At 45.9% G+C, this 144,179-nt stretch overlaps 1 protein-coding gene across 1 annotated transcript; it reads right to left on the bottom strand.

Moving 5' to 3' along the window:
- Window positions 1-33,800: 33,800 nt before the first annotated feature.
- Window positions 33,801-94,526, bottom strand: LOC146172531 (nose resistant to fluoxetine protein 6-like). Its single transcript, XM_084586009.1, has 8 exons — window positions 94,445-94,526; window positions 91,190-91,361; window positions 85,367-85,449; window positions 78,063-78,185; window positions 76,049-76,169; window positions 56,308-56,497; window positions 40,144-40,286; window positions 33,801-34,888 (listed from the first exon to the last, which is right to left on the bottom strand). The coding sequence occupies exons 2-8, from the start codon at window positions 91,355-91,357 to the stop codon at window positions 34,673-34,675; spliced, it is 1,044 nt and encodes a 347-aa protein (XP_084442135.1). The 5' UTR covers window positions 91,358-91,361; window positions 94,445-94,526; the 3' UTR covers window positions 33,801-34,672.
- Between the last annotated feature and the right edge of the window lie 49,653 nt (window positions 94,527-144,179).

Genomic DNA, 144,179 nt, shown 5'->3' with positions numbered 1-144,179 from the left:
CCGTACTCAGAAAGTGTCGCACAGTGGTTGAATGCGCATGAAGGTAGCCCTAACGCGTCGATCGAAGGTGGAGTAGTGGCACCAGACAAGCTTGAACTGATTGGGTTCCCTGCGCACCGTGGAGCTGGATAGACTCGTTCTCATGTGCCCTGCATGATTCGATGTTAGAGCCTACCGCCATTCCGGGTATTTTCGATCCGGGAGGGCACAAGTCATCTAGTTTTCATTCTGTTCCGACGGTGGTCCAAGACAGTCGCACACCGGCTCGAGCGCACACAGCGGCAGGGGCTGCAACCGGGAAGACTCAGGTTGGCGTCCGTGTACGAGACACTGGCACAAATGAGTGCTGAAGCCCTGCAAGTGTGCGTGCATGTGTGGGTGTTCGCAAAGTAATCAGGGTGGGTGCGAACCCGAGAACTGATGCCGGCGCATGAACTTGAACTTTGTGTGAGGTGCAACTTGTGCACGCAAATCGTGTTTTATGAAGTGATCTGTCAATTTTTAGTCTCATTTTGCCTTTATGCCTGTGCGCATGGTGCTTTGTTGTTGTTGTGCCCCTGCAGTACCTGGTTATTGTTCGTCCGAATGTAAGGTTGTGATCGCATTCGGGCAGTAGCACATACCTCCGAATGGGCGCTAGGCTTCATCGGTCCCTTGAATGGATTAATTCTAAACGGCGCCATTGGGCCCCATGTAGAATCTTAGAAGGGGCGTGTAAGGGACCGACGGCCACAACAGATTAGCGCGGGAAATCGGGGACAGTATGTGGCGACGAGCGCAGCTCCTCTTTGTTCTCGTAGCAAGAGTGGCCGCAGATGGTGTGCAGACAAGATGGCGCCGCGAGGCGCGGGGTGCGTTACTAGCTGAATGACAGGCAGTGAGTCTCAGAAGAGGGAGACAGACTGTACTGTGTACACCAGCTTGAGCGCGCCGTCTCGACCCTCAGTCGCTGGTGAGACCACGCCAACACCTGATGGAATGTGGTGGCGAGCCCTTAACAAAAGCGGTACAGCCTAGCGACCGGCGAGCAGTGGCAGGGCCACTGACCGCTTTTTCCTTTTTCTCGTTTTTTTTTTTTTGCACCACTACGCTGCAGTAGCGAATGTGACAAGTCCCTGCAGGCGAAGGGTGAGAAACGGGCGGTTGCCTGCCGGGAGGCAACATTACTCATTCATTGACTCCAATGTTGTAACGGCCAGGTGCACAGTGTAATGTGAAGGACATGACCCTAGTAGTTTGGGGTTCCTTTTTTTTTATTTCAGTGAGAAAGGGTTTAGTCCTCTTAAAGTTGAAGTGGGAGCTGTCGTCAGAACGAACCAATCAGGCTGATGTTTGTTGTGATTGGACGTTGGGTAAATTAGGGCTGGATCTCAGGAGGTTAACAGCAAGCCCGAGGGCCCAGTCCGGCGTTCTGGGCTAGGTTTACATGCTCTGCATACAATAATACAATACAATAATAAGTTTATTTCCAGGTTCAACTGGAGGGTTTCCCGGATAAAAGCTGCCTTCGCAGCTTGACAGTGTCCAGGAAACCCATACAAGCAGCAGCACATGAGTGGGCAAAGGAAATCTCCAAATCTGTCATACATACCAGTAGTCACATTCAATAACAAAAAGTTAAATACACATGTAAACTCACTAATAAGCTTTACATTAAATGGCACAAAGAGAAAAGCAGTTAAAATTCGCACTAATTTAAGAGAAAAAATGTCAACTGGGCAAACATTCAGCAATCTACAAACAGAAGCATAAAATCACATTTCAACAAAATATTTGCTCAGCTCGGCTTTTGTGTATCCTATTATATTTTGACAAGTGTTTAAAACATGGGGCAGGTTGTAAGATAGCATTTGTAATTTATAATCAGTGCGAAAACGTGGTACATTCCATGCATTAGTACTTCTTGTGTGCATGTTAACACGATACGTCTCCAAAGATGCTAAGGAATAATAAAATTCGGCAACGGATGCCTTCGAAAAATGCATGATTTGTAGTAACCTATAATGATAGAATTGATCAACACGGATAATGTTATGTGCTTGGAATGCATATTTGGAGGTAGTCGCATAATCAACATTAGCTATTATTCGAACAATTTTCTTTTGCAATGCGAGAAGCTTATTTATGTTTGCCTTGGTCATTGTGGCCTACACTAAACTACAGTAGTTAAGGTGAGAAAAAAATAATGCGTAATAAACTTTCAGTTTACGCTTCATAGGTAGAGTTGCACGACATCGCGAGAGGGCCCAAATGACAGAAGAAAGTTTTTTGCAGATATGTTCAACGGGAGCATTCCAGTTTAAATGAGATGAAAAATATATACCAAGGGATGTATGTTCTTCAACAAATTCTGTTGGTTGGTTTTCAAACTACAGTACACAGTTTGGTGTTGTCGGCTTGTTTCTTGTGCGAACTATTACAGCCTTCGACTTTGTAAGATTTATCTTTAATTTATTCATCATTGACCACCTAGATAATCTATCCAGTAGGTCGTTACCTTTAGCTATTAAATCGTTGAGATTACGGCCTCAAAGAAGTAATGGGCTATCATCGGCGTAAATTACAAAATGAATAGAAGGATCTATAGTTACAATGTCATTTATATAAGTATTAAACAAAAAGGGTCCAAGTACGCTCCCTTGCGGGACACCACAGCTAATAGGTAAAGGGGATAAAAGCTCATTATCTACAGATACTGACTGGCTTCTGTTTTGGAGGTAATCTTCATGCAGTCTGAGTGGTGTACCACGGATTCCGTACATTTGAAGTTTATAAGCAAGACTCGCATGATTTAAGCAGTCAAATGCCTTACTAAAATCAAGGAAAAGGCCCACCGTATACAAGTTATTAATATTGTTCAAGATAATTTCTTTCATTGCTAATAAGGCTGTTTCTGTTGATTTGCCTGTTCTGAACCCAAATTGCGACTCAGATATTACCTTATGTTTATCAAAAAACTTCGTTATTCTTGAAAAGAACCTTTTCCAGTCCCTTAGAAAACACGGGGAGCATCGAAATCGGCCTATAGTTTCCTGGTAAGTTTCGGTCGCCCCCTTTATAAATTACTGACACTTTTGCAGTTTTCATTCCTTTGGAAAAAACCCCGGATTCAAGTGCCAGATTATAGATATGAGAAAGCATGGGACAAGTTATAGGTATGACATATTTTAACGGCGTCATTTGCATGGCGTTTATATCTAAGGCTTTGCTATTACTAATTCCCATATACACGTTATAAAGTTAACTTGCATCAGTTGGCTCGAAGAATATAGTTTCGCTAACCTGATTAGGATAACCGGCGATAAGGGTGCCTGTAGGATCTTGAGATGAAGTAACACTAGTAAGAAAATGTTTGTTGAAATGTTGTGCGAGTGCTCTCCCCCTTACCTCGTTTTCACTGACAAGCATCGTTTTCGTAGCATGATTATTTGCACGGCGACCAAGGACATCACTTAAAGCTTTCCAGGTAATATCAGGTCTACTTGAACTGACGTTAGAAAAGAGCCGCTGATAATAGATATTTTTAGCTTTCCGTAGCTCCGCGTTCAATCGATCTCTTAACTTTTTGAAAGAAAGCAGCGCGTCTTCTCTGCGTGTTCGAAAGAACATTTGATACCGGCAATTTTCGTCCTTTATCATTTTGAACAATTGTTTTGTAACCCATGGTTTTCTTATCTTTTTTGGGAGGGGTGTGTACTTCCAGCGGAAAGTGATTCGAATAAAGACGAAGGAAAGGGTGAAAAAATAGGTCGTATGCATCATTGACGCTCGTTTTCTGCAACACACAAGACCAGTCAAAGTTCATAATATCGTGCTTAAAGGCTTCCAATGAGGCATCGTTGATGCGCTGCACACGTATGGACTGTTTCACAATGTTTCGCTTAACCTGCTTATTCCGAAAAACGACAAATACCGGACAGTGATCACTTACATCAGAAGCATTTCTACCGCAAGAGAGTACACCGGTTTCAATATCCGTAATTAATAAATCGAGTGCAGTCGCACTAGTGCACGTGACACGTGTTGGTGTTTCTATCAAGTTTACAAAACCGCAGGACATAAGTTTCATGTTGAAATCACGTACAGTGTCATTCTGGTCAAGCATATTGATATTAAAATCACCACTGCACAAAAGCGAGCATTTGTTCAGTGACGTATATTCTAGAATCTGGTCAAAATATTCTGTAAAAGCCTTCATGTTGCCATTTGGGGGGCGATATACAACAGAGATCACTTGGTTTCGATTTTGCAGTGTTAAAACTTCATATTCTTCTGTAACTTCACTAAGATTAGGCAGAATGTGGCATCTTTTGCACGCGAAAGTATAGATAGCGACACCACCGCCTCGTTTATTTGGTCTGTTAAGGAATAATATTTCGTAACCGGGTAATTCTAACATCTTGCAGCCAGATTGATACCATGTTTCTTACTGTCTTAGCTGTCTAAACAAGAAAGTGATTTCTTCTTCCTTATTTCCCACTGAGCGGGCATTAAAGCGCAGGGCAGTTTCACACTTTCGGTCCTTTAGTTTCACCTGTTGTGGTAGTGCAAGTTCGTGATAGGCCATTTTTCTTTAATTGTTACTGATTACCAAGCTGAAGGACGCCCCATTTCAATTGCTAGGTGAGCTATGAACATCGCCTGTTTCTAACTCCGCACGACTGCTTTCCGGCGATAAGAGCTTGATAAGGTCTTTCTCGCTGGTTATCGGCATAACCGCTGAGCCATCAGATTGCCTCATAAACATTTTTCCATTTTGTGACCAGACAGACTTCCACTGATGCTCATACTTTTTTTTAACAGCGTATTCAAGCAGTTTCTTTTGTGCCGGGCAGAGGTGTTCGTTTACGTATATAGGGTAAGAAGTCTCTATCCAAACATCAGTGTTTGTCAGCCTCATTTTTTTTTTGCTTTCTAGAGTACCTTGTCGCGTTTGGCTTGAGACCGCAACTGAACCACAATATTCGACTTGTCTGCCTTACGTGTCGGCACTCTATTATAGGCTTCAATGTCCCGTTCTTCCATAGGCTCACTAATTGCAGTTCCTATCTTTGAGACTATGTCAAACAAACACTCGCTGTCATTTTTGATGACTCCTTGAATTTCTAGGTTGGCTCTTTTCCAGTATTGCTCAGAAAGAGTAAGTCGCTTCTCCACGTCAAGCATTTTACCTTCCAGACTCGTGTGCAATGACTGAAGGGTCTCATTTCTTCAGCAAGGTTCTTGTTTTTAGCAATTTCTGCGTTTAGCTTTTCCTAAAGCTCTCTGATAAAGTCATGTGCGAACTCGATGCTTTTAACTAAGCCTTGCTTTTCACTCTTCAGTTCTCTAATTTCATTACGCATTTCTCGCTCCATCGATTCACGAAATGTTCTCATTTCAGCTTTAATTTCTTCTCGTAGCTTTGCGATATCAGCTTTAAACTCATCTTTCACTTTTACCGCCTCCTTCCCAGTCATTTTTGAAAATATGTCCCTTTGCAGAACACTCGATAAGCCTCAGCAAGCAGACGGAGAACAGCACAAGTTCACAAAGCCCTTTCCCTTAAAACCACTTTCACTTGAAAGCAAATAAAATGAACTGAAATGAAAACACTTGGCAGCAGCGACGAGGGGCCAATAATAATGCTTAAGATCAATGAGTTGTTTTCACTAACCTGCGATGAATGCAGAAGTAGATTAGGACGTTTCCAACGCACTCGTCGCTACTACCAAGTGCCGCGAACGTCGATGAAGGTGTTCCTTTTGTAGTGGCTGAGGTCACGTGGAAGCAAACGTAGCAGGTCACAATGCAGCCGACAATCTTCGGCTATGCCGAAGTGGGAATATTTTCTTGTTAGCCAGTTCCACCCTGCAACTCTGTTAATGTTGTTGTAAATGCTGTGTACATAAATATTCAGTTATTCTTCTGGCAACCTCCTGTCTTCAAGTCATAGCTACATACCGCCTCCGACGGTGCGCAAGTAACTTCCACTGCAACAAGGTATACCGTCTCTGACGGCGCACCCCTGGTGGTTAGAGCAAAAGAACCAACAAAGGAACTTCACTATCAGCAAAACATGGCATATCGTTCCCAGCATCGACTGAAAGCACACGCGCAGCACGTGTGGTGGTGCACTAGCAGCTGTCCACGTGTTTTACTAGCGTCCCGACGGTTCCTAAAGGTGTCCACAGGAAAACGAGAGGAGTGAAACGTCACTAAAATCTAACGTGAGAGGGTAAATTTTTCTCACTCTTATTTTTTCCGGTTACACATCGTCATTCGATTGCTCGATTCCTTTGTGATAGTAAATATTTCAATTTTTCAATTGTTCCAAGAGCAATTATGTAATTTTGTCGATTTTTCTCAAGTAATAATTAGCGTCTAGTCCAACAGACTGATAAATGTCAATCTGATAAATGTCAGCCTGATAATTAACAACCATCGAGCCTTGATGTAGTTAAAATCGACATTGTCAAAACAGTGGTCTAACGAGGCATCTACATACTCAATCATACTGAAAAGCTTAGAAAGGTATTGGGCAAAAGATTTATTAAATATATCAGAGCACAGTACATAATGGCTAATCAATTCACCAATTTGCACTATAGTGTTACTTCTTCAGTCAAGAGTTCTCGACGACATCTACCTCCTCATGAGTAATACCGATGGAAGTGTGGATCTCGAAGGAACTACCACATTCATTATCGTTAGTTTTTCTTGTGTCCCTAATGCGGCAGTTGAATATTTGTGTTGCTGTGTCAGTTGATGCCACCAGGGCCAAAAGGGTTAAGTCTCAATTCGTTGGCTAAAAGACCGCTGCGTGGTAGCGTTGGTAGGCCCCACCTGTGATTTTCAGAAAACCCAAGTATTGTGTTCTTGTATTCCAGTTACCTGATTGTGTTTCATTTGGCGCTGATAGAACAGCAGGCGCATCTTTCTTGTTAAAAGAGATAACTTACAAATATTTGGAAAGTATCATCCGTGAACCATAGGTTACAGCGATTTTAAATATAATCATAACAATTATAACAAATATATTTATTATTCGAGCATAATTGTAGCTTTTTATATTTTATAGCTATTGTAGCATTATTTTATAGCTAGCGCCGAAAGATAAAATGGAGGCTTCAGAGTGTCGCAGTGCAAATCTTATTTGCTTTTGATGATTTGTTCTGGTCCATGTAGATGCAGGTATTGAAGCTACACCCGTAGATTGTTTTAGTCCAATGACGATGAAGAAGCACAGCGTAGACGCTGAAGACAGCAACGTATCGATGAGGGACATCTAGTGTTTGAATGCTTGTCTGTGGAGCAGAGAGGTTATGCTGACATTACTCGAATGCTGGTAATCAACGAACCAAAAAGCTTTGTTTTTGAGTCACTAAACTTTTTGATGGCCTCATTCTGATTGTTAAGGCGTGTTTGGTAAGCATTACACATAGCATTGCTATTTCCAAAATCAGGCCTTACAATGTTTTTATAACTTGTACTGATATTCAAAGGCATTGGTCCGTACTTGGATATTGGAAATAATGTCTTTAGGCCTTTGCGTATGTCTCAGTGATGTGTGTACCCCGCCGAGGTAGGGCAGTGGTTAGGGAGCTCGACTACTGTTGCCCTAGGACGCGGGATCGAATCCCGGCCTCGGCGGCCGCTTTTCGATGGACGAAATTGCGGTGGTCGAAATTTCCCCAGGTGGTCGAAATTTCCGGAGTCCTCCCCTGCGGCGTCTCTCATAGCCTGAGTCGGTTTGGAACGTTAAACCGCAAAACCAAACCAAACCTCAGTGATGTGACCATCCCCTTTGTCATTTTTGAAAAGGCGACATCAGGAACGAGGGCTGCAGTACATGTGCTCGCTTCGTTCCGGAGAAGGACGAAGCTAATAGACCTTTTGTCGTGTTATAATTATGGGCCCTGCCGGCCGCTTTACGATGGCGGCAAAAACCAAGGCGCCCCTGTGCTGTGCGATGTCAGTACACGTTAAAAAAATCAAGGTGGTCGAAACTTCCAGAGACATCCTCTACAGCGCCTGTCATATTCAGTCTGTTTGGGACGTTAAACCCGATAAACACCAACCGAACCTTAAAAATAACGTACTGCGCCTTTCGTTTCCAAACCTAGACGTCGGAAAAGTATGCTTCCTTGCTGACATCTTCAACAAATATACTAGCAGATCGAGCAGTCCTGTAAGATGCGTGTCAAGCCTATTTACGGCCCTTTCCTTTGCGATAGAGTGGCCCATCGGGATCAGTCTCGGTTTGTTTTGAAACTGACTTCATGCCAGAGAAGCAGCAAAAGCCATGTACTGCATTTCACTCAGTGCATGCTTAGAGCAAACAAGCAATTTGGTCGAGCGGAAGCTGGCCGCTGCATCCTTTCTCCGTATTCGCAGCGAAGAAATTGCGGTGCGGTTTTCCAAATAGAGGAGTAATGGAGAGTGCATCGCGCTCTTGCGTTATGCCCTGCAGATGACTAAGCATTTTTCTTTTCTACATTGCCTTTCGCATGTATATATGGTTAGGTTTGTGGGGCTTAACGTCCCAAAGCGACTCAGGCTATGAGAGACGCCATGGTCGAGTCTGGAAATTTCGATCACCTGGGGTTCTTTAACGTGCAATAACATCGCACAGCACACGGGCGCCTTGCTTTTCGCCTCCATAGAAAGGTGACCGCTGATTTCCTGCAATGCAATTCCTAGGAGTCACCGTCGACCTTTCAGTGCGACATTGGTGCTGTCGAGATTTAGTATGCATGTGCTATCATGGATGCTTTTTTTTCTCACATGAGCGGGGTGTCATTCCGCATGGCTTATGTCATAGCGAGCTGTAGCCAGTGGAATATCTCCACATGAAATAAAATAAAGAGCGCTGCAGAATCTCCACTGCAGTAATGCGAAAGCACGAATGCTGCTATTGGTTGCTTTTAGTTGCTTAATTCACTTCTTGATAACTCCATTTTAGTCTTTGGTACTTTCAAATTGCGTGCCGCTTCCTTCCTGTGCCCTTTTTCGACTCTACCTCCGGTTGCGTAACATCACTTGTTTACCCATTTCATTCTTTAGTACTTTCAAGCTGCTCGCCAATATCTTCTAAAGCCCATTTTTGGCTCGACTTCAGGTTGGGTGATGTCACATCCTTGACGTCACCTTAACCGACTGATTTAATTACCTATTTGGTATTTGATACATTATGACGTCACCCTAATTGAGTGACTTATTATTTTAGCATTGATACATTCAAATGTGCGCCAAGTCATAGGCTAATGAGACCATTTTTGCCTTTACTTTTACTTTTTTGCCTTTAATTATTTACCTAATTAATTTATTGGCATAATTATTTTTCGAACACAATATAATGACACCCTCTATCGATTGGCACCAATTTATTAACCTCTAGCGCTTCTCAACTACAACTGCTGCGGACGCGATTTTGCGAACAGAAATATGCTAACATAGCGATGTAATTTTGTCGCATTAAAAATGAAATGAAATTTTTTTCCCGACATTTTTCTCTTGAACATCTATCTCAAAAGGTGCGTAATGCGCTATTTTCGTTCTTAAGGACTTTCAAAGCCTGACTGGAGAGAACATTTCCAGTTACGAGGAGTCACTGTTCGAACGTCACTTACTTCTGTTTTTAACTTTTCTCCAGCATTTCTGAGTTGAAGAGAGCGAACCGGAAACATTTCTTCGTGTAGAGCTTGTGATATGGTGTTTGCAGCGTTTCGTTTGCAAGCCGGCATTATTACTTTTCTAAGCTATATTGTTACAAATTTCCAGATTATTTTGCATTTTTCGAGCCCACAATTTGAACACTGCCTTTAAATCTACACATCCATCGAAAATAGTGTGAATTCCACATAGCAGCTTACCACTTGATGCAGTGTGTCGAGCAGTGCATATAAGAAGATTAATAGGAGTGATGTTAAGTTCGTTGTTCGGCAGGTACAGAAGCAGACGACGATGATCTGATGATGGTCAGGAGGAGATATATATATTTACAGATGAAAAATATTATTTACATTGGAAAACAGTTACTGTAACAAGTCACACAGACAACTGCAACTTAATACAAAATAGACTCTCACACAGAGAAGTCACTCTACAAGCCCTTACATTTCTACCGAGCATCTCGGTTAAAGCCTAGGGACTGTAAATACGTGCTAAGCACGGAGCCTCAATCTTGACTGACAAACATGGTCCGAGGCCGCTTTTTGATGACAAACATCAACAAAGGCCCGAGGGCGGTCACCTTCGGTGATCCGCCCCGAAAATAAAGCAGCCGATCAAATTATTGAAAAACATGCCACAACCCCCGTGGGTTGGGAATAATCTCGGACCCAGGTCCTTAATTACTTCAAATAAAAATACAACATTCAAAACACACACTCTTTCCACTCGCTGGTCCCCAAACCCTCTCACACGGCGCCTGTCTTTGCCTCCCCTCCTCAGCGTGTTTGCGACGCGACCTTGCAGCTGTGCCTTTGTGAAAGAAACGCCGCGGGGGATCACGAGACGAGGTCACTCAGCCGTCCCGTTCGAGGAAAAGGGGGCGAGGGGCACTGTCCCAGAGCAGTGTACAGTCGCCGTCGTTCGGAATGTCTTGGGCACAGCGGGAGAACGCTGGGCTGATTGCTTACTTGGGGGGGGGGGGGGGGGGGGGCAGGGGTCGCGCCTATTGTCGCCCTCTGCTGGCCGTAAGGTGGTTCGCAGAAGCGTGCCATTGTTGTGCCCGGCTGCGTTCGCGTCTTGGCGACACCTCGGGGCGAAAGGACGAAACAAACCAGGCCTCCCGTGCGCCCCGCGAGCCCGCGCCCAAGAAAAGGGGAGAGAAAAAAAACAACAGCGCTCGCTCCTTGGCTTCGGCGCGTGGGGGGATCGACCGCCAGCGCGACTCCACGTGCGAGTGGCGTTTCACTGCGGCCTTACACGCCCCTCCCAAGAGGGTAAATGAGCTTGGAATCCGGTCATTTCAGCCTAATACAACAAAGGCCGCAACAACCCGCGAAGAAAACAAAACATGTAAGACACTTCGCACGTTAATGGAACACCAAATGAAACTCGCGACACAAGATGGGTATAACACAAAACAAATCACACATTTGCATCGGCGGACCGTGTTCGTGAAAGTCCCGCGCGCGAGCAATTGGATGTCCTCACGTAAAGTTCACGCTCACTCCACCGTTCACATCACACATTACACCGGGTACACGGGAACATTCACGCGTCGTCGAAAGACCATGGCTCAAGCGTGTGATTGCTCTACGCCCCAAGTCACATTGGGGACACTGGTTAACGCGTCGGCGTTACCATTGCTTGACCCTTTCCTGTGGGTCACCGTCACATTGTAGCGCTGTAAGGCCAGCGCCCATCGCGCGAGTTTTGCCCCATGAGGCGTACTAGTAGTGAGATAGGAGATTGTGGTTGTGGTCAGACACCACGTTAATTTCTGTTCCGTACACCCAATGATCAAATTTCTTTAGTGCCCAGATAATGGCGAATGCTTCCCGCTCGATCGTAGACCAGCGGGTCTGCGTTGGCGTGAATCGGTGGCTGGCAAACGCTATCGGCCTTTCCCGTCCCTCATCTCCCATCTGCGCCAAACAAGCCCCCGCTGCAACGTCGGACGCGTCGGTGAACAGCCAATATGGCCTTTTAATGTCGGGGGTGTTCAGCGATGCAGCTTCGCACAGAGCTGACTTGAGCCTGTCGAGCGCGTTTTGCGCTTCCTGGCTCCACGGAATCGTGTTAGGTACACCTCGCCTCGTCAAAGACGTGAGTGGTGCGGCCACCTCGGCGTATCTTTCAACGTAATCGCGGTAGTAACCACATAAGCCTACCAGACTTCGTAGCTGTCTCTTTGTTGCGGGGGGCACGAGCCCACGAATGGCCGATATCTTTTCTGGGTCGGGCCCGTGTGTTCCGCCTCCCACTATGTGTCCTAGGTACTTAATGTTGGCCTGTGCATCCTGAAACTTTTCTCGGCTCACTTTAAGCTTGGCGTCGCGCAACAAATCAAACATTATTTCTAAGTGCCGCAAGTGTTCAGTCCACGAGGGAGAGAAAATGGCGATGTCATCCAGGTATGCGGCCGCATAAGCCTGACGTTTCGAGAGGAGGGTGTTCATTATCCGCTGAAAGGTGGCCGCGGCGTTCTTTAGCCCGAACGGCATGACGCGCCAAGCATATTGTCCCTCGTGAGTTACGAAGGCGGTCAGATGTTGGTTTTCCGGAGCTACCGGCACCTGCCAGTATCCGCGTCGCAAGTCGATAAGAGTGATATACCTAGCGCAGCCCACCCTCATGATGAACTCTTTAAGGGGTGACATTGGAAAGGCATCCGTGCGCGTCGCTGCGTTTAAAGCGCGATAGTCAACACACATGCGCACCGATCCATCCTTTTTACCCACGCATACAACGGGATGGGCGCACTCGCTTTCCACCGGATACACCAGCCCGAGGTCTAGCAACTCGTTTACCTGGCGGCTCCCCTCACTCCTTAATAACTCCGGCACGAGATATGGGAAAGTGCGTTTGAGCTGGTGGCCTTCGTCCAGCTCTATCTTATGTGCCCCAACTCGTGCGACTCCCGGCGCTTCGCTGAACAAATCAGCGTAAGCGGCAAACACCTCCGAGATCTCGAGGCGGTCCTGAGTAGGTAGGTGTGCGAGATTCTCCGCATCTATCAGACAACCACCACATCTCTCAGGCACAGACCGAGGGCTGTACTCGATTTCACCAAACTCCTCGTCTTCCTCGAAAACTACTCCGACATGGCTGACACGTGCGTAGTAGGGTCGCAGCCTGTTCGCATGCACTATCGCTGTAGCCTTTTTTCTCTTGTCGATTCTGTACGAGCTCTGCCTCTCTTGCGCGGTTACGACGAATGGACCGAGCCATTTGGGGGCCATTTTACTGCCAGGGTTTGTGTCAAAGAGCAATACCTGGTCTCCGACGACAAACGTCTTGCTCCGTGCGCGCCTGTTATACGCCTGCGCGTAACTTCCCTGACGTGCGCTCGCCGTCAAACCCGCTACTTCTGCTGCTACTTCTAGCTGCTCGCGTAGCTGTCGCAAATACTTCGCGGGTTCTTCCCTGAGTGTGTTCGGGAGGGGTTGCTGGCCTGTCCATGTTCGCTGCAGAATAGCTAGCGGTCCGATAGGGTTTCTACCGAATAAGAGCCGGAACGGCGCCACGCCTGTAGTGTCATGGGGGACTTCCCTGTACGCCCAGAGAACGAACGGGACCAGTCTATCCTAGTTCTTGGGATCTTTCTCAGTAACATGGAACAACATGTTCTTCAAAACGCGGTTCTACCTTTCCACTGCCCCGTTGCGCTCCGGATGCTCAGGAGTCGAAAAACGCGGTGCGCATCCCAGTCTTGCTAACATCTCACGCGTCAGCTGCACTGTGAAGTTCGTTCCCTGATCTGAACAGACTACCTCAGGTATGCCTGTGCGGCTGAAAATCGTAAGCAAAGCGTCGCATGTTGCCCTAGCGGTTAGGGATCGCAAACAGACTACCTCCGGCTACCGCGTGCACAAGTCAACAAGGCAGAGAGCATACCTATGACCCCTGCTCGACGGAACATCGAGCAGCCCGATTATATCGACATTTACGACCTGAAACGGATGGTCGGGTCTGGTCTGGTGAGAGGTGTGATGGGAACCCTATCTTTAATTCGCCTGTCTGAGCGGACTTGACAGCCGTGACGTGTCCTGCAGTGTCGCGTTACGTCCCCTTCTAAGCCTGCCCAGAAAAAGCTGTACTTAAATCTGGTCTTTGTCTTCCGTGGCCCCAAATGGCCTCCCCAAAGGGACTCATGCGCAAGGCAGAGTACCTCTTCACGCCTGCTAAGAGGGAGCACAAGCTGCTTCACTTTGCTACCGGAGATCGAGTCCCAGTGATACAACAAGCCGTCTGAAACAAACATGCCTGCCTTCCCTGCCTTTGCGTCAGCCCACGCTTTCTTTAAGGTTTCGTCTGATACTTGGTCGGATCTGAATACCTGGCGCTGTTTTAGGGCTGCGTCCGCGTCATCCTGGATCGAGATGACATCTTCCTTCTCGCTTTCTTCCCGATCTACTTCACAGGGCTGTTCTGTCGCCACACCCTGCTCACCACTCATTAGTTTGTCTGCCTCAGGCCCCGCCGCTTGCTCCTCGTGTGATGTAGAGCTCAGCTTTGCGCTCTGCTCCGCCATGTGACAGACGCGTTTACTGTTTCAGACAGAGGGCAGGCCTTATTCATAACAAGTGCCTCGTAACGACTGTCTATCTCCGAAAGCAGTTCCAAATCCTCCCTGGAGAGCAAACAATCCACTCCCTCCGCCAGCTTATCCGAAAGCGCGCATACAATGTCTACTGCCTGGGGCCCTGCTATGTGTGCGGTGGGTCGCCTGATGCTTACCGCAAGAGTGACCAGTTTTGCCTTAACCGTCTCCCCAAAAGCCGAAACTAGCTTTATCGAGCCGGATGGCTCCCGACATATACTTGGCACGAGGCCTTCCCTAACCACGGTTATCTCGCTACCGGTATCAATTATAGCTGTCGCCGGTATCCCTGCGCACTCAATCTCCACCTGCTGTAGCTTCGATTTGCGTACCTCGTCGAATGACTGGGGCGTTTTCATCTCTGCCACTAGGGTTGTCTGGGAGGTTACTGACGCCGGTGTTTCGCATGCCTCTACGTTGGCTACAGCTACCTTTTGAGCTCGAGCGCGTTTCTCCTTCTTCTGCACGTTTTGTGCAGCGCGAGGGCATTCCTTGGCTCGGTGGCCAGATGCGCGGCACTCATAACACTGAATTGGCCGTTTGCTATCATTGTTCGCCGCTTGCGGGGGTCCCTTCGGTTTTTCCGCATACACAACAGTTTGTTTCGCTGCGCGCCCCTTGCCCTTAGCCAGTTCGAACGTTTGGAGAAAGTCGGATATTTCATCCGGTTTTAGCCACCTCTCCTCCTCACGAAGGCGCACATACTCTAAGCCCTCAGGGCTCAAGCTACCCTTTATGCGATCTGCGATGATCAATGATACCAGGTCGTCTTTGGTTTCTACGTCCCGTGACCGAAGGTAGTACTGAAAGTAAGTCTTATTGCGCGAGGTGAACTGCGCCCAAGTTTCATCGCGGCGTTTCGTCGTGCGCTGAAAGCGTTCGAGGTATTCTGAGGGGTTAAGCTTCAGCTCCTTTAAAACGGCTGTTTTTACCGACTCGTAGCTGCCACACTCATCGTCCTCGAGGTTACGGAGAAGGTACCTGACACGCTCAGCAAGTGCTGGCATGATTAATTGAACGCGGCTTTCGTTTGGCACCTTGAACGTCGTGAAAATTCTCTCGACTTCCTCGAACCATAACGGCACGTCCTCGTCACACGGCAGCTTCAGTCGCTTAAGGACTTTAGCGCATTGGGAGACTGGATCGGGCCCCATTCGACGCTGATCGTCAATGTCTGACCTTACAGACGTCTGCCCGCTTCCCGCTATCGCCATTGCAACCGCTGGATCTAGCCCAACTTTCTGTAACTCTAGGCGTTCCTGTGAAAGAATTTTCAATTTTTCCAGCTCAAAATTTAGTTCCATGCGGCGAATTGCAACCGCATCGGATACCGACATATCCGCTACTTCACGTAGCGCTCCTGCTACCGGCTGAGTTGTCGCATGCTGCGACTGCTCGCTGTCATCTGTTATATTTCCCCCTGTCTCTCTCTCGCCTACGATCGCCATCATGCTCCGTGTAAAAACCATACGCCACTTTACACTTGAGCCATTGCCACTTCAACAAAGCGCAAGAAATCCTGCTTACCCGTGCTGGTGTCGCCAGTTGGGGCCTCCGTCCCTTGGTGCCGCAGCCTCGTCGGAGTCCTTCCCCAGAACGCTGCCTCTGGTTCGGGGCCTGGATCACCTTGCTGCTTCTGGCTGGACGTGCGGACGCTTGTTGCCTAGTGGGTTTCCAGGGCCTGGGTGCTCTGGGTGATGCTCGTGGTCGCTGGTTGCTGAATCCTGTCGGCTCCGCCAGTGATGTTAAGTTCGTTGTTCGGCAGGTACAGAAGCAGACGACGATGATCTGATGATGGTCAGGAGGAGATATATATTTACATTTGAAAAATATTATTTACATTGGCAAACAGTTACAGTAACAAGTCGCACAGACAACTGCAACTTAAGACAAAATAGACTCTCACACAGAGAAGTCACTCTACAAGCCCTTACTTTTCTACCGAGCATCTCCGTTAAAGCCTAGGGACTGTAAATACGTGCTAAGCACGGATCCTCAATCTTGACTGACAAACATGGTCCGAGGACCGCTTTTTGATGACAAACATCAGCAAAGGCCCGAGGGCAGTCACCTTCAGTGATCCACCCCGAAAATAAAGCAGCCAATCAAATTATTGAAAAACATGCCACAACCCCCGTGGGTTGGGAATAATCTCGGACCCAGGTCCTTAATTACTTCAAATAAAAATACAACATACAAAACACACACTCTTTCCACTCGCCGGTCCCCAAACCCTCTCACACGGCGCCTGTCTTTGCCTCCCCTCCTCAGCGTGTTTGCGACGCGACCTTGCAGCTGTGCCTTTGTGAAAGAAACGCCGCGGGGGATCACGAGACGAGGTCACTCAGCCGTCCCGTTCGAGGAAAAGGGGGCGAGGGGCACTGTCCCAGAGCAGTGTACAGTCGCCGTCGTTCGGAATGTCTTGGGCACAGCGGGAGAACGCTGGGCTGATTGCTTACTTGGGGGGGGGGGGGGGGGCAGGGGTCGCGCCTATTGTCGCCCTCTGCTGGCCGTAAGGTGGTTCGCAGAAGCGTGCCATTGTTGTTCCCGGCTGCGTTCGCGTCTTGGCGACGCCTCGGGGTAAAAGGACGAAACAAACCAGGCCTCCCGTGCGCCCCGCGAGCCCGCGCCCAAGAAAAGGGGGGAGAAAAAAAAACAACAGCGCTCGCTCCTTGGCCTCGGCGCGTGGGGGGATCGACCGCCAGCGCGACTCAACGTGCGAGTCGCGTTTCACTGCGGCCTTACAATAGGTGTGAAGGTCCCGAAAGAATTAAGAGATGATTAGGGCACTGTAAATACCTCGCTGTTATCTCACAATATTATCTCAGAATAAACCGAACAGTTTTGAAGATGCAAATCTATCCGACACGTGTCAATTCCTATATGTCAAAAGACAAAAAGCTAACCAATGATGAAATCGCGTGGTATCAGTGTGGGGGAGGCTTAATAGTGGCGGGATGGCCGACAAGAAACATTTACATTAAATTATATCCGCTGCTTACGTAATATAAGCACCATCCGCCGCAAAATTTGCCCGTTCAGAGCATACGCGCCTGGTTTCACGGAAAGCAGAGGTGTTGTGAAAGTATTACTAGTACATAGCGAAGAGACCACTATAGATGTTCACCGTTTAGTTGAGTCATCCAGTTTTTGATGTAACGGGAGGGCCACGCCTCCTAATCAATCATCGTGAGTTTGATGCTCCTGAGGAAATAAAGCATGTATCCCAGCAGTTTACGAGCTTAGAGCGACGCAGTTCTTAGAAGCAAAAAAAAATTGGCATCAACAAACGGGACAAAATGCGCATCTAGAGACGGGTCTTATATCCCAAAAGCATCTGTACAAAGCCAGTCCCTCTTAGGCAACGTCGGCGCTTCTGCTGACTCGGCTGCTTAGTAAAGAACTCGCCTGTACACATGGTTCATGTGTTTTTAGACCCGATTCAAGCTCAGTTTACTTTGAAATCATTTGTACCTACTTGCGAGGTCATACGCGCACGCTTTCACATTCATTTCAACCCCACATATCTAGCACACGAGTCCTCTCAAGGGCTAATGAAGACACAGAGCTTGGACTCGTTTGAGGACAGTAAAGGAGCAGCACCATTTCAAAATCGAACGATTTCTTGGGCTGGCCAGAGCAAAACCTATGCTGCAAAGACTTGACAGGCACATTGCAATGTACTGCTGTGCAAGTGTGTGCTTGTCGCAGTTGGAAGTTTTAGCAACGCATGTCCTGAAGGGATCCAGCTGACACGAGAGGGGTCGTAAAAGCAGGATGCGGTCGCGTATTGTGGGTTTTACAATGTGAGCGCTGCTATGTGGTGTTACCTGCCAAGGAATTGAAATCCTTCTGAGAGGGCGTGGTCTGAATAGAGAGTGTTTCGTATCCGGCACGTCTCAGTTCGGCTATACTCTCATTTTTAAAGAATTTCTGCCTCATTCATGCTTAAGGGTGCACGAACAAAGTGCAGTAATCGTAAATCCAATCTATCGCTCGAAACTCTTGACGTCCATGTCAAAATGCCTGAACTGCAGAAACGGTGCTGCAAATGCAAAGCCGAGTGTACACAAGTGATTTTCAGTGTACTCCTTTCAGCTCTTTGTATTACATTTCTTATTCTTTTCTTTGCGGCGTCCTTTTCGGCTACGTGTGATGACGGGACTCACGGTTGCTTTCTGCCATTGTATTTGTTTGGAGCATTGCTCCGATCTATTACACTATAGCGTCAAATAGCTCGTTTCGCCATTAAGTCGCCGCTATCGTAGGTGCGGTGTTTGAGAAAAATCCTGATTGGTCGGCGGAGCCATGGCTTGAAGGTCAAGTGTCTTCGAGCCGGAATTTCAAATGTAACGCCCCACATTGAAAAAAAAAAAACTAACGAATATGGAGAGGTCCGAAGGAAGCTATAATTGGCGGGGCGGTTCCTCTTTTTGTGGTTATTTCTGAAAATATAAGCAAAAAGGAAGAAGGCAGCTTGAATGCGCGTATTTTTCGTTTTCGGCTTGCTCTCGTGCTCTTAAGAGGCGTGGTTTTCAAGAATCGCTGTCGCTAGACTAAATGTTAGTGAGACTCCCAATTCCGAGATAGTAAACTGCTTTGAAAGCAAAGGACAGCTTGAGTACTTAAAAAAGCCAAAGATATAAAGCGAACATTTGAATTATTTTAAGGATGAACAGAACAGAGAAAGCATTGCTTAAAAACAGCTTCGTCAACTATGTTCTCCAAGTTGGCGTTGACTGGTAAGTAGGCACTGATTGCAGGAGTTTTGACTTAAACGGTAGGTGATATGAAGGCCGAGCTCAGGAAAAAAAGGACGATATGATGAACTCCAGTCAGCTAACACTCAAGCTGCAAGCAAGGCGGAATACGTTGTAAAATGTTCAAGGATTTTGCCAAAGAACGAAGAAAAACGTACACAGAAACTTACCACATTGCTAGTGTTCCTCGAAACTGCACATACAGTGATAACAGTGACTGGCGCATGCGCTAACCTTAAAGGACTTTGGTACGCGAGCAGTAGAATCTACACCTGATGTCAGTTCCTATATCTACATGCAGTTCCACATGCACGGCATAAGCCAGGTACAGAGTTACATGAGATAGACGTGTCGCTAGATAGCGGGGAATGTAGCTTTGCCACACACTGCCACGTCCCGTAATAATCTGACTGCTGCCGTAAGACACGAATCCAAAGTGAAATCCAAAGTGGTAACGCATATAATTTTTATTTGGCCTAAGCACGATAAATCGCGTGTCATTTTTTACACCTTCGTAGTACATCGTGCGATAAGTCAGCAGCATTACTTTTCCTTTCAAGCACTGAGAGTGAAGGGAACAAAAATTTTATTTTGATTAGGCAGATTTTCAGTAGTAGAGCGCCCTAACCAGAGTGCCACTTCGGCGTTGCTCAGATGCAAGTGAGCTAAAAGTAAAAATACGGCTTTTATTTCTTCTTGGTATTGACAACTTGATGTACAATCCAAATGTTTCCAAGTTAATAAGCATGAATGCAACCAAGTGAAATGACAAAATTAAGTGATATTTAACGTTATTTACAGGACTCTAATCTTTATATTGGACTGAACGCCTGGCGGGCACGTAAACCGTAATTGCTTTCGGGAGGGCCCCAAGGCAATTTCGTTTATCAATTCGTGCAGACTGAGAATTGTTAAGAGATAAAAAGCAATTGAATGCCAGGAAAGATGGAGAAGTCCACCGATGGTAAGGTGACCGAAGAAAAGAAAGCTGGGAAAGTTGGCTTTTGTTATTCATATTCAAAAGACGCGAAAGAGACGCGAACGGAACAAGCTCAACAACACGAGCGCTGCCTTCCTAGTCAGCTACTAGCGATCTCAGATCGTTGGATACCATGCAATTCACTCAGGAGCCCCACGTTCGCCAACTGCCCCTGAATAGCAGAGAAGCACTCAGAGACGCATTGCTGGCGTCGTCTTTCTCGCACCCGACGAGTGACGGCTTTGGAAAGGGCCAGTTTTACAAATGTAAACGTCGTGGCTAAAAACAAAACTTCAGCCTCACCGTTTAGGCATGCGAGCGCAAGAAATTGGAAATGCAGAAAAATTCTGTTTTGAGCCGACTGTTTGCACTTGAGGAATCGGCCCTGTCCAGAGCCATCACTCGTCAGGTGCCAGAAGGGTACCGCCATCATGCGTCTCTGAGTGCTTATCTGCAGTTCAAGCGCTCGTGTGGTGCTTGTACCGTTCTCGTCTTTTTCGCGCTGTTTGAACATGGGCTGATGGCCCTGGCGGGATGCTTTTTACTGTGGAGAGTGGAAGCAAAACGTGGTGCGAATGGACGGTGATGATGTCAGAAATCATTGGAGTGATCCGGTTGAGAAAAGAGATCACATACATACACACTGGCTGGCACTCGGCTAGAGTAAAGTCGACGTGCAGCACCTAGACACGTCGAGGAAAAAGTTGGACTAACATTATGCGAGAGATCACTGCCGAATAAAAAAAGGGAGGGGGGGACATCATTGCCTTGTGGACATTACGCACTTTTGCTATTATTCGATTTTAATGAATTGCTGATTAGTAGGGGTTATTAGCAGTGCGAAATAGTTCAGCTGCTTAGTAAGGCTAAAATGTTGTCTTAATTTTAACTAACGGTCTGTAATGTAATGTACGGCTGCTGCTTACAATCCTCCTATAGGCATTCGCACAAAGCATCTAAGCCATCGCACTCAGCCAACTCTACTCCGTGGTATAGAGGTTGTGTCCCCTGCGGGAACCGAAAGTACTGCGGTTCGATTCCTTGTTGACCACCTTGCTTTCTTTTGAGTGAAACTGTTTTCGTTTCTTCAAAGGTACTTTTAAATAGTGTTTGGTTCAGGTGCCGATAATGTGCATGACGTCACAACTCTGCAGAAATCTCTGCCAGAGCATCTGCCTGCATTGCCGTGGCCCCTATTCTTGTGGTGTCGCACGGCGCTCAGCGATGCCAACTGTCACGTGCCAGAGCCCTTGCCAACTAGGAAAAAGAATTGCCAGATTGGTCGAGACGTTACTAATGCCACAATTTCACGTTACTGGGCAGTGAAGAAACCACATGACCACTCCAGTCCAATCGGGTACTTTCATGGCACCAACAGCTTGTTTAAAGCGATAGCTTTAAAGGCCGTGTTTTTCAGAAAATTACGCGTTGGCGTTGTAGGCGAAAAATAAGGAGCATTCCTCCGACTGGTGGTAGCTGGGAGGTGGTAAGCCTGGCATTGATTAGTCAGCTTGTTGCGTGACGCCACGAGACCACGTCAAGTGACCTAGATGGCAGCAGCTGCCCACTCAGGGAGCTCCCTTGAGATCGGTGTGCGAGATGAAAGTGACCCTCCTGAAGTCATGGATTCCGAGTCGAGCACTCTCTCTTAAGTATACATGAAATAATGAAGTATGAAAAGGAATGAAATTATTTTACTGAACAAGTTTTAAGTATAACCCGAATGTAACTAAATTACTTTTCCTTCACCTCGGGCCTGATACACATGACAGCCTTACTTGCTGATGCGTCACTAAACCCAACAAACATAACAGTAAATTTATTTACCAATACTGATCCGAAAAGCTAATGCAGTTGCATCAAAATCACTTCAGAAGATACTAAAACTACTCCTAAATTTCATTTTGCTTTCATGAATTAAATATAAGCAAACAGTGGAAAAGAAAAAGCGACCTCTCTCGGAATGTGGCGCTCCTGTTTCCTCGTCTTCTCCTCCAAATTTAACCCGAAACAATTACTCCCTCTCTTTTCTTACCTCTAGCCGGTGCCATTCCAAAGATACGACAACGACAACAGCCGAGCGGCGAACCCAGCGCCTAGTTGGCTTGGAGCTGTCTTCACCGTTTCAAGCCTTCGAGGTAGACAGTTATTTACTTGGTGGTCTTAGGAATGCACCTCTGGGAAATAAGCGACTAGCGTATGGCGTGCAGGCTTGTAATCAAAACCTGTTCTTTTGCATGTTTGTGGACTTTGGAAATGACGGTAAATAGGGCTATGCGTTTGAGGATTGTTTACGTTAGGCATTGTCCAGTTTACTGAAAAATCAACCTCCAAATTCGTATTGTGGTAAACCCTTCCAAGGCGACGTCATCGGCAGCTGTGCACGGGTGATTAACACATTATGATATTTAAAATTCATCGACATGCTCCACTCAATATAAACAGAAATTGCTCAGTACGCTCTAACTAAGTGATAATTTAGCACTGCATGATAAAAGATAGTCGCCTGACATAAACAAAATTTGTACTCAAGGACTACAAATCTAAATGGATTAAAAAATACAGAAACTAAAACAGATGCTTCGAAGTTTGGACCCCCGGAAGAACAGGAGTTGATTTAGCTTCTTTGAACAAAGCACGCTGCGCTCGGCCGAGCGAGTGATTTCTAAACTAAGCGAATATATTCACTATGCTTTCCAAAAGGCTTAGAATAGAAGGCACGAAACCGAGCACGGCTAACAAAATTGCGCTAAAATACAGCATTGACTATGGCGCGAATGCTCTTGCTTCCGCTTTCGTTTGGTGCATTACACGATGAAGCAGCAGTTAGTGTGCACAAGCATGTTGCAGTTATTAGCGAAGGACAAACGCAGAAGATGAAGAAGAAGAAGAACTCCATGCTCACTGGGCTATTACAAGGCTCCCTGGGAGGAAACAGCAGCACCATGATGATTTCCAACGTCTCTCCATGTAACAGATTTAAAGGAGACGGTAAACGCACTCAAGAATGCCAATCGAGCCCAGAACATCAAGAACCTGATCACAGTATACCAGGAAGTGAAGCGAGACGACTGCTGGACTGAGGGACGAGATCCAGGAGCTGAAGTTAGAGCTGAAGTTGGGTCTGCTGCAGAGACGCACGTGGTGTCGGTTTGTTTCCAAGCTTATGCGGGTTTGCTGGCAAAAAATACGTGCCTGCTGCGAATCCTGGGCAAACTGCTGCTTGTAGAAAGACCAAATTGTTCTATGTGTCAACAAGAAGAGGTGTGCGAAATTTTAGGCTGAAATAAAAAAAACTTATACACTGAATATTGTCTGCGTTTTTATACGAACGAATGAAGGAGAATAGAAATACAAAAATGAAAAAAGAAATAAAAGCATGAAATACAGAAATCGTGATTATTAAAGTTCTCGTGCACAAATTTCCGATTTCATTGAAACTGTTGATTTATTGGCCATATAGAATGTTTTCTAATCGTTTAGGATTTGCCTCTGTTTTATTCTGTCGTTTGGATGCATTATGAAGAATAAGAGCGTTGTTACACAGTCGCTCCTATTTGCGGTCACTGTGTAGGCGGGTTTCGCTAACGGTCGAAAGGTTTATTCTGCGGATTACGATTTGACGACCTCTAATTGTCTCTCAACAACTGCAACATCATAATAACTGCTATGCTATTGGGCTGGAAGCTTATTTGCTTCTCCTAAAAAAGACTTTTTAGAATGTCACTTCGGCAATAAATGAAAATGTACAATAAGACAGGGACAAAAGATGCAAGTGAGCTGTCAGCAATTTTTCGGTAACGTGTTTCATCATTCTTGCAACTAGTACAGCACAAACGGCAGCTTGACATACTACAAGTACTAAATATGACTGCCCGGCGTTCTCCGGTGTGCCCCAATTGTTGCAGTGTATTAATCAGGTGTTGTCATAATTTTTTCACTCCCCGTCATGCATATTTGCAACTTCACGCCGTCCAGTTTTTAAAGAGAAATACACTGACGTTCCCTAGTATTGTTTTAATTAACAAACAGAGTAATCAGATCAAAACGGGGATTTCATAAGGAAGGAAATGCAAGTCTCCTTTCTTGCTGTCGCTTACCTCTTTAATGTCCTCTCCTTTGTCCTCACTATCGCTTTATTTCTGCCATTCCAGTTCAGGTGGTCTTGATGATTTGGTAGCAAATACCGGGGCTGTCCATCATATTTTGCTTCTGTTTGTGTTTATTTGAATAAAACCCCTTACTACAACAAGTGCTGCTGCTGCTGCGTCCGCTGCTGCCACCGCTGCGGCTTCCGCTGCTGCATCAGCTGCGGCTTCCGCTGTTGCATCAGCTCCTGCATCCGCTGCTGCGGCTGCTGCTTCCGCTGCTGCGGCTCCTGCTTTCGCTGCTTCTGTTGCTGCTGCTGCTTCCAGTGCTGCTTCCGCCGTTGCTGCTGCTGCTTTCGCTGCTGCTTCCGCTCCTGCTGCTGCTACGGCTGCTTCCGGTGCAGCTTCCGTTGCTGTTTTCGTTGCTGCTGCTGCTGCTGCTGCTTCTGTTGCTGCTGCTTGCACGGCTTTTGTTTCCGCTGTTGCTTCCACTACTGCTTCCGCCACTGCTGCTTCCGCTGTTGATGCTTCTGCTGCTGCTGGTCCTGCTTCCGCTGCCGTATCTGCTTCTGCTGCTTCCGTTGCTGCTTCCGTCTTGCTGCTGCTGTTTTCGCTGCTGCTTCCGCTATTGGTTCCGCTGCTTCTGCTGTGTGCTGCATCCGCTGCTACTCCTGCTGGTGCTTCCGCTGTGCTGCTTACATTACTGCTTCCACCGTTGCTGCTTCCGGTGTTGCTGCTTGTGGTGGTGCTGCTGCTGCGTCAGCCGCTGCTGCTTCCGCTGCTGCTGCTGCTTTCGCTACACTTTCGCTGCAGCTTCCGCTGCTGCTTCTGTTGCTGCTTCCGCTCCTTCTTCCAGTGCTGCTGCTGCTGCGGCAGCTGCTACTCCTTCCGCTGCTGATACTGTTGCTGCTTCCGCTGCTGCTTCCGATGCTTGCGGTGTTGCTTCCACTGCTGCCGCTGCTTCCCTAGCAGCTGCTGGTGCTTCCGCTGCTGCTACTGCTCATGCTACTGCAGGTGCTACTGCTGCTTTTACTGCTGCTGCTTCCGCTGTTGTGGCGTCCGCTGCTACTTCTGCTGGTGCTACTTCTACTGGTCCGTCTGCTGCTGCTGCTGCGGCTGCTGCTTCCACTACTGCTTCCGCTGCTGCTGCTTCTGCTGCTGCTTCAGCTGCTGCTGGTGCTGATTCCGCTGCTGCTTCCGTTGCTGCTCCCGCTGCTGCTCCTCCCACTACTACTACTACTTGTACTATTACTAAAAGTAGTAGTACTGCTACTGCTAACACTACAGGAAAGGCGCAGTATTTACTAGATATGTCGCTGCTTATATCGCTTTATCGCTATATCGCTGATTAAGTAGCATTTTTAATAGTTGTAGGAAAGTTTATAGAGGGTGTGTTTTTGCCATTTCTTGACAGTGCTATCAAAAAAAAATCTAGCTCATTGAGACAGGCTTCACTGATATTTATAACCAGAGGATATACATGACTGGCCGCGGGACCTGTTCAGTTTTAGACATGATGCGGAAAAAATATTCTTATGCAAGAGGTCACCCAAGACGCCAAACCTCATCTTCACAGTTCTATTGCGGTGTCTTCGGAAGTAATACACAAGCACAGTTTAGGCTACGAAGACCTCAACTTGTTCGTGACGTAAATAGAAGCCGCGAGTTCCGCAGCGAGAGGAATAACCACGAGGGATGAAGAATGTGCCCGTTGCCAGTTTGAGTGCATTTCTGGAAGTACCGTAAACTGTTTGGAAAAAATAGTTAACCACAGCTCGAGAAATTCTTGCCAAAAAACTGAATTCTAAGGACATGCCATTATTTAGATATTTTAAATGGCGTATCTAATACCAGGCTATTATTTTTCTGATTGGAACAAATAGCGAGCACTGAAATGTATTTGATACGAATTAAATGTAGTGTAACTTTATCAAATTTCGAATAAAGTTTGCTTCAGTAGAAGGAAGGACGAATATGCCACTTTGCAGTTTTCACGGGCGTTTTTGTTTTTCGAACACAGACCCAACTCTGACGCAGCAGACTAATCTGCCACGATTGGTTTGTGCGAGACAGTCTTTCTATATGCAGCGCAGTTTATTCATGCAACGGCGTTTATAATGTTCTTATCTATATACTCAGTGATCGATCGACATGGCGGGACATGAGCACGTTTAGCAAACCGTGCCTTGATGCCTCATCATATCTTTCATCTGCCGAGTGTTTCTGTTTCTGCATAAGTCATCAACAGTAATTGTTTTGTACGCGGTATAAGAGAGTAATGATTTTGACACATTTTCTGGGAATCATTCATTTCGTATTACCACTTTTGAAACATCCAGCGATGGGTTCACAAGATACAGAACAATATAGTAGAGCCACCACTGGCGCTTTCTTATTTTCCACAATTATTCGTCGGGTACAAATGTTGCCACGAGAAAAGAACCATCTTTGAAATGTCCAGTTTATTCGCACTGAATTACTTTCATTATTAGAGTCGCATTCGATTCAGGGAAAGTCTACGTTATTTGGATCAGGTTCGGTTACAAAGTTACACGCTTCGCCTTCGGTTTAGGTTTGAAGAAATGTTATTCGGACGCCCCTACGATTTTTTGCATCTGATACGCCTATATTCCATGGTAAGCCCACGTTCAGGTTATCGCGTGGTATATTGGCCGCTGATACCATAACAATGTGTAGAAATCGATTTTTTTAAGCAATAAGAGATCGATTGAGGTGATTAGAAACTGATCTTCCATATTTTATGATAGCATTGCAAGCTGGCTTCCAAAGACAGCCTAAACATACACATGCATTAAAACTTTCGTTCCTAATTACTACCTTGTATAAGATAAACAAACCTCTTGAGCAGTTATTTCTGTAAAGGCACTCCCATGGTTTCGACATCTGTGCAAGCATAATGCTACATGTTCCTATCACAAAAATAAGATTTATGGAAGACACTTTTTGGTAGCCTAGTCTGGCAGCACTAATTTGTGGAACGGTCTAAATGGCAGGACATCTTAATTTGTCGACACAAAATAAATTGTGGTGCTAATTATTTTTAATACTCAATTTTGTGGTGATCAACTGCAAATCATTTGCTTTCTCTGAAATTTGCAAATCATTTCTCATATCAGTAACTAAGCATGCCATAAGTGCCAAGAACGAAGTGAACAACAGCCATTAGTATTGTTGCCTTTTTTGGGGGCACGTCGGAACCCTCTGATTAATGATCGAGTGCCAATAAAATGTGGATAAAGCGCAATTCCTCTCATCTTTATTACATCCGCGGATTATACGAGATGGCAATATTAGGCCTTCAAAAGAATTACAGCCAGCAGATTTTAATTTCACTAGGAAGCAGTATACAGCAACTCAAATGCGTACATGTCCGTGCAGCAGGAATAAATATGAAAGGAACCATGTGGGCGTTTGCATATGAGATGCTGATCGCAATGCCGAATGCTTCTCTAAAAATTCGAAGTTGGCCATGTCGGTGAATCGGCTATGGAAAGCAGCATAACAGCACGTGCCAGTCAGCTGCTGCAGTACATGACGCCATACATAAATCACGAGGACACCAACAGTAGATGGCGTCTCTGGTCTTAAGATTAAAGCCTCTTTGCTGGAGCTACCGGCTGAAGGCGCTCGCTCACAAAATGCTGCGGGCTGGTAAACATCTCACTGAAGCTCCGAAAATCATGTAACAAGATTTCTATCGGCTGTGCGACGCAAAATCCAAGAGAACCTACAAGGCCGACACTGTATTTCAACAAGGTGTTTCACCTGTTTAGAACATGATAAAATGCCAGCCACTCATTATGTATGTATGTACTTGGAAATAACTCTGAAGAGTGAAGAAAATCGATTGAGTACAAAAATCTTGGAATGCGACTGTATCGCCACATCGAAAGTTGTCGTCATGGACATATGAGTAGATTAGACGTAACCACGTGCGTTACAACTACCCATACTTGCATATGCTCAAAGTGCGAGTGATGCAAACCCGTCAGCCCGTACGTAGCGCGCACGCTTACAGCCTGACTACCATGCCGGCTGAATAACTAATCCGTTCGATGGCGCAACTCGCACTACGCAGCTTATGCAAAAACGAGTAGAGCGCCAGCCTTGACCGGAGCTCGGTCTGGCCATGGAGGACGAAGATGAGGAGGAAAGGCAGGGAGGTTAACCAGTAAAAGCAACCGGTTTGCTAAACTGCACTGGAGGAAGGGGATCTCAGTATAAAGTAGGGATTACGGTGACCACAGCGTTCCCCCTTACTTTGTGTATTAATAAACCAGGTACTTTTTTAACTGTTTACAGATTGTTATCTTAAGCCCTGCTACTGATACGTGGGTGCGGTTTGCGTAGATGGATTGACAGCACTGCCGACAATATGTACGTGATAGATTCCAGCGATTAATCGATTAGCTAATAGAAATCAACTAGTCAACTTTTTTTACTTCGATTTCAAGAGCCAACATAATATTAAGAGACTGAAGGCTGGTACAGAAGCTTATTCGGTTTTGCAATTTATTTCTCGGCCATGCATTTCGCAATATTTTATATCAATTATATGCATTTTAGGTCGCAAAAAATGCCTTCCCGCAATGCATACATTTAAATGACGTTTCTAGGCTTAGTATTGCCGCAGAAATCACGTTGTGCGCTTCTACGGCATAAAATATACAAGAGTTTCCGTGTTTGCTGTGTTAGAAAAGTGAGCGACATTGTTTTATGAATATGAACTGCGGGAAGCCAACTTTCGTTATTAAAAATTGCGTATAGTGTACATTAAGTATTTACAAGTACATTTAGGTTCAAGTTTATTTTGTACACATGGCATTAATATATACACAATAAATAATGACGAATGGAAGTTCCAGTGTGAAAACACTGTTCTTGGAACTGCTGCTAAAAATGTAAAAGCTAGGCGGAGCTTCTATGTTGACCGCCTTCAATTTCTTAATATAATGTTGGTCAGTAGTAGGAAAAGTAAAAAACAAAGTTTATTGACCAACTTTAGTTAATCGTTCACCACTGAACGTAATCATGCACCTAATGTCCGCCTTACTATATATGTAATCCTCCTGCACAGAATGCAGCATTGTACCTAATTTTTGCAGAGTTTAAAATAACCCACGAATAAACTGTCAAAAAAATATATTCGGTATACAGTTTCGGCTAATTCGGTTTTATGGTGTGTTTTTTTTTTCCTTCCTTGCCACTGCTCTCACTGTGCAGAAGCGACTCTAGGGGCACACTCGGATGCGCGTTAAATAAAAGCGACAGTCCGCTTCATCGCCAGAAGTGGCGGTTGTAGAAGAGATAGTAAAATTTGTGGAAGTGGTAGCGGTAGATGCGCTTAATAAATGGCTCATATTTCGCATAGACAGAACTAGGTAACAATGCGGATTATCTACATATGATTGTTACAGGGCGAAAGGCAGTCAACATCCATCTCTCCTAGATTTTGAAGCCGCGGTGACAGAACTTACTTTCGCCGCTTTCACTCGTGGCTGGAATGACCTCTGTGGGCTTTTCTGTCGCTTGAGTAAATTTCAGTGCCTTCATATGAGTGAGTGTAGGGAAGAAAGTTTTGTATGCTCCATCATCAACTACTTCTGGTTTTGTTGCATAGTACCAGTCCCTGAATTCATAACAAGAATACAAAGCCCCAGTTTTCAGTTTACAGTTTGCTCAACTGTCAGTGGAAATAGTCGTAAGGCGTTTCTTTTAATTTTCATGAAAGACATGAATACCAGTGGTAATGTCACTAATTCATCCCGCTGCGGTTAGTCGCTAGCTTCCTTAAACCACTGCAGAAACTTGACGGCATTGCTGACCTCCACTCGCAGTTGTCCACGACTCTCGTTCAAATGTTTTTCAATGCTTTCGTTTTGCGTTGAAATCGCCTTCATTGTCGGAACCTTCCAGTTCCATGTGGTGGCTATTTGCTGGCATACTCCGTGGGGCAATCGTATAGTAAGCGCGCTTTGTACAAGGAATTTCACAGCACCCGAAATGTTTCAGCAGATGTTAACGCAACTAAAGAAGCTGTAGAATGAGAAAGGCATCATCGTAAGTGTCCTGAAGGGCAGTATTTTGTACACGCACATGACAACTGAACTTCACTTAGGGCTGCTGGGCAATAAAGGCGTTCACCCATTGACGGACAACAATAGCACATTACTTAGCATGTCGCCGTCGATTCAAAACCTCGTACACTTGCGCACAATTTCTTCGCAGGTGTTGGCGCCAGTTTGTTTTTTCCGTGGGGGAAATCGCATTCTGAATAGCACTAGGGCTTTTAATTCTTACCTGTATTTGATGAAACGAACACGAGCAGCAACACAGACCAGCTTCATGTAGTCAACGACCATAGAGCAATTACGCTCTTTCTTTACTGATAAACTGTAGTGGCTCCTGAAACTTCGCTTGACATTGTCTTGCTGTGCGTTGGGGAATGTTCTTACTCACAATGGCTGTAGTTTATCCGCGCCACTGCTGCAACCCATCAAGTGTATTTCACAGTACTATAATGAATCAAAATCTAGACATCGGCTCTTCGAACTCAGAGACGACCCGGACCCTCGAATTTAGGCCCGAACCCGGCCTGATCCCGCAACTTCAGTTCTGAGAATGTCGAATGTCCGGCGAGGCAATATTTCTTCGGCCAGGCCAGCGGGGCGGGCCGGGCCCAGGATTTCCGGGCGGCCCGAGCCATTGCAGTGCTCTACTCGCCACTTGCCATCATCCGTTCCTGCTGCCTACTCGTCAGAAAGTTGAAGGACGAAATAAGACTTATATATTCGCGCCATCGGAGTTTTAAGAAGGAAACTGACGCTGCCAAAAACAAAAGAAATGCGCTCTTGTAAAATGGAAGCGCTTGTTCAGTCTGGGGACTATTATGCCGTTAAAGAGGAATAAGAAGTTCTCTGACCCCGGCCAAAGTAAAACCATTGAGTGGTCCGTGTATTGTTTGATCCCTCAACATGTCTAGAACTGCAATCCTGGGAGCACAAAGTTTCTTGCCAAGAAAGCAAACTCAGGTCCCTGCTTTCGTGCTCCACACATGAGCTTGCTGGGACACCAAAGCTGACTTGCTGTCATACAGACACTGCCCTGGGAGCGAGCTAAGCTTCACAGCGACGCGGGGAGGAATTACACCCACACGGGTGACGTGAAAAGCATACGGCTCCGCGCATGTTTCGAGAAAGAACACTCTGGCATTAAGAGACAGTTAGGCGTGCGTGGCAGATGCCATAGCACGCCGAGTGCGAACATGTGGGTCGTTTCACGCTTTCGGAGACGCACTTGCAGGCTCGAAAAGAATTCCAAGCTTTCTATGCCATCTATAAACTAGGCACAGAATCTTAAATGCCCTCGTTTATCTTTTTTGCGTTGAGTCGCGCGTGCCACAAAAAGCCGCATACTCGACGAAGACTTCGAGGAAAGCATGGGCGCTAACCGCGTGTGGAACTACAAATCGGCATGCATGTAAATCGGTATATATCCTTTGCCTGGAAGTAGAAATCCCCTAAGAAGGCTGCTATACCGCAACTAAGTGCGAGGAGCCATCGTAAGCACTATTTTTAGACCCTCTCAGATGCCCCTGTAACACGACACACTCCCTGTCACACGTGTCGGGGGAGGAGATCCATGTGTATTGTTAGAGTACATGCGTACTGCTCGCTTTTTACCACCAGTGACTATTTCACTCAAAAAACAGCTTCGAACATTAAACCACGGCTGAAGATTTCTTATCGCTAGACGATTCGAATGCACTCTCAGTATGCTCTCTTATGTTTGCATTGCGAAAGTACCCATGGCAAGACTGTACTTGTTGCCTGGTTTCCTCTAAAGTTCACTTCTTTTGTGCTCGATTCATTGCCGATTCATTCGACTTAAAGCTCGAGGTCAGTCCTTGAATGTGAATTGTTATGTTCAACCTCCAGCATCCGTGTGGCCTGCGTTCAGCCCAATTCTTCGCAGGACGACCATCTCCAAGGCATCGTCTTTGCAGACGAAGACACACAGGCGCTCCACAACTGATTCCGTGTACCAGGGCGCGATCGCAGCCGCGAGGACAGCGTTGCGATGGACGCGAGACGCAAGGCACCCGTGGGCTGTGAGATCTCAGTGCAGTTCGAAGGTTCCCATTCAATCAAATTTATTCGCAAACCTGCAATGCGCCGTCCTTTATTGCCGGTGCAGGCTTGGGATATTGAACCCCATAACAGACTAAAAACAGGATATGAGAATTGTCTCTACTCTTTCTACCAGGCACGCTGTTGCGGGCTTAAAAAAAGAAAATCTAGTAAATTGAACACAAGCAATTACAAAACAGTAAAATCCCTTAAAAAAATTTAATACTTGTTTTGCTTTTTTTTAGCAAAAAAAAAAGAGAAAACGAGTTTTCTTTAAAACATTTCCGCTTTCTTTTATCCGGCCTTCCCATCTGTAGTCCTGGCACGAGCGGGAGCTAACTGGGAATTTTTGACCACGCCTGTACATGACGGTACGGTCCTGTTGTTTGTGATATGGTGCGTCCACGCGACAAAAAGAGGCTTACATAACTGAAGATTTCTTCTACATCAATTTATCGGTAATGCAATAGACGAATATTGTTAAGTTATGAAATATTTATGACAAAGGCTAAATTTTCCGATGCGAAGCAACAACTTTTATGAAAGTGTGTCGTTCGATTGCAGAGAGTATTAAGGAGGAGGAAGATGAGGAGGAAAGACAGGGAGGTTAACCCGTAACAGCAACAGGTTTGCTACCCTGCACAGGGGGAAGGGGGTTAGTGGATGTAAAAGTTGTGAGAGAAGGATGGTTTAAGTTAGTACAGTCACATCACAGACATGCCACATCACGTCACGTCACAGTAATATCACTTAACATAAAAGCAACCTCATAGTCTTTCGATTAGGCCAGTGCTTTTCATAAAGCGGAGCAGTTGATCGCCGTGGCCAGGGACCTAAAATCTTAATTTCAGTCAATGGGCGTCCATCTAGATGCTCCAGCGTACGGCACAGACGCTGTCTTTCCTCACTAGACTGCCTAGTAAACTTAGGACGAAATTTTCGATAGCAAACAAGAAAACGTATAAGCCTACTGATCGGAGATCGGCGATAACATTGACTGTTGCAGTGGAATCGTGTGAGAGGAGAAAGCAATTTCCTTTATAAACGAAATTTTCTACCAAAATATGACGTGCAGAAAATTTGTGTGTATGGTTCCGCATTGCCAAAAAGTTTCGTCCTGCTCTAAAGACTAAAAACGGGAGTGGTTCCGCAGACAAGGCGTGTCGCCTCCCTTCGCAAATATATGGAGGGAGCACCAACAAGTTTTGAATGAGAGTCAAATTCCCTTTTCATGTCTGAAGATTGTTGCCGTGTAAGCATCTTCAAAATTTTGAGACAGCTAATTGTTATTTTAAACATTATTGGTGATCGTGTTTGCGGTTCTTTCTTCTGGACGAAACATCGTAGCTGTATCCAGAAGCAAATCAAACATTTAGGACTTTAGCTGCACTGGTTAATTTGACAGTCACTTTATGCCGCGAATATGCATTTCAGAGTTGATCAAAAATTTCTCACTCATAGAGAAAGAGAGAGAAAGAGAAGAAAATAGTCCGCATAGTCTCTATTTATGGTGGGCCCAGTTTTCAAAGTTACTGCAACAGCAGAAGTGAAGACGTAAAGAGTGGCATTTCCAGGCTTTATTTTGCTTTACAAGAAATAGCGAAAGGCTCCGCTCGTCTGCACATGCAGAAACAAGTCACAAGTTCTGAACGCCTCGCTGTCAATTCATAAGGAACCTATGGCTCGAGGATGAAACGCTCTCGAAAAACCGGTGAAAGAGCTAGTTTATTTTTTTTCCTTATAACCTTTTGGCACACGGACTGCATTCAAGGTTAAATATGTTTTCTCAGGCTTTAAAAATCAATCATTAAGGTTGCGTAGGTGCAGAGTTAAATTTTTCTCAATAGTAGAGTATTTCAACTCACGATCATGTACAACATATGGGTAAATGTATTCAACAAATGCTAAAGAATAAGTAAGCCCCAGGTATGGCCTAAATTTTGACTTCTGCTCGTTCGCTTCATTAATGAGTTTGATTAAAACAAAACGTATGCCATGAAAATAGAATGAAAAACCAAAACCAGTACTTGCTTCTCCGAGAGGTGCATTATTGTTTAAACGCTGCATGTCGTCATTCTGCAAATAGTGCTTCCAAATACCTTAGCAAGAATTTAAAACAATGCTATTGCATTAAAGTGGCATAAATGCGCCAAGAAAAGTCAAGCACACTCGATAAATGGACTTTATGAGGACGAATGTCTTTCTGGAATAGGAGTACTGACTCAAGATGTAATGTCTGATTTATGTAGGCAAAATGACCATAGCCCTATCGCAGGAGGTCATGACTATGGCGATGAAATAAGTTGATTTTTGCCATGTGCTTTCAATAACGAAGCACGCTTTCCCTTTTTGGCTAACGTAGACAGTTGTCACCACATTTGTTGTCACCAGTCCAGTTCAAGACGGCAGCAGTCCGGTGGGAGCTATCCTGAAGGAACAGGTTAGATGCGGGCTTCTCTTTGCTGGCTTGTGATAACTTCAAGAGTGTCCTCCGCACCGTTTGCATTTGACGCAACGTCTCCGGCGAATTTTTCTTTCTGCTTGCGTTGAGGTTCAAAGACTAGCTTGTCCAGCCGCCCCGTCGGAGCCTCGCAGCAGATGAACAACAGATAACTAAGTAGGTAGCACCACACAATTGCGGTGAAGAAGAACGAAACCTGTGAGAAGAACGAGGTAAAACATGTTATAATATCCTTATGAGCGGTGACTTCTTCTTACTCCGAAACCCATTCTGTGTGCTATTAAGTGCTAGTGTAAAGGTTTTGAGAGGTAAACCATTCACGAAATCTTTCTTTTCCGTATACGCTATACAACTCGGAGTGCAAAATCGAATTTCTCCTCATTGAGTTTGCATTACCTTGATCTAATTATTTAGGTGTCCCCCGGAATCCGAACAGCTACTACACCATCACTTCCCCCAAAAATGAACTTAATAAAGATAGAGATGAAATGGCAGAGAGAAAAGGCGGCATTGAAGGCGCTACCACGCAAGCTTTAGCGTGCCCCAAATTCGAACTGTCAAACAACGGACAACCTAGATAAGTCATGAAAATCCATGACTTTTAGAGCTTTTGCTCGTATAACTAGGATACAGATATTTTTAAACATTCAAGATTTTGTTTCTTTTCAATAATGTCCGCAAAGAAATATAGTACAGGTCCTCAAGTAGCATATATGTTCAAATCATAGGTGTCCAAACAAAAACATAAAAGAGGAAAGGTACAAAGGTAAGCATCACTACCTCGCCTCATTGACGAAACGTAAGAATTCCACGGGCTCCGAATATTCTATACCAATATGTGAAGAAAAACAAGTAAGCACTTATCTTGCGCCATAAAAACGCTGTGAAGCATACACAGTGCGTCCGTATGAGACTCGATGCATTTGAGAAATGCATTCGAGCAGCGGAATGACAAGGCACAAGGGGAGATTGGATGGTTTATAATGGTTTACAAGTCCTTCTCTTGTTGCTAGGCTTTCCATGACTCAGCACATCGCAGCTGCTTTGGCAGTATGAACAGTGTACGTATTCAACAGGATATGAAAGTACACTGCCAGATAAAGACTCTTAAGGTCGGCCTTGCGAGTGTGACGCGATAGTGTACTGTCACAATCTGAGGTACTTTCAAATTTGAAATCGATGTCGACGCTCAGGTCGCCAGTAGTTCAGGTGGCTGTCCCATGAAGTGGCAATTTTTCGGCTTGTGTTTCTCAATTCTGGGGTACGACTACAGCAACGGCGATGGAGACACCTTTTAAACCGAACGAGTAGTACACGTTTCGCGTAATTCTACTGTTTATTTCACACGATAAAGAAAGCCACCTGTGCAGATAACGAAACGAAATTAAAAAAAAACGGATGCTGCACTAGCACGTGTTTCCTCCTGGCAATAATACATTGAACCGTTCATTCGCGAAGTTTAAAGTGTTTAATGCAGAGATCTTTTTGAAATCGCAGTGGGGACTGGTAATAAAGCATATTAAGGAGAAAGTCTTACAGGGCTTATGGAACGAAATGCCATGCGCGAGATTAGTCATATTGCGCGAAATTCCGCGAGATGTGTTCTCCTTGTCTAGCGTTCCTGCCCTCTGCAATCCCACACATGAACGCGCGCCAAAAAACACCACGCGACAGGAGCGATGGTGTACCGTCCAAACTCGCACTTGCCTGGAGAAAGTGTTGCAAATACTGCGCCTTTCCTTTCCTCTAAAGCAATTACAGTTATAAGTAGCACTGCAACGAACGCCGATAGCAGGCAAACAATGAGAGGAAAAAATAGGAGAGGAAGGATAGGCTCTCGCAATGCTCCTCCTAAGAGACGTCTAAGAGACCATATTAACGCTGGGTGGATTTAATTAAGCCCGCAGTTTAAAAAGTGAGTACTTGTTGTCGAAAGAAGCGAAAGCACTGCAATCACTTGCTTTTATTACCGAAAGAAATTTATAAAACAGAATACAAAGAAGAAAATTGCAGCGCTCGAAGTCATGGAGCCGACTGTACTCCTTAGTATGATTTAATCTTAAAACGAATAAATGGCGATGTACACCAGCTGTAATAACGCATTGAAGATAAAAAGTAATATTGAGACTATGCATAGACACTGGAAAAACGTAGTTCAAACCAATTAGCGGGCTTTATATTGAGCTAGTTCATTATGATTAAAAAATTAAAACCTTTAAAAACACACAGATGATCCTGCTCCCTGTTGTTTTTCTAACTTCTTTTTATCGAAAGCGCAATAATGAATGTGCAAATTTGGTGGAACTTTTAGCAATACCGTTACAATCAATCGTCGTGCGCTCATAGCCAAATGTGTAACTTGCAGTTTCCGTGTTCTCTGCCGCCTCATGCAGGACTGTTAAGGGACCAGAGGAAGTGCGTAATCATTTTTATGACAACCGCCATTGCTCCGGCTGCCTGAGGATACGAGAATGAACAAATATCGTCGCTTTGAATAACAGTCTAAAGCAGCGCGCCAATAAATTTTCCAGTCGTGATCTTGTTGCATGAACCTCAACAAAAGCAGTACTTAAAAAGTAGTGGTATTTAATGCAGCTTAACTTGGGAATTCATCCGGCGAAAGTTAACTGCTTAAATGTTTACTCAATATCTTTTTAGAAAGAATAACTTTGGATGGCTGTCTTCATTTCGACGCCTGTATGACAACCACGTAGGCATCAGATATGTATTCTTTTACTGATATGGGGGGGGGGGGGGGGAGTTGAACATTGAACAAAAGAGTGCTTCGGAATGCTTTTTAATACTCCGATATTTATTGGGCTTCTTCCACATCCTACGTATTCAAGTACCGTGTAACTAGCCAGGATAGTTTGAATGAGAACATAATGTCATTTGACTACCTGCCTAGAAAGGACCCCGCGGATGAACAAACACAGTCAGAAATAAAGGCGGTATCAATAGCGTGCAGGTAAATTTAAGGCCCGCTATTTTGTGCGTACATATGTGCCACAAAGATTCTTACGAACCGAGAAAATTGGAACATCAGTTCAGTTCAGTCGTTCAGTCGTGTCCGACTCTTCGTTACCCTATGAACCATGTCACGCCACGCTTTCCGGTCTCTCACTATCTTCCTAACATCACATAACTTCATCTGCAGTGCCTCGAGGATGCCATCTAACCATCGCGTTCGCTGCCTACCCCTTCTCCGGCGACCCTCAACCTTTCCCAACATCAAATCTTTCTCCAGCGACTCCTCTCTTCCAATTAGATGACCAAAGCAGCTGAGCTTTAACTTTAGAATTTGACCCTCCAATGAGCCGTTAGGGTTTGTGGTCGACAGTATCGACTGATTTGATCTTCTGGCAGTCCAAGGAACTCTCAAGAGTCTTCGCCAGCACAACAATTCAAACGCGTCAATTCTTCGGTGGTCAGCCTTTTTCACAGTCCAACTCTCGCACCCATTACGGCACAAATGAAAAGACCATAGCACGCGTTATACGGATCTTGGTTGGCAGACTAATGTCTCTGCTCTTTACTAGGCGGTCAAGGCTAACCATTGCTCTCTTCCCCAGAAGCAGGCGTCTCCTAATTTCATGGCTGCAGTCTCCTTCCGAGGTAATCTTGGAGCCCAAGAAGAGAAAATCTGTCCCAGCTTCCACTTCTTGTCCCTTGATGCTGCAGGACTTGATAGGGCAAGGAGTTTAACCAAATTTAAGAAACGCGTCATAAAATCTTTGAAATGTTTCTAAAATATCATGCATGAAAACTGAAATTAATACTCGTGCTCTTCCAAAGTTTTATTTACGCACTGGCTGAAATACCACACCGAAGCGGTGGCCTTGTGGTAGAGCATCCGCCTCGCATTCGGGAGGTACCGGGTTCGATCCCTGGTGCCGCCGGTTACCCACCGGTTTTTAAATGGGTACAAGCTTTCCCCCGGCTTGGTGCTCGGCTCTTCTGGGGTGAAATGCTTGGGAAAAGGGGTCACGGCCCAAATAGTTGCTCCGATGTGGCAGTGATTCGTTCCGCCATCGGACAACAATAAGTCCGCCTTGCGCGGCAACAGCCCATTATGTTACCCATTATGTTACAAGGAAATGAAATATCCTTGCCTCACAGACATGAGTGCAACATAGCAAAATTATTTTTAAAAAAATTTACCATTCGTGCGAATGTAAATTTATTTCATTGCCAAGTACTGCTCCTAAAATTAATAACATTGTACCAAAATTAGTTCCGATGGGTAATGAAATTACTCATTTTTTTTTTCTTTTCATGCATCTAAGAACTAAAGGGATAAGAGGAAAACCAAGCTCTCTGCTGGCGTGACGCGGACATTGCATCTCACACAACTCTTCCGTCTTTCTTCTTTCCTAAAGCATGTCCCATTACGAAGACAAGACAATGGCATAAAAACAATGAAAACAGATGTATAACTGAAAACTTGTCTCTTGCATTGCGCGCATGACTAGAAACGCGAGGCGGAGCCATCGCCTTGTCGTCTGAAGTTGTTTCCCCGGTTGGAAGCCGCAGGTTTTGAACTCCGTCCGGCGCCATCGGCCCCTTCCGCAGCCCCCACGTACGTGTATCTTACATCTTGCTGTGCGACTACCCGCAGTAAGTGAGCAGCCTACAAAGGGCATCGGCAGTCTCAAAAGGCGCAGTTCTGCTCATTTCGCTCTGTTTTGCCGATCTTTTACAGTGGTTCATATATGCCGCACTTCGTTCCTGCTTTCGAGGTGGGCGTAGTCTCTTTTGCCTATGCAAAGAGGCAAAGCATATTTTAGAGAAAGTATTTTCGACAGAAATCAATTACTTCTGCTACGAAATTAGTGCCTAAAACTAATTCATTGCTACCAAATTAGTAAATTAGAAAGATTATTTATGGCCAGAGTTAAAAACGTAATGCAGTTAAGGTAATTATGCTGCAGCGATTGAAATAATATTAGTACTTTACAGTAATTCAATTACTGCCATTGTCTGACCCGTAGCACTGCTAGGTTTTCTAGCTCTAAAAACAGTCAACAGCGTATGGAAGAGGTCGGAAGCTCTATAAAGCTTGCGAATAGAGCGGTTAGTGAAATAGTACAGATTAAGCTGGAGAGCTTATTCACGTAACTCTTCACGACTTTCTGCTACCTAAAGCTCTAGAGAGGGAGGGTTGAAGAGTCGGTGCTAGGCGGCACCTTGAAAACGGCGAACGTGGTTTGATGTTTCATCCGGATTGGTAGGACAGTGGAAAGGATTTTGCTTTTTCGGAAATTTATCCACTTTCATGTATTTCGTTCTGTAAGTTTACTGCTATACAGTTGCACATTGTTTCGAGCAATAGCTCCGGCCAGTGGTTAACAAATTAAATCGCGGTTCCCGTGATCGGCGCCAGATTTTCGTCTTGTTTATTTTTATTTTTAAGAATCCTCAGTTACTACCAAGAAATCATTCAAAACTTACCACATTAAAGTGCGACAAGAACATCCTTTCCCGGGCTGTCGATAGATAGAAGTGTATGAAGGGCAGATGTGTAAGGTACACCCCGAAGGCCAGTCTAGCTAAGACTGTGAAGGGGCTCCATGACAGAAACGTGTTCAAGAAACCTGCGAAGACAGAAAACAAGACGGGTGAAAATATGCAGCCATTTCCAGTGTCTCTAGCTTTGAATAGATGGCAAGGTCATCTCCGCTATCTTGTTAAATGAAACGTGGAGTCTGAGGAACAGTAACACGATCCGCATACTGCACTGTCAGAACTTCATTCCTCTAGATTCCAAGCCGAATACCAAAGTAAACCCTCGCACTAATATCGCTCTAACTGAGAATGCAGGCTTTCGTTTTTCGCTCAGGCTATTGTATTTCCTGAATAATGCTACCTCCAGTCGTTCGATTGCTGACAATTCGGATTGCATTATGTTTTACGCCCGCTTATCTTGTGAAAAGAGCGAATGTAATAACAACAGCGGCGTTAATTTAAAGCGCCACTTTAAAGTCCGGCAATCGATGGCAACGCCAACCGCGGGTAGCTGTTGCCATAGGTCTCGAGGTCACAATGCGAGTAATGCGATACAATAAACAGCCTCGGTGACCGCAGCTTATAGCCAGTTTGCTGTAGGCCACCTGCGGCATTTCTACGTAGTACGCATTTGTAAGCACTGCGCTTCACTGCCGATCACGAGGCCTTAAAAAGCAGCATGGTAACAAAGCATCCAACGGGTGAATGACAATGCATTCATCTGGCCGGTGAAGTTCGGACTTCGTCGTAGGAGAAGACGTATTCCCGACATTGGGGATGGGCACCTGGGTGATTGGTGCCGTCAGAAAATGCGTTTCGGCCCTATGTTACTACGTTCTGGTTTTAGTTACGGTTGTCAATGTCCCGAAGCGACTCAAGCTATGAGACGCAGTAATGGAGGACTCCAGAAATTTCGACCACCTGGCGTTTTTCTGCACTGAAATCGCACAGCACATAAGCGCCTTGCTTTTCGCCTCCATTTTAAAAGCAGCTGCCGAGTATCGATACCGCAACCTTGGGCAGAGCACTCAGCGCCGTACAGACATAGCCCTCAGAGCCTGCGGGACCTATATTATGCCGAACTCATTCTCGGTGAGAGTTGATGAGGTCAGCAACATGAGAATTCTCAAGTAGCGTATTTTAATACTATGCGCAGAATATTCCTTTACAATACCATAGCAGTCTGGGCGTGTTGGTTATTCATGATGGAAAAATACAGCGCAGAGAAGGACGAGGACAAAAGGAAGACACATAGGACACACATAGGGGTTTCATCTGGGTCTCATCTGTATAATAAGGCTCTGAGGCTCGAAATAAACTGTTGCAAGTCAGCGCTCGTGTGTCCTATGTGTCTTCATTTTGTCCTCGTCCTTCTCTGCGCTGTATTTTTCCATCATTCCTTTACAATCAGTATACGAATATATAATAGCCAGAAATAAATACACACGCCCATTGATTCCAGTAGTTTAATAACCTTTCGAAAACGAGAAATAAAAAATGGTGCGGATTTAACCCGGTTAAACAATCTTATTGATCAGAAGCTGCTTGCTTTACTATTCAGTTATTTCGTGCCTACACTCTAAGAAAAAAACCGGCTGAACTGAGGAGTAACTTTTACATTGGTCCTCCAATCGAGCCGTTGCTCCGCGAGAGGAGCAACTGCGGCGAGAAACGTGCCGTGTGCAAATTTAAAGCCTTAATGTTTAGTCCTGGCTCGAAAAAGACTAAAGCGAGGAGGAACTGGAAGACAAACTGCTCCCTTGATCTCTGGCCTCCCTTCCCGCCTCTCTCGTCACGCGTTTCAGGTGCAGAGAATGTATGCGTTTCTGGCTCGATGGACAAAATGTGCATACTATATTGCTGGAATTGCGAACTACGTGCTGGAATTAGCTTTTTGACGCTGGGTGTGTTGCTGGCATCCACGATGCACTGGGAGAAGTGTTGTATGTGCGCTGGGGCCGCATTGGTTCCATTATTGTTATGGAAATAGTCGGAAGTCCGGAAACTGGGAGGCGACAAATAATGCGCATATGAAAAATGTGGTTCAAGTAAGAAGTTTTTTGCTACGAAGTCGCTGCGCACCTGTAAGAAAACAAAGGCAGTATATTTTTTCTAGAGCTTTGGTGTTTCGATAGGTTGTTTCGAGCGTTTCGAGAGAGACCACGATTAACGCGATTAACTTACAACAAAAACTGCAATTGAGTAATCTGGACTACCATGCATAACAAACTTCACAGCTGATCTTGAGGGCACTCTAACACAACGATTACTGCTAATATGGTCAATGCGGGCTCAATCGCCGGCAATTGCAGGCCTACGCATCAGCGAGCGTATCCTGCACCGCGGCCCAGTATAGACAGCAGAAAGAAAAAAATAAAATGACAAAGAGAGTAGTTTACCGAGCGATTGTCCCATGAGAGAAAAAAAAAAAGCGTACAGCGCTTGTAATGCATAATATTTTGCGTGTTTCTTAAGCTTTTGCGCTTCTTTTTGCTCTGCGTATAAACCAGCCGAGCCCTCGGTCATGACATTGCTTCCCGAAATGTTCCCATACAAATAAGATTTTGTGACTAGCAAAATAGTGTCGTCGCTGCTGTGCTTTCCGTATTGAAGTTCGGTCGAACTTTTTTCCTTGAAGGTTTGTACTAAAGCTCCGTGTTCTGCGAAAATTACGGCCACAGTAGCAGAGCACCACCGAAGAGCCGGCGCTGGTAAATTTGCCAGCGATGTCAAACTCCACATGTTAAAAGGATTCCAGTGCACAAAATAGTGCGCATCGGCTTCCAGAACATTAGTTGCAAGTCGTGAAGGCAGGTAGCAAGCTCCAATGGCCAAGAAGTTGTAATTGTTAGAGCGGAAGCTATGGGGGCCTGTACACTTCCAAACATGAAATCCCAACCTTATAAACGCGATCGTGACACAACATGCAAAACTGGTTCTGAACATTCCAGCACTTGGCGTGGCCGAGTGCTGGCAGTTACAGTTATGGGCAGTTACAGCTCAAAAGGTCGCCAATTTGAAGGCGACTCTCCCCGCTTCAGCGAATGGTGTTGAATAATGCACGCAGAAAAAAAATGGCGGGGATCACAGCTTTTGAGATCGCTACCATTAACGTTAGAGGCTTGCGGAATCGACGGCGCCAGCGCCATTTAAAGCAACTGTTTGAAAGCAGGCGTGTAAGTATAGCTGCAATTCAGGAAACTAAATTGGCTACGGATGAGCATACTGAAACTGCCCTTGAGGTGTTTTTGTCTCATTAAAATATTATTGTCAGCCATTCGAAAGGATTGTCCGGAGGGTGCATGCTGTTTCTGAGCAATACACTAGACATGACTGACTTGTCGCATCGTACTAATGATGAGCGGAGGCTCATATGTTGTGACCTCGCCATTTCGGGTCAGCAGTGGCGAATTGTTTGTGACTATGCACCTGTTAAGCAGCAAGAAAAAAATTTGTTTTTCTTGTCATTGGAAATCTCCTGCGTACAGATCGGCAAATTTGTTACTGGGAGATTTCAATTGTGTATGTAACAATGAGGATCGATCAGTATATCGCGGATGTTATGACCACAGTGCTGCTGTTCTCACTGACTTAGTTTGTGAGCATAACCTTGTGGACATTGGCCGACTAAAAAGCGATAGTATACATTTCACGTACTTCCAATCATCTTCGAATGCCCGACTTGACGATCTACGTTTCGGCTGGAACATTACCTACTATGCATGGATACTGGGTAAGACCGATATTTTTTAGCGATCACTGCATGGTATCTGTGCAGATCGGAAAGCATACTAGGCGTCTACTCCAACCGCAGTGGGAGCTATGGAAGCTAAATAATTCCCTTCTTTCAGATGAAGTTGCCTGCTTCAAAGACACATGGCCTCGTGCCGATCTATCAGTCTTTCAAAAGTGGGATTTTTTTAAGCAGAAGGTTAAGAGTCTTGCAATTGAAGCATCATCAGGATCACATTCTTGAAGCGCCTTCACATTCGTGATTTCAAACGCACTTGAACGAACTATATGAGTTGGAGCGAATTTCTCCGGTGTCGTATCTCGATGAAGTCAACAATAATAAAGCACAGTTACAACAGTTTAGTGCAGAAAAATATCAGGGTGCCTTGATTAGGCTGCGAACACGGAGGTGCGCTAATGAACAACCATGTCGCCGTGCTTTTAGTGATGAAAGGCAATATGCTCTTTCTAAGCAGGTTTAGAAATTCATTGCGGTAGTGATACGCACACTGGCACTCCCGGTATTCTGAATGCCTTCTTTAACTATTATGCGTGGCTATTTAGTGGTAGTAGTAACTCGAACAGTGGGTCTGATTTCAGTAATTTAAAAGAAGGTTTTCCTCCTCTTGAATATGAGCAGCGGACAACCATTGAGGGATCCATCACTTTAGATGAGGTCAAGTCGGACAATCGTTCATTACAGGGCCAAAAGTCTCCTGGCCCAGATGGTCTAAATAGCGAATTCTATAAAACATTTATGCCTACCTTAGCACCTTACTTATTAGAAGTTTTTAGTGCAGCTTATGACAAAGGCTTTTTGCCTCCCAGTCACACCATACTAATCCCGAAAACCACTGACGCATGTCGGCTGAAAACTGTTGAAGGGTACCGTCCGATATCCTTATGCAACGTGGATTATAAAATATTTGCTAAGGTTCTTTCTTCTCGTCTGCAGCTTGTGGCATTAAATTTATTAGGGCAACACTAAGTGTGTGGAATCAAAGGCCGTAGTATTAAAATCATATCAATATTGCACGTTCTGTGATAGAAACAATGTCAGATGAGGTCAGTCAAGTGGCCCTAATTCAGATTGATCTAGCGAAAACTTTTGATAAGGTGCGTCATGATTTTTTGTTTTTGCTGTATTGGAGAGTGCAAACATTGGCGATGTCTTGTTTAACGGCATTGAACTATGTTATAAAGCGGCCACGACAAGACTGATTTTTAATCAAACCTAACCAAACCGATCCCTCTCAAATCATCTGTTCAACAGGGCTACCCTCTGCCGTCGTTGTTATTCGCGTTATATCTTGAGCCCCTATGTCGTAGTATCATCAAAAACAAAGCAGTTCGTGGCTTTTCACTATCGCAATGTGAAACTAAGGTTTGGCTTATGCTGATGACATTGCTCTTTTATGTGCTGATAAAAAGAGTGTGGCCGCGGTTTTGCGTCTAACTGAGCGTTTTTGTTATAGTTCGGGTGCGTCTCTTAACCTAGATAAATATAAAGGGTTCTGGTTATGTCACTAGGGTACAAAGCCTAAATTTTTTGCCGGCATCAGGTGGCACTCCGAAAACGTACAGTATTTTGGGGGTGCTTTGCATCGATATCGCAATAGTGGGCCTCACTGGGATTCTCATATCTCATCAATAAGGAGACAAACCCAGGCATTTTGGGGGTGCTTTGCATCAATATCGCAATAGTGGGCCTCACTGGGATTCTCATATCTCATCAATTAGAAGACAAACCCAGGCATGGATGGGCAGGAAGCTGTCTTTATTTGCACGAGCACAAGTTTGCAATGTCTTCCTGATTTCTAAGCTTATATATATATTGCAGATGTTGCATTGTGCAAGAAACAAAGTACAGTCCATGCATAGAATTTTTGCTACTTTTGTGTGGCGCTCTCAATGGGACCCTATGCGTCGAGATAATTTGTTTCTCCCTCTGGAGGCTGGTGGAGCTGGTCTTCAGCGCTTGTTTGTTCATCAGCTTGTATCAAGATTTTTCTTTTTTAAAAAAGCAAGCCATCTATTCCTCCTAGCTGTGTTTAATAGACGATTAAGTGCCCATTTGCCTAATTTGTATTCGCCCACTGGTCATAGGAGTGGCCCTTTGAGGGGTTTTCTTAAGGAACTTGCTGAAACATTCCATTTCCTCACTGTACGGTTTTCTTTGGAATACATATGCAGTATATCTAGAAGACAGATGACAAAAGTTCTTATTGATACATTATTTCCTGTATCGATCTATTGGCAGCCTTACCTCCACTTTCTATTCAATAGTGTATTAAAGCGGGTTCAACGAATCTGTGTACAATCAACAGCAAAAACATTCCTTTTTAAACAGACAGAGAGAGAGTAAACATTAATTGTTTAACAGAATAGCGTGGGTGGTTTCTTCAGTCCAGGATACCATTAGCCTGGGCTGTCTCCAGGGCCCTGGTGAGCAGGCTGCGCTGCTCAGAGAGAGACCCGTGTGGGGCAGCTCTTCCTCCCACTCTGCTTGGCTGAGCGCTCGAGCTTTATATTTCTCTAGTTGCTCTTTCCAGTTCCATATCATGTGAAGGAAACTTCACACATCAACCTTACCTGTCAAAACGTGGCTTCGAGCAAAAGGAACTTCTGTGCCATGGTCAATAGACTGTCGCCTGTGTCAGCAGCCAGAAACTATAGATCATTGCTTTGTGTATTGCCGTGATGCAGTGGTTTTTGGGACATTGTTCAAAGGGCTCTCAAAACGCCCATTGATATTACGCCCTATACTATAAGGTTTTCGCCTACAAAAGAAGCTTCTGAGGCTCCATGTGACCTTTTTGTGCTCATGGGACTTTTTAGCCTGTGGAAGAGCCGCATGACCGATCGCTACGCAGAGCCACCACGTTCATCGAAGTCTCTGTTCAGAGAACAATGCGTTATGGTGCGGGGGGTATATGCTGCGCAGGATCGACCTCCTGTCTGATTACATGTACTTGATGCATGTATATATCTCCCGGAGTTTTGATGTGTCATCAAAGTGAGAGCTCGATGCTGGTGTAACTGTGTATTGACATGTTGCGGAATGCGACCTGGTTAAATTGCTCGAAGTACTTCCTTGCAATAAAGAAAAGAAAAAGCACTCGGCGTGGCCGAGTGGTTAGCGTAGCAAGCTACTGAGTATTGGGTACTGAATTTGAAGCGCACTAGTGCAGACATTTTTTTTTCTAATTTTGATTTTGTTTTTACTTTTTTTTAGCTTATTTTAATGTACTTGAGGTGTTTCGTTACTTTTTATCTGAGGCCTTTATTTTCTCTGGGCGACCAGTGCCACCAGTGCGGAGCGTGCCAGTATGCTGTATCCCAGGATGTTAGTCTCTTAGGGAGCATCTGCAAGGAGCAACCGCTCATCCTCCTACAGTTCATCCTTTGGAGGCTAAGTGTTTCTCCCCTTGCAGTTGGTCGCCAAAAGGATAAATGGTTGTGGCAAACCAGTTGGTCCCTACAATTACTAACCTTACTACTCCTTTTAGTCCTTTTTTTAGAGTGTACTGCGTAGGTTGGATAGTTGTTTTGAGCAAGAACTGCTATGACAACGCATTCATCCTAATAAAATTTGGTTGCCTAAATTATTTGTGTGATCGATACCGTGTTCATGAAGTTACACAGCTCAAACTCGCGCCAAACATTGTTGACATCACAGTGCAGTTTGCGAGGAGGTTATATGAGACTGTTGGATTAGAAGTTGTCTGTAAGGGCCGTGAAGGAAAAAAAAGGTCAAGAAGGCGTATCTGGCAATTACCTTGAAGACTACTCTAAGAAAGTAAGAAGAAGCGAATTTGTTCCCCGTAACCAATCCACATAACTTGCTGTGATATCTATTACCACAGCGCGGGGGCATGCGCAGGCCAGTATCACCAAAGAAAAAAATACTGTCCCTCCCACAATCGAGAGTAAGTGTAAGCATCAAATGGTTATGGGCATTGTACTTTCAGTAAGGTGTGAGCAGTTTTCATGGCGTGGTGCATAACTTTCACCAAGACGCTTCCTACCTCTTCTTTCATCAGGCTTCATTGCTCTGATTCAGTAGCTGTTACAGTGATGATACTGAAATGCAGAACGATGAAGAAGCGTAAGCGTCACAACGCTGCGCAAGCCTGTCAAGAATATAGGAGAAGCAGCACAGCTTGAGTGCTCTTCAAGCAAATATACACGCACCTAATAAAAGTGGAAGCACTTTGGGGTGAACCAGAAGCATAGTGACTAAACATGTGGGTTCGTGGCGGCATCCTTGGGGACAATGCGGAAGCTTTGTTCCGCGCAGCGCCAATGTCACCCTGGAGCACCGGTGACCTCGCCTCGTTAAATCTTGTTTGATGCACGATTGATTCAGTTTCAGTGCTTGGATGACGGCACGTCGGCGCTCGGATCTTCGCTGTCCGGTTTGGCTTCACGCCACCTCAAAGTTGCTGACAAGAGGTGCTAAAAGCATTTCAACCTTAAAAAGTCATTTTTTCCTACTGCATTAGTCATAGCCGCACACCATGCAGACGCGCCCACTAATACACACCGATGTGAAAACTTTATGGACCGGGAGAGTGAAAAACAGGGAAGGGACGATATCATGAGCACTCGGCTTGCGAAGGGTGGACGCGTGACGTCATGCCCTCCGCCGAGTTTGTTTTTCCTCTATGCCGATGGAATCGAGAAGCCAGCGGCAGCCATCTTGCGGGGGGCAAGGAGCGGCCTGCTCAGCTCTTGGCATCGCTGTTAGCAGACGTTACCAGCGCGTTTAAATTGTTTAATGAATTATTAGGCTCGGTTGCAATGCTGTGGGCTGTCCGGTGCGCCATACTGTATGTTTCTGGATGAATTTCAGCCATCTGGATTTATGTAACCCTTAGAGGTTTCAGGGTACTGGAACGCCTTAAAACATCAACTCTGCTTAGTGCAAAGTCAATTGCCATTCTTCCTAAACATCGACCTTGAAATCAACCTCAATGTCATATCTTCCATTCCAACCACATCAGTGCAAGTATTGTGAAAGAAGGCTAGGTTGAGACGGCAAGGTCGTGACGGCAAGGCCAGCGATGCCTTGTCTAGCGTTTTAATCCGATGACAAAAACCCAGGCGCGTGCCGGAGCCGGCGCCACGGGACAATGATGATGGTATGTACAAATGAAAGAGGAAGATCATGGAATTAACAAATTAAAGAACATCCACGGATGGCTCACACAATTTGCCCGGGGGGTCGGGAGCGGCCAGCCTGGCCGCTCCTAACTAAACGATGCAGCGCGGCGCACAAACGGTTTGAAGCGAGACACATGAACAATTTCAGTTCCACGGTGGCGTCGATCAGCTGGGGGATCAACAGGCGTCACTTTGTAGTTCACTGGGGAAGTTTGGCTTATGACCTCATAGGGACCTACGTAGCGGTGGTGAAATTTGTCACTAAGGCCAGGGGTGCGCAATGGTGTATAAAGCAGTACTTCGTCGCCAGGACGAAAAGAGACCCCTCGATGTGTAGAATCATAGCGAGTCTTGCGGTCTTCCTGGCACGCTGCCGTGTTGAGGCGGGCAAGATGACGGCACCTGGCCACACGAGATAAAAAATGGGCAGGTACTGATGTGGAGTAGTCGGGCGTAGAGAAGAAGGAAGCGTCGAGAATTGTAGTGGGAGGACGGCCATAAACGAGGAAAGATGGAGAATAACCGGTAGTCCGTTGTACTGCTGTGTTATAGGCGAATGTTACGAATGGTAGAATAGTGTACCAATTTCGATGATCTGGTGTGATGTACATGGATATCGTGTCTAACAAGTTGCGATGCAATCGCTCAGTCAGACCGTTAGTTTGGGGATGGTAGCTTAAGGTTATCTTATGAAGGGTGGATGACGCGTGAAGAACTTCGGCAACGACTTTCGATAAGAAGGCTGTACCGCGGTCACTTAGGAGCACCCGAGGAGCGCCATGACGCAATACAATTGATCGCAAAAAGAAATTTGCTACTTCTTCAGCGGAACAAGTCGGTACAGGTGCTGTCTCAGCGTAGCGTGTGAGGTGGTCGACAGCTGTTATAATCCAATGATTACCCCCATCGGAGAGAGGTAGGCGACCATATAAGTCGATGCCGACTACGTCGAATGGCGTGGCGGGACAAGGAAGAGGATTGTAGAAGGCCAGCGGGCGAAGAAGTCAGCCGTTTGCGACGTTGGCACAGAGGGCAGGATGCGACGTATTTGGCAACGGTGGAAGATAAGCCAGGCGAAAAGAATCGTTTTCTCACGCGGTCGTAGGTTTTGTCAAAACCAAGGTGACATGCAGTAGCGTCATCGTGGAGAGCCGCCACTATACGTGGGCAAAGCACACGCGACACGACTGGGATCCAGCGAGTTCCATCAGGGCAATACACGTAACGGAGTAGGATGCCATCTTCGAGCTTGAAATTGCGAAGCTGTCGGCGAAGTCTAGCATTGGGCGATTCCGAAGCGCCGATAAGGCGGTCGATGATAGGACGGCAGTAGGCATCGGCTAAGTGCTGTGAGCGGAGAGCGTGCTTGTTCTCAGAGTCGTCAAAACAAACGGTTGTGATATACGTCGAGCAAAGAGATAGTCGGCTCTGGTCAGAGGTTGAAATGCATTGGGAAGAAAAACAGCAAGTTGATTACGAAAGGGGACAGCGAGAGAGAGCGTCGGCGTCTTGGTGTTGGCGACCAGATTTATAAGTGACGTCGAAATGGTATTCTTGCAGGCGTAGAATCCAGCGGCCAAGTCGGCCTGTCCAATTTTTGAGTGAAGACAACCAGCAAAGAGCATAACGGTCGGTCACATCTGTGAAGTGCCGACCGTATAGGTAAGGGCGAAATTTTTGGACAGCCCAGAGGACGGCAAGACACTCCTGCTCGGTAAAGGTGTAGTTTTTCTCAGCTAGAGTCAGAGTCCGACTGTCAAAGGCAATCACTTTCTCACGCGATGTTGCATCACGCTGCAGAAGTACAGCGCCAAGACCGTGACCACTGGCATCGGCGTGCAGGATAGTTGGAGCGCTGTCACTGAAGTGGCCAAGAACAGGATCTGATGTGAGGGCGTGCTTTAGGTCATTAAAAGCAGTTTCGCACTGTTCCGTCCACACGAAAGGGCTGCGTGCTTTAAGTAGCTCATGAAGTGGTGCAGCAATAGTTGCAAAATGCCTTATAAAACGCCGGAAATAAGAGGCGAGGCCCAGGAAACTGCGCAAATCGGTAGTCCGTTGTGGACGAGCGAAGTTCAAGACCGCGATTATTTTTTCAGGATCTGGGCGAATGCCGTCATGGCTGACCAGATGTCCCAATATTCTAATTTCCTTCTGTGCAAAGTGGCACTTCTTGGTGTTGAGTTGAAGGCCTGCCGAAGCGAGACAGGTGAGGACTTCATTCAGGCGCGTGAGATGGTCATTAAAGGTTTCCGAAAAGATAACAATATCGTCCAAGTAACACAAGCAGGTTCTCCATTTTAAGCCACGAAGCACAGTATCGATCATTCTTTCAAATGTCGCTGGTGCGTTACAAAGTCCGAAAGGCATAACATTAAATTCGTAAAGGCCATCGGGTGTTGCGAAAGCGGTTTTTTCTTTGTCGTCTTCGTGCATAGGTATCTGCCGATAACCTGAGCGGAGGTCCAAGGTCGAGAAATATTCGGAGCCTTGGAGAAAGTCAAGGGCGTCATCAGTTCGTGGCATCGGATATACATCTTTGCGGGTAATTTTGTTGAGTGCGCGGTAATCAACACAAAAGCGTACCGAGCCGTCTTTTTTTTTAACTAGCACTACTGGGGATGACCATGGGCTTGTTGAGGGACGAATTATATTGCGATGGAGCATGTCATTTACATTTTCTTCAATTACTTTTCGTTCAGAGAGGGAAACCCGATAAGGCCGTTGGCGAACGATAGAGTTACCTTCAGTAATGATGCGATGGTGCGCAACACTAGTCCGTCCCAGTGGTGTGGAAGTGGCATCAAAAATGGCTTGGTGGTGTCGAAGCAATGTCAGCAGTTCTTGGCGTTGGTTCGGCGTGAGTTTAGGATTAATAGTCTTTGCGAGAACAGAAAGAGAGACGTCTGACGAAATACTTTGCTGAGGCGGAGGAGCGGTGAGCACCATCAGAGAAAAAGTTGAACATCCACCATGCAGTGCAGAGAAGTTCCTTTTGGGAGCACGAGGGATTCACGTGAAGTGTTAGTGGCCAGTACTGTCGCTGATCCATTTTGGAACCGGACAAGACTTGACGGGAAAGCGATGCCGCGTGCAAGATGACTATATGATGGTGCTATGAGTACGTCCCCGTCAGTGATGTGGTCAGAAACAACAGTAAGCAGTTTTTCGCACTGAGGAGGCAAAACAGTATCAGCGGCGGCAACGAGGGGATGATGTCGTTCAGAAAAGTCAGATGAAAAATCGTTGTCTGTCATATGGATAACACGGTCACCACAAGAAATTAACGCTGAAGCGGTTGACAAAAAATCCCATCCAAAAATCATCAGGTACGCACAAGGTGAGAGCACAGCAAACTGCACATGATGGCGGATGCCGTCGATAACAACTCGTACGGTGCACTTCGCTGAAGGGCGCAAAGGGACGTCATTGGCTCCACGGAGTTCAGGCCCATCATATGGTGTTGTCACTTTTCGCAAACGGTAGCACAAATCAGCGTGAATGACAGAAATTGCAGCCCCTGTATCAATCAAAGCTTCGACCGGTAAACCTTCAGCGATAACAGCAATCACATTATACGGGCGATCAGGAGGACATTTAGTAAGTTCGCAGAGTGCAGTTTGACCTCCGGAAACTGCAACACTTAGTTTTCCGGATGGCGGACAGGGAGAATGGTTGCAGGGCGGAGAGGGGAAACTGAGCGGCGGTATGTGGATGTGGACCGGCGTCGGGATACATGGTTCCCACGAGGCTCAGAGGAAGATACTGGAGGTGGGGAGGATCGTCGAGGTGGGCTTGGAATAGACCGGCGTTGATAATATGAGGTTGAAGGCATGTCAGTTTCGAAGGTGTCGTAACCACGGTGCTCGTTCTGAAGGCGGCGACGACACAAGCGGGATATATGGTCTCTAATACCACAGTAATAGCAGACTGGTCTTGAGGGACGCCAAGGTGCGGAATAGGGTGGTGTAGGTTGAGCCACCGCCATTGCATTGACGTGATTGTAAGTTGGTGCCGGTCGGGGCGGGGGAACCAAAGAAGGGGGATGCAGCGACGTGCGCGTAGGTCGGCGCTGGACGGTTTGCAGAAGGTTCGGATGTCATGGGGTGGCTGATAGTTGATAACTCTTCTTTAATCTTGTTGCGGAGAACGGCGTTATTAGAAGGTGCGGAAGAATGATCGCACCCATGCCGACAAAAAGAATTGAGGGCTTGGAGCTCCTCGCGGATGACTGCTCGAATCAATGCCCGCAGATCAAGGTCAGCAGAGGTCGGACCAGTTGCGAAGCTGGGCTGTAATCGAGAGGACTGCAGCTGGTCGAGGCGTTGACAGGTCGTTATAATTGAATCAACACTTGAAGGATTCTGGGCAACTAAGGTATGATAAGCCATAGAATTAATCCCTTTTAAGACGTGGTGCACACGTTCAGGTTCTGTCATGGTGGGACTAATGCGCCGACAAAGTGCAAGAACAGCCTCTATGTAAGACGCATATGATTTATCAGGACCTTGAAGGCGGGAAGCGAGCTTGTTTCTCGCGATCTCAGTCCGAACTGCCGGGTCGGCGGAGTATTGTCGGAACTGCTGTTTGAAAGTGGTCCAGTTAGTAGTGTGGGGTTCGCGATTAATGAACCAGTTTCTGGCGACCTCAATGAGATAGAACGAAACGTTGAGGAATTTTAAAGCATCGTCCCATCGGTTATAGGCACTGCAGCGTTCATATGTGTCGAGCCAGTCATCGACGTCTTCGTCGCGACGACCAGCGAACAGCGGCGGGTCACGTTGACGGGGGGGCAGAGTCGGAGGCGTCGGTGCAGCCGAGGTAGAGGGTCCGGCCTGGTCGGGATTGCTCTCGGTGGACATGATTATGGTGGAAGTTGCCAAACGGCGACCGGAACGTAGCTCCAGCGAGAGGCAGGGCCCAAGGCAGCAAGGGGATCGAATTTGACCTCCACCACTTGTGAAAGAAGGCTAGGTTTTGACGGCAAGGTCGTGACGGCAAGGCTAGTGATGCCTTGTCTAGCGTTTTAATCCGATGACAAAAACCCAAGCGCGTGCCGGAGCCGGCGCCACGGGACGATGATGATGGTATGTACAAATGAAAGAGGAAGATCATGGAATGAACAAATTAAAGAACATCCACGGAAGGCTTACAGTATTCCTTTCATGCGTAGATCATTTCGACTATAATTTCACTCAAATAACTGCAGTTGTTAAATACCGTTAACTATTTGTGAATAAGAAAATCAACTTTGCACCATAGCATTATTCATACAGGATGTTTCTTATCTGTCCACAGGTTTTCATTTTAAACCTTGTGAGAGATACGTAACTACCGTCTGTGCAGGTAGATTGTACATCAAGGCGGACATTATGTAGGTAATAGAGCTCAATAATTAGACGAATAATTAACTAATGTTACTAATGAAGTTTTACCTTTTCCATTTTAGCCATCAACAGAAAATATTTGTCCAGTTTTTAGATTCTTATCGGAATTGCAGTTCGAAATATTTAACGTCAAATTATAGGCCTTTTTAGCACCTAAAGCTGGCTTCCAGGAATGCGAACTTTAAAATGGCATCAATTTTTCTTTTTTATACCGCAGAAGCAGTGAGCGCTACTTCCGCAGTAATACCTTGCCCAAAGCCATCTTAAAAATGTGCATTGCGGAGATAAGAATTCGTATTTTGACATCGAATATTCCGAAATGCAGTTCCCAAAACCAAACTTTAAAAGCTGGACTGAGCTTTCGTGATGACAGTCTTCATTTTCATTAGAGAATGTTAGCCTCTAAAATCAAAAATAAGACTTCATAATTTAATATTTCTATATATTTGCCTAATTAACAAACTTCATCAAGTACATTATGTCCATCTTGCTCAATTGCAGTGTTTACAAAACTATCTCTAAGCATTTAAAAAACACCAAGTATATCGTTGAATAACTTATGTCCAGTATAACAACGCTGGACTAATTGTAGGTGTCACATATTGTTAATTGGCTACAACTGATTATAACTGAACTGTATGGAACAGCGTCATTGGGTTACTTATGCCGCGTGTAAATGCAAGGGCTGATTTCAGGTAAAAAGTTTTACGGCTGATCTGTTAACTGCAATTTGATTTGAAATTTGAAATTATCCTTACGTCATTTAGAGTTGTATAGCTTACATCGTACAATTGCACTTGCCTAACTGCAGCACATAATTATCTATTTGTGAATAAATTTGAACTTTAAGCTACAATGTCAAGTCATATAGCGCTGAGAAGTTCTCGACAAATAGTGTTAATTATCAAACGCTAAACTATTCATAAACTTTCTTTATTTGGTTCAGCTATGGTAGCACTACTGTCAATTATTTCCATCTTATCAGCGGCAATATGCAGCTGCCGATATCGGGATGGACCCATGAGCTGAGGATGAGCAGGAGAATGTATTTGCTAAGGTCCGTCGTATATGCATTTATAAGCTATCTCTAAGGTTTAAAGTATACTTAAAGTACAAAAAAATTTACCAGCAATTTACGTTTGTTCATTTTAAATGCACTCTCAAATTTTGGAAAATATCTGCCTTGTAATTTCTCGTAGATAAAAACAATGAATGCTACAAACCTGCGTACTTAGTCAATGCAGTATTGAAAAGGCAGCTGGAGAAACATGTGTTTCAATGCTCCATAAAACAAACACACACTGCAGTAGATAATAAACCCTTCTTGAAAGAGGAAGGGCACTACATTACCCTAAAATGAAAGTAAAATAATTAGTCTTTGCCATAGAGGCCAAAGTACGAAACCGCTGATAACCGCAATGCGCAGGACGGTGTAAAAAGCGTACTGAAAGAAAGAACCTGCTTTCAATCTCCGATCGCCCATTCCGTCTTGTACCTTTGCCCAAGTATAATTCTCTTTAGGTAGACAAAATTGATTACCTTGCTGCTGACTGCTGATCGCACATGTGGTATGGCGTATAAACTTTAACGTTACTAAAGCAACATCAGTTATGATGGGTTATGATGGGCGCTGTAGTGTAGGGCTTCGAAAATTTCTGCCACCTGTGGTTCTTTAACGCGCGCGGACATTGCACAGCACACAGACACCTTGCGTTTTGCTATCAACCCGGTCCACCTGGCCCAGCACTTAAAGTCCGAACCACCAGTCCAACACGGCGGAGTTTTTCGCATGCCAATACGTAGAACGTAACCCTGTCGTGAATACCTCCTCGTCCCGTGGCACAGGCCAGCGTGATCCAGGACAGAGAGATAGACCACAAGATGCGGTCGAAGAAAGCAGCAGAGAGCTTCCCGAACTCTGTTGTGGGGTCACTGGTGCGGTACCACAGTGTCTTCATGAAGATGCAACACAATCCGCAGGCAATAGCAACGCACCAGGCCGCGGTCTGTAGCGGCTGCGAAAGAGTGAGAAATGTGTTACATTGGCCATGCATTCATTTGGTTTGGGTAGGAATGGTCATCACGGCTCGTTTGTTCAAGCCCGTCATACAACTATTTCGCTGGGAAGTGCAAAAACTAATACCTGACTTCCTTTGACAATTAAGGGCTATTTAGTAGCACAATTTAATCGTTGTGAGACTAACCATGCTTCAGTTAAAGAATGAATTGCAAGATATCCTCTGAGGAGGTAGATTTCAAACTTGAAAGGGTTTCTTCAAAGCTGTAAAAAGAGGTATGTGACCCACCACGGTCCAAATAACTCCAGATTTATCGAATCTCGATGAAGAAATCGGGCTACAAAAACTGGCCAGCTTTTAACCACACAACTTAGCGGCCTCGAGCATTTGGAAGAACACTAACATTATCTCAATCCGGAAGGTGTCAAATACCTGCCATCTTGGAGATCAGTAAGCCTAAAATACGTTTACCACAAGAATTGCCCTGAAGTACACCCGAGTAGAAACAGAGAAATCTTAAGCCTGAATCTACACAAGGACAAAGCTTACTTTCCTTAAGGCCAGTCGCCAAAAGATGATAATCACAATCTGCAGGAGATAGCAACTCCCTACGTTGTGGTCTGGTGCAGCTCCGAGAGCCTGAGAAATGTACCATCAATGAAAGACATTAATTATGTTGTTTTAGGTCAAACAGGACCGCCAACACCGAGAATTTGATAAGGCTTGTTCAGCGTCTTTGCTCACAGCATCAACGTCACAATTACAGGATGAACGATAAGGGATCAGCAAATTAAACAGTGCGCTCGGGCGTACGTAAAGTGACGAGGGGACACCATGTGTCTCGACTTAGATCCGAAGTCATCGCTTCTTTTTCCGACACTTTATCGTCCATCCACAGTCATGGCGTAGGCTTATGGGGTGCGCTAGCGTTCTAAAGTTCTCGAGGGCGACGACAGGATGAGTATCTTTTTTCATGTTTTAGACAGCCACTGAATTTATCAGCACTGAAAAGAAAAAGTTACTGCTGCCTTGCTTTGGCAACTTAGAAAGGGGCTATTTTGAATATAATGAATGAATAAAGCCTTTATTTGATTGAATGAATGGCTCTCGGCCACTATTCGGGCAATTAGGATTTATAAGGAGGGAAGTGTAGCTTCTCGCTTCTTCATGGTTCTTCAAGCTGTTTGTCGTTGCTTGTCATGGTAACGATCTGCGCATTGTAACTCGATCTCTCTTACAGTACTCGATTAGGAATAAGTTTCTTGTTGACTGACTGGAGTAATGAGATGTCAAGCGATGCTCTTATGAGAAAGATTTTGCACTTCGAGGGATTTCTTTCAAACTTGTAATAAAATGTTCAGGGCCATCCAAAATATGTTAGAACACGACTCCGCGTGGCTCAGAATCGAAGCAAAGTGCTGCAAGTAAACAGGGGCCTGGAGGCGGTGCTTCGTGTAGTCCGCTAAAGCGCGGGCTGTTTCCACTGCTTGCATGGCTACAGCGTTTTTATTATTGATGTCGCATAAAAAATAAGCAAGCAAGAAAAAAATATTACATTTCATTTGAAAGAAGACAAAATAATGTGTAAAGGATCAAGCTTTCACAAATTATCCCAGAATCGCTCACTAGGACTGACCAGCAGCTTAGCGTGGCACTCATTTGCAGGAGCTTATCTGTCTCGCCAGCGGATAAGAAGTTTCCCTGCCCAAGCTAGCATGGTGGGCTAGTTGATAACCTTCTAAAGGACTGAACAGCACGCTGCAGTGAATGAACCGCTACAACGCCATCTCGGTGCGTTTAGCAGCAGCCAGCACACAGATGGATGGGCTTCTCAGTAAATAAAGTACGGTGCGTTTCCGCGCTGTAGCAGGCGACACGAAGCACCGCCTCTAAGCTTCTCTGCACCTGAGCCAATTTGCTTCAACGCGCGGCCGCGCCGGATGCGCTGACTCTCCGCTGAGCGCAGCCACGCTGAGTCATGTTCGCACATATTTTGGACTGCTCTGTACAGGAAATCAACAGCCCTTTAGGTAACTCCAGATGATCTATAGAAGGACGGGGAGGACATCCTGTTAGAAAAGCTGACAATCCTTTATACACAATGCATATTATACTTGTGGCCCCCAAAATAAAATGGAGCACGGCCCTCTGGAAAAAGTGTTCCTCGTCGGAGCTGCTGATGAGGCCAACGCAGAGTGTCAAGCTGAATATCGGGATCTCCCACATACATCCAAGGTATGCACATACGCCTTCGCTTGCAGGGTGCGCCGCTAAACGAATTTTTGCTGGTTCTTGTGCTTCGCTTTGTTTTAGGGGTACTAGTACTCGAACGTATCGAATTCTTGGGAGAGGAGTGGCATTACCATTGCTGAAACGGAAAAAGACATTAAAGGCTTGGAAACAAGACCAGTAGGGCTACAATCAGTTTACTACATGGTGTGCACTAAACTAATCGTCAGAGGAAATAGAATAAAAAAACAATAAAAATGCATTATTTTCGTCAAGGCTAGTCGAAATAATCACACCTTTATTCCGGTTTTATAAATATCTTCAGTCTAACTGGGCTCTAAAAATATAGCGTTCATAGATTTCAAAATAGCATTCGATTCAGGCTAAACCACAGCAGTGATGCAGGTATTACGCAAACACGATGGAGAATAGGCATACGGATATGTATTGGGAAATAGCAACAGCGGCTGACCAGCTACATAGTATCCGATGCAGAAAATAAGGAAATGTCTTTGAAGAGTTACAGGCACAAATACATTAAGGAAATTCGACCATTAGCAGCCTGTACCGTCCGCCTTTTTATCGACGGCGTTCCATACACAATAGAAGTCATCGTCCTCGCCCGCTCATCACATGACGTCATCCTTGGTTGGGACTTCCTCTCCAATCATCACGCCATAATAGACTGCGAGCGTGCTCAACATGAGTTATCACCCCTCAGTGACACTTATTTCGACGTGTTCGGTATTGCTGCCGCTACCGTGCCCGTTCCAGAGGACACCCACCTTCCGCCTATTTCATTAGTGTTTGTGCCCCTTTCTTGTGCTGCTCCTTCCGACTCCACTATTATCTATACAGCCTTGTTACGATGCGCTGACCAAAAATCCGTGTTGCTGTCCCATGCGGTGCTGACAATATTTTGTAGCTCAAGTGATATTTATGTTTGTAACACGTGCCCCTATCCTACCACTTTGCGCCGTGGACAGTGGTGGGTAGCGTTGCCTTGCTCGATTCCACTGCCCCGTCTCCCTTCGTTGATACCACCACCGGCCTTCAGATCAGCGTCATAAAATCTCTTCCGGTCGACACTCCATCTTCCATCGAAGTTGTTCACCGGTCCATCGACGCTGGCCTGACGCCTTCACAACGAGCCCAGCTTGTCGCCATTCTGCAACGTTTCGCGGCTTCGTTCGACTACCAGCAATCTTCGTTGGAACGCACTACTGCTACCCACTCTATTGATACCCGCACCCATGCCCCCCTTAGCACCAGCGTCTGTACCGCGTCTCAGCCGCTGAGCGCCGCATCATTGACCAACAGGTCACCGACATGCACCAGCGCAACGTGATCCAACCGTCTGATTCTGTATAGACTACCGCCGACTGAACAAGATCACACGCAAGGAAGTTTACCCTCTCCCTCGTATCGACGACGCCCTTCACTGCCTGCAGGCAGCTGAGTTGTTTTCTTCATTAGATCTGCGTTCCGGTTACTGGCAGGTGCCGATAGCAGAGGCCGGTCGCCCAAAAGCCGCTTTCGTCACATCCGATGGACTCTATGAATTTATTGTCATGATATTCGGACTTTGCAATGCTCCCGCCATATTCGGCCGCATGATGGACACCCTACTCAGAGGGCTCACATGCACGGTTATGTGGGCGACGTTGGCATCTTTACCCTGGATTTTTCATCTTACCGCAAGCGTCTTGAGACAGTTATGCGACGCCTGACCGACGCTGGCCACCAACTAAATTTAAAAGAAGTGCCGTTTCGGAGCACGACAGCTCATTATTCTCGTGCATGTCGTCTCCAAAGATGGCGTTCTTCCCGATCCGGGAAAATTGCGCGCTGGGGCATAAGTTCCCGAGCCAACTACTGTGAAAGAACTCCGCTGCTTCATCGGCCTTTGCTCATATTTCTGCCGCTTCGTTCGCAATCTCGCCACAATTATCGACCCTCTGACCAAGCTTCTGTCTAGCCCCGACCTTTCAGCCTGGTCTCCACATTGTGATGAAGCCTTCGCGACACTTCGCCATCGTCTGACGACTCCGCCAATCCTCCGTCATTTCGAACTTTCTTCTGCCATGGAAATCCACACTGATGCCAGCGGCATCGGCATCGGCGCAGTACTCGCTGACCGGGAGTCTGGCTTTGATGAGTACGTTGTCACTTGCGCCAGCCGAACCGTGACAAAGACTGAATCAAACTATTCCGTCACCGAGAAAGACTGTCTAGCTGTCCTCTGGACAATAGCCAAATTTCGCCCCTTCTTGTATGGCCGCTCTTTTGATGTCGTCACCGAACATCACTCCCTCTACTGGCTGTCTTCTTTAGATCCTTCCGGTCAACTGACTCGTCGGTCTTTGAAGGCTCCAAGAATAAGACAATAACGTCGCCTATCGCTCTGGCCGTAAACACACCGATGCTGATGTCCTCTCACGTTTTCCCCTGTCGTCTGAAGCCACTTCTGTGATATCCGTCCTACATCCCACCGACATGCCATCCCTATGACTTCCGAGCAACGCAAATACGCCTGAATCGCTTCACTCCTAAATGTGTTATCTGGTCGATCATCACGACCTTCTTGCCGTACTCTCCCCCGCCAGTCTCACCATTTCGCCATTAGAGACGAGCTCTTTAACCGTAGGAATTACCCTCTGGATGGTCGAAAGTGGCTGCTTGTTATTCCAACCTATCTGTGCAATGTGATTTGCTCCCACTACCACGACGATCCCCAGTGTGCCCACGCCGGTATATTGAAAACCACTCGCCTGCGACAGCGGTACTACCGGTGTGAGATGTACCGTTATGTTCGCCAGTTCGTCCAATCCTGCCCAGAATATTAGCGCCGGAAAAAAACCACCTCGCCAGCCCGCCGCTCCTCTGCAGCCGCTGACCTGCCCAGCCCAGCCCTTTGAGCGTGTTGGAATTGACCTGTATGGCCCTCTTCCTAGCACATCCACGGGCAATCGCTGGATCATCGTCGCAAGTGATCATCTCACACGCTATGCCGAAACGTCGCCTTTGTCACCTGCTACAGCCCACGATATTGCCTCCTTCATACTCCATCATATCGTTCTTCGCCACGAGGCTCCCAAAGATTTGCTTAGTGACAGAGGTCCCACCTTCCGCTCTGCAGTTGTCGAAGCTCTCCTCCGAGAAAGTAAAATCGTTCACCACGCCACCTCCGCGTACCATCCGAAAACAAATTGGAATGGTTGAGCGTTTCAACCGCACCATGGGCGACATGCTGGCAATGTACATTCCTTTCGACCACTCTAACTGGGACCGCGTTCTTCCATTCGTCACCATTGCTTATAACTCTGCCACGCAAGCAACCATGGGATTCATGCCATACTTCCTCCTGTACGGTCGTGAGTCCTCTTGTACAATTGACATCATTCTCCTATACCGTGCGAAGTTTACCGAATTCACGACTGTTTCTCTAGTTGCAACCTATGCTGCAGAATGCCGCCAGCATACCCGGTCCTTCACGTCTCACGCCCAGCAGCAGCGGAAAACCACTCGAGATCAATCGGCACTTCTTCCTGCTTACCATCCAGAATCTTTGGTCTGGCTATGGGTACTTTCCTCAAGTCCCGGCATTTCATCAAAACTTCTCAGCGTGTACCAGGGCCCCTACCGTATTGTCAAGCAAACATCCCCCGTCTACTACCTCATCGCACCACTTACGCCATCCACTGATCACCGTCGCCGCCGCCGTTAAATAGTACACAGCAACCGCCTGAAAACTTACTACGAACCTGCCATCCTCACATCGTCATAAGCCGCCAGGATGACGCCTTTTTGCCCGGGGGAAGTTCTAAGACAGGTAATCGGCTCTGAAATGTTCCGCGCCTGATGCTAACGAAAGACAACGACGACAACGCTCGCTCCGACGCTCGCGCTTTTGCTGACACAAGCTCTATGACTGATCGCCGAAAGTTCTGTACACTGTTCACGGCGTAGCACCCTGTGCAAGGTCTATTACAATTCTTCAGAATTATTCAGCGTCAGTTTATACGACGTGTTCAGTGACCTGAGTGCAAAAAGCTTGTGGCCTACAGTTATGAAAAATACATTAGTTCAGTGATGACTGGGCAATATTCAGCCACTCAGAGACTGAAATGTAAAGGATGATTAGGACTTGGCAGGCGAAGCAAATTCAGCGGTAGGCCTCCAAATATTTATCCACAGAACTAAAATGTTCCTCTTTGTTAGAATCATATCTTGTGCACAAAAATAACACTCGTAACAGAACACGTTAAAAACTTGTAGAAATCTGCAACTGCTCATGGCCAACGCAAACCTTACCTTAGCTTGCGCCGTTCTACATAGGTTTTTGTAATCAAGGGACACGTACGGGCACAGAAACTGCGCGTTGGCAAGTGAAGCTGTTACTAGCAACAACTTTCTTGATGAATTTTAGTCAGGGCTCTAAACGGGGCTGATTAGCGTGAAATAATTATAGATATTTTTTCTTTCAAAAACAAAAAATACTCGAGCCTACAACAAGCCACTCCAAACAAAGTTTAGTTTTTTTCACTTCTGCATCGAAGACCGTATATCTCAAAACCTTATTGATTTGCCTGCCTACATAGAACTAAAAGGTATATTCCCCCTTTGCTGAAACAAAACGTAGCATGCAGCGTAAGTTCAGAACCTTTGCTGCACTAGCAGCTCAGGTTCGTAAATTAAAGCCTCGCGACGTGCCAGAAAGAAATACTTCATCCTCGCTTCGAATTGTCCTCGCGGGTGGACACAGGAAGGCGTACAGAAGTTCACATTAGGCTTTCTCCCATAGCGGCGTAACGAAGGTCACAGGCGCCATGAAAAATTTAATCAATTTCTCTGTTTTATTTTATTTATTCATAATACGTATAGTACATCAAAACCTCCTAGTCTATAACCAAAGCTGCGCCTATAGTCATACATAGTTGGCCGCAAAATAATACACTCATAAGACAAATTAGACACAAAGTGCAGCTTGTGCAACGTGAAAGAAGAAAAAAGTCAGAACTATACATGTAAATTATAAGCGGGAGAATACAAGAAAAAGGAACGGTAGTTAGACCGACTGGAGATGCGGCCTAGAAGCACACCGATGACCGCATTCTCTTTGGAGACCAGTGTGCAAGAGCAGGCGGCCCATACTGTTGGTCAGTCTGTTGTGGTGAAAAATATGTCGTTTCAACGCGCGACCATGGTGCTGCTGTAACGTGCCGCAACGGTGGCTGCGCTTTTTTTTCGGTGCCATTCAAGAGCTCGTTTGAAGTACAAAATTCGACTGAAACCGAAAAAGAAAAAAAAAATTCTAAAAGGCACTTTGGACAACTAAAGTGCGATGAGGCGAAAACCATTATAGCGTGGTGGATTGTAGCCCTATACTACGGTACCCGATCTCCCTCTCTTCCTTCACTCCCACCTTTCCCCCTTCCTTTACGACGTGATACATGTGTCCGCGGAGAATTGTGATAGATACTGCGCCTTTTCTATCCTGAAAATCAATTTCAAACGCCGCTAATGCTTGCTGTACTAATGCCTCCTGGACATCTGGGGCTGCTTCTGTTTGCTGCGTGGTGCGGAGTTCGAGGAAGCGGCAAATGAAAGGTGCCACAGGGACGCCTGCATCGGATGCCCGGCTGGGTCAGATTCGCATATGCATGAATCATCTGGTGACGTCATGACCTGTCGTGACGGTATATTGCGCGCCCCTTGTTGAACGCAACCAGCATTTCATTAAACGCATCAAAGTTCACCGGCGTTCTACAATCCGTTTGCAGGAAAGGAAGCCGCCGTATCCGTCACTCGCAGAATCCAACTATCAACGTCATGGTATACGATGGGAATTATGAAGAGCGTTTAACGATCCAGGGCGTGGCGCTGTGGTGAAGCGCTCGGTTGGCGATCCAAGGTATGGAGGTTATTAGATTCCAGGTGGAGACAAGATTTTTTTATTTATTTTTAATTCTCACTGACAAAGGCGAGACAGCCCCTGCCGACAGCTCCTGCTGGCAAAGATTACAGCTTAAAGGCTTCATAAATTCTTGCACAAAGCTGCTCTTGCCATTCCAGCAGTTTGAGGGCTCTTGACTACGACTGTGCCTTTTTTAATGCAGACAAAAGCGAGTGACTGCGGCGTGAAGATTGTACTCACCGAATGGGATACAATGTAGTGAAAGCCGCCAATGTTGTTTGTAAGAAGACTACATGAACGTCCAGGCGCCGTGTCAAAGAAGGAATGCGTCGGTTTTGCTTGAGCCAAGCTAAAATTGCGGTGTCAACTCGGAATGTCACTCTTGATTGTAGAAATGGCCTTTATCCTTTCACCTGCCATCTTAAAGTGTCTGCTAAAAATGGCTAGGTCCTTCACTGGAGGTAAGCTTTGCAGGAGTATGCATTTGGCGTACGTTACAAAGAACAGAGTGTTATTGCAAACCTTATGGCTTCAGTCGAAGCTTTTCTAGTAAATGCTCTCTTGTTTTGCTTCCGGGTATTAATTCACTTCGCATGATTCTTTCTTTGCTCTTTGGTAACCAGCAACTTCACCTTACTATATACGTTCTCACAAAAAGTGGCTTTCTAGGCCATCTTTCATGTTACGACATGGAGCAAAATCTTAGCCCGGATATTCGCTTTAAAACAGATGTTCTCTGGTTTCTTGTTTTCTCTCACAAGGGTTCTTTTGAAAGAGAACTTGAAATTTTCAAAAAAGAATATTTTGTTGATATTTTTCGGTCTTTGCAAAGGCAATCTTTGCTAAAAGGCAGCCCGTCAGTCTCAAAATTGGTTTTGCGATTACTATTTGCTGTGTTTGGATCTTACGTGGCTGAGATTGCAAACACTTTTCAAAGAGGAAGCAGAGACCAGAGAGCCCGGTTTCTTTTCTGGGCGAAACAACCAAACTGGACTCCAGGTCTCTTTGGAGTTGGCTGCTACCAAATGTGAGACATCTTCGGGTGGCGGAAAGGCTGTTGTCACCGGATTTCCGGCAGAGGTCGGCTCAGATTCTCCAGCAGCTGAAGACAGACCGACTAGACGCCTGCGAGCGACCGGCATCAAGGAACCAAAGACAGCGGCCACAGCGGTGTGGTGACCGTTTCTCTCCTGCTGCAGCGCTCCCTCCCCCCCCCCCTCCCTCCCTTCGAGACGGAACCGAGCTGTCTCTTCAGGCCTTAATCCCGCCTGAGTCTCACTGCGGCGACAAGGAACCTGTCCTTTTGTTTAAGGAATTACAGGCGTGCCACCAGCAGCACTTAGCCCGCTCGCCGACTTCTCGGGACAGGCGGGGGACCTAGGAAGTACCGCTGAGGCAATAGCCCCCACCAGTGTAAGACTTCGCGGGAATTTTTGCTTTGGGCAGAATCTCCACAGGCAGTACAAGGTCGTCATCGACATCTGAGACGTTGGCTCTCGCCAACAAAAGATGTGCGAGAAGGTTTGAACATCACTATCACTCTCGGCCGTGGACGCCCCTGGAGTGATGTCGTATGCCCGCCTCATTGGACTGTACAGATGAACTCTGTTCCCGGCTAGGGAACTGAGGATAACCGACCATGTTAAAACGGCGTAAAGGTTCTGCGCAGAGAGCTGTTTTTTTTTTGCTTCAACTCGTAGATGTCACACTATGTAAGAAGTTGTAAAAAGCGTCTTTGCATCTCCTCCCCGATGCTTCTGTCTCGGTTGCATTTTATGCTCTGCGAACGAGCAGCATACTTACAGTTATATACAAAACCTATTAAGCAAGCTGGGGGCGCAGACATATTTTGCGATTCGGCGCATTTCTACATAAGTTTAGGTCTCACACACAAAATACAAATTGTGTATGTTTACGCTGAAGCCCTCGCCAGTCATTTGCTGTAAAAGCGGCAGAAAAATTTAAAGTTAGGCTCGGTAACCGGTCGTAGTCGTGCACGCGCGGCTGCATAGAAAGCGAGACACAGTCAGCTGAGACTGGCAGGCTCTTGTTCGGTACTGGCAGTGAAATGCATTCGAATCGCGTTGGGTTTTGCGATGACGGGACTGAAGCAGCGACGGTGGTGCATGCTTTCGGTGAGCTGGCCGTGCCTAGATAGAACATAGTTTTGCAAAAAAATTATTTACCACCCGGATTAAATAAGGTTTAAATAATTCAGTTTGACTAACGCACATATAACAGGCTCCCAGTATCTCAAGAGGCACCGCTTCATTCAAACATTATCTTCGCTCCTCTAATGTCGCAAAGGGTGCTTTCGCGTAAATTAACTTATGCTTGTTTTAGTTTTCCTCCTAGTGTTTGTACCAAAAGAGCGACGGGAAATAACTGAGGAATCAGTAACACAATGCTAACAACTCTAATGTTTCGCTGCGCACACCGACACCTAATGGCTGCCATAAGTATTGATCGTCAGACAGGCCAAATCGACGTTGCCCGCACAATGTGCACGTGTCTTCGATATAAGAAGTCGTCGATTTGAGCTCACTATTGCCAGAACTACATTGGATGGCCGCATGCAAGCATTAAAACTTGTCAATGCGCGCTCCGGAATCGCCCAAATCGCAGACCCGAGACTCCACGTAGCTGCGCTAGGCCTACTTATTACGGAAGGGCCTGGAGGTTAGGCGCTGATTGACATTTCTGGCTAAGGTGATTGCTGCTGAAAAGCGGGAACATATAAACTGTAGGTGTTTATTTTTATTTTTCTAACGCGGTTAATCTACAGACACACACAGCTGTACAGGACGTTACTCATTGGGCATCAAGTTCTTGATCGGCCTCCGATCTCACTAAAACTGATCGGGTGACCATGCGCTGACCGGTTCCGTCAACGTCGCGGAGCCTAAAACCTCAGACTGGGATCATCGGCGACCGTTGCTCGTGATTTTGTTGTCGCCGGTGAAATGCGACAGATCATTGCGTCGATAAGCTAATTAACCTGACTGCGCAGTCCCTTGACTGCTACCGTGCCTTCCCTGTGGCGAAGAAAACATATCTTAATCTATATAGCTCTTGTGCAGTAGCATGTTCATCAAGCACGTCTGCATCAGAGAAGACCACTGTATCAGTCGTCCACGAAAGAAAAAGAAGCGTGTCTGATATTGCAGCCTTCATTGCAGATGACGCTACGCCATATATTCTCTTGTGACCACACTCGAGAATTTCAAATTGGCGGTGGCTCTCGATGGGAGGGTGTCCTGAATCCGACTTCTATAGCGTTTTTGTAGCGAAAGGTACACTAAGCTAGTAAAAGAGCATTTCGCGGTGCCGGGCAGAGGCACCTACTGTGCATGCGCCGTTACAATGGCCACCAGCTGTGCTCCACACATGTTCTGCCGCTGTGGTCACTATAGAGATGAGGAGCCGGTAGCGATATCCCATCCGATGCTCGCGTCGGCGTGGAGAAGAGAACGGTAGTTTCCACACTGCGCATGCGCGTGTCGCTGCGGAGAGGTGACCGAGTGGATCAGTAAAGCACTGGGTGGCGTCGGATGCGCAGGGAATAGAAGTAGATGCTGCCTAGAAATCCAGTGCACCTAATTACTGGTTGTTTCCGATGCAATGCTCCGTCGCTCGCTGCCAAAGCTTTCGCTCCATATATGGTTCAGCAGCGATGAACCCGTGTAATTTTTGTAATATGCACCGTGTGCTAGGCACTAAAACTTTGCGAGTAGAGTCACAGAGCTGTACATTGTTCACAGAAGTATAAAATAGCAATATATCGAACGACCCTGTTATCGCTCCTTTAAAGGCCAGCCTGGACTGACGTATGACGCTCATTCTCTTTTTAACGACATGCTTGTGAGGCTGGGAAGCACAAAGGTCTATAAGCTTAACAATGAGCAGAAAATATGCTACAAACCAAGCAATATGGCCTGCTAATTGAAGCATTGAAGCAGATTTCCCGCAAACATTTTGTTTGTGGTGGAAGCAATACAAAATTGTACGCGAGGGAAGATGGCCAGTTCAAATTAGGCCCGCTGACACTCATTTGCCACTAAACGCAATAAAGGAATATGATACAGAGTAAGATATTTCGAAAATGACTTAAGTAGTGTTCTCCTTTGCTTTGCTGTGTAATCTTGTAATGTTTGACTACGTTGAGGAAATCAAGTTCTGGTTTTTTCCTGTTTTTGGTTTGCTAAAGATATTAGTGCTGTTGACAATACTGCATTTTTGCTCCTTTTTTCTTGTTGGTTGATTAATACCTTACGTTCATGCAACTAACGCCCTTTCTGGCTCTGTAGGTACCTTAAAAACCGTGTTCTATAATTGCAGTCAAACGATAGTTTGGAATTACAGTAACTTCCCACACAAGGATTATGTCGATGCTTTTTCCCTTTCTTTTTTTGTGTGGCTGGGGGAGGGAGGGGGGCATCTCTCAAAGGCGCACATGGACTTTAATCACAACTTTCTGTTATTACTCGCAATTTTCTTTAATAGACTGATTATTGTTCAAACATTTCCTTTCGCAGTGCACGCGCCCCTTCTCACCGGTTCCTCTGTCAAGAAATTCATTAAACAACTCCACACACCTAATGTTGTTTTAGACGATACAGCAACAGAACTTTTTACACTCAGATATGCAAGAGTGCCGATGTGGAGTTATATTCTACGGCGGACCGCAAAAGTAGTACACTGATAAAAAAGCTTATGATTAGACGACGACGGAGGGCATTTACTCGCATTCTGGGTTAAATATAGCGTTTCACGCGAGCAGACAGACTTCATGCACTGTGTGAACAGGCTGCCTAGGCTAGCAGCCTTCTGCATGCGATGCATGCAATCTGTGCAGCGCTGCAGTAAACGTGATATCCACTGCGTTACCTTCAAGGTTAGACTCCTCGTATACACTGAAATGTTGACTGATTTGTTTGCATGCCAGCAACTGTGCCCTAGAGAACGCGCTAAAAAACACAAGCCAGAGACTAAAGAAAGAACAGTGCTGATGAGCAAGTCGACGTTGTTGTAACACTTGTTTCACGGCAAAAACAATGAATTTTTCTTCACACAAACGAGTTCAATGAAATGCGTAGCTCCGAAGCCAAAGCTGTCATAATGTAGTTATAGTTCTTCTGCGGCCATGCAGATTGTAACAGCAGCACTCAAAAGTTACGTGTGTGAGCCGGCCGCTCCATGATTCCGCGCCGCGTATAGCAGACGATGCTTCCGGCAAGGAGCAAGAGTTGACTGCAGCGCCGTTTGTTGTCACGATGGCCACTTGAGAGACAATCCTCCGCTGGACGGTATGGGTGCTGTGAAAGATTTTATTCTAGTAACGTTGGCCAATAGTTCGTCTCACAATATGTTTCCAACTTTGGGACCAATCAGGGTCATGCGCACTATAATCTACTCACCTTTCACCCCTGTGTACTATAATAAGCAATTGTGCTCACGATGTCGCCCCCGCCGATTAGAGTGGCGAGGGGTGTGTGAGAGCCCAATTACTTATCATACTGGGCATGATCCTCAAATAGCCAGGGCGTCCCAGTTTTTTGCAGTGCTGCAAATATCCTGTGAGATGAAGTATAGACCACCTAACACTGACCACATCAGCGTGTATTCTATGAAGAGAGCGGCTTTCGAAAGCTCGCCAGTTTCTGCAGGTTCTTAACCTCTCGGAATTGTGCGCGACAAGACCCGCGGAGCTGCGGGCGTTTAGAAAGCGAGCGCATGCATGCAGGTGAGCAGGTTGCAGCCGACACCGGCGGCTGGAATGCGGTCGCCGTAAGAAGGAATCCCCGCCCCAATCTTGTGTACAAATTAGTCTGCATTCCTCCCCATTGCCGCTTTCCAAAAAGCCCCTTTTTCAATGACACTACCCATCTTTTTCCAGTGTCCTCAGAGCCTGTGTTTCCGTGTTTTGAACGGTGGTGGCCGGTCAGCCGAGCTGAGAGCAACAGCCACCACATACTCTGCGCGGATGCCAGCAGAGTGTGCGTATTCTTTAGGCAAGAGCGTAAGCAGTTGTGATGGTAGGTGAGATACCATCATTATAATACTTCGCATGTATCATAAGCGTAAGGTTAAGAATAAATCCATCTCAGGAAAGCCCTATGCAAACAAGAAGCGGATTTCACAGTTTAGCACGAGTTACTCGTCTGGGTGTCTGAAGAATTGAGGCAGAGAAAATAGTACTGTTTCATTGTTTCTTTAAAATTATTTATCACTGATAATTTCGAAAGTGCCAAGGCGTAACGTGCAAACGAATTTTATCCCACATGTATGCGTCGTCCGAGGCAGAATCGACGCGCCAGACATCAGCTAAGCTATAGCACCAGCAACAGCAGCAGACAAAATCAGTGTAGTTGACTCAACTGCCAAAAGCAGTTGCAGCCCGACAGAGTGGGTGTCTCTGATTTACAAGGTTGTAACATACTCGCAGGAATTCCCAACTAAAGAGAGCACGCGATCGTCTAGGAGGCAGTGGTGAAGCGTTGCCATAATTGTTTTTCCTGTGTGACCAAAAAGTTCGCAAACTGTTCACGCAGATTTTTCTATCCATGCGACCGTGCGACAGAGGTTTCTTTCCAGACAGTTCACGCTGAAAGGGTCTGACACGATCGCCAACGCTATCCGGACGCGCTGTTGCCGAACAGAGTTGTTTCCGCATAACATCGGCCTTTAGGGCTGGTTAAGCGAAACGTTTAATTCATACCTCTAGGTGCTATATATCACGCATTTCGTCGATGTCTGCCAAAGGACGCTTCCTCTTGCTTCCTCGCTCTGTTAAATTGAAGCGTGGACAGGCGTGGAAGACAAGCCGGTGATGCGCGCGTGCCGCAGCTGGGCCAATGAAAGGCTCGAAGTGGCCGCACATCTGCGGCCAGTGAGAGAGTGATACGCGCCGTCACCGAGCAGTGTTGCATAGAAACGCGTGTTACTCTGGACTGAACAAACGCGTGTCGCTCGTGCGCTCTGAACTTCTCTCAACTTGGTCCCCTCGGCCCTCACGTCAGTCACCTCTTAGTATCCACGGACAGCAGACGTGCACGCGCAGTTCTTCCTAAAAATCTGTTCCGCATCTCTCTCTGCATCTTGAAGCAGCTTGTGTTCAGCTCCGCGCCACAACAAGGGCTCCCCTTCAAGAGCATTTCCTTCTGCTTCCACTGCTTTCCTTCGCTCTGGTGACCTTTCTTCATTGATCTAGTTGTGATGACGAAACACTAGAGTACTTGCTCTGCTCATGTCCTGAATTCTCCTCCCATCATCCCATCACCCATCATCTCCCATCATCCCACAGGGGCAAGCACTGTGAGAGCACCTATTTCGCATATGACTATAAAAATTGGCTGTATGTTTTATTTCCCACCCCCTGATGTGTGAATCACACCCGCAGTTTGAAAACAGGCTTTCGCGCACGTTGTGTAAGCCAATTACTATGAATAGAAACTGCAAATAGTTGGGCTCGTAAAACCTACAACACCCCGTGAACGTAAACTTACTACCGAGAAAGAACGGATGGAACTTAGCGTGTCTAACAAGTTAGAAATCAAAGCGCAGAAAAAAAGTAATATGAACGGTCCCAGGACATTGAACGTAGATGTAATGTGCAATTAGATACTAAAGGACCTGCGTTAGCTGCCCAGCAATATAAATATCTCTCAGCTGCTGGCCGGAATTCAAAAGTTTCGTTTTGTTTAAATGCGGAAGGTACAACTTGCAATTAAGCAGCACTTGTCCTGAAGTCGAGACCAAAGCCGCACGAGGTATTTGGGCGGGGTGTTCTCAGAATATAAAAACAAGCACTGCGCTGCAACAGTAATTCGTAAACTGACAGGGAGGATTCGATTAAATAACTCTGAGAAGGTAGCAGTAACTGCGGAAGGGGAACACGCACAACGAATACAAGCAGAACATTCTCACTGTAGACGTGCCCTAAGCGACCATTGGTTATCCTTTCTTTGCGCTACATGTCCTGCCCATGCTCATTTCTTCTTCTTAATTTCCACTAGAAGGTCAGTAGCTTGAGTTATTTCTCTGACCCACTCTGCACGCTTCCTATCTCTTAATGTTACCCCTACCATTTTTCTTTCCATAGCCGGCGCCTTGTCCTCAACTTAAGTAGAACCCTCTTTGTTAGCTTCCACGTTTCAGCCCAATAGGTAAGTAGAGGTAAGATGCAACTGTTGTATACTTTCCTCTTGAGCGATACCGGTAAGCTGCTAGTCATAACCTGGAAGTGCTTGCCAAATGCGCACGATTTCAATCTTATTATCCTTGTTATTTCCCTTTCATGGTCCGGATGTGCGGCTACTACCTGTCCTAAATAGATATATTCGCCTACTACTTACAGTGCTTAGCTACGTAACGCAAACTGCTTTTTGCTTCCCTAGGCTATTGAACATTACCTTAGTCTTCTGCATATTGATTTTCAAGCCTATTGTTTTTACTTTTTCTGTCTAGATTATAAATCATTCTTTGCAATTTATCCCCTGAGTTACTTAGTAAGGCAATGTCATCCGCAAATCGCAGATTACTGAGCTATTCTCCATCTACTCGTATCCCTAACTGCTCCCATTCCCCCCCCCCCCCCCCAAGTCTCTCAATACTTCTAAGCAAGCTGTGAATAGTACTGGGGAGATCGTGTCTCCTTGCTTAACACCTTTCTTTATGCAGCACTATGGTTGCTCTGCACCCTCTATATATATCTTCGAGCACTTTCACGTACGGCTCGCCGGCAGAAAATGCTGTGGAGCAAAAGATGAAGATCCACCAATCCCCTGCTACGGCGACGACTCCGCTTCTCCCTCGCTGGATTCAAGTGCCGAGAGAACCCTATAATATATAAAATATCAACTGCTGTGTGTCTTGCTGCACGATCATCACTGCAGAGGTCGCTTTGAAATTAGTGCAATCGGCTTTGTGGAACTAGAGGTACCGGCAAGCCATCAGCCCATCGCACCAGCAGTCGTCACGCACGTAAATATGCTCACACAGTTATTAGCTGCACGACAACAAGCAGTCAGCGCAGAATCACCACAATGAAGGTGACAATTGATGTGAATAATACGGCACTATTCCCTACGACGAAATACCTATCACTTCGAGGTCACACCTGCTACTTCCCCTTTGTCGCATCCACTGTACTCCCATTGTTATGCATATCACTCGAAATGCAAGTGCCGCATAAGCTTTGTTTCTCATCAACTCAACCATGTTCTTAGGTCCTGCTGTCATTAAACCTTCAGGTGAATATTACAGATTTTCATCCGACAGGGAATAGATCATGGAGTAAAATAGACAAGAGCGCCGACTCCACTGTTGGGAAGGGCAAACGTTTGCTACATTGAAGAAAGCTCTGTGGCGATTCCGATAGATGGCGCTCGGATTTATCATCTACACTGGTGAAGCATTCTTCCTCTGCTCCACTGCTGTGGTGGTTCCGTGCTACGGCCGCTTCAGTCGTCAGCTTCGTGTCGCTTCCTTCATCGCTTCCATATATCCGTGGCAACCGCGTTTTCTTCTGTATTGTCGAGCTGCACCGGCGTGTGATGTGTTGCCTGCGTCACCACTCGCATATATACCCCACGGTCGTTTTTGTCGTTTGTTTCACATAGCTTACCGGCCGCTCCCAACTGGTTCTTTCCTGTATGCGCAGGTCCCCATGCAGATAACGCATTTCAAGTCACTGTTATCTTTTACATTTTATGTACAGCCATCTTGTGCGCATTATAGACGGTATTATGATTAGAAATACGGTATGGTATGAACGACAACACTTTCTCATCGCGATGCCCTAATTCACAGCCAACGATAAGATGCTTGATCTATTTGTGATTTCATGCCACCAAAAATGAAATAAAAATGCACAGTACGTGCTTCTCACTCGTCTGGCCCGCCGTCTGCATACCGGTGATCTCGTTGGGTGACTGTCGTCTGCATGCCCCTGACGCTTTGTGCTCACGGCCACACGCAAGCAACAAAAAAGAAAACAGCACCTGCTGGAGCTTTACCCCAAAATATCATCTTAAAAAGATAGACGATATTGTACCCGAAACTATGATCGCAATTCCACTTGTGCGTTTTCCGGCTAGTAGAGGACGCGCAAAGTTACCGTTCCGTCTGCTCATCTCCCGTGACCACTGCACTTGCACGGTCGGCTGGATCGAGCCAGGAGTATTTCGTTTCGCGGCACTGTCGAGAGGTGACGCGCCAATTTGACGCTTATTGCAAGGAGGATACAGATAGGAGAAAAGTGTGCCCAAAAAGTACTTTGGATTAGGCTAGTTGGTTTATAGCTGATGTTGATTCTGAGGACGGCGCCAATTGGACGTCGTTTTCTTGTTCCTTCTTTGCCTTCGTCCCTTTCGCGCCGCCCTCAGAATCAACATCATCTGTGCCCAAAGACACATCGGCAAGGAAATAGGAACGGTGGGAGTGAGTACAGCGCAAAACTGATCGCCGGACGCAGGCTCAGCGTGCGTATAACAAAATCGGCCTATGCCGAATGCATTGTAGCACGCCACACTACTTCTCTCATCTTACTCAGTAGAATAGAGGCTACCGCGCGAAATTTGGCTCAATCTTTCTTTTGGTATTCGAAATCTCATGCCTTTTCGCACAACGCGTCTATGTGTATCGGCTTCGAAATCGCAACTCATCTTCCATGACGATCTGTTACGCAGCAACTCCACGCTGTATACCAAGTGCGGCAACAAGGCGCATGTCGCCGGATCAGTGGTGGGCACTATTACTCCATCTGCTTTGTAAGTTGTAAGGCAGCCATGATTTATATAAAAACTTACGCCATTACCGTCACCGATGTACAGTCTTTGTCAAAAGTATAGAGCCAAGGGAGTCTGCTTTTGGGCCAGTTCCTGCGGCTTGTAATGAATTTCCGGTGTTCCAACTTTGTTGATGGCAAAAAGATTTTTTTCCTACCCCCTTCAGTGGGAAAGGCCTCAACTAATTCTACATCAGTGCCACTATTCGGCTCAGAAGCGGACCCCCCGGGCTCTACTGCTTTGACAAAGGCTATACATCTTGGAATTGTACCTATGCACCCAGCTTTGAGCCCACTAAAATTGCAATAAAAAAGAAAATGTGCGAACAGGATGAGCAGTAAATTTTTAATTCTGATAGCTACGCTTTTACAAAATGTATTTCCACAATTCTTCTTTGTGCACATTCGCGAAGTAATATTGCTCAGCATCGAAAGCCTAACGCACATGTTTTAGTTTGTTTCGCTGCGTATTTATGTGCCGTAATTTATGCGCAGTAAACAAACATCAGCACCTAGTATACACAGTTTGGTTTGTGAAGCGTTGTAAGTCCAGAATGGGACCCAACTTATATCTATGTTTCTGTGCTCATGCTACTATGAAAAACATATTTCTTACCTTGGGTATCTTTCTGTTCTTGAACCAAGAAACCAAGAAGAACGTGATGCATCCCGTGAAGTAGCACACCGCATGGTAGAAGGGGTAGAAATAGTAGTGGTAAAGAGTTTCCAAGGCACCTCTGCAAAGAAGCAAGGACGTAAAGAATGCCGTAAACGTACGACAAAAGAACAGCTTTGAGATGCTGTGCTTTTGAAATGTTTTGAATATTTTGGTGATGTTAAATTGTTTGCACATTTCATTTACTCTCAAAGGATGTGGAAATGTGTCGTTACAAGGCGCTCTCAATTATATTTGAATAAAATACTCTGCACACACGCCTAATGTAACAATATGTTGCTCCATCATGCATTAAATACGTTTTCGATTTACAATGATAAATAATTTATTTTTCTTTGTAACTCTGCTCTGTCTCTGGCCGCATTAAAGACTGGCTTACAATATTATGTAATCCTGATATAAGGTTAGCGCTCAATGAACGTGAACCGAACCTTCCAGTAATGGTTCGTTGTATCTTAAAGGGCGGAAGAGCAAGGGTATACTATTTGATACCAACTAATACCTAAAACTCATTTTTTTCAATACACTTAGACTTTCAAATGATATATGGAATAAATTAAATGATATATCTGCTAAACTGGGCCCTTTCCTGTAAACAATTGACTTATAGAAAACAAATAGTCAAAGTTTTCCATTAAGAAGGGGCACTGTAAGCCCTTTCTATGGTCTTCTTCATGATGATAGGTTGGCCATTCAAGACTTCCTTGTTGTGGATAGCATCTATTTCTATAGATAATTATCAAAAGACACAATGAAACTTTCCGGGGCACAGATTGCTAAAATAAAACTTAGAAAAACACTTGACTCCCCAGCACATAGCTTCTGCTTCTATGCAGCAATGAATGACGCTTCATTAACTCATGCGTATGATGAACACCCCCTCGCTAGGCAGTCCTGCACATGCGAAAGCGCGTGTATGTTCTAGTCATGAGAAATGATAATTGGCTGCATTCCTTTGCAGCATTATTAATTTTCAAGAAGAACTGGGTACCACACACTCTCATTAGGTTGGGGCGGACGTAAAAAACATTAGGAATACAAACACCCTTCCTGGAACTCTGTGCTGCGCATCAGATTGAAGGGACTGGTAAGAAAAAACGAATCGATCCGGGACGACAACATATCCTGTGTAGTGTTACGAACAGAGTAAGTACGCTATTCGCACTGCTGCATAAGATATATTGAACCAACTAACCGAGAAAGCAACTATTCCGGAAGACAAGTTTTTTTTTGTTCGCCGGAATGAAAAGTAAAAAACACTTCGTGCAGTGCACCGTGCATCAAGGAAAAAGAGAGATCTCATTTTGGAGTTACGTCCACAGAATGCTGAAGACAGTAAGCTGCGTTACTTGTTAATAGACGTTATGAGAATGTGGGTTACAGGAAGCAGTACAGAAGATTCACATACTGTATAGCTCGACATGCAAGAGAAAGATGAAATGCACAAAGGGGCAAACGTCATCACTATTTTATTACGAACCGCGATAATGACTTGGATATCACACTCCAAGAGGAATTCCATTTCGTCAATACGAAAAATGTGTACTTACCTCCCTTATCTATAGAGAATCATTATTTTTCTGGCTAAACTTTTGTTCTCTTTATTATTCAGCAACCCTGCGAGGGTGCCTAAAAAAAGGCCACCGTTCTGCCACGTTCACTTGCTCTATTACAAAGCCTGGAAAATTAGTTTGCTATATCGGTGTTATCGCCAACTTATCACGTTATTACAAAAGTAAAAGCAAGGAGACTAAATATTGTGGCTGCTTCTATGCGCCAAGCCCATCTTAAATCTCAACCATGGGAACTAAGAGAGGAATAGTGAAAGATGTGATAAATGCAATGGCACTGTTGCTTCCCGCTTCCTGTGATGCTGTGTAATCTTTTTTTTATGCGGCAGGCACGAACATGAGGCCTTTTGGCAGAGTGAAACACATGATGTCGATGCACTTACAATACAGACTCGTTGACTACCACTAGGAATGGCATCTTCCTGCTACCAGCGACTTGCCACGCTGCTACTGAACATCCTAACAGCGACAGGAGGGCGAATACAATGACGGGAACTTTTGGTCGGCTGAAAAAGAAGAATAAAATAAAAACCAAATGGCATAAGACCATGAATATCCAAATCACAAATCGGAGACAAGGTAACACATATCAGCAGCAAGCGGCGTGATTTGCGCGTCACACTGTAATGAAGCGATCACATGGCAGATGACAGCTATATGAAGGACGCTGCCTATTTCTCATGACGTAATCGGCACCCTAATCTAATTAGGCGACGTTTCATGAGACAGAAGATAGCATGGGAATGTAACCGGAAAGTTGATGGCTATAGTTAGGATGTTGATGGTTCGTACTTCTGATGGTTTTCGAAGTTTCTCGGTTCCCCAACGAAGTGCAGAATAAGATGCAGCCGGTTCACCAAAGTTAGACAAAATAGACACAATTTATTTGCATATTTACTAGTCGGGATCCAGATCGAGGATCAGGATCGAGACTCAGGATCGACGATCGAGATGAATATCAAGATACTTGAAGACTTTCCAGAGGTTCCATTTTAAGGCTTGCGAATTACGAGGGAAAATTTGGCTGTTTTCTAATCAACCAATCACAACCGTTAACGAAACCCCGCCCACGATAAGGCGGTGCCTTCACACTCTCTCCGGTCCTCCCACCACGCGGCTGGTCGATTGATGTAGCATCACTACTTGGACTGGCAAGTTCTTCGGAGCCGACGAAGGTGATCCATGCTCGTCCGCTGTCAGCCCACTGTCAGCCTTGTGTGAACTTGGGCTTTCAAACGGCCGCGTCTCAGTAGACTGTCAATTTATGGGCCTCCGGCCCCGCGGTCCTGACGCCCCACTTCTTTTTACGCAGCCGCAGTTTTCCAAGGCAGCGGTCTCCGCGAGGTGTGTCTTCCGATTGCAGCTGGAGGCGGCGGTTGGGCTGCCGCAAAAGGGGCACCGGCCGCTTCCGGACCTCAAAGAAACAGGTCGTCGTTCGCGAACACGTGCGCGTGCCCAAAACACTTCTCCAAACTGGATGCCAGTGAGAAAAAACGCACACAAACTCTGTCCTACAGCAACAGACCGCTTTTCCCATAATTCAATCGGTTTGGCGCCAACTGTCCAAATTCGTGACCAGTCGAACCTAACAGCAATTTTCGTGTAGTTGCAGCAAGTTCAATGAGTCCCGCGAGATTCCGAGAGCGCACGAACACGAGGCCCAGAAGACAAAACAAACTATTATGTATTGTCTCTCATTGGGTTCTAAATGTTGTCGCGCTATCTTGGGTTCTGTTACGCCATATTTTTAAGCTGCAGAAATGCGCGGGCTCTTCTGGCTTCTACTGCACCAAACTCACTGGCTCTTATCTGAAGTGAAGTATCTTATCATTTTCTCTTTGGCTCATTCATGTCCTCTCTTGAAGTTTTCCGTACACCGCGTACGTCTGTCATCTCTTCGGCTGCAGTCGCTGACTTTTGGCGCTTAATTGAAGTCAGATACAGAAGTAACACCTCTCTTATCACGTCACCAATGATAGAGAATAAATTGTGCAGGTAGGCATAGAAAACTCATATTATGCGCAGCTACAACTTTCAGACTAGTGTTTTTGCGATCCCGTGAAAGTACCCGAGAAACCGAAGTAAAAAATGTAACCTGCACGGTATTCTCGTAAAATGCAGTTAAATACGTTATTTAGTGGTAAATGCAATTCTGTGCTCCCTGAGAAAAATATATTCACAAAGTAAATCTGCTTCCAGCTAGTAATCGACTTCTTTATGCAGGCCATGTTTAATTTTATTTTTCGGTGTTAGTGTTATTGATGTGTTGAGATAATTTAGCTTCATATGTGTGTTTCATGTCACAGATGAGACAGAAAACGCTAGCATAGGTTTTGGTCCGGAGAATAGAATAAAAGAGTCTATGGTATTGTTATGGTATGACTAGGCTGTGTTCATTCCCGTTTTAAACAAAACCACCAAAAAACAGCCCCCGTAAAAAAAAAAAAAAAAAGAACGGAGTGCTAGCCCAGGACACGATATTGACGGCAAACTTCCCATATCTCCTTCAGAGCACAGAAACAGGCCTGCGGGAATTCAAAAAATGGTGTTCATGGGGGTGAGATGCTGTAAGCTATGCCACGCTGGCCGCCGAAGCACACCCGCTAGCACATCCGTTGTTTAAGCAATGGACGATTGACGGAAGTATGTAATTCAGCTTCTCGACAAGACTTGTTTCCTAACGAAAAGAACTAGAGACGAGACTCCCGTGTTCTTTATTGATGTAGTAGGAGGATACCTGCTGGGAGAGCGGCCATATGAATTCCGTAAATATGAACTGAGACAGACCGTGCGGTACGAGTGCAATATGAGAAGCTCGAGTCTAGTTCAACGGTTACCGCCAGTAGGCTCTGAGTGCTATCATGGAGCCTGCTTTTCATAGGAAACTGCATGTATGTTACTGGCTGCAGTTAGCCCAAGCGTCTTTAGATATTTTAGGTAGAACGAGAGGAAGAATATGAGTACACGGTATCAAAAATAGCACTGAACAAGGGTAGAGGGGGAGGTGAAGCCTGGGTTCCTAGGTCGAGCCAATGTTTCGACAAGTAGACTTGTCTTCCTCTGGGCCCAGACGAAGACAAGTCCATGTGGCGAAACGTGCCGAAATCGTCAAGAAAGTAAAATATGCGGAGCTTAAAATATGTAAATAAACGTATAAAAACTGATCCCACATTGCGGGGCGTTACGTCTTATAGATCACCGCCTTCCAAGGTATTAATGCAGAGTGCCTACTCTTTATTGCTTGCGGTAATACAAAGTAATTTTACTCCTCGGCCTTAAAGAAGCTAAAAACATAATTTCAGTGAATTGCTTTGCATGCCTGCTGCAATTATTGAATTATGGCAATATAATATCATCGGTAGCAAGACCCATATTTTGGTGCCTAATCATTCGTAGCAAGAGAACCTAAAATTATAAAACAATCAAAATATACGCGATCTCTCTCACAATCTAATTATCTGGAAAAAAGCAAGTGAATATGTGCCAAAACGGCTAACCGACAAAAAGCAAACTTCGTGGGCAAAGAAGACAGTCGCCTATATATTGCCTCGCATTTATTCACGAAGTTGCTATTCTGCATACATTTTTGTCTTGCCTCTTCTTAGTTGTCTTCTCAACAGCGCAGCTTTTCTTTGTTTCAAAACATGCCCTAATTCATACGTGCAGTAGTGCATCAATGTCACAATGTGTTATCTTTTATGCCATGCTCTGTTTGAAGCTTTCCGTCGCAGTTCTACATATACCGAATACTTGCTGTGGTGCCATGTTTATCGTTTGCGCTAGGGCGCTATCCTGTCAAAATATAAACAGACAGGTGGAGGGCCACTTTGCTCGTTGAAAAGTGTGCTGAAGACAGTCCACATACTGGCGGTACGGAATTGTGGAATGAGCTGGGATTAGAAGGGCTACCTGTCTTAAATTGGTTTAAACGAACAAGGCATACTGTCTGGTTCGCACGCGTAACAAAAGGTAGAAGAGGGGTAAAGAGAGGTATGCAGCTCACGGAGACCTCGCAGAACCTAGTTTGAGAATCATTGGTTTATATGAAGGGAAGGGTGGCAGTATCTGTCACACTTTGTGGACATCTGAACATGCCATAAGGGAAGGGAGGAAGGAGGAGTGAATGAAGAAAGGAAAAAAAAGCTGCCATAGGGGAGAGCTCCGGAATAGTTTTGACCACCTGGGATCTTTAACCTGCTCTGACATCGCACCATCAGTACCTATGTTCGAACTCTACGGCAGCGTCATCATATTTTTACGAGAAGAAGACGACGAAGTGCTTTCTTCCCTTGCTTCGCGGAAGGGTCAGGATGACAAAGTGGGACTGTTTCTCCGTGGGGCTGCTCGCTGCTATGTCAGTCGCAGCCGTCTTGTAAATATACTGTAAATAGATTCTTCACGTAACATCTTGGTGGAGGTGCGGCCGTTTATCCCGCCGTCAGCCTCCGCACAACGGAAATCCGAAGCGACCGCCAGATTTCCTGCCCGGCGATGTCTCAAGATAACGTCCCCGCCCCACCGGAGGCCTTGCCATCGGTCTTCCTCACCCACCCGCGCAATCCTGGCTGTTTTACTGGTACGGACACAGCGGACGTAGAAGAATAAATACGCAAGTACGAACGTGTCAGCAAATATATAATCGCTGGGACCCAACCCTGATGCTAGCCAATGTTGTTTTTTACCTCGAGAGCACTGCGCTAGCCTGGTATGAGACCCACGAAGACCAGGTAACAAGTTAGGATGCTTGTAAAGAGAAGCTCTGCGAACTCTGGAAAACCCCTCGGTCGAGAACTGAACTCAAATATAACTCTCGGGACGGGACCTGTGTCCAGACATCTACTGGATCATACATGGCCTACATTTTACAGCAGAACGCGACTTTCCTGGCTATCAGGCTCCCGTGTCTGTAGAGTTGGTACCCTCTTCTATGGGTCGACCAACGGCGGCCGATCTCCTCGCCGGGTTGGCGCGATAGCCAGCAACGACTCCGCGTGGATGCTGGCGGAGAGCGTGCGAGTTGAACGCGTGCAAACGTGCCGTCGTCGTTTTTAGCCAGAACGAGCGCTTTCACGATGGTAGCCGAGAGGAATATCTCTTGTGGTGCATAGCGAATGAAATGTACGCGTGATCACAGATTTATCATTTCAAGAGATCGCTACAAAGCCTGGATATAAGATCACAGGTGAGCACGAACTACTTACTGTTCCGGGTGTCATAACTAAGGTTAACAAAAAGAGTAGTGATAAGTTTTGAAATGTTTTCGAACATAGTTTACGAAGTGCCAAGTCGTAACCTATGCATTGTCCGAACCATTATCGAATCAACTCGGCAGCTCCAGGTATCACCTATTCCCGCGGTTACACGCAAAAAAAGCGCACGAAAAAGCATGTGAACGCCAACGCTAGAGAAGCAGCGCAGCAGCATTGGCAAATTTTTTTTTCCTTTGCAACAAGGAGTTCACTAACTGTTCTAGCAAAAGTTTGCGATACGTATTGCCGCACAAAGAGACTTGTTACCGGACTTTGCTTCGATGCAGTGTGACAGGGTCGCCAGAACTACGCGAACACGCTGCTGACGGACAAAGTCGACTAGTTGTTTTCGCAGTGACGAGGTCATCGCCAGAAGTGTAAGCTACATTTGCAAGCATCATATTATCAATTGCAACACAGTACTGGGATAAAATTAAGTTAAAATCATCCCTGTTGGAAATTGCTGACACATTCCGAGTTGCTGGTAGAAGTGAAAACTGCAAAAGAACCAAGTTTCTGCACACATGCTGCATGTGTGCAGCATATCAGCTGATTCTGGTGCGGCTCGGCTTACCCGGTTGCTTGCACGCTAGCCCCGGTGCTGCGGCGTCGCTGAACTTAATATCTTTATATTTTTATGAAGTAACCCTATTTGCCATAAGGCATCAACATGTGTAAACTATATGCTGTTTGCGCTGGCTGATTCCAAAACACTGTATACCGTGGCTGTCACGCCACAGAGGAGGCCTAGTGACAGCCAGAAAGTAGCGCACGTTCATTAGTGCCGTCGTCCACAGCGCTCGTGAATGGCAGCCCTGCGGTAACCTCGCGGCACCCAGTGCTGCGCGCAACCGATACGAATTTGTGTGTTTTCATGATCAGTTGAGGGCAGGTTTTCTTTTTTGACGCACTTTCCATTTAATTAAAACATGCCGCATAAATGATCGATGCTGCAGTGACGGGACGGAACTACAGTGCGGTGTTGCTGCGCCGTCGGTCGGCACTCAAAGGTTGACGACGCCTATTTCATGTGTTGCTCCTGATACGTGATCTAAAGCAGAAGTGCACAATATTGAATCGAGCCAGCTCATGTGCTTTTCGCACTCAGGTGCCGACGCGCATCTCCAGTCCACAGACGCCGCAACATTCTGCGTTAACGACGCGAACCGAAGCTCGAAGCTAAGAGGATCATCATGCATGCAGCACACAAGATGAATTTCGCAGCTACCGGAGTGTGTCCATTACGTTGTGGCCGTCGTGACTGCAGCGAATGGCAACAGCGAAGCCAGCTCATGTGCTTTTCGCACTCAGGTGCCGACGCGCACCTCCAGTCCACAGACGCCGCAACATTCTGCGTTAACGACGCGAACCGAAGCTCGAAGCTAAGAGGATCATCATGCATGCAGCACAAAAGATGAATTTCGCAGCTACCGGAGTGTGTCCATTACGTTGTGGCCGTCGTGACTGCAGCGAATGGCAACCTCTAGCGGTCTCTCACGTGCAGTACTTAGTGATCACAAGCAGAAACTGTTCAAATCTCAGCGCCAAGCGGGGACCAATCGACCGGTGAATTTCAAAAAAGAATTTTGAAATTTTGAAAATAAATTCCTGGTTTAGTTCCAAGGCGTTATACTTTGAGCGAATGTTAAAAAGTATTCCTTCTGCACATTGAAAGCGTTATTCAGTGGACTTTCTTGCATTTTCATAGCCCCTTTAAAGAGTGCTGTTAGACAAGCCGTACATAAATGCCTGCCCTGAAGCTCCTGTCAGAGCGCTCACAAATATGGCTACTATGAAGATGCTTTCTAGAAGGACCTTCATTCACTTGCAATCTCCTTACAGGTTATTCACAAACCGTAAGACGTTTCTGGGGCTGTACGGGTTTTTCCACAGAGTGGGCTGCGATGACTTTATTTTAAAAAATTGGCTGGGGCTTAGCTTTGGTGAAGCCTGGTAGGTTGCGAAAACTAGCAGCAGAGAGGCGACGCGTCGTCTTTTGCGGAAGCATGGGGACTGACTTCGCAGACGATGAACGCAAGTATATACCTCCGGCTCCGCCACCTACCTCTCTATTGTGATATCAAAGCGAGTGCAGCGCCTCCAACAGAAGAAACGCAATGCACCCCGTCTTCACGCGTGGCTATCAGCCGCCGCTACGCGACGACTAGACTTGGTAGCCCGTCTCTCGCTCCTGATATGATGTCAGAGGTCTAGCGCGCAGAGCCTCTAGCGGGAAGAGCGCGGCGCGCCGCGGTTACCGGCCGCCGCTACGCGACGGCTCGACTTGATAGCCTGTCTCTCACCCTGGTATGACGTCAGAGGTCATTATAAAGGTCAAACGTGGCTACCTGCCACCGCTATGCGAAACGCCCTTCATGAGCACAGTATTGTTTTCGCAATAAAAATAACTATTAGAGCAAGGCAGATAGCTAACTTACGTTTTCAGCAGAATCAGCATCGGTAAGGCCACAAGGAATAATTGGAAGTCGGTGGAGAGGTACCAGAGATGCATGAGCACAGGCTGGAGAAGAATATGTGCCAGTAAATGTTATGCTTATTCACAGTTTTCTATGTATGAGATACTACAGCTGAGGCATGAACAGCATATCTCAGTAATTTTTAGCATTTAGCGATGCAGCGCGTACTTCTTTCAAATTGTACACATAGCTGTTTCAGAAAACCTAGGTGAGACATGACACTGCAGTCTTTGCGTACACAATATCCTGCGAGGCGAACGTTTTTTCTTTTATGAATAATACTCATTAGCAGAAACGTTACAAAAATGTTTGATCTAATATATACAGCGCTTTTATTAAGCACTTAGGAATGCGTGCATGTTCACAGTTGTAATTGCAAGTGTGCACAAGCAAAAGCAGAAAGGATGCTGGGACCAAGCTGACCTTTGCGCACACGTTCTTTAGTAAGCCACACGTAAACACCTCTGTGGCAGCAGCGATGACTGAGCCAGTACCACATAATCACTACCTGCTATTGGCATCTGAACGCAAGCATTTGGTTTTAATTGTTACCTTTTACTATGTCACTGTGTTATGTGCTGCGTGTGCGGAAGGTTTGGCGGATGCAAGCAACGAGGAGGCTACAGCACTGGCGCTGGCACACTCACCAGTATTTAATGCACGCCACAAGCCAACCACCTACACAAAGCAAACAAACGCGGCCTCTGCCAGCAGCTGGTAGCGCGGACAAGAATTTGCATGAGGGCGGTAAGAGCACATGCTATAAAGTAACAGAGAAAGCACCGTAAAGACAGACATCCTGCGCTTTTCAAAATGATATAGGGCAAAGTTTTCAATCAATGTCTCTTTGATCATGCAAAGAAGATTTTCTGTATTCATAAAACCTCTTGTACGGCGTCGTTTTAAAACAAAAGCTCTTCTGTGCGCCAAAAGATTCAAATGCTCATGAGGTGTGAAGCCTCTGTCTGGTCGGAGTTTGGAGGTGACATGGCAGATCACTCATTGGTCGGAGGTTTCTGAGGCCCCCTCTCTTATTGTTTCTTGCCTATTTTGCATATAATAAACATGTGCATAACATTAGCAGTAACGGTATTTGTGGCAGTAGGCGGGAATTGAGATAGGCCACACCAAGCGGCGTGAACAGCGGTAGAGAAGGCAACAACAGTGTAATCTACATCTGCCATCTGCCAATATCCCGACTAACTTTATGACCAATATAAACTGCCAAGAGAACGACAGGCAAGGTTGGCATGAAAAGCGGCCTGCCTTCAGCGAAAAGCTTAAGAATATTTCACAGTGTCCTTGTCTGCGACTGAAAGCTTTCTGAATGATTTAAAAAATATTCTTCATGCAAGCTTATTAACACGCAGTCAAATCAATAGAAGTCAAGCAGAGACAAATAAATAGAGCTTTTCGTCAACAATTTCATTAGAGTCATGTTAAAACTCCTCCATTTATGTATAATTGTTTGCCCTTAAATTTGAACTCGATTGATTTATTGGATCCCTTTCATTCATGTCGCGCATTCAGTAGGTCCTCTATTATCCATTTCGCCATCTGAAAGTTCTGCGTTCGATGCTAACGCAACCGAATCAACCAAGTTTTTATTTCAGCTCAGTTTCTTTCTTTTGCTTACACAATCGTCCCTTACAAATTTGCAGTGAATCCCAATACTTGTTACCTGATCCTGGATTTCTATCACCAAGCTCAGTAAGTCATTGGGATGTGGAAGAACGGACGGAAAAATGAACGTGCAAATTTAACAGGGTGGAAATTTGAGCTAATTTCGGTGACAGCGTCTTGCCCCCTCTCTCTGCTTCATCTCGTGTTAGCGCTGTTTTAGCCACAAAAGGTGAAAATGTCTATTCCTGCAATAGAATTACCAAATTGACCTTCTTGATTCTGATTTAGGAGGACCATATCGCACTCCGACCTCAAAGGCTGCCAATACCTGTGGTGAGTCCAGTTCTTAATTAGTTTAATGAGCCAATGCTTAAAATGATCGAATTCCGAAACTTGGTATTTGAAAGCACTTGAGTTTAGGTACAATGCACTGCACACCTTTAAAATAGTGTCGAATCGCATCTTGATAGCTTTCTCTACATTATCAATTACTAAAACGGGGGCTGTACTCGATGCATAGAAAGTACAAAGCATGCCATTCTCTAAGGCGGCATGCGTTCAAACCAATTCAATATCATTTTCCTTCTACAAGGGTGTCATTGTGGACGAATGAACATTTCCACCGCGTGTGTTTCCTAAACATGCACTGGCATTGGACAGTACACTTGGGCCTTGCTTTTCTTCTTCATCGAAAAGCTACCACCATGGTCCTGATTTGATCCCGCGCCATTGGATTCAGCAACAGAGTGGCCTAATTAAATTGCCAATTAAGAAAAGTATTATTTGTGTTAAGCTTTGCTGCTGACGGCATTCAATTTCTTGATATAATTTTGCACATATGCTAGGACTGAGATAATTTTTTTTTTTGAAACTCAAGAGTTTTTGGAGTCGAACTGCCTTATATACACTAGGAATTAATGCGAAATAATGGTTTTAGTTAGTTAATTTGGGTAGTGGAAACAATTAGAACTGAGAAGTATATATACTTAGTAGTCTTAAGCAGTAGAAATAATTAGTAGTGCTAATTAGGAGAACTGTTAGGAGTGCTAAGTAGTCGGCCTATATTCAACCAATTGTTGCTCTAATGCAATGTGTCGTTGGTTCCTAGTTTGCACTATGATGCGGTAATGTAAGACCTCTGAAGTGCCGCGCGCAGTGAATGCTCCGCAGTGGTGCACAAGTAGCTCACTCGGCTCGCAAGCAAAATGGACACATATTGATTCCGCTTCTTTCCTCTTTTCGTTCCTGAAAAGATGCTTTTACTTCTCCACATACTGTTTTAATGCTCTTTTTTAGGTTCCGACCCTGCCGACAGCGTCACAACCCTGCCGAATTGCTATGCGGAGCACGTTCCAACTGGGCCACATCTCGCAACGTTGTGACATCTCAAAATTTACCGTCGAATCAGCACTCGCCAATATCACCTACCACTTGCACCTGTAAGAACAGATAGCAACTTGATTACCAAATTTGCTGCTGTTAGAGAAGCTGATCATGTAGTAAGGTCTACGGGCGTGACCGGGCGCCGATTGGACAGCGGGTGTGGGGCGAAACGAGACCAAGCGACCCTGTCTAGATCTACCGAGGATTTCCATGACAAGCGGAAGACGTCACCCACCGTTTCTCTGGACGGCAACCCCAATGCAAGCACAATAAAGTTGAATAGGTACTCGATAATTTCTCATAAAATCACAAGCTGTATCACCTACCTGATGACCGCCTTGCCGTACAAACCACCTGACAGAGAGCACAGGCGTATCTATTGTTCTTCTTATAACACAAGTCTATATCCATTGAAAAAATCGCCTTCTGGTGCGGAGTTTGGCAATAATCGTCTCTGTGCCATATTTGCACGATGGCATGTTGTCTGGTGTAATCTTTCTGACATTCTTTCGGCTGCATGCCAGCGTAGTAACTGCTGCCGAACCGAACTGGATGCTTGGAATGGTGTCACAGTGCTACACATCCTGAAGCTCCCAAAGGTTGCCATAATATTGTGGAGCCCATAAAAGCTTTTTTTTGCGTCTTTTTTTTTTGCGTGTGAGGAACACCTCAGAAGACAGGAAGATGTAAGAAACAGGTGCCGTCGATCTCCACAAATTGCGTACGGTCCTTTTATTAGGCGGCAATCCTGTTTTTTAAAGTTAAAATGACTGCGATTACTTTAAAGAAGCAATCTACTGTCCAATGCCTTATCAAAATAATTATGAAAATCGAGAAAGACTAGACTATACTTGTCCTGAGTTATATAAAGTAGTGCTCAAATTATGAATGGCTGTAACTGTGTTATAGTAGAATTTTTTTTTCTACAACCATGTCGGCAGGGGTTTGAAGATGCGTTAGTTTTTAATACGCGATGAGTGTGACTAGCGACAACATGCTCAAGCATCTTACAAAAAGCGATGTAAGGAAAATAGTTCATAACGACAGCAAAGGAACACGATCACAAGAAAAGAAAGCATGCAACAACTTGCTCAGAAAATTCCATTACTCAAATAAGGGAAATGGATCGATAGTTTCTCAGACACGACCTGTCACCTTTCTCTTAAAGAGAAATAATTTGGCTTTAAGCCAATCACTAGGCAGCGAAGAAGATGATTGTGATGCACAGAACATTCTGATTCAAAAAAACGCTAGCGGCACTACAAGTGCCTTAAGGAAGCGTTCATGACATTGCCAGGGCCGAGGAAACATTTGGGAGCTAATTTTAGTGACATTTTGAGCCCCACTTCATGACACATAATTGTTATTATTAGCCGATTGATCATATAGAAACTTGGAATCAGGTTTAAAAACATGGAGCGCAAATACTAGTTAAAACGTTCAGCAATAGTTTCATGCCACGTGACAACATTTCCGTTCACAAAAAGCTCATAAGTGAGCTTACGATAGTTGCAAATATTGTCCCAATGCCGAGGACAGCAAGCGCGGAGACAGGTGTTGCACTTAAACTCTTTATTGGGCTTCTCTACGCCCTTAAACTAATGAAGTAACTGTGGCAGCAATAGCAGCAAACGTGCTCGCCGGTCATCGAAATAGGCATGCCTGTTGCATTTGACAGTGCTCAAATTAAAATAGGCGATAAACTTTCTAGATAACCGGCCAAAGGAATCTGCATGCATGGAAACGTCTGGAACGGCAAGCAAACAGTTGCGCTTCTCAGCGATGGCCCATAAAAAATCTCGATGCATCACGCGTTACTAAGAAAGCGATAAAGGCGCGCTTAGCAATACCCAGCATGAACAAACAAAAACCACAAGATCGGTCCGTGCACCACAGACATGGTGATAAGGCCATGTGCCAGCTGGCTGTTGGAAGCAACAAAATAAATACTTCACGTTTGGTTTGGTTTGCTTTCTGAGGTTTCACGTCCCAAAGCAACTCAGGCTGTGAGAGACGCCATAGTGGAGGACTCCGGAAATTTCGATCATCTGGGATTCCTTAACGTGCACTGACATCGCACAGCACACGGGTGCCTTGCTTTCCGCCCGCATCGAAAAGCGGCCGCCGAGGCCAGATTGGATCCCGCACCCTTGGGAACAGTATTCTAGCACCCGAACCACTGCGCCACCTCAGCGGGGAAAATGTTTCAGAGGTTCGTAGGTTCATTTTTTAAAACTGTGGAAGGCTTTCTCTAAAATAATGTTGTCAAATCGATTTCACGCTCAGCTTTAAGCTTGTTCAATATTCCAGATTTTGGTGGCCTTTCCTTTGAGGGACGCTTGACATTCCTTTTCAAATGAATAATAGCCTCCAACTTGCGTTCAGAGGTATGCTAAATGCGAAACAAATATTATGAGATCACCCTGAACACCACACAAAGAACGGCTGCCTAACAATTGTGCTGAAAAATCCCGTAATATTTTTGGTATCACTTCATTTCGCAGTTTCTGCTTACACTTCCTGCTCACATCAACACTGAGGCAAGTAAGCCGTTCACTGCCTTAGGGCTTCTGTGTCAATAACACAGGTTTCTTCATTTCGAGGATCTGACGAGAAAACAGAAAGGAAGAAGGAGGAGTGTTTTTTTTTTGGGGGGGGGGGGAGAGGGGGAAGCCACTCATCTCAGTCAATATGAATCCTTTCGTATGAAGCGATAAACGTGCACACTATAAATATCAAAAATTGTCTTAAGTGGTGCCAGTTGGCATAGATTCTTACATTACTCGTGTCCATGTTGAAGGCGTAGTTCTGCACGTTTAGCAATAAATACATCCACTGTCTCCGGAATTCGTCGTCGACCTTGTCGAAGAGTGTCTTAGCCCCAGGTCCAGAGGCGATGAGAGGCAGCAGTTTCCAACACATCAGCATAAAAAACAATGTAGGCATCGTTCTGAAAGACGAGGCTCTTTATCAATCTGCGTACAACACGCGTGGTATACGTGCCACGGTCTCAGTAGAAGGACAAATGAAATAAAGGTTCATCATAACGATTCTTGCCCAAGGTGCTTTCAAGTGTCTACCTATCATTTGAGCGCTGGCGCTGATAGGCAATCATTTGAGCGCTGGCGCTGATAGGCAATCATTTGTTTGAGCGAAATATTTATTCGGTCCATTTGTCAAAATTTTCTTGCCTAAAAAAAGTTAGTTATTTCGTTGGTTTGGTTTATGGGGTTTAATGTCCCTTAGCGACTAAGGCTATGAGAGACGCTGTAGTGAAATGCACCGGAAGTTTGGACTACCAGGGGTTTAGTAACGTGCGCTGGTATTGTACGGCACACGGGCGCCTAGCTTTTCTCCTCCCTTGAAAAGCGGTCGCCGTGGCCGAGATTAGATCTCGCATCTTTGGGCACAGTAGTCAGTCGCTTTTGCCACTGCACCACCGCGGTGGCTATTTCGATGCGGAAGAAACACAGAAGCATACGGATTTTTCTACGCTTTTGCAGTTTTTAGCATTCAGTTAAACGAACATTTTGAAACGTTATCTTGCTTTCCACTGTTTTTACCCCATAGTTATATGCAAGTTGCGTGATATACGGGCAGTGTTTTCCGTCGAATATTTAGGGGAATCCCTCAAGGTGGAATAAATTTGTAGTAAGGGAGTAATTACTCATTGAAATGCCCCCAAGCGCTGATAGGGTAGTATTTTCATCGAACGTGCCTATTCATCTAATTCTGCTGAGCTTTCCTCAGTTTATTTTTCCTACATTATTCTACGTCGCATTGATTTCTGCTGAGGCATTATTTATCTGCAATTTTGTTGCGGGATTAGTACTCAATTTTACATTGATGAGTTACTCTTTGTTATCTATTTTGTATAGTCGAGCTTCATAATATTCACACGAGTGGTTTTTTAATTTATTCATCATTAATATACGTACCTGTTATCAGTCACACATTGCTACTCCTACCATCTTTTAGATATCCTTTATCACCGCATTTACACATTACCTACCGAAGCTTTCCACATGCCGACGAAACGTTTTTGCATTCATAGCCCACCTAATGCTTTCGCACTAACAGACAAGCCGTATGCGGCCTGCCCCGTTCGGTTACAATTATTTTCTGGAACATGGGCCTCCGCTCTTAAGTTATAATATAGAAATGTAAGTGAAATGCCCCTGAGTTTAACTTGTTCATAGCTATGAGCAGTTTAATGCAGTGAGAAATGGCTCTATATTTAAACGGATAAGCTAAATTGGACTTAAGTGCGGCAGCAAGCTTTCCTCTTGTTTACCTTTTTATAACTTTTGTGTGTCTTTCAGCTCATCGTGCAAGACAGTCAGCTTCGAATCCGCAGGAAAACCACACCCATCCATGCCTGACACGCTGCACAGCACTTCAGCCCGATTAAACCAATCTATATGAACATGTCTGAGTGGTCTAGGGACCGCCTGTCAGATGCTGAATCCAATAGTACCGAGATGGATTCCATGGCACACTCCTTAAATAGTTCTTTAGAACTTGGTCTTGTCGTACAGCCTTGTGATGTTGCAGAACTAGCCCACGAAATAGTTTTCCACCATGGCATCGGCCAACTACTACCTACCATAGGCGTGCTCATGATGCTCCCAATCGTTACAGGATAACGACTTAACGGCTTGAGAGAAAGTTACACATTTAGTTTTAGGCCACTAGAAACGAGTAGAAATCACTTGATTCATCTGCACAGCCATCGCCTTATAGCGTGTGGCAAGAACTAGCTTTGACGTCTGTTCTAGTAATGCATATGTATTTGTACCTGGCAAATATCCTGGGCTAGTACAGTTGTTTGGCCCATACACTGTTGAAAACGAGGACGTGGGTTCGATCTTATCTGCCGCGGTCACGTTTCGGTGGAGGAGAAACGGAAGTACCTGATGTGGTGTGCGGTCAGGGCACGTTAATTAAACCGAGATTGTCAACATTAGACCAGATCCGTTAGCTATGGCGGCCCTCACAATCCGTGTTCATTCGAAACCTAAAACCCCATCTACAGTCGATCCTGGGTATATCGAACTCCGAGGGAATATCTTATTAGAACTATCGATAATTCGACACACAATATTTCAACCTATGAGCTTCTCTGTAACCGAGAAGCGTGCATACTGCTAGCGGCGTGGTTCCTGCCGCAATACGCATCCCACCGGCGTACTGGCAGCCCACCGCTTGCAAACGGGAGCTGCTTCTCGATACGTTCACGCGCGCGAACCTACGTGTCGCGCGTCACTTTGCACCAGGACTCGAAAAGAGGGGGGTACCCCAGCGTACTCCTCCGCGGGCGCGAGAATGCTGTCTGGAGATTTCCTAGGCACATACAGAGGTTTCAAGGTTCGCGTTATGTGCCGTGTGACACAGGGGCCTTTGAAGATGTGGTTAACATTGAAGTTGCTCCGAACCACGCTTCGGTAAATGCCATGATTGGTCATAACAGGTCTAATTATGTTACTGGTGCAATATAAACGTAATTATTAGACTCGACTAACGTATAAGTGGTTTCTTCTGCTTCAGCAGCGAAGTAGGGCACGAGGGAGCTGCCACAAGCTTTTGAACAGGAAGGCTACTTTGTCGCACGACTGTCAGTGCATCGAACTTCGGCTTCTTAGGCTGACCTCAGTGTCATGTAAAAAACATGCATGCCAGACCGAAGCTGACTTGTGGTTTTACACCGTTAACATTTCCAGCAGGCGACTGAGGCTACGCAGCGAATGCAGCGCAGGCAGTAGCTCCGCACGCGAGAGGTTCTCGAGAGACACCATTAAAATAAATGCCCCTTGCAGGAACACAGCGCGTAGATCAATATACCTATCTCCGCTGAACGGCAGTTCACAAAAGGCGAACACCACTCCTTACATTTGCATGAAATTTTCACGGGTATATCTGAGAGTTCGATCTAAGCAATAATTTCATATATCCTGGTTTGATATACCGGGATCACTGTACAAACCATTCAGTACCATACTACACCCTATCCCACATTACCTCACTAAAACATACCTGATAAGTCTTCTCACAACAGCACACAGGAAAACAACAACTCCACTCCTCTTCTGTTTATTTACGGCCAAAGCCACGAGATATCCACTGCAACAGAAAGCAAAAGAATGCGCATGTTGCGGCCTATATACTTTTAGATTCAGAGACCTATGTGAAGTTTCAAGTGCTGTTTCGCATAATGGTGCAGAAATTGCTGCGGACGGCATAGCGCGGGCTCTTAGTAAAGCGTCAAGCGTCCATCAGCGCACAGTACTTGTTTACGTAGCCCTGCCTTCTACAATGACCACCACAACCGGCCGAATTCGCTCTGTTGGGAGCAGACGTTTGCAAATATCTTCAAACGAAGCGTTTCATATGACATGAATCATCAGGCTTCTGATTAAGTAATAAGCAGGCGTAGTTTTAAAAAGCAGCCGATGCCGAGTGCATGGCGGTGGCTTCTCGGGTGAAGTGAATGCAAGTGGTCCCTTCCTGCATGATTCAGTGACTCGCTTATTTTAATGCAAACGACGTATAAAATCCCTGCAGTTACTGTTCTCGCATCGCTTGCGATGCGGAAGCATTGACAAGATTCCAATGCGAGTAAATAGGCACCGGCGGTCTACATTGTCATGCCTAGTCGCCAGGTTTGCTCGCCCGTTGCTGCCGCGGTAGTGGGCCCGAGCAAGGTTAAAACCAAGCCAGACGTGCAGCTCCACTGAAATATATTTTGATGCTAAAGGGAAGGCAAAGCTTACGACGAATATAAAAACAAACTCGCGACAAAAGTCAAAAACGTAGTGGCCAGTGAAGCAGCGCATTGCCCCAGCTGCTAAACAAACATACAAGGCATGGTGGCTTAATCTGTGGCTTTCTTTCTTTCTTTTCATTACGTTTTTTTTTTTTTTTTCACTTTGTGTACGTGCTACCCGTAGTATGCTCTAGCCGTTCCCTTTATATCCAGCAGCCAGGACACATCGTTTGGACGGTAGAGTGCTTCAATGGGCGAGCCCTGGGAGCAGCACATATACGGACGGCTACACACTGCGCTTCGCACGACGGCGACGCGCCGGTAGCTTTCGTTCCTTTGAGGATTGTGCAAAGATTTCGCTGCAGCGCGCCGCACTTGGCTTTTCTCTGGGAGAATTTTTCAGGGAAAGTTTGTGCCTTGGGTGTCGTCCTTTACTCCCTCCTGCAAACCTAAAGGGAAAGTGGTGCTTTTGGATCTGCCAATATTCTTTTATTTTTTTAGGGCGGCGTTCCAAATAATCTGGAATTCTAAATCTAAAAGCTGACCAACTTCAGTTTTCTTGAACAAAACGGTATATCCACTGACAACTTTTGCTTGATCATCGGCAGAAGAACAATCGCGCATGATAATTCTAGATTTGTAATAAACTGGTGCATTATATTTTTCAATGTATAAAATTAAAATTGGCCTAACACGGGGGGGGGGGGGGGGGGTGGTATCGTATTTCGCGTAGTTACCATTATTGCCTTTCATCGATTAGACACAGTAACGTTCATGAATTATACAGTAGAATATGAACTGAACGAACGTAACTTAAAAGCATTTTAAGTTGTGCAAATTTTATTAGGTTCCACCTCTCTCCTATGCTGCATTGAACGCTATGCAAACGCCCTTCATATTAACGTAATTCAGTTATTGCTCATTTCAGTTCTACAAACATTTTCCGCAGCGCCATTGTGTGTCTTCCACGTCATGCTGAGCACTTTAGCAAGCCCAACCGCACTATTTGTTGCATGTTTTTACGTTGACAACTGCGTTTCATTACTGCGTATTTTGGCGATAAAATTGGTTGCGTATGGTGTAAAAGCTATGGCAAAGAGTCTCCATTGGGCTCAAGCTCAAGTGTATAGCGGTAAAATATTGAAACAAGAAACGGAAATACGTGTATATTTTTGTTCAATAATGTATATGGATATTTATTTTGGCTCAGTTGAGCCGAGAATAATTTTCAGGTGAGCCGGGCAAAATTTTGTCCGTGGCCTAGGTGAACTTCTTTGTGAGCATGGTCCCTTTTGTAACGTACACTAAACGGCTAACGGCTGCTCAGGCTGCCCTGCCTCCTTTGCGCATATAAACCGATTGCTCAAGAGAAACTTAGCACAATTTTTATCCTAAGAACGACACGAGTGCTAGCGAAACCCCATACCTACGGCTCCGTCTACGAAGAAGAATTTCTTGGACCGATCGTGACACTGGAAGCGCTCCTTAATTTATACAAGAACCTTTGCGCACCTGTCTTTCTCTTGCTATCTGAAACTTGCTTCAGGCCCTAGACAATTTTCTAGATGCTCAACCTCTGGAGTAATGGTCTTGCACAAATTAAAAACCACCGAATAAAGAAATAGGAAAGCACATGCGTCGTAACTACCATCCGCAAGGGAAGCCGGAAATCGGCAGCCACGAACGCTGTCGCCTCATACCCTTAAAGGCGAAGCTGAAGTGTTCTAGCATGTGTTTTTTTTTTTACAACAATTTCATTAGAAAAAAAATGTTCTTTTTATATTATATATACATGATCACTATTAGAAAATAGTAAAGGTGGGGAGAAGAAACTAGAACAGCACTGTTTCTGGGCGGCCGTTCTATTGAATTATTTCAATTGGGTTGTGACCTCTCTCAAGTGTAAAAATTAAGGAAAGCGTTATTTCGAATATTTCTGCAGACACCGGAGCGGTCGCAGTTTGGTCCAATGCTATCGTTTCTGTACAGGGACAATTAATAACAACAAACTCTTAATAATGAAGGATTTTATGCAAATCCTTAGATTGCTCTCTTTGGACTCGGTCATCCGTAAGGCCTGCCTAATTCTGTTTTTATTCTATATTCCTGGAATGCAGGAAAAATATGCAGTCCTCGTTCTATGCAAAAAGTTCTAGAAATAGTTTGGTTTGTTGGGTTTAACATCCGAAAGCGACTCAGGCTATAACTGGCACCGTATTGGAGGACTCCGGAATTTTCGACCACATTGGGTTCCTTTAACATGCACTAATATCGTACAACACACGGACGTCACTCCGTTACGCCTTCATTGAAAAGCAGCTACTGGCAGTCGGAACTGAATCCGGGTATTACAGCACAGTAATCGGGTATCTTAATTACTGCAACACCGCGGCAGGACAGTTTTAGAACTGACCTGTTAGTTTTAAAAATAAGGAGTTCAGTGCAGACCGAAAAGTTTTCACCAAGGTACTCTCCGGATAGGCGGACGGAACTTAATATCAAAGCTCGAATTACACAGCTAATCCTACAAGAATCAAGCAGTACGGAAACGTCATGATGCATTTCGAGAGCTCTGAAGTCTGCTTCAGTGGGAAAATTCGAAAGCTTTTACGTTTGTTGCTACTGATAATCCCTGAATAACGTGAATATTTCATGCGACTTCGGTTTGATGTCATCGCGTTATGTGCAAGTCATCCTAAATCAGGTGACGGTTCTCTGTCACGTGACTCCTGCGTGGTATTCTCCTCTTTTGCAACTCATTTTGAATCCCGCGACGCAACTTCGTCGTGTGACCGCGGTGTAACATGACTACTTTTTGCAAGTCAACCTAAAACACGTCACCATTTGTCACGTGACTCTGATGACGTCTCACTTTTACAAGTAATTCTGATTCAAGTGACACTTTGCTTTGATGTGATGTTCGTTATATTGTCACGTAGTGATGATAATGAAGTTAGCAACAAATGAGCAGACTTGAACTTCACTAGAATAAACTCTTTATTGGGCTGAGTAGCGCCCGAAAAAGAGCTAAGCAATTGGCGGCGGCGATAGCAACAGTCATGCTCGGCGGTCGTCTGACTAAGAATGCCTGTCGCATGCGCCAACGCTCAATTTAAAGGCGGCAAGGAAGCATGGAGATAAAGCCGCAGACGGTGACTAGCGTAATGTGCAAGATTGCAGAAATACACATGACTGGCAGGAATCTTCTAGATTCTTCTTGACACATCTTGCGAGACAACAAAAATTATAAAGCAGCATCTCGTGATAACGAGTATGAACAAAATCAAAGGGCAGGTTCGATCCTCGCGCTAGAATCACTGTGATAAGGCCGCATGCCCGCGGCTTGAAAAAAAGAGAACAAATAAAGACTTGAATCGTTCCGGCATTAATCCCCACTCAAAAAGGCATCGCCTCGATGCTTACGAAATAAATACAGAAAGTTAAACTACCCGAAATTAAAATCACTGTGCTTTAGCGCGCGTAACAAGGCTTCAGGCGCACCCCATGGACGATTTCTGGGCACGCCCGGCTCCGCTGAAATGTGGTCGTGCCATCAGGGATGACTTCGCAATCCCGTTGTCCCAGCTATGCGCCTAAGAACTTTATATGGCCCAAAGTATCGGCGTAGTAACTTTTCACCTAGTCCACGACGGCTAATCGGAGCCCAAACCCACACTTGGTCTCGTGGCTTGTATACTCTGCGTGGCGTCATTGTAAGTTGTATCGTCGGGTTTTGGTGCGCTGTTGGTCTTTAATACGCAGCCGTGCGAGTCATCGGGCTTCCTCGTCACGTTGCAGGTAGGAGGCAACGTCGAGGTTGCCTTCTTCTGTTCCGTGCCTCAGCATTGCGTCATGCGTTGTTTCGGGTTCCCTGCCATACACAATCTTTAACGGGGTCGCTTTGGTTGTCTCAAGGATGGCCGTGTTACACGCGAGGATCACATACGGCAAGATGGCGTCTCAGGTCAATTGTGTTCGGCGTCGACGTATGTACATGGTGAGCATGTCTGCTATAATTTTAATCAGACGTCCCGTGAGTCCGTTCGTCTGCGGGTAGTCGCGCGTGCTTCTGCAATGTTCAACATTACGCTAGTCACGATCTTCGGCTTTATCTCAGTGTTTCCTTGCCGCCTTTAAATTGAGCGTTGACGTGTGCGACGGACATTTTAGTTCACCGACCGCCCACCACGGTTGTTGCTATCGCCGCCGCAGATTGCTTAACTTTCCTTTTGCGGGCGCACGTCAGCCCGAAATGAGCTTATTAAAGTGAAGTTCAAGCATCCTCATTTATTGCCAACGACATTGTCACCACTGCGTGACAATACCCGTTTATTTTTGACAAACTACAAACATTTGCCATAACCAGTCCAAATTTTTGTTCTCTTCATCACACACATCTTTATTCTTTTCGCACATCATTGCCACAATTACGTGTTTCTCGTCAGCGTACTTCACTTGGTACCAATGTCTGCGGACAGGTTCCGTGAACATGCGCTCTGAACTAATTCTGGCGACGCCCTGAGACGCAAATTTCAGGTGACGAATTCTGCTTGGACTTAGCCACGTAAGCCTCTCGCCATAAGGTTATTTTTCTGGCTGAGTCATACGGCATTACAATGCTCCTAAAAATAATATTTTCGAACTTTCAGGCATGATGTCACTTTAAAAATTTACAAGCTCAACACAACAATTCAGGCACTATAAACTAATAACAAAAGAAGGTGTTCATGGGCCGCATCCAGCCGTTTTGGCGGCGTGTAGTGGTTCAAAATCCTGTTTTGCATCTTGCTGTTACAGGAATAAAGTTTGCTATTTTATTTAAAATAAGTGTAGGAAGAAACAATATCTTTGAAAACATTTTTTTAAAACAGAAGTTACCTATAATAATTTAGCAAAAAAAAAATGAACGACAAAATTATGATGTGCAAGTAGCAGGGCTCTAAACTTGCAACTTTTTGAAAGGACAAAAAGAGCGTTTTTTATCTCTAGTGTATGCTGAAACACCCGGAACGCCTCTTTGGCTTTGGCATCAGCACCAGTGACACTGCTTTCGTTTACTGCCACAACTGTTGCTAGATTTTCAATTTATCCTGTTCGCCCCTATTGCCAAGGAGATCAATAAAACAGCGTGGCTTCTTTTGATTTTTTAAAACGTCCCCTCTGGTTCTTTAATTATGACCCAGAATCTCGTGAGTAATGTTTTTCGTGTGATCATCAATGCAGAACCTGTACTCGTCGGCGCTTATGAATATTAACGATATGTATAAGTATCTGATATAGCCGGAATTCTTTGAGTACTTCAACGTCAACGACGCTACCGCCTGCTTTCCGAGTGGCCCACGCCTCTGACGTGTCAGTTCTTCAGGCGAAAATGTTACTGAGCTACGCACCTCATGAAGAAAAAAGTGTCCACCCCGAGGAAGGCAGCTGCTATGATCATGTTTTCCCACTTGTCAGCGTGTAATATGTAGTTCAACACTCGGGCTGCAAGAAAAAAGACTAAAATGTAACCTTTATCGCATAAATACTCCAAACACATCCTTGGGCAAATTTTCATTGCAAACAAAGAGTAATCTTGTCCAAAAAACACCCCGCAACAAATGGGACGGAAGGAGAGAGGACATACAATAGCGCTATCCTTTCGTTCCGTTCGCTCACCAACACGCCCAGTAAAGGTGTATCCAGACGACGGACCACGGACCTGGTTTGGCCCGCAGACCAAGCGTCATGTGACGTTCCACTTCTGGTTTATGTGACCTATGCCAGGTCCGCGAACCGCAGCAGGCGATAAATGACTAGACATTTTTCTCGGGCCGCGGATCACGAACCTGGCAGCGCCTGCGAACAAAGGAGGCGCGTTTGTGCTAGAATAAAGGACATGGGGTAGCCCACATCAAAAACGTTCACTTTGAGCACGTTTCGAAGAGCAAGCAACATCAGCAGGGTCTAGATTGGCGTTCGACGGCGTTTTTATAGACTTTGAGCACCGCCCGACGGTACGACCGCGCAGCACTGCTTCCCCTGCCCGTTCCACACGAGTCTTTTAAGCGCCGTGTTAAAAAAAAAAATGTCTGAGATGATCGGCTACAGGTACATTATGAAAGTAGATAAGTTCACAAACGAGCACGTATGTACCACGTAGAATGCCGCGAGATGGCTGCGAAGAGGCCGCCTCCAGCGCGGCGGATGACGGCTCCAGCGAGCTTCTTTTTAGCCGTCACTAAGCCTAGATTATTTCGTATCGAAGTCGCCGCGAATGGTGCTTGTATTTCACCAGCGCTACACTATATGGTCTACCTATTAAAAGAAAGGTCTATCTACTCTCCCGTAAAAAAAGAACGATATAGTCATTTAGCAGCGAATCTAGCGTACAAAAAGACCGGCCGGTGAGCCGGCGCTGCACAGGCTTCAGCTCCTATGCTCCTGCAAGCAGAAACTCGCTTGTTTTCACATTATACCAGCCACTCTGTATGAGCCAACGATCCTCGCAAAGCGGTCAGTTCGGATAAGCCCTTATGGCAGGATGAATTATACCTGAGAAAGACTATTTCGCTACGCCTGCTGGAGAAGGGATATTCGTCCCTGCCGTACCTTTGGTGACCACTAGCGGGAGGCGTGGCGGTAGGGATAGTGCATCGGACGAGGCTTGGGCAGTTCACACCCAAATCGGAAGCCATGCCACACACGGTGTTATAAAAACCTCAGATATTTGTAAATGAAGCTTCGTGATGCACAATTTGGCTAAGGACAACGGTTGCAAGTGTAGCCGTGAACTTCTGTTCGCCTAACTGCGGTTAACCTGACCACTTTTGATGTTGTGTTACTTATCGGGAGTGCTGTAAAACGTGGGGATGCTGTAAGTGATCAAGGTGCACCCATGTTTCGAAGCCAGTATAGTATCTGAGTACGGTTCAAATGCACACGCAGCTCGCTATTGTGAAATATAATGCTTTAAAAATGGGAGGCCGTGTGGTACGAGCGTATCACTAAACTACGAGGTCAATAGTGTATCCTTTCGGCCCGCCCCATGGTCCGGCTTTTCGGCTGCTATTCTGGCCCGCTGTGTAGATGCTGTCGTGGGCCGGACCGTGCTATCTTGACACCATGTGACCGGCCCGCTGCCCAGTCCGTGTTCCGTCGTCCTTAACGCGCACTTATGCAGCAATCCACAGAACGGTTTGTTGCAAAGTTGCAAAATAGATTTTTTTTCACATTAAATTCAACGTCATATACATCGGTGCGGTCTGTACAGGCGGTTGTGCAGCACGGTAGTCGTAATGTGAGTGGTTCAGTTCAGTTCAGTACAGTCGTTCAATCGTGTCCGACTCTTCGTGACCCTATGGACCATGTTACGCCACGCTTTCCGGTCCGGTGGTACCGCGAAATTATTAGGCAGTTAAATAATTAACACTAAGCAATCAACGTCTCATTTCTATATAATAAAGGAAAAATATATTGCAATATTTAAATTCGGCAACATCAAAGGTGAGTCCCGTTTCTAAATTTTAAAGCGGAATTTCAGTTCGACATATTTAACGATAAAATTGGGCGCGTGAGAGCGCCTTTGCTTTTTTTTTTTAATTTTGGTCCTTCTAAAGAAGAGATCATGTTTTATTTCTAAAGTTACAAAATTTATGTAAGAGGTAACCGGTTTTAGGTTTATTTTATTGCTGTGGCTATATTAGCAGGCTAAAGCGGACAACACCCCTATTGGCAGAATGATCCAAATATATCGCGAAATAATGTGAAGGAATGCCAGGTCGAGACGGCAAAGTCGTGACGGCAAGGCAAGGTATGCCGTCTCGGGGGCTCCTAAGTGATCATGGGATGGCCTTCTTATCGACAGTCGTTGCCGAAGTTCTTCATGCGTCATCCACCCTCCATAAGACAACCTGAAGCTACCATCCCCAGACTAACGGTCTGACTAAGCAATTTCATCGCACCCTATCAGATATGATATCCATGTGCATTACACCGGATCATCGAAATTAGGACACTATTCTACCATTCGTCCCATTCAACTATAATACAGCAGTACAGCGGACTACCGGTTACTCTCCATTTTTCCTCGTTTTTGGCCGTCCCCCCACTACAATTCTCGACACTTCCTTCTTCTCTACGCCCGACTACTCTTCCTCTGTGTCAGCCGAGTTCTTATCCCGTGTGGACAGATGCCGTCATTTTGCCCGCCTACACCCAGAGATTTTGAGATACTGCTGGCATCACCTTAGAGTCAGCCTGCACGCGGCGGTTCGTTGTCAATTTCGTTTCAACTGTGGCCTCGATGATAGCCGCCACTCCAGTACCCAATGCGCGCAGTCATTTAACCCGCAGTTCGGCCTCATATTATCCAGATGCAGTGATATTAAAACGTACGCCCCCCCCCCCCCCCCCCCCCAACCTCTTCCTCCTCCGCAGGTCTTGTTACGATTAGCAACCGCCTATCAGGCTGACATCTGTGGGCTATGTATAACGCTCGCTACAGCTCCTTACGAACTATTTGTTAACAATAGATTTTGGAGGACGATCTCCAATTCTGCAAATACAGTCGACCACATAACATAAAGATTAGAACGGTAATACCATATCTAAATAATTAGTCAACTAACTGAAACATCTTTGTTATTCGGTGTATATGGCGTAGCCCCTAAGATAGCCCGAGCCCCAAGTGAATCTAAAACCAGTCAATTTTTTATTTTTACCTTCTAGGAAAACAATCGGTATACATGCCAATAATGATCACCATTTGGGCTAGCTTTTTCGCCTTTCGGATCGAAACTATGGCACAGCCGTTCGTAGCACAGCGTTCCAGATCATGTCACGCGGTCGACCGTAGCGTACAACATATATGTGGGGGCACTACATTCATATATCAGCACAGCCGCTGCACCGTCTCATAGCGATACATTGCTGTGCTTCCAGTTCGAGTGCTCTCTCAACTTATGTGCTAGACGTTAGCGCAAATCGGTACCTCCATTTGGTTGCTTCCAAACGAGATTTATTCGAATACGGCTCCCAGCGCAGCGAGAAACATTGCAATCTACGCGGAATACGCTAACAGACATAACGAACACTGTGCCAGCAGTAAAAACTTGAATACACGTCAAAAACCTTACTCTAAGACATTTCAAAACGTTTTCGTATTCATGTTTTCGGTACTGCCATTTAGAAAAATTTCAAAACTTGCTCAGGATTGATGTCAACGGCCTTGAATTTTGCATTATAATAGTTCCTCTGCAAATTAAAAATAAAGAGTTGATTAGTTATCTCCATGTGTTGAATCTTGTCATCATTAAGTTCTGTCTCTTGGAAGATGTGCGGGCTGCTGTAGAACCCACATTCGCGGACCATCGGGACGTACCTTTCGGCTGAGGGTATAGAGTCAGTTTTTAGAAATAAACACGTTAACGTTATACAAATAAACCTGTATAATATTCACGTACCGTGCGTATCTACTGTAGTGTCATATTTGGAAATACTACTCAGTCCCGCTATATAGACTCCGACACCTAAAAATATCAAAGCCGCCATAGGCAGGGCTTGATTTTTGATACACGTTTTACCATTTCGCGTAAGACTTTCAATTCCACTGCATTTAAAACGCATCTGTTTCTTAGCCTCTCTTAAAATCGAATCATCGAAAGAAAGTAAGCATTGGATGTAGCCGTTCGTTCACTGTGTACCAGATGTATTGTAATACTGGCTACAAAAAAGCCAGACATCATTAATTTGGGGGCAGTGGTAGTAGGGGATGTACTCCGATTTCTAAGCATTCTTGTTTGCTCCCGAAAAGGTCATCACTATTGCGATACAACACTAGGATGACTAAACACACCTAATGAGGACAACCTGTTGGTGGCTTTCGGGGTGTGAAAGCTTTTTTGCGCATCCAGCAACATCACCACTTGCCATAGCCAAATAAATATCCCTTAATCCAGAAGAGATGTATTTCCCACTCCATCATTTTTTGTCTGAAACTTTTCCTCCGCACTCTGTATATTTTTTATTCAGGATACCCTCAACAACGCTCAGTTCGAGGCTGGTAGGTCCATGAAGGATAAATAGAAGCAAGGGCTAGCAACTCAAGTACGCAAATCGACACGAAATTGAACTCCACCTTTTTAGAAAAGGAATATATATATATATATATATATATATATATATATACTCCTACGAATAAGACTGATTGTTAAACGTACCATTGTTGAGAACACACCGGAAATTGCACGTCAGCTCAGGTACCGACCCAGTTGTGATTACATTTTGTTCTCTATGGTTTTGCAAGCTAAGCAGGTGTTTCAGAGTTTTCTTCAGCTCTGCCGTTTTTCCTAATTCAAGTACTCATGAACCGCAGAAATCTCACGGAAGAAATCTTCTCGCATGGACTCACGCACATATCACTGCAGGCGGTGGAATGTAGCAATGTCCCATCACAATCCAGATGATGCTCCAGAAGCGGATGCCATGCATGAACCTGAGTGTGTAGCTGTCAGACCCTTTTTCCTGTGTGACATGAAGCAGCATCCTTGTATTGGAGGCAATTGAAAAGGACATCAAGGCAGACAGCAGGATACCTGAAAAAAAAAGAAGACAGCATACCGTAGTAGTGCTCTAACATTTGCAAAGTCCTATAGAATAAGATAAATCACCCAACTGCATTCTGAGAGAGACACAAGAAAAAAGCTGGACACTTTGTGTAATGTGCCATTTTTGTGCGTATGTCTCTGCTTTTTCCCAGTCTTATTGCCGAGATATTTCACGACTACTGCCATACATTCGCCTGCTCTCATCACTGTGATGAGAGCAGGCGAATATATGCTCAATCACATACCTTGGAGGGCTTGTCATCGAGTATATCTCAGTAATTAATGTTTTTAGGTCTTTATTAAAACTGTGTGGCCCCCATTTCTAAATTGTTGCGCGTCGGTTTTTATTAGATAATGTTCTACTTTTAAGCAGTGTTCAGATAAATACATGGCTGCACTCGTTACCTCCGATAGTTCTCGCGCACCATTCGGCAATCTTCAGCTCACCTTTTCAGAAAAATCTTGTGTAGAGAAGTTCTCATTTGATAAGGTCGTATTTTTAATCCTTCAGAGCCCGACCTATGGCTAGAAAAACGTAAATCTATGTTCAGCTTTCTTGCAATGTTAAACAAGAGTATAGTATGTTTTGGAAACTTTAAAGAAAGACAATCATTACTGGCTCATCGCCATGGCCTGTTCTGTACATTTTGAGTATATGGCCGCCCCCCTCCGTGAATTTAACAAGGTCAAGGCCAATCCAGCAGCTTACGTTCTGAATACGTGCTGCGCCCTGAAGGATCAGGAAATGAAGGTGCAAGCTCGGTTCGGAGTCGGATAAAAAGGCTGCAAAGCAATTTACCAACGCGTGCGTTTTATTTGCTGCCCATTTATTGCCCATTCGATAGCCATGACTTTCGCTGCTAAGAGAGAAGGGGATCAACCGACTTATTAAACTCTTGGTAGTCAGGTTCAAAACACTAGAATGTAATTGACTACAATTCTATATTTCAAAATTTTGGCAATCACTCTTGATGAGCACAAAACAATACGACCTTAATTGGCGCCTTAAAAAGTGCCCCGCTTCTAGCAACGTAGATAAGGTCTTCAACTAGAAAAATTGTACCCTAAAAACGATGATAGAGGTACCTGTTTACTGCAATGTGAATGAACGAACACAGACACGCGGGCGCACACACATCTATATACGTGTACTTCTTCCTCTTCACAATATATATATATATATATATACTGTGAAGAGGAAGAAGTACACGAGGAACATTCTACGCAGTGGCATCGTGATCGCTGCGCGTGTTGGACCTGACGGTGTTCGCTGTTGCAGGGCTCGCCGCTGATCTGCCCAGTCCTGCTGATCGAGTCCTGCTGATCTGATCAATAAACCCCCATCTTACATTTAGTGGAGGTGCGGGGTGAGATCTAGCCTCTCGCCCTGGAACTCCACAGCCGCACATTACCACCTCCTGCGATGCCTGAGGACGTTAACCACCAAGCCGTACAAGTTGGGTCGGCCATTATCTGCCCCGGCTCCCTCTGCCAGCGAGACCCCGCCATTTTCAGCGGCACTGACGATTATGACGCCGAGGACTGGCTCACATCCTATGAGCGAGTGAGCGCTTATAACAAATGGGACGCGGAAACGAAGTTAAGCAACGTGATATTCTATCTTACCGGCGTAGCAAATCTATGTTTTCGCAACCATGAAGCGGACATTCCATCATGGTCCGTGTTCAAAGCTAGCTTCGCTGAAGTTTTCGGCCGTCCGGCCGTGAGGAAACTCCTCGCTGAACAGCGCTTGCGTGCGCGGTCTCAGCAAGTTGGTGAGAATTTCACAAGTTATATCGAAGACGTCGTCGACTTGTGCAAGCGCGTGAACGCACAGATGTCAGAGGCCGACAAGATAAAATGCATTCTGCAAGGCATTGATGACGACCCTCTCAGATGCTGAATGCTCGAGATATCCGCATCGTCGCAGAAGTGGTCACACTGTGTCAAAGTTATGATGAACTGCGCAAACAAAGGGCCATAACTCGCACGAATGCCATGTACTCTGAGTCGCTTGCTGGCCTGACAGATGCAGCTGAACATTCTGCGCTGCTGCCACAAATCAAGAGCTTCATTCGGGAAGAAGTTGCTCGACAGCACTCCCTTATGTCCTGCCATGAAGAGCCTTCCTCACACCTAGCTCCCAGTTTGCGCCAGATTATTCAGGAACAAGTAGCTGAATCTCTCCCTCCAGATCCTCAATCTATGCCTGTCGCAGCCCCATTGACATATGCGGCTGTTGCAGCCCGACCACCACCTACGTATGCTCCGCCGCAACCTGCCTACGTTCACCCGCCTCCTGGTCCTGCTTGAGGACCTGCGCCGTTTATTCGACCGGCCCCAAGACCGCGCAATCCCTGGCGCACGACAGATAACCGCCCAATTTGTTATACTTGCGGATTGGCTGCACATATTTCTCGTTATTGTCGAAACCGTCTCCCAGTGTCGGCACCACCTACTCATGGTTCTGGGTACTGGTCTTCGACGCCTCAGTATTCCGCGCCTACTGAGCCTCCAGCCAGTCGTCATTTCTCCCCAGACCGCTCAGCCATGACCGACCGCCGTTCACCGTCACCGCGACGCCGCTCTATCTCGCCGATGCAACGTCGACAGAACGCTTCATGTGAGGAAAACTAGAGGCCGCAGTTCCTGAGGTGAGAACTGCGACCCCGTCGAACTCTCAAAGTCGTCATCTGTCGCCGGCCAACCTTATTGAAGTTTTCGTCGAGGGTGTTGCTGCCATGGCTCTAATTGACACTGATGCTGCGATTTCGGTTATGGACGCAAAACTATATGTAGCTCTTTAAAGAAAGTGAGGACGCCAATTGCGGGACTTTCGCTGCGAACGGCCAGCGCTCAGCATATCAAGCCCTTAGCAGCGTGCACCGCTCGAGTAGTTATCCAGAATTGCCTCTATACCATTGAGTTCGTCGTGCTGCCAAGTTTCTTACACGCTGTTATTTTAGGCTGGGATTTCCTGTCGCGTCACGCTGCTATTATCGATTGTGCTCGACCTGAAGTGGGATTCTCGACTTTGCCCGATGCCTTACAGGACGCTGATCCACGAAATTTCTGTGCTAAAGCCCTCGTCGCCGAAGATATTGACCTTCATCCCTGCACTTCTGGGCTTGTTCGTGTCGCTTGCGCCTCTGTTAGCGATGAGACCGTTCTCTTCTCACCAGCCCATACTTTCCTGCACCGCAAGTGTCTTCCATTGCCCTACGCTGTGCTCGCTATTTCCGCTGGCCTTTCCATGTTATGGGTCTCTAACCTATTTAACTTCCCTACTGCTTGGCGCCATGGTGAACGCCTCGGCAGTATCCAGCCAATCGCATCTCTTCTGATTTCTGAGGAACCTGACGACGCGTCGCACTCTGCCGGGACTGCGCTCAGCCCCCCTTCACCTGCGCCCGATCCTCCCTCTACAGACTTGTTCCTCTGCTCAATCGACGCCGATCTTCCTCCAGCACAGCGCACTCAGCTTTTGAACCTACTACATCAATTTCGCTCCTCTTTCGACTCTCATTCAAAGTTGTTTGGGCCAAACTGCTACAGTCACTCATCGCATCGACACCGGCACCCACGCACCACTGCGACAGCGCCCCTATGGTGTGTCTGCAACCGAACGCCAGGCTATCGAAGAGCAAGTCGAGCAAATGATTCAGAATGGCGTGATTCAGCCTTCAAGCAGCCATTGGGCGTCACCTGTTGTCCTCGTAAAAAAGAAAGATGGTTCTATCCGCTTCTGTGTCAATTATCGCCACCTGAATAAGATTACGCGAAAGGACGTCTACCCTCTCCCACGCATCGACGACGTTCTAGATTGTTTGCAAGGCACCGAGCTCTTTTTTTCCCTAGATTTACGTTCCGGCTACTGGCAAGTTCACCTGGAAACGGCTGATAGCCCCAAAACTGCCTTTGTAACTCCCGACGGCTTGAACGAATTTACAGTTATGCCGTTTGGCCTTTGTAATGGTCTGGCAACATTTGAGCGGATGATGGACACTATTTTGCGTGGCCTAAAGTGGAAGACGTGCCTCTGCTACCTCGACGACATTGTCGTCTTTTCTCGTGACTTTGATGCACACCTCTACCGTCTGAAGCACGTTTTGGCCTGCCTATCTGACGCCGGACTGCTGCTGAATTTGAAAAAAAATGTCGTTTTGCCGCCCGCCAGCTCACCATTCTTGGCCACGTTGTCTCTAAAGAACGTGTGTCTCCAGATCCTGCCAAACTTCGTGCCATAGCAGCCTTTCCCAAACCGACATCCATCAAAGAACTACGTAGCTTCCTCGGGCTGTGCTCTTACTTTCGCCGCTTTATTATATATTTTGCTTCAATTGCTGCTCCCTTGACAGACCTTCTGTCCGGCAGTTCCGACCTTTCGTCGTGGTCGCCAACGTGCGACGATGCTTTCAATACTTTACGCCGGATCCTCACGCCACCGCCTGTCCTACGTCACTTCGATCCCACAGCGCCTACTGAGGTCCACCGGACTCCAGTGGTATTGATCTCGGCGTTGTGCTCGTTCAGCGCAAATCAGGTTATACTGAATACGTGGCCGCCTATGCTAGCCGAACACTCACGAAGGCTGAATCTAATTACTCTGTCACGGAAAAAGAGTGCTTAGCGATTATTTGAGCTCTTACTTAATTCCGCCCTTACTTCTAGGGCCGCCCTTTTGACGTAGTGACGGACCACCATGCGCTTTGCTGGCTTTCCTCACTGAAAGACCCGTCCGGCAGACTGGCAAGATGGGCTCTTCGCCTTCAGGAATATGATGTCCACGTTGTTTACCGCTCCGGCCGCAAGCATCACGACGCCGATGCACTTTCCCGCTGCCCCCTTACAGCTGAGGTCGCGAGCCTTTCCTCTTCCGACGTTTCCCCGCCATCACTTCACATCAATGACATGCCGTCAGCGCAGCGGCAAGATCCTTGAATAAATGCTCTCCTAGATTTTATCTCCGATCCTACAGCTGCTTCTCCATCGCTTGCTCTCCGCCGCCATGCTTCCCACTTCGCCATTCGTGATAACCTCCTCTACCGCCGCAACTACTGCGCAGATGGCCGCAAGTGGTTGCTAGTTATTCCCCGGCAGCTACGTTCGCAAACCTTTGACTATTTCCATGCTGACCCACAATCCGGTCACGCGGGTGCCTTCAAGACATACACTCGTCTCCGGCTGTGTTACTACTGGCGGGGCATGTACACCTTCGTACTCAAGTACCTTCGCTCATGCCTCACCTGTCAACATCGCTAGCCATCTCCTCAACGTTCCACTGGAGAGTTGCTACCGTTAAGGCACGCTCACACTAGCGGGAAAACGCGATACGCTGCACGTTCTCCGCGCTCCGCTTCCCGCAGAAGCCAGTTTTTTCCCGCGGGCTGACTAGTTTGTTCCGCGGAGCGATGGGGTCGGGAGCTATTGTTCCCGTCCCGCAGAACGGTGTAGCCAATCGTAGCGGAGCGCAGACCGTGACGTCAGTTCAAGTTCAATGACTCCCGGCGGCGGCTGCGCGGGCGACGGGAGCATCACTGGTGTCGCTTGAGTAGCCCGCTCACTTGTGCACGAAAAAAGCGCGTGCTTTCTCTTCTCTCTTGTCACGTGACTACTCTTTCTTGCTCCGTTCGCCTTCGCCTCCTCTACATTCCACGACAAACGCAGCGGGAAAACGGGCGTAGTGTGAGCGTCCTTCCGAGGAGCTGCGACGCTGCGGCGCCATGAACGTTGCGCCGCTGCGGGAAGTTTCCCGCTAGTGTGAGCCGGGCTTACCCAACCCACCACGCCCTTTCGACCACATCGGCATTGATTTGTATGCGCCGCTTCCCTACACTGCAGCGGGCAACCGCTGGGCTATTGTAGCCGTTGATCATCTGACGAGGTATGCAGAAACCTCCGCACTTCCATCTGCCACAGCATCAGAAGTAGCTTCCTTCATTTTGCAGCGATTTGTTCTTCGCCACGGCGCACCTCGAGAGCTGCTCAGCGACAGAGGACCCGTTTTCTTGAGTGACGTTGTGAAAGCCTTGCTCACCAAGTGCAACATTATTCATAGAACAACCTCCGCCTGTCATCCTCAGACTAATGGCCTCACTGAGCGTTTCAGTCATACCCTTGGCGAAATGCTCTCTACGTACGTCTGCTCCAACCACTCACATTGAGACCTCGTCCTTCCGTATGTCACTTACGCTTACAATACCGCAACGCAGTCTACTAGTGACTTCTCTCCTTTTTTTCTCCTCTACGGCCGTCACCCTACTCCCGTATCAGCCAGACATATCAGAGTATACTCCTGCGTCTCAAGCAGCCCAGCATGCGGAAGACTGTCGACAAATTGCCCGCGCATTCACATCTAACACCCAATACCGCCATAAATCCAACCATGACAACCAACACTCGACACCGGACTTCTCGTCTGGCGCTCTTGTGTGGCTGTGGATACCTTCCAACGCTCCTGGACTGTCTTCAAACTTCTTGCTAAATACCATGGCCCACACCGAGTTCTGGAGCGCACATCTCCGGTTAATTATGTGGTGGAACCTCTAACGCCGTCTCATGATCTATGCCGGCTTGGACGCGAGATTGTTCACGTCCAGCGCCTTAAACTTATTACGACCCTGCCGTCTTGCTCACGCCGTAAGTCGCCTTGATATCTCCTCTTCGTCCCGTGGGTAATTGTGAACAGGAAGAAGTACACGAGGAACACTCTAGGCAGTGGCATCGTGATCGCTAGGCGTGTTGGACCTGACGGTGTTCGCTGCCGCTGTATTCGCCGCTGATCTGCTCAGTCCTGCTGATCGAGTCCTGCTGATCTGATCAATAAACCCCCATCTTAAATTATATATATATATATATATGTATATCAGTCAAGGGGAAATGAGGGTGCTCGTTATAATACATTAAGGAAAGAAGCCAACAGTCGGCGAGGCCAAGGAAAGCATTGGGGATAGTACTTTATTCTTTTTTTTTTTTTTAATGTTTACTTGGATAATCACAGAAATTAGTAATGTAATCTCTTTAGGGGAAAGATAATTAGACACAAAGTAGAAGAAAAAACAACGTGCCGATGGTGGGATCCGAACCCACGACCTCCGAATAACGCGTCCGGTGCTCTTCCAACTGAGCTACATCGGCCGCTGTCCCTCCTGCTACTTTCTTGGGTATTTATGTTGTCTATATACGAACCTTGAGAGTGTTCACCAGCGCCACCCTCAGCCATAGCGGCGGACGTGGGACGTTCTTTGTTACCGCCAGCGTCACGTAGAACGTGATCAAGAGCGAGGGCGAAAGCTGTGCTAGAACCCTCTTACGCTACCTATGGCTTCAAGACTGCCAGAACCGAGACCCCCGTAAGCTACAAGCAGATCAGTCAAGGGGAAATGAGGGTGCTCGTTATAATACATTAAGGAAAGAAGCCAACAGTCGGCGAGGCCAAGGAAAGCATTGGGGATAGTACTTTATTCTTTTTTTTTTTTAATGTTTACTTGGATAATCACAGAAATTAGTAATGTAATCTCTTTAGGGGAAAGATAATTAGACACAAAGTAGAAGAAAAAACAACGTGCCGATGGTGGGATCCGAACCCACGACCTCCGAATAACGCGTCCGGTGCTCTTCCAACTGAGCTACATCGGCCGCTGTCCCTCCTGCTACTTTCTTGGGTATTTATGTTGTCTATATACGAACCTTGAGAGTGTTCACCAGCGCCACCCTCAGCCATAGCGGCGGACGTGGGACGTTCTTTGTTACCGCCAGCGTCACGTAGAACGTGATCAAGAGCGAGGGCGAAAGCTGTGCTAGAACCCTCTTACGCTACCTATGGCTTCAAGACTGCCAGAACCGAGACCCCCGTAAGCTACAAGCAGATCAGTCAAGGGGAAATGAGGGTGCTCGTTATAATACATTAAGGAAAGAAGCCAACAGTCGGCGAGGCCAAGGAAAGCATTGGGGATAGTACTTTATTCTTTTTTTTTTAATGTTTACTTGGATAATCACAGAAATTAGTAATGTAATCTCTTTAGGGGAAAGATAATTAGACACAAAGTAGAAGAAAAAGCAACGTGCCGATGGTGGGATCCGAACCCACGACCTCCGAATAACGCGTCCGGTGCTCTTCCAACTGAGCTACATCGGCCGCTGTCCCTCCTGCTACTTTCTTGGGTATTTATGTTGTCTATATACGAACCTTGAGAGTGTTCACCAGCGCCACCCTCAGCCATAGCGGCGGACGTGGGACGTTCTTTGTTACCGCCAGCGTCACGTAGAACGTGATCAAGAGCGAGGGCGAAAGCTGTGCTAGAACCCTCTTACGCTACCTATGGCTTCAAGACTGCCAGAACCGAGACCCCCGTAAGCTACAAGCAGATCAGTCAAGGGGAAATGAGGGTGCTCGTTATAATACATTAAGGAAAGAAGCCAACAGTCGGCGAGGCCAAGGAAAGCATTGGGGATAGTACTTTATTCTTTTTTTTTTTAATGTTTACTTGGATAATCACAGAAATTAGTAATGTAATCTCTTTAGGGGAAAGATAATTAGACACAAAGTAGAAGAAAAAAAAAACAACGTGCCGATGGTGGGATCCGAACCCACGACCTCCGAATAACTCGGAGGTCGTGGGTTCGGATCCCACCATCGGCACGTTGTTTTTTTCTTCTACTTTGTGTCTAATTATCTTTCCCCTAAAGAGATTACATTACTAATTTCTGTGATTATCCAAGTAAACATTAAAAAAAAAAGAATAAAGTACTATCCCCAATGCTTTCCTTGGCCTCGCCGACTGTTGGCTTCTTTCCTTAATGTATTATAACGAGCACCCTCATTTCCCCTTGACTGATCTGCTTGTAGCTTACGGGGGTCTCGGTTCTGGCAGTCTTGAAGCCATAGGTAGCGTAAGAGGGTTCTAGCACAGCTTTCGCCCTCGCTCTTGATCACGTTCTACGTGACGCTGGCGGTAACAAAGAACGTCCCACGTCCGCCGCTATGGCTGAGGGTGGCGCTGGTGAACACTCTCAAGGTTCGTATATAGACAACATAAATACCCAAGAAAGTAGCAGGAGGGACAGCGGCCGATGTAGCTCAGTTGGAAGAGCACCGGACGCGTTATTCGGAGGTCGTGGGTTCGGATCCCACCATCGGCACGTTGTTTTTTCTTCTACTTTGTGTCTAATTATCTTTCCCCTAAAGAGATTACATTACTAATTTCTGTGATTATCCAAGTAAACATTAAAAAAAAAAAAAGAATAAAGTACTATCCCCAATGCTTTCCTTGGCCTCGCCGACTGTTGGCTTCTTTCCTTAATGTATTATAACGAGCACCCTCATTTCCCCTTGACTGATCTGCTTGTAGCTTACGGGGGTCTCGGTTCTGGCAGTCTTGAAGCCATAGGTAGCGTAAGAGGGTTCTAGCACAGCTTTCGCCCTCGCTCTTGATCACGTTCTACGTGACGCTGGCGGTAACAAAGAACGTCCCACGTCCGCCGCTATGGCTGAGGGTGGCGCTGGTGAACACTCTCAAGGTTCGTATATAGACAACATAAATACCCAAGAAAGTAGCAGGAGGGACAGCGGCCGATGTAGCTCAGTTGGAAGAGCACCGGACGCGTTATTCGGAGGTCGTGGGTTCGGATCCCACCATCGGCACGTTGTTTTTTCTTCTACTTTGTGTCTAATTATCTTTCCCCTAAAGAGATTACATTACTAATTTCTGTGATTATCCAAGTAAACATTAAAAAAAAAGAATAAAGTACTATCCCCAATGCTTTCCTTGGCCTCGCCGACTGTTGGCTTCTTTCCTTAATATATATGTATATATATATATAACTCTTGGCCATGGTCAATTGTAGTGAAAAACGAATACCAACGTGTGAAACAAATTTATTGACGTTTCGTCAATGTAAAAGCCTTCGTCAGAATGTCCACAATCTGACGAAGGCTGTTCCAAAGCCGATGCGTCAATAAATTTGTTTCACATGTTGGTCTTCGTTTTTCACTACAATTGACCGTGGCCAAGAGCTCATTTCAGTATAACACACACACACACACACACACAAACACACACACACACACATATATATATACGGAGGGAGGAGGGATTGTCCAAGCTAAATGTAACCAAAGCTTCAAAAGAAAAAAAAAGATGGGCCCCCCCTACTGAAAAATCTGTAAGGGGCAATAACCTCACATTTTCTCACACAATCTCACTCAATTCACATAAGAAATCACGTACAAGTCGCATATAATTGCATAAGTTCTCATAGTTTCTTGTACATTATCATAAATTATGTACGATATTTTATGATAATGATGTGCACCTTATGAGACTCTATGCGATTGAATGAGATTTTATGAGGTTATTGCCCCGTAGAACTTTTGGTTTTTCAGTAGCCAAGAAATAGAAATTCGTATCTGTTCAGAGTGGCCTAGCTAACCTGCAGTATTTTTTTCGTTCATAAAGTTAGTTATTAGGTACAGATGTATTAGCTACTTTTTAATTATTGCTTTGAGAGAAAAACTGGGAATGCAGAAGTTGCATCCGCCTCGAAAAACGGCTAGCTACGTTTTTTCCATCAGGCTACGACTAACGCATCTCTATTTATAGGCCTTCAAAAAACGCTGTCACGTGACCGGCTGTTATTTTAAATCATTCGCCAAGTGTATACGCCTTGCTTCATTGGAGAAAGCACTGCAGAGAAAAGCAGATTTTGGTCTTTTGTTATGTTTGACTCTTCTCGTCCTTTAAACAGTGCCACTGTCAAGAGAAAGTTTTCATCAAATGAGCGGCATGAAAAGAAAAGAAGCCATGACGCAAGAGTGTACATTGGTCATATGCGGATCATTTTTTTAACGGTGTGATAATGATGCCAGTGATCGTCCTGCTGATCTTATCTTAACTTGTGAATTAAATTATTCTTCAATTTCACGGTTGCAGTGCGAAAAACAAACTCAGATTCCAAATTTATCATTATCATCAGCCGGACTATACCCACTGCAGACGAAGGCCTCTCCCATAATATCTCCAATTAGCTCTATCCTGTACTATACCCTACTGAAAAAACTGTATGTGAGCTGTACAAGAAAGTGTGAGAGTGAATGAGAATGTATAAGAATATGTGAGTTCTTGGGAGATTAAACGTGGAGCACGTAGAGCCACTGTGCAGGAATGCATGAGATTGTACAAGTTCTTGTGAGTTTGAATGAGCCCATGAGCGAGCTCACAGAAGCACGCACAGCCACTGTGCAAGATTGAATGAGAATGAGCTGGTCACGTATTTGTGCTGGCTTGTAGAAGCACATGGAGCCAGTGCGTGAACAGATTCTCTAAGAGAGCATGCAAACTACGTAGCCATGTACATGCTTGCATGCTAAAAAAATAGCCGTTGAGACTGTGTAGGTCCTCAAGAAGTCAAAGAAGTGTAAGAATTCAAAGTTAGAGCTTTCATCTAATGATTACTTCATGATTATTTGCGACAGGCACACTTTTTCATATTTCACAATTTTAGTCTTGGCTTGCAGCACATTTTCAACATTAGTAGAAAAGTGCTTGCTTCCTTTCATTATGCAGAAATCTTTATATGACAACATGCACGCTGAGCAACAACTACTCGACATATCGAGCTCACTGTAAAACAATGTCAAAAGCGAGATACTTCAACTAGATCTAATAGCATCATTTGCTTCTCTTTCAACCATTCGTTTCTGAAAGCTGGATGCAGCCATAGATGCACGACAAAGGCTGTGTGCACAACATTGATGTGTTGCCTGCCAAGTAGATGACGGTCAAACTGGCGATCAAAGTCTCCCTTACATTGTGTTTTGCATATGAATGGAGGCAATGCACTATAACTGCACACTATTACCACCATCAGGCATCAAAAGTTTGTATGAAGAACTGGCTTGGAGTTTTATCTGTAGAAGGAAAAGTAAATGCGATAGCAGAAATTTGAAAGCCAACTCCAGTGCTGAACTTCACGAGCTTATATTCACTTGTAAAGACCACAGAAAGTCAATTTTCAAACGACTGAACAGCACTGACAGATGGGATGAGAGAGAAGATGACAACAATTCTGCTTCTTTATCTCCCTTACTATCTTAGAGCACTGTTCACTCAATCGACTCATTATAACCAACCAGCCTGACTCTCTTTTTCAGCACAAGGATAGGCTGAGCAAAACAGCTCCTACAGCCTTTTGAGTTTTGACTTGCACATCTACACCTATATACACCATTTTTAAGTTTCCTGAGACTATAACAAACATTTGCTGAACTGCACTACTCTGAATTGAAGCTTTCTGCTGCGTAATGACACTTGCAAATGTTGTCCGTCCCATTGTCAAATAAAAAGAAAGGATTGAATCGGTGATCTTAGACTAATGAAGAGATACACAAATCCTAGTACTTTATGAGAGGTAATACCAACAGTATGTGTTGCATCTTGAAGCTATGCACACTATACACATATATGCTGAATCATCATAGTGCAAGGAAATGTCTTTTAGATGGCATATTTTTCAGTGTCACTGTAGGCTGCGTCACGCGAGATGCATTGAGGAAAGCTGCACGTGCAACTCCACAAATATATGTTGTGCAGTTTCCAACAGCAGTGCATAATCATTATGCTGCATGGAAAGAGCAGCTTGGTTGCTTTAGCTTCTTTACTGTATGCTGTAGGCCACAGAGATAAGTTGAAATATTTGTATGGTCAGTTTCTTAATTGAAGTAAAGAGCGTGCAAACACCCCACACTGCCTTCACTTGAAGCTTGACCGGTAAGCTATTTTTGCATATCGCATATCTTTCCTGACTGAGAGTTCAGGCTTTCACCCAACTCTCCTTGCTTTTGCTCTAAGCTAAAGGCATTAAAAAATTTCGTCACCATTCAAGAGTTAAACACTGAAGTAGTGAGGCACATATCACACAAGAAATGATCGCTCTCAGGTGACCAGTTTGAGCTGACAGCCATAGATGTGGCGCCCATAAAGGAGCAGCAGGCGAGCCGAATTGGGCTCGCCCACTGTTCTTTATGAGCGAGCACAATTCAGCATCTTCTGTTTCCAAACAAATAACTTGATCTGTAAAACGCCGTATAGTCTTCCAATATTAACAAACAAACAATTGTCACTGTAACTGTTTATGAACAGGAGTTTTCGCAAGGAACTTGGCAATGAATTCGGGCCAAAGCTCCGATTCGCCGAACCACAGACTGCGGTCAACCTAACGTCCATGACAAGCAAAGCACGCAGTTAGTTTGTCCAGCATCGTGAGAAAAGAAGCGAAACTCACGGTAGTCTTTCGCTAGCACTGCTACATTTCTGAATGTACAAACTACAGGCGCGCATACACGACAAACATGCAGCGTTAGCGCGTAGACGCCCGACATCGTGCTTGCCACTGTTCGGCGAGCACCAAAATTGTTACGTCAGCGACTTCCGAAACCGCAACAAGTCGAAACCAGACGAGGCAGCCGAAGCGGATCGAAGTACTAGCCGTAGCCATTATGAGTTGGTGGCGTCGCGCCTTTTTCTCTTGTATGCTGCTGGCGGCTTCATTCTTTCGAGATATACGAGGTACAGAGCGCAACAAAATAGCTCGTGCGATGTGCGGAAGCGTGGTAAGGTTGTGTGCATAAATGTGCAAAACGTGTGCTCGCGTGGCCGACAGGTAGTGCGTTTCCTTTTTGCTCTCTCACTGCAAACACTACGCTGACGACGGGACTATTGGCATACATTTGACCCGGCATACATTTGACATCTCGGAGGTAAGTTAATTTTCATCTTCCCTGTACATTCTCCTAAAAACTTTGCGCAGAACTGATGATGCATGCCAACACAGCCCTAGTTCGTAAACATCAAGAGGCGCATGTCATTATAACATACGGTAGTTTGCTTTTGACGAGGGAAGGGTGAATGCGTTTGCAGTGTCTTGGAAAAGAGAGTTAGTGCCAAGGGCTGTACGCTCAGAGTAGAATATGCCGTACAAATCATCACTCGTAAGACCATTGCGGGGTGCACGATGCTGGCGCCTACTGCAATTCAGCCTTCGGCAAGAATTTAGAATGGGCCAGTTCCAAGTGCCTCGACCCCGGCCTTATGTTGCGCTGCAGCTGAAGATCCGGCGCTTGTGCAGTTGCAACTACACGCATTGAATAAGCGGTAAAATCTACCTGCGTTACAACAGGGCTAGATCACTATTATATTGTTACGGGGATGTACTTAATGTGACGGCACTGCGATGGGCTGAACTCGACGCTAAGACTTCGGTAGCCGTGCAGAATCCACTCTCTCAGCGTCGTTCTCTTTTTCAACGCTTCGTCGTGCCCGCGTTCCTCGATCGTCGTCTTTGTCAGTGAGCACATCACTTTGGTCCCGCATTTCCCGGTAACACTACCCCCCTCGGCAAAAGGCACCATCCCGGTGCGTATTAGGCGTGCGGTGTGGAGGGGGAGTGATATGGCTTGAGGCGGGCGACATGTACAATTTCGGAAGTGGGTGTATCAGTCGGTGACTTTGGGTGGAGCGGTGCAATCTCATAGGTCACGTCGGTCACTGGGCGTAGTACACGGTAAGGACCCGTGTAGTGGGCAGAAGTTTCTGACACAACCCCACACGGCGGCACGGAAGCCAGAGCAACACCAGAGATCCGGGAGGATAGTGCACATCGCGGTGGTGAGCGTCGCAGCGGCGTTTTTGAGCTTCTTGAGAGATGGTGAGATTGTGACGAGCAATCTGGCGAGCAGCGTCGGCTCGGGCGATGGTATCGCGGGCATAGGTTGTGACGGGGCCAGCGGCGGGAAGCAAAGTGTCGAAGGGCAGTAAGGAGTCTCGTCCAAAGAGAAGATAGAATGGAGAGTACCCAGCAGTGTCATGACGCGAAGAGTTATATGCAAAGGTGACAAATGGCAGACTAATATCCCAGTCGCGATGACTGTCGGATACGTACATTGCGAGCATGTCGGTGAGTGTGCGGTTAATACGCTCCGTAAGGCCGTTTGTCTGAGGGTGGTACGCAGTGGTGAACTTGTGCCGAACGGAGCAAGAACGAAGTATTTCCTCAACAACTCGGGAAAGGAAACAGCAGCCACGGTCGGTAAGTAGTTGACTGGGAGCACCATGGTGTAGTATGACGTCATACAAAAGGAAGTCATCAACGTCTGTGGCGCAGCTGGTTGGAATGGCGCGAGTGATCACGTACCGCGTGGCATAATCGGTGGCCGCAGCGATCCATTTGTTTCCTGACAAGGACTCGGGGAAGGGCCCTAGGAGGTCAAGGCCAACACGAGAAAATGGCTCAGTCGGGATAGCAATCGGCTGCAGGTGTCCAGGTGGCAGCACAGGGGGTTTCTTCCGGCGTTGACAGAGGTCGCAAGCGGCTACATAACGTTGGACAGAGCAGTAGAGTCCAGGCCAGAAGAAACGCCGGCGCACGCGGTCGTATGTGCGTGAGAGGCCAAGATGACCAGCTGTAGGGGCGTCGTGCATTTGTTCTAGAACGGCAGAGCGTAGGTGTTGGGGAACGACGAGCAAGTGCTCAGCGCCATCAGGTCGCATGTTGCGGCGGTATAGCGTATTCCCATGAAGGAAGAACGGGGCGAGGGAAGAGTCACGGCTGTGTGTGCGGAGGCGGTCGATAAGAGAATTGAGGGTTGGGTCCAAGCGCTGTTCGTCGGCTATGTGAGAAAAGTCCGATATAGAGAACACACAGGGGTCCGACTCGTGGTCAGTAGAGGAAGGGGGATCGACGGGATAACGGGACAGACAGTCTGCATCCTGGTGGAGCCGACCTGATTTGTATACAACGGAAAAGGTATACTCATGCAAGCGCAGCGCCCAGCGGCCGAGGCGGCCAGCAGGATCCTTGAGGGATGAGAGCCAACGTAGGGCGTGGTGATCGGTAATTACAGTGAATGGTCGGCCAAACAAGTAGGTTCTGAATTTTCCAACGGCCCAGACGAGAGCCAGGCACACCTGTTCCGTAATAGAATAGTTCTGTTCCGCTGATGACAGGAGACGACTGGCGTAGGCAATCACGCAGTGTTGGCCGCGTTGTCGCTGTGCAAGAATGGCACCAATCCCGTGGCCACTGGCGTCGGTGCGAAGTTCCGTCGGAGCAGACGGGTTGAAATGGGCCAACACAGGAGGATTGGTGAGAACAGCGATGAGGGTGGAGAATGCGTTAGCCTGCTCTGGTCCCCATGAGAAAGGAACGCCTTTCTTCAGGAGATTGGTGAGAGGACGAGCAACAGCGGCAAAGTTTGGGACGAACCGGCGAAAATAAGAGCGCAGTCCTATAAAGCTTCGGACATCACGGGGTGAACGGGGAGATGGAAAAGCACTGACAGCACGAACTTTGTCAGGATCGGGTTGCACGTCGGTGGAATTCACCAAATGGCCAAGCACTTTAAGTTCGCGGCGACCAAAACTGCACTTCTTTGAGTTCAGTTGAAGTCCGGCACGGCGAAAAAGTGCGAAGATGGAAGAAAAGCGACGAAGATGGCTTTCGAACGAGGGCGAGAAGACAATCACGTCATCCAAGTAACATAGACAAGTCGTCCATTTGAAGCCGCGGAGTAAGGAGTCCATCATTCGTTCAAACGTAGCAGGGGCGTTGCAAAGTCCAAAAGGCATAACCTTAAATTGGTAAAGACCATCGGGTGTGACAAAAGCTGTCTTCTCGCGGTCTTGTTCGTCAACAGAAATCTGCCAGTAGCCGCTACGAAGGTCGATAGAGGAAAAGTAGCGGGCTCCATGTAAACAGTCCAAGGCATCGTCTATTCGCGGCAGCGGGTAAACATCTTTCCTTGTAATCTTGTTCAGATGTCGATAGTCGACGCAAAAGCGCCAACTGTTGTCTTTTTTTCTAACGAGCACGACAGGAGAAGCACAGGGGCTGTTCGAAGGTTCGATGATATCGTTTGCCAACATCTTGTCGACCTCCTGCTGGATGACTTGGCGCTCAGAAATGGACACACGATAAGGCCTCCGATGTACAGGTTTTGCATCGCCGGTGTCAATGCGGTGAGTCACAACTGATGTTTGGCCCAGAGAACCGGCAGCAAAGTCAAAATGTCGGAGAAGGATAACAAAAGGTTGTGCAGGTCCTGAGCGTGTTCGGGGCTGAGGTCAGAGGCAATCATTGCGGAAATAGGGTCGGTAATTTTGGTGGGGAGTACGGGTGTTGGAAGGACGCTTGAATGTGGGCCAGGAGTGAGTGCACAAATGGTGCTGTCTGTGAGAGGAGACAAGGTAGCAAGGGATATTCCTTCGGGGAGAACTTGGGGTGACAGACTGAAGTTCAGGATAGGAAGGTAGGTTTTGTTCTTTGTAACACGTACGATGAGATGAGGAAGAACGACGTTGCGGTCAAGAAAGACCTCGGTGATAGGGCAGGCAACATAGTCGCCGTCAGGCACAGGCGGGAAAGGTGACAGAGGTAGGTAAACAGCAGAGTCAGGGGGCAGGCGAGCGAACTCGGTGGAGCGAAGGCGGGGTGTAGATGGAGGATGTTCTGAGCAGACAGGTAGGTCCAAACGAAGAAGGCCGCTGGAACAGTCGATAAGGGCAGAGTGGGCCGTTAAAAAGTCAAGGCCGAGGATCACATTGTGAGGGCACTGGTTGAGGACGGTGAACAAAACAGGGATGTGATGACCGGCAAGGGTGACTCGGGCAGTGCACAGCCAAGTGACGGCAGCAGTACTGCCATCGGCAACACGAACGGTGGGCGAAGCGGCGGGGGTCTGTACTTTCTTGAGGCGTCGGCAAAATGATGAGCTCATGATCGAGACTTGGGCACCAGTGTCAATGAGGGCAGAGACGGGAACACCATCCACGAGCAGGGAAAGGAGAGGAGGGCGAAGAAATGGGCAGAGGATTTCCAGGTCGGGGTACCAATGCAGCGTCACCTCCGGGAGCTGCATCGGCTAGTTTCCCGTGAAGCGGCCGGCAGAGGACGGCGAGGAACTGCGGCTAGGAAGAGGTGAACGGGAACGGCGGGCTGGCGGCGAAGGAGAGCGACAGGACACAGCAGGAGGCGGAGTGGTATCGGTGCGGGGCGGCTCATAACGAGGAGTGAAACGGCGGTGACTGTAATCGGAGTAGCCGTCAACGTAAGGGAAACGTCGAGGTGGTGATGTCCAGCGGCTGCGGCAGTGGCGAGAGATGTGGCCAACACGTGAGCACGTGAAACAGATCGGCCTGTCGTCAGGGGTGCGCCACTCCTCAGGATTGCGGTGTCGGTAGCGTGGCGTGTAGGTGTTGCGGGGCGCAGCGGGGGCGACCATGGGAGGGATGGGGCTCGAACTGTGGTGTTCCACGTTGTGGCTATAGGGGACGCCCAAGTTAGCAACCTCTTGACGAACGACGGCTTGAATGAGGGATATCGTCGCTAGGTTACTGTCCGAGGAGGGCGGGCTGGATGCAGTAGGAGCGAGCGCTTCCAGTTCACGACGCACGATGCGGGTCACATTTTCAGTGTTGGAAGGCTGCCTTAGGGTCGGCAGATCCTCGCACGTGGAGCTAGCGGCAGTGTTGGGGAGCCGATTGAAGCGATGTGCAATGCGTTTGTGTTTGGCCTGCTCGAAATGTCGACAAACTTGCAGAACGGAGTCAACCGTAGAGCAGTCCCGACAGAGTAGAAGATTGAAGGCATCGTCGGCTATGCCTTTGAGGATGTGCCCCACCTTATCAGGTTCTGTCATGTCTTTGTCGACTTTTCTGTAGAGGGCCAGAACGTCTTGTATATACGTAATATAAGGCTCGGTAGATGTCTGGGCACGTGTGGCGAGGTCCCTCTTGGCGGCGAGTTGACGGCCAACCGGTTTTCCGAACAGGTCACGGAGTTTTTGTTTGCAAACATCCCAAGAGGGTATATCTGCTTCGTGTGTTTCGAACCACACGCGTGCCGTGCCAGTAAGGTAGAAGATGACATTGGCCAGCATCAGCGTGGCGTCCCACCTGTTGTGCTGGCTAACACGCTCATAAAGCGAAAGCCAGTCCTCGACGTCGACCTCATCTGTACCGCAGAATGTGCCACGGTCACGGGGGTGGGCTACGACGATAGTTGGAGTTTCGGAGGTTGATGGAGCCGCGTCGGTTGTCATCGTGACGGTTCCGAGGTGACGGCCACTGCGGAGATCCAGTGTCAGATTGTTTCGAACCCGCGACCTCCACCAAGATGTTACGGGGATGTACTTAATGTGACGGCACTGCGATGGGCTGAACTCGACGCTAAGACTTCGGTAGCCGTGCAGAATCCACTCTGTCAGCGTCGTTCTCTTTTTCAACGCTTCGTCGTGCCCGCGTTCCTCGATCGTCGTCTTTGTCAGTGAGCACATCACTTTGATCCCGCGTTTCCCGGTAACAGTATGTGCAATAAATATTGCGGATTATGAGATATGGAGCCCCCGAACATGCGACGGCAGTATGATTCAGCAGCAACCGTACTTAAACTCCATTGTCGAGCCTTGGGTAGCAGAAGGGAAAAAAAATTGAGCTATTTTGAATTTTTTCCCCTGTATTGAGCTTGGCATTTTCTTTTTCATACTTTGGTCATGACTGAAGTAATCCCGAAAAACTACTAAGCGCATATAAATGACAGACACCAAACTCAGACCTTCAGTTCAGAAATGTCAGTAAGGTGTAAAGGTAATTATGCATTGAACAGTACCAATAGTATTGATTTTCTTGTTTAATTATTTACAAATGAAGCGAAAAAAATCTGACTTAGGGCTGAGATGCCCCATTGGCATCTTCTCTGATATGAAATGTGAATCAAAATGTGTGCAGTTTTTCTGTACTCAGTATACCACTGATTCATCACAGATGTGGGAATATGAAATTCATGCAGATTTCAAAATGGAGAGTGCATGCAGAATTCCAAGCAAAACAAGCCTTTGCTTCTTAAGGTATCATTCAGTTGGGGTGTTTTTGTTTAAATTTATGCATGTTTTGTAGAAGCAAAGATAGATGTTGACATGGAATTAGTGTTGTGTCTGGATCTAGATTGTGGATGGCTACCACATTTATGAATTGCTTGGTTGCCACATGAACTTCCGGAGATTGTTTGAACAGTCACATCACATTCTGCATTTGGCCTCCTTTTACTTTTTTACATGGAAGTGTTTCCACTTTAGAGCGTGTAGCCTTTCACAATTCATAATTGATCGGGTGAGCATGTTTTGGCGTGATAAAAGGTTTGGAAGTTCAAGAGCCCTTCTTGATGAACAAGGGGCAGATTGCTTACTGCACTGGTGTCACTATCTTCTTAGATTCCCAGATATCACTCATATTTCTATGCAGAATACATATTTTCAGAAATCCATATTTTTGGTCCGACTATGCACATTCTTCAGTTGACAAAATGGGAGCTAGGGACGAACTTTTGCCTTTCTTGGTGCACTGCTCCTATTTTGTTTAAAGAGCCGCCACATTTTGTGTAACCCAAGTTGGGGTGCAAACACTGCATGTTTATAGGGTGGTGAGGGAGCAAACTTGGTGGCACTGTCAAGGCCATGCACAATATGATGATAATAGGCTGCCTTTAGACTGCCTGGCTTGCATTTTTCGGTGTGTTTTGTATTTGCGAGGGTGCCATAAGCTGCCACATATATTGCTTTGATTTGATGTTGAGGCGACTGGCATGATTAAAAAGTCAATGTGATGATCGAAGTCTTCAGAACATTCTGGGATTGTACTTCTGGCTTAAGTTGCAGACATTGTTTGCTGGTTATACCTTTGAGAGGAAATCTAGTAGATGAAGCTACGGGCAGAGAGCTTGCTTGGTATTCCAGCCTAACCACTCAAACGTCACTGTTTACTGGAAACAGATTGTTCAAGCTTCCAGCCTTCCGCTTGTTTACTCGTACATTGCAGTGAAGTGCATTTACGCCTTGGCACATGGCAGGCTCAGGGGCTCGTTCATCGCCACTGTACTAGGTTAGACCTCCAGTTGACTCGAAATGCCTTTTACCATTGCCGTGAAATAGTGTTTAAAAAAGGTTCGATGACAGAAATGCTGTTTACTTTCTTAGTAGGTAAAGAAGAGTTAGCATAACATTTCTTACGAGTTACATTACCTGGCATCTCTAGAAGCGCGTTGTGCCTGCTATGGGCACTGGATTCTTGGTGTGAGATCAGAGGTTCCTGCAGAATTGTAGACTTTTATAATGCTACTTAAATTATGAGTAGATCGAGGTGATAGATGACAAGACTTTACTAATGGTCAATTCCAATCACAGGGTTTAGTAAATTACAGAACATTATTTTCTGCTCTTTTTGGAGTAACTGTATTCCAAATGCAGATCCGGAACACAGGTACCATCTTCCCAATGCAGATAGGGAGCGATTGCTGAACCAAGATCGGTCCCTGGAAGAGTGGATTGCTCTGCCGAAATCAACAGAACCGGCTAGAAGTTTGCTTGAGTATTTGTTCAGCTGCACCTTCCATTTCCAGTAGCATGCTCTGCTGTGCTGACTGCGCCCTCTGTGCTCCATTATAGATTATCATTACTTGCCGCTGCTATGAATGCAAATTGCTGTCGTGAACTAGTGCTTACTCTTGAGGACAGCGAGTCTAAGAGCAGCAGTATTATGCAATCTTTTTTAAAGACCTCAGCTCGGAGTGTCACTAGAAGACTTTGTGCGGAAAGCATCTTTATGTGCTATTCATGATCTTAAAGCCATTCCTGAACTCTGAAACAGTGAAAATGGTGAACTGCGACTTCCTTGTATTTGAGAATAGTGCCAAAGAAATTTTACCCTGCTTGCCCGCACTCGGCTATACGAAAGAATGGCATAAACTGTTGATGTCAATGCCATCCCAAAAAGCAGCGGGAGAAATGCAGACCTATTACAGGTTTAAAAACAGCTGGCACGTGTAGACGAACCACGGGCTAGCACACAGAATAACAGGCAATTCTTCTGTCAGTTCATGGCCACCACCTACTTGCGCTGGCATGAGTTCCGAACGCAATCGGGACACAATCTGTACTGGATGCAGGTGCTCTTTTGCGGAGCAGGCAGACCACTTCACCTCTGGGATTGTAATTCACTGTATGTGCAGAGGAAAAGCAGGTAAACGTGTCTCTGCTGGCATATGTCGCATTGCCTGCTGTCATCCCTTTTACTTTCAATATGTGCTAGTGACAAGAATGCTCATAGCACAAGTAGAGTGAAGACACTGATCTGCGCCATTATGGAAATGCCGAGATGTTAGCATGGGCAAACATCTCTTTGCATCACCGCGAAGCTTGCTAAGGCTTAGTTCCATGTACGAGCAAGCTAGTACAATGCGGGCATATGTCAGACAGCTCTTTAGCTATGGGCCTACAGCAACTGCTGCCATACCTTTAATGAGAACTCTTGACTAAAAAGGCGACATGTTGCAAAGAGCAAAGTAAATGATAAGAATGACTTTTTTTTTCATTTAACAAAGCTGGTGATCACAGTGAAGAACTCATGCCACGACAATTAATATGCCTCTACTGCCCCATTTGTAAAGCGAGCATATTGAAATTCTCGAATGAGCATGGTTACAGTCGTGAGCAGCTCGGTTAGATGTGTGTCCATAAGGGTGGCATATTATTTCATTGTTCAAAAGAATTCTAAACAATAGGTGGTTTCGAACTTAAAGGAGGAAGAACAGAGAAGCGGACTGTAGAGGCAGAAATACTGCAAAGGGTGGGTGGTGGACAGGTGCCAAGCTGTCGTGATCTCCACTTTGCAAGGAGCCTCGTGCTACTCATTAGCTGCAACTTGGCCATACCCCTCTTATATGAGCTTGGCTTGTACAAAACATGCCTGCAAATGTAACCCTCTTCAAGGCTACCTGCACCCTACTGTGGTGGCTTCAGTGTTTAGGGCATTTGACTAGTGGGCTGGGTAACGCGGGCTCGGTCCGAGCCGGGGTGGTTACATTTCGGTGGTAGCAAAACGCTGTCCCCATGTGCTGTACAGTGTCAGTGCACATTGAAGAAGTGTAGATAGTCAAAATTATCCAGAGCTACCTACTATTGGTGACCCTCATTGTCTATGTTTCTCTGGCATGTTGAACCCTATCATCAAATCAAGGCTGCCTACTGTTAGCGTTAGTAGATGACCTTCGTAATGCCACAAAGTCTGCCCCTCACCACTCTCTGAAATTTCGCTGTTTGCAACTCAACTCAGGTTACTTACAGTTTGATGACCCCTTTTTCTTAAACACAAGCAGTTGACGAACTCACTCCAATGCAGTGAACTCTGAGAAAAGTGCTGATTTGGTCATAAACGTTTTTTTATGAGAATTTGGTCAGTCATATGACCATTGAAAAGTCATCTGCTGAAATGTTCATGTGACAAGCTAGGTAGTTTTGTAAATGGCTTGGATATGATATCAGAAGTGCTATGATGGTGAACTATGCTTAGTGTCTGCAATACCTTCATAATGAATGTGGTGAATGCAGATGACATTTTGCTCCACTTTTATTTCACCAGTGGGTGCCTGGTGAGTTGTCAGTGCAAGCTATTGATAGTTTCACTTTCTTCATGCAGTTTACATAGCTGTGGAATCCTCACAATAGCAGAAGTATTATACTTATGGTTCACTAACTACTGTTTTTTTATTATAAAATAAGTGCATACGCCGTCAGCAACCCTGAAGTGCAGCGTGCTATTCACCTGGACACCATAGATATTTTAATCATGCCATACCCCTTTGATACTTTCACTTTTCAATTCTACAAGTCTTGATCACGGTAGCACATCACTATACTCTGGGATAACGGTGGCTATGCAGCTGAAGTTAGGCAGAAAGGAGGAGGCAACATACCTCTTTCCCCTTGCCATGTAGAGTGGCTTACTTCAGCCCTAGTGACCTTGCATTAACTCTCCAACTTCCTCCCTTCACTTCAACCCAGTACACTCCTAGTCCAAATAGTGAGCAAACCACATTTCACGGCTATGGGACAGAAACTTTTCTCCTTTTCTTTCGTACCTAGACTCGGCTGCATAGCCCCAAAACATTGTCCCCATGTACAGCAAGATTCAATGCCACATTTCTTCTCAGTGTCAGAGCACCCTCTGCTTGCTCTGTACCACCCTTGCAGCAGCCCAGTGTTTTGTTTACCACAGACAATCATGTCTGTGCAAGCTGTGTTGGCATGGAGAGCTGCATATCTGAGTCAAACTTCATGCTTTATGATGAGGCTCTCATTGATTGGCTTTAAGTTCCATGAAACGTGGTCATGTGTGTTGATTAGTGTCACATGAAGTAAAATTTCACTGACTAAAATACAATCATAAGGATGGAAATTTGGGTGAGTTGGTAAGGTGTCATCATGAAAGTAGCAGCACGAAAAAACAAGGACGTGAAAAGAAGCAAGCAGATGCTAACTCGCAACTAAAGTTTATTGATGCAAATAAGAAATATATAATGCCAAGCAACACCGCAAACCACTCAATCACCAATAAGCAGACAGCAAAACATGAATCACTAAAACTTCCGAACAGTTCCATTTGAGTAGATACAGGTAGAGGTCCACTTGGCTCCGCATTGTAAATAATGCACTAGTTGCTTTCAGTTTCTTTCTGCTGTGCAAATTCTGGTTGCAATTCATTGCAAATCAGTTGGGAAATCATTGAAGCTAGACACATTTTACAACTAGGTAATGAATGTGTTAGTGAGCCATCCATCGTGTTACCATGCAGTGAGTTGGGTTATCTAGATAGGGAACTGTTCTTAAATTTTAGTGATTACTTTCTTGCTTTTTGCTTATCAGTGATTGAGTGGTTTGCATTGTTGCTCGACTTCTTTATTTATTTTATGTGTGCTTCAATAAACATTAGTTGTAAGCTAGTGCCCGTATTGTCTCCTATCATACCCTTGTTTTTTCTTGCTGCTTCTTTCAAGATAAGATACAATCTTTGCTACTTCGGTCATAAAATGAATTTTAATGAAGTTCCACATCTCAGAAAAGTAGTATTGTAGTCGCAGGCATGTATTAGGCCCTGCAGTACGAATTAAGGTGCTCGCTCGATGTAAAGCATAAAGAAAGGGAGGGCTTGTCTGGTCTCGAACCTAGTGGGAACTGGTGGATTATGGATACGCTGTTAAAATGCACTTGCAGTTAAAGTCAAGTAAATGCTTTTTTATTGGTAACTAGAGGCACTGTGATGCCTGACTTGCTCTTTTGTCAGGCTGGCGACGAGATGGAGTGAAAGGAGTTATTTTATTTCACTGTTGGTATGTCTCGGGTGATGTCAACATTGTTTCTTCTCTGGCATTTTAGGCAATCGCCCTTCAACTAATTGAATCCCAAAGTGAAATTTTGAATTAAAAAAATAATAATTTAAGATTATTTAGCAGGCAGAAGCAAATTTCATGCAGTGACCTGCACCAGCATGTCGTGCATTATTTCCAGAAAAAAAAAACAGTATTGTGGTGTTCCTACTCTGTGCCTTTATTTCTTGCTCACAAAGCCTCTGCATGTACGTGTTGCACCATATTACGTTTTCACTAATTTGTTGGGTCATGGTACTTTTTACCTTGCAGCAAGTTCCATGTGGCTTCGTAAGCAATGACTCCTTCAAGCTCTATACCCTTTGCCGGAATCGTGCTGTGCTGTGGTGGGCAAGAAGCAGGACATTGATGTAAGTACTGAAGACATCTTTCAGCATGTGTAATTTTTTATTTGCCTAACCCACTACTGCATTTGTGACCCCTCATGTTTATTCTGACATTTAGGTTTCTTCAGTGTTTTCTTTTCTTGCTGCCGTTGCTTATTGGCTATGACATTTGGCTGTTGAGATTGAGAATGCGGATTGGAATGGTGCCTGTGGCCTGTTGATATAGGCAAAATGCAAATTTGCCCACATTTGGTGCCACTGCATAGCTTGAAGAACTTTTGTGGAAAAGGGCTCTGGAAATTAACCCAGAGCCCTCCTTCATGATGTCTCTCATAGCTCATGTTCAGCTTTAGGGTAATAAAAGGTCATTGAGGACAAGCTGAAGCTGTCTTTTATTATAATTTACTGCATTTTATCCACTAAAGTGCTACTTACTGAAAATACAAGCTTACTTTAAGATAGGAAAAGCCAGAAGTTTTGAAACAGATGTCATTACCAGCTGATTTCATAAGTTCTACATGATGCATCCATACTTTATTGTGCACAGGCCCCAGAGGCTGGGCTGGTAAGGCGTTCCCTTCAATATGATGATCATGGAGTGTGGTCTACACAGGCCTTTGATATCATTGAGTACCCTTGGTTTTCAGGAACTATTTTAAGGAGCTTTGGAACTGCTGAAATTATTTGCTTCTTAAAATTCTAAAAAAAATTGCATGGTCTTTCTCTAAAAGCGAGCCTACATGAAAACTAAAACTGCACTTCAGAGGGAACAATCGAAGAGAGCACAAGCCTATATAATATAAACCGAAAGTGACAGCCTGGCATGCGTCCAGACCATGGTTACAGGTGGCTCTTTTTTTCGCAGTTGCCACCTCTCTTGTCCCTATTTAATTTTTCTTTTTTTGCAGCATGTCTGTCTTTTTCCTAAATTTCACACAACATTTATGCAAAACTGCTGTGAATAATGTTTTCTCAAATTGGAACTCCTTGAAGACCTTTCTGGAGGGTTATTTTTCTGGTCTTCCTGTCTTCAACTAGACCTGTTGATGGCTGCCTTCTTATAAATCAGCTCCGACAAATTTCCTCTCTAAAAGGCCCCCCTGCACTTTTTTGGTAGCTAAACTCAGTGCGAATATAATTTGTATGTAAAGTGAAAAGAGAAAAGAGGGGAGTGTTATTGATAATACTATGCCATATGTAATCATAGACCATGAATGAAGTATGTGGCTTTTCTGGTAGAATATTTCTGCAATGCTTCTCTGCTCAGCGCAAACCCCTTCACTGTGGCGGCCAAACCTGTTTTGGGGGCAGAAATAGGTGGCTGCCAGGAGACATTTCTTGTGACAATGACCACATCCATTACCTGCTCCACTCAGTAACAAAATTCATAACCCCCCCCCCCACTTCCACCACTTCTGGTGTTAAATAGTGAAGGCATGCTCATCATCAGATTCGTGCATAACATGAGGTTTGATACAGAAATATTCAGCATTGCATCCAACTTCTGCCCCAAAGGGAATTGGGAGGACATTTTTGCAGGTCTTCAGTGCACAATCACGTGATACATATTTGTATTCTTTTTTTCCTTGCGAGAGAAGCGCTGCTCAGTCAAAATACATGATGCACGGGAATTTAGAGTGAGCGCCGATTCTGTGCGTTTGCAATCTTTTGCTTAGCTTTCATTCTTTTTCTTCCGGTGCTTTAGCGGCGTTGGTGGTATTCGAGCAATGCAAGGACACGGAGTCAAGAGTCTGCTTCTTCACAGTGCGCTGCAGGGATTGTGGATTTGTTTTCCTCATTGTAATGAAAACATGCAAGGCTAGTGCAAGAGTTACTTGCACACATGCATGCCACACACATGCTGTTTTGCAGTGGCAGAAAAGAAATAACTGTCAAGACTGAGAGCATCTTCTAAGGGCACATAAACGTTGGTGTTTGAACTTAAGCTGTAAATTCATAAAAGATGTTGCCTAGCTTATGAACCAACAATTTTCCGACACTATCGGTTTCACACAGCGGGTTTAACTTCAGGTACAAAGGTGCCCGATCAAGCCCTGTGCTCTAACGCGCTGCGCACAGAAGCAATTAAGTCTTGAGCGCTCCCTATACTGCTGCGCAGGCCAAAGCAACCCAAACCTCGTTGAAACAAAAGTGAAGTGACTATGTCACTCCTGCATGTCCTGCATGTTTTTTTTTTTCATTCTACTGGGAGGGAGTGAGAAAAAGGTTGCCTGGTCTGCGCGGGAAGGACGCAAGGATGCTGGGATGTTGGTCGTCCTTTAAAATGAGTGGCGGGTGGGAAGGGGGAGTGGAGGTAATGGTAGGGGAGTCTAGCTGTCCTGCGAGCTAAACGCACAGCAGTATGCATGCTTTCTTTTTTTTATTTAGCAGTGCGGAAAAAATGAATGAATGGGGGTGGGGGGGGGCAGGCTGGCCACACCAGGCAGCACGGTTTCAAGTGAGTGATGGCTTGGAGCTACCTCAGCAAAGCACAGAGCAGTGTGCATGCTTGCTTTTTGTATCACCGAAGGTTTGACTGCTTCTGTGTCCGCACATGGGCCGGTTTTGTACCTTGAGTTAAGCCCCCCATGTGATACAAGCCTAAGTCGCTTTGGGGCGTTAAACCCCATAAAGCAAACCTTATGTGAAACATCTTGTATAATTCCATTGCTTAATCCAAACGTCAAAGTTTACGTGACCTTTAGATGATGCTCTGTCTTGACAGAATTACTTTTTTTTGCGCCACTACAAAACTGCATGTGTATGGGCACGTATGGACGTGCGTGTGTGCAAATAACTCTCACTCTGGTACTCAATATATATGCAGCCCCGCACACGACAAGCACTCTTGCACATTTTTTTTAGACTAAAGAAAGCAAACGCACCATCCCGGCGGCATGCTGCGAAAAAGCAGACTCACGACTCCAGAATCCCGCATCGCATTGCATACCAGCCGCTCCACCCAACTATCGGAAGAAACAGAACGAAAACAAAAAATTGCAAACGCACAGAATCGGTGCGCACTACACTCCCGCGCATCGCGTCTTTTGACTGAGCAGCATGCCTCTGTAAAAAAAAATTTTGGAGATATGTGTATGTGACATATAGGCTACATCACCCATGTGTCACGGGGCTGTGCACCCAAGATGTGCAAAAATATTCTCCCACATGGATTTTGCTATATAAGATAGGTGACGCATTGAGTTTTGCAAAGGGTCCAAGTAGGTCATTGTGCTCCTACTTTCACCCTGGCCAATTCAAGGGGTGAGAGGCACTTAAGAGCACAATTACCTACTATAATCTATATGATCTCGAATGGGCCAGGTGCAGCAGACAGCTTGTGAGATTGAGTATAGTGACAGGAAATCTTCACTTCATAAGAATACAATGGCTTCAACTCCACGTAGCCCTGAATGCCTGCTTTTCATTTATTGGCAGTTATGGGACCTTGAGGGCTCTTAGACTGGCACTCAACTTGTGAACACTTGACATCTTATCATTTGCCTTCTCTGTGGGCTTTGTTCTGCGGGTTTACAAGCTTTTTACTAAAGTGGATACAGTGAGTATGCACAGATCTGTTCTCTGAAGCATTGGCTGAGTGACAGCCCAGGTCAACCCTGGTTAACTTAGTACTTCTGGCACATTATTTTTTCTGGGTATGGCTTTGGCATCCCTCCTGACATCCCAGCTTCTGACACCAAGTATGCATAATCATGGTCTGTCACTAACTCCAGTGCTGTAATTGATCATCACATACTTCTGTGGTGCCGCACATTTTAAGTTGCCGCTGTATATGAGCAGTGTTTCAGAACCTACTTAGTGCTGAGCTACGGTACAAATTTGAGGACTAATAGCAAGTTGCTCTGCTTGGTGGCTTCCACAGACAAGGACACACTTGTGGGGAAAGCATGTTGCGTACATACCTGCAGCCAACCCTTCCAATTTTCTAGAAAACTTCAGATTTTTGACCAAACTTTCTCATTGCACGATCACTCCCCTATATCTTCCGATAAGGGGCTTCTGCCTGCAAAGAATGGCTTTGCGGAACCGCCACCGAGGAATCAGCAGCCGCATTATAATTTCGAGCATCTCCATCAGAGGCCACACTAGCACCATCAGCATCATTGGCTAAGCAGGAAATCAATCAAAGCAGACTTTAGCCGAGCAAGAGTAGGTGTCGCTGGCTGCGAAAACAGTTGGTGTACTGCGTTTCTTGTAGGCAGCGATGCACAGCTAATGCAGCCACGGTAGATATAGATGCTCTGCTGGCTTCGCTTTCGATCTCAGCTAAGGGCAGCCACTCAGTGTACTTGAGGTTAAAGGCTTTGCCCAAATGTCATGTTATCTGATCCTTCTTATTGAGCTCAGCCGCATGCCTTATGTTACCAAGCTGCTCTATGCTCAACAAGGGCGTGATTGCTCTTCTTTCAGAACCAGAGCAGCCAGCAACGGTCACGGACGAAATTACGTGTAAAAGGGCTAGTTATGGTTTTGCATTAAAAAACTTAAACAGCGCTCCGATGGTGCTGAGAGAAAAGTGATGGTGGGCATGCAGATCAGTTTTGCGTTGGCTATAGAGACGTAGTGAGAACGCTCGGTGGCGGCCTGCAGATATCTTGACGGACGCACACCTTTAGACATGCATTGCATGCTTGCTGCTGCATGTGTTTATGCTTAGGATGCTTAGATTAGGACGCATCAGACACTGTCTGAAAGTAGCAGCCGCCTCCCCCATTTGTACACAAACGCTGCCTCCCCCCCCCCCCCCATTTTTGCAGTATTCCCACATTTGGTCTTTGCAAGTACGTATAAAGGAAGCTGGGGCCACTAGTAGCGCGATTGAGGCTTGTGAACAATGTCAACATCGCTGCTACAGGCATCAATGGCTTGCTTTTCACATCAGGGTACTATGTAAGTCTTCGGACATACGGTGCTGTCAAAGCGGTTGGTTCACTTGTTCTGTGGAGAGATATTCACGGTAGGCAGAAGGCATGGCTTTTCAAGTGCATTGACCATTGTGGCTCCCAGCTTTGTTTGGAAACTGAAATCAGCGAATTGAATTTGTTGGTTTGGGTGCATATGTAGTGAAGAAGCACGCATATTTTCTACCCTCTCCCCTGAGCCCTGCAAGCTCTAAGATGAAGTGTAGCAGCAACTTCAAATCAAATCTTAATAAACAAAGTTGGTCACTAAATTTCACAGCATTTCTCAATGCATATGTCATGTTCTACATAAACAATATCACAGCGGCAGCGACATTTTGCCTAACATGAAGCGTTTTCAGCTGTTTTTCACAGCTGCCTTTTCATGCAGCCTGGGAAACATGTTCTTTTAGCCTATGAATATCGAGTTTGCTTCTGAATGTTCAGAGGACTTGGCATTAGGACATGAGTGTTTTGCGTGTGGAATAGTTAATTCAAATTTTACCCTTGTGGCCGAATTCAAAAACATGTCTCCACTCGACCTACCTCAGCTCCATAAAGTGCAGAAAACAGTCTTTTCTCTACTTAAGGTTAAGTTCAGATTCTTGAAATCTTCTCAGCATTTCCTCCGACTTACCCTTCAGAAATATTTCTCGACTCCAGCCAGCACAAGTGGCATGCGGGGACAAGACTAATGGCGAATTCGAGTGGGAGAGCAGGCACCCTCGAGAGCACTTCGAAAGTGCTCTCAGACAAGCGGGTGCCCTCCAATAGTAGAGCAGGAGTAGAATCAATAGCTTCCAATGGTAGAGGAGGAGGTCTTTTCGTTTGCTGAGAGTACCTGAATGCACTCCCGGCTGCTCCCTCATCTAAAGCGAGTGTAGAGGAAGTCACATGACATAAAGCGTTGTATCCGCGCCATCTTTTTTTCTTTTCTCGAGTCGGTGACGCTCTAAATGGCGGCTGCAAAGCATTGCTCAGGTTTGAGAGTCACTGCTGGCATCGAAAGGGCCAAAGGAGGCAGATCGCCGCGCTGTGAGAACAAAGGCATGCAAAGCAAGCAGGTTCTACACGGAGTGTTTGCTTCTCCTCGGGTTGCAACTGCTGCTACTGCCAGTAGGCGGAGAATGCTGGGGAGGGAAGTGTGGTCACAATGGTCGTGGCGTGCTGCTCTCGACACGCAGAGCGTTCCCGTGGGAGGAAAATTACATCGTCGCTCGGCGTGCTCCTGTACTTCTCTGTACTGCTCGGCGCCTCTGCTCTCGTCCCCCCATCCGAATGGGCCATAAGGCCAAAATTTGGCCCGGAAAGTGCATGCCACTACGTGTAACATGCTCATTTTCTAATGTCAAGTCATTGTGAACAGCATCCACAAGCTGCCTCAAGAGTCAAAGGCTAGTAGGCTGTGGCGGCCGCTTTTCGATGGAGACTAAAAGCAAGGCGCCCATGTGCGGTGCGCCATCAGTGCACGTTAAAGAACTCCAGGAGGTTGAAATTTCTGAAGTCCTCCACTACAGCATTCAGCATTTCTCATAGCCTGAGTCGCTTTTGGACGTTAAAAAAAAAAGTCACAGCCTAGTATAATATGTTTTGCAGACTGCATGAACAAAGCAGCTGTGACAAATGGCTGAAAACAATTCACATCTACCAACATTCACTGCCAGTGACATATGGCTCATGTAGAACAGAATTTAGGTATTGAGAACTGCTCGAACTGCTGTGAACTCTAGTGACCTAGTTGCATATTTGCCCTCTGAGTGCTCAGCGGCGAGCGTTGAGCACATGTGAGGTTCAAAGAAGCATGTAATATCTCATGCACCCAAGCCAACAAATTTGTCTTTCCAGAAGCAAATGCCGCTTCTGTTTCCAAGCAAGCTAGGAGCTATAATTTTAAGCGCACTTGAAAAGCCATGCCTTCCACCAACTGCAAATATCTCTCGACAGCTAAAAAGTCAGAATTGACCCCCCCCCCTCCCCTTCAGCACTGCATCTAGACATACAGGTATATTTGAGGCAATCAGAAAGCCATTGATGCGTGCAGCACAGGTGTTCCATGGCACAACTGCACCTCTGGTACCTCGCTGTCTTCCTATTTACGATATGACATCCCCCCGATTGCACCAATCTCCACAGTGGTGCACAGAAACCACTGCACATGCTTCATTTGCTTTTAGCCATCAAATGCTTTCTGCAACTTGGCACTCGGCATACTCTGAAATGTTGCTAAGGTATCTGGTGATGACTTGAAATGTGCCTATACCACAGTAGCGTAATGCGATAATCAACTACAGCATTGAAATTTGCAACTGACGATAGTTATCCATGCTCAACGTCAGCCGCAGAAAATTAGGAGGCTTTTCTTGTTCGTACTTGAAACGATGTTTCAGTATTTTCGAGTCAGATTGAGGTTCTCGGAGCCAATGCTTCAGAGAGTGGTCTGTGAATCCTCATTGTATCCACTTTCATGAAAGGCTTGGTATGCAGTAGAACGAAGTCTGCACAGTGTGTGAAAGCTGCGATGCCCCATGTTTGCAAGTGGAAGTCTAGGTGTCCCCGTAGTAGTGTCATTGCCACTTATAGATGCTCTGTTTTCTCATGCACGTGAGGAGCAATTCAAGTGGAGCTTCATTTAAAAAAAAGGGCCTCGAGGACTGCTTGGAGTAAAGGTGTTAGTCAAGGCATGTTTGTGAATATCAGTTAACCCCTATGCAGTTTTTCCACTGCCTCGGGTGGTTAGGGTATTTCTCAAGACCTTATTGGAAGGAAGGCTGAGGGGCCGTCATGAATCCTAACCAAGCTTTTAGTAAACTTCGGGGGAGTTGTGCCACTTCTACATGGCATTCTCGATCACCATTGAAAGATTCCATCATCTCACTGTAAGCTCTTGTACCCCGCTATTGCCATCGATAATTCGCTGCTGGGCTCAAGTAATACTCGTGCACTTTTGGAGATGTGTTATCAACTGTTTTTGTACAAGTTGCAATGATATACTTTCCGCACTGTTCTGTGTGCAATTTTGTTTTCCTTCTATGATCATATATGTAGGATTGCATAATCTTTCATTTCAGGTTTGGTTTTATTCCTTAGCCCTGTGTGCTAAGCCATATCCTAGAATGCACACTTCTATTTCTCAAAGGCCGTTTAAATCTCCAGTTTTGCACTGCTCTGTTCACTTTAGTTATTGTAGCTTTCCATGAAGCAGTGCTCAAATGTCTTTGATTGATAGGATAGGGTTCAAAGACCCTTGAAATATCTGTTCGACTAAGGTATTAGATTTTGTGATGGACTGATGCTGAACAGCCTGTATTCTTGTGTCAGTTCCTCATATTTCTGTAGTTCAGAATCGAACCTTTTTGAATTGTTATCAATTAATAATAGAGCACCTACTTACCCCTTTCTCAGAATGTTTTGTAAACACATGAGCTGAGTTTTTGGATTTTGGAATATAGTCCTGCCTTTTTTTTTGCATTTTGCAGACGTCGCACAGTGAAAACCTCTATCCAAGCTCGAATCCAACAGGCCAAGAGCAGCTGAAGAAGGAAACCTGTATCCAAGCTCGAACCTGGTGGACCGAAAGCAGATGTTTTGGGACCACGGTGTATCAGCCAATAAAGCCAACCCAGGTGACCACATGTATCTTTTGGAAGCTTGCATTCTTTGCACTTGGGACTCATCTCATGGAGAGCATCATTTCTGCAATACATTTTGTGTCATAACTGTAGCAGACACTGATTGAGGCCTTGAACAAGGCCTAAAGCTGGCATATTAGTATTATGCACAACACAAACATGAGGTGTGATGTAGGAGCCTTGCAATCATGCAGAGTATCACCATAGCATGGTAGCATTCCCATGCCGAATGTCTCATCGTCTGAGATCAGACTAATGTCTTGCACCTTCAGAGTGCACTCATTCCTTGCATTAAAGGCCCCAATATAGTCCGACGTTTTCGACGCGACTGGATAAGTCTGCGACGTCAGCCACTGCACGTCGGCTACGACGGGCGCGTCAAAAAACTGCCGCTTCTGCAGTCTGGCGCGGCTGGCGTGCCCGATGCCGCGGCTCGCATGCGCACAAGACGCCTTCGAGGGCTGGTACGTTTTCGGGGTGAATTTTCGAGCAGACGACAGGGCATCTACAGGGACCTGGCTACAGCCTATCAAGGCACTAATTACTGCTGTGATCAAGGCTATGACGCGATGTGTTTACTGCGAATGTTCAAATGGCACAAAGCATTTACAGCCAGCCGTGGAGACGTCCAGCCTAGCAACGGCCTGAGCCCTCGTCGATGACGGCTACAGACGGAACGATGATTGTGTACGTGCGTCTTTGACTGAAAACTAATCAAAATTTAAGTATATGTACGATTACAGAGGAGTTAGAGATTACACAGTAATCAGGATCACTTTCTCGGCTGGCCGCAGTTCCTGTAGAATTCCATAAATTTCGCGAATTCTCTGGTTGTTGAGCCGCTGACGTTCCGTGAGGCCAAATCGAGTATGGCCTTCGATTCCGGCGTGTACCGCTCACAACTCTATGCGAAGTCACTTCCGCAGTTTTTGGTATTCTTCCAATGAATGTACTGCAGATAAGTGAAACAACACCATCGTTACACCTCCTAGAGCAATGCAATAAAACGAGTATGGCACACGCACCGCAACGAAGAACTCGCAACTGTGCCCAGCCGCAGTACTGACAGTTTGCATCCCAGGCATTTTTCTTTCCCCTGAACGTCTCTGTATAGTCAATCCGCTTGGTATCATAGACTCAGGGCCGCCCTCGAATTCCTTCTAGCAGCTTTTCCGCAACAGTGTCTGAAATGCGGGCGCGGTTATAGCGCGGTCTCTGTCTACATGCAAGCCGCCATCTTCACTGCACGTGAGGAATGCTGGGATGCGTGGCCGACGCGGCTGACGCGGTCGGCGAGAAATAGGCGAGATTTTATTTGCGCGTCAACGACGTTGGGCCGCGTCGGCTCGCGCTCGCTACGTCCATCACGCCGTGACGTTGGACTATAGACCTCGGTTTTTCGCCGACGTAACGTCGCCGAGGCCGACGTGCGCGCGCGCGCGCGTTACGTCGGACTATATTGGAACCTTAAGTGAGTGCCCACATCCATGCACTCTGAATGTTGATAGCTATGCACAAAGTTTGCCGCACACACACGGGTACAAAAATCCTCACAGTGTGCACGCCTTCGCGCCGTGGGCCCGTTGCACGTTCTCCCACCGTGCACACGTCGCACATCCTCGCATCGCACACCCTTGCATCGCACATTGTCGCTCGCACATTCTCGCATCGCACAAACTCGCGCTGTGCGGGTCGATAACCACGCACATATAACCACGCAGAGCCTCGCACAATATTTTCAGTAGGGTAGCTAGCACAGGACCGGGTTAATTGAAGGAAGATGAGAGAGGCCTTCGCCCTGCAATGAGTGTAGTCAGACTGATGATGATGATGCTATGCCAGATGCATCCGCTTGACCTCTGCGAACTTTTTAACCTCATCCGCCCACTTAACTTTCTGTCGCCCTTTGCTACGCGTTCCTTCTCTTGGAATCCAATTTTTAATCCTAAGCGACCCTCGGTTGTCCCCTCTTCACAGTACATGCGCTCTGCACATGTCTATTTCTTCTTCTGGATTTTCACTAGAATGTCATTACCTCTAGTTATTTCTCGGTTCCACCCTGCACGCTTCCAATTTCTTAACTTTACACCTGCCATTTTGCGTTTCATGGCCCTCTGCGTTGTTCTCAACTTAAGTAGAATCCTCTTCGTTAGCTTTAACGTTTCAGGCCCCATCGGTGAGTATAGGTAAGATGCAGCTCTTATATACTTTCTTCTCGAGTGATAAAAATATGCTGCTAGTCCTAATCTGCGAGTATTCGCCAAATGCATTTCATCTCAATCTTATTCTCCTAAAGTTATTTCTCTTTCATCCCCGGGATCTGTAGTTACTACCTGTCAAAGTGATCTTTAATGAATCAAATAATGGTCTTGAATGCTTACAGCTTAGAGAGAGGCAGATTTGGCAGACTTCTACTATGCGTCTTGTGATTGTAAAAAAAAAAGTAGCCTAAGCGACGTCGCAGTGGCCCTATATACTGGAGCTGGCAGGCGGAACATTCAAGCTGATAAATTGCAATGACAGTGTCAAATGTGAACTCGCCTTTAATTTTTATATGGTAGTCAGAAGCAGTGCTAATAGCTAGCGATGTCACAGATATTACAGCGACATTTATGGCTTGGTGCACATCCACTAAAATCGGGAAGGGTGGTTTCGACGAATTTAAACTGTCGCAAAACGTTTTAGCACGTCTGAGTACAGCTGGCGGCGATTTTCGGAAAATGTCTTTTAGGCTGTCACTTTACAACCGGATGTATTGATGTCTCCTTAGAATACTGGATAAACTAGGGTGAGAGGCTGAGTAGGTTAAAGCCAAGTTAGTTTGTGGTTTCGAGACAGGAGTTTTGTGACCAAAGTAATGACTAGCGGGCAAGTACATCTGCGCGTTTCACGGCATCGTTAATTAACTTACGGGATAGTGTTGTTTAGTTAGAATGACTGAATGCTCTGCACAATTCTTGTAGAAGCCAGATGGTTCGGAACACATTATTTTAAAATAAATGGTTTGACACTACAGAATACTGGTTTTGCGATGCTTTACATAGGTGCTGTTAGAGTGAAGATACTGTTGGAAGTCGGTAGGTTTCCTGTAATGGTAAGTAGCTAGTTTTTTGCCATTAAGTGACACTGTGACATCCAGAAAACTTAAAGTGGAAGCCAAGTACGAGTGCACGAAAGAGATTGATGGAAGAAAATGATTGATATCTGCAATAAACGCAAGTTTTTCTCGCTGTGCTGTCTGATTATAAAGATATCATCAATAGAACGTCTCAAAACAAACGGTTTCTTCCGACAAATATTGAAGAATTCAGTTTCAAGGCACCCCACGAAGAAGTTGGCATAATTAAGACCTATTTTGGTACCCATTGAAGTATTACTAACATTTATGTAGTGGGTTCCCTTAAATTAGAAATTGTTAAGTTCAAGAATGAATCTCAAGAGAGTACCTAAAGTAGAACTATGAACAGGTCTGACTGGGCAGTGTTCATCACAAGCGTACGGACTGAATTACTTCGCTATGCCGTATATTTGTATACGATGGAGTGACGTCTAACGTAACAAGAAGCGAGCTAGGTGGGATATTAAGGTCATCGATATCAGCTAGAAAATACGTGGTATCCCTTATGAAATAAGAATGCTTGATAGGAACGTTGTAATGAGGAAGTCAACTTATCATGAGAGGTTTTCAGTGACCATTCCAACACCAGGGACTATACATCGCCCTGAGTTGTTTTTCCTTTAGAAATTACGGTAATAAGTAAAGTGTGGCGGAAATTTCTTTCAGAAGAATCAGCGAGTTCCTTAGTTTATCTAATTTTACCCCCTTTCAACAGACCATCTAGGGTATCAATGATTCCAGACTTGAATTCCAATTTCAAATCAGAATCAAGGCGTTTATAAAACGTGCCGTCATCGAGTTATCTCTGGCACTCACTAAGCAAATATGACCTATGCATAATAAATTTGACACCCCTGCCCCCCTTTGTCTGCCGGCTTTATAAGAATTTCCGAGGATGACGCTAACTATTTCATTGCAGCCGATTCATCAGACGACAAATTGTGCCGGAAAGGCACGTTATCTTTATATGCTCCTAAGATGTATTGCTGCACCGCTCGGCATGAATGAGCCGAGATGACGAGTATTCTGGTCGATAGAGCTGCCTAGCTCAGAGATAGCCAACACGGAGCAAAGCCACCCTCCTCCTAAAGTGCAGGCTACGCTTCGCAGGTTAGCTGAACGGTGGGCTCGTAGCGTGCTGGCTCGCCTTTCTTTCTT

Source organism: Amblyomma maculatum, unplaced genomic scaffold (assembly GCF_055883805.1).
Source record: "Amblyomma maculatum isolate TAMU_Amacu unplaced genomic scaffold, ASM5588380v1 scaffold_13, whole genome shotgun sequence".
Taxonomy (NCBI): domain Eukaryota; kingdom Metazoa; phylum Arthropoda; class Arachnida; order Ixodida; family Ixodidae; genus Amblyomma; species Amblyomma maculatum.
The sequence above is the reverse complement of the archived record's forward strand: the minus strand, read 5'-3'. Positions and strand labels throughout refer to the sequence as shown.

Excerpts from the sequence above, each read along its gene's own strand:
- LOC146172531 (XM_084586009.1), bottom strand. The coding sequence starts at position 91,357 with ATGCCTACATTGTTTTTTATGCTGATGTGTTGGAAACTGCTGCCTCTC. Across the intron at positions 85,450-91,189 it reads TCAACATGGACACGAGTAAT|CCTGTGCTCATGCATCTCTG; the intron begins GTAAGAATCTAT and ends ATTCTTCTCCAG. Across the intron at positions 78,186-85,366 it reads ATGCTGATTCTGCTGAAAAC|CCGACCAAAAGTTCCCGTCA; the intron begins GTAAGTTAGCTA and ends CTTCTTTTTCAG.